The sequence below is a fragment of the Elaeis guineensis genome, chromosome 12, assembly GCF_000442705.2.
Source record: "Elaeis guineensis isolate ETL-2024a chromosome 12, EG11, whole genome shotgun sequence".
Taxonomy (NCBI): Eukaryota; Viridiplantae; Streptophyta; class Magnoliopsida; order Arecales; family Arecaceae; genus Elaeis; species Elaeis guineensis.
The window spans coordinates 33,717,560-33,861,738 of NC_026004.2; the positions used below are offsets into that span (position 1 = coordinate 33,717,560).

The window sequence follows — 144,179 nt, forward strand, 5'->3', positions numbered from 1 at the left end:
AAAACTCAAGATGGAGGAAGGGAAGAGATGAAACTAACAACCCTAGAAGAAGACCCTCTTCTTCTTCTCTTTACTCTCTCCTAGATATCCTGTCTTGTGTCTATTATATCTCCATGACCTAAAGGTCTTTCTCTTTGATTTTTAGATGCCCCAAAGGTCTTTCAAATCTCTGTATTTTTCAAAAATTTTATGAAGAAACTCACTTTATAGAGAGAGATATGATAGAGTCCTTGTCTAGGTCAAATACCTAGTCAAGGCATATCCAAACATGGCAAGATAAGGGGTGCCCAACTCTTGGGTGCCTCCTTCTTATTTTCATGCATGGACCACCATCAAAGGGTGCATATTGTGTACCCTAAAAGTCACAAAAATTTTAGAAAAAATCTGGATAAATTCGATGCAAAAAAAAAAAGAGTTTTGAATTTCTAAAACTCTATCTCATAGAATTTGAAATCCAAACTTATTCCTACTTTGATTTGATCCACAACCACTTTCCATGTATAAAAGAAGAGAGGAAACCTTTTGGACATGGAAAAGACCTGAGAGAGGGATTTTGTCACACAAAATAAGAGGGGATTGGAGTGGAATAAGAGAGAGGGCATGGGGGGGCTTATGTGGCGCAAGGTGGAATCCTAATCTTACTAGGATTTTATCTTATGACTTGTTTTAATTTGATTTCTCAAACCAAATCAAACTAAAATTAGATCAACCCAATTAAAATAGATCTTAATCCAATTAAGAACCTAATTTAATCAAATTAAATTATATTTAAATCTAATTTAATTTTCTAATCAAATTAGAAATTAGGTTAACCTAAGTCCTAATTGAACTAGGACTAGTTTTTTTTCTTGCACTTGGCTTATCCAATAAATCAATTGGACTTGATCCAATCAAGTATAAACTAAATATAATTAAATCATATTCAATTAGACTTAATCTCAGCCTATTAGCTTAATCAAATTAAGCCAATTAGCAATCGAATTGCTAATCGATCCTCCTGCAACACTTGCACTAGGTTAAATGTCAATCGTATTGATCATTTAATCCTAGAATGATTCTTAATCGTTGATCAACCATCCGATCGGATCATGAACTCTAATGTGTGTGACCTTATAGGTCCGAATCTAAGTTGATAGTACAGAAATAAATTTTTATACCAATCAAAGTGACCATCTAGCAATGGTACCCGATGATCGGATAGGTCAAATGTGTAGAACAACATCCTTAGAACCCATACGGATATAGTTTCTATATAATTCATTTCTTTAACCAAAATGATCATAGGACACCTCAGAGTTCCACTGTCAACTCTGATCAGGTTGTCCACATTGTATTTCAAAATATCAAATCTATCTGATGAATTACTCTGGCCAAGGTTTTGCTAAATTGAAATACAGTGACTCATTCTTCTCCAACTCTTGGAGTGGTCAATCCCATCTCGATCACACTCTGACTTCGCAAGTACTTGACTATGCTCAGAAGCCTTCCGTCACTGAATTAGAAATTCAATTAGTCCAGTACCAAAGTACAGTGAGTTGCGTGCAAGTCACTGAGGTGATCTTAGGTCTAAGGAACACTTACACCTATATCCCATCAGAGTCATTCTCGACAGCAGAATGCTCTTGAGTTGGTCACGTTCTATGACGATGTACCCTTAAATCTCACCTGTATGCCATACCAGTGTCTCCACATTTCTTGGTTAAGAGGACAACCAACCTATATGGCCTAAAGCGACCTATGCTCGATAGAAGCTGTCGTCCTTATTAACAGCCTATCATTTGATCGTGAACAGTTTTAAGGACTAATCGATAAATCCTCTCTTTATCAAACTTAAATAGTCCTAAGAACTTCATCATAACAACGGAGTTCATTAGAAGATGAAAGCTTATGATGAAAATATCAAAAATATATTTTATTTATTAACAAATCAATTACCATACTTGGTTGCTCAACCGTCAACAGCTTGACGATTGACTTTTGGGACATATTTCCCAACACTCTCTTGGGGTATGTGCAAAAATCTAAATTTTAGATTTTTGGTTCTAAGAGTTTGGAAAAAGAGAATAAATTAGATAAAAAATATTTTCTTCTCTATCTTTCTACTATCTCTTCATCTCCTCCGGAAGTCTATCTTCAATCTCTGAAAAGGTTCTAAAGATTTGAAAAAAGAATCCAGATCAGCCAAGAAGAAGATCTTCGCGCGAGCTAGCACTCCTGAGAAAATCGATCAGATCGAGGTTTTGAGTGGATTTTTCGTAAAGGCCGAACATGTATGCGGCTTCAAGCAATCAGCAAGGATTCTCTCCACTATATCTCTCAGTAGCAGAGATCGTCGACCCACGATCAGGTATGGAGTTCTGAACTCAGATTAGAAGTAGATGTGATCTACTGCTCACATGCATGCATGCTGATTTTATTTTTAGTATCTTTCAAATTTTATATGTAACATAACATGTCGTATATCCTAGAGTAGATTGATTTAATGATTAGATCATATATATGTTAGATCAATTTGATTAATCTAATGGTCTTCTACTGTAATTTTTTCAAAAAAATTTCGAAATACGTGTATGAAATTGTCAATGTATCCCAATAGTGGTATCAGAGCCTAGATTCGTTATGACATGATTTATGTACATATTAAATTTAAAATTTAATTTTATTTAGATCTAACATATGATATTTTAATTTAAATTTAATTAATGATTGATTACACAAACTAATATAAGGTTGTCCTACTGTAGGGTTTACCCCTTACAGTGAAAAGATTGTCCTAGTTTGTGCTGATTGTTGATAAAATCTGATTTTATGTCATGCATGTGATGTTTATGATCTAATTTAGATGTGATCTAAGATTAAAATCAGATCTGATGTAATTTAGATTAGATCTAAATTCAAGCATATATGATATGTGATTAGATTAGATGATTCGATTAGCAAGTACCTGGATTGGGTTGATCACCAGACTATCCGGTCATAGGAATAAGAAGGGTTTAAAGGCCCTCTCTTTCATTCGATAGGATGCTCTTATGACGTGTAGGGGTGCCATATGATTAGATCCCATGAAGAAGAACATGAAAGGAAGAACTTATTTTTTTGCAAAATCTTAGATTTTGAAACCTTAAGTTTGTTGTATGTGATACAAAGTTATATGAAATGTAAGACATCTAATCTATATGATTAAAATTATTTTAATCATAATAAAATAAAATCTCGAATCATAAAAATTTTAGATATAATCTAAAAGTGTTATGATTAATTTTATTTTAGTATTATGCAAGAATTTTTAGATCTAAAATTTCTTGAATTGTGCTTACACAATTACTGAGATAATCCAGTTTTGAACTGAGTTGACTCGGTCCCCTTGTGTAGGTGGCTCAATGTTGATTAAATTGATCCAATTTTAAAATAAAAAATCTTTGCATAAAATTTATTATAGATTATTTATAAAATAAAAAGATTGAAATTATTTCAAATCATAACCTAAACCCATGTTAATGCTGAACTTAATTGAGAATTAAATATAGAATCGATTAGATCTAGAATTATGAATTAAAGATCTAATATCATTCGTATAAAACATCGAGGCATGGGTTAGCTCAAATTAGATCCTCTTAATCAGGTTAGACCTAAAGTTAGAATCAAAGAGTTAATGGACTAACTAAAGAAATTGATTAAATCTAACCAAATATTGAATTAGATTAAATCAGAGTTTTTCTAGAATCAATACAATAGTTGTAGATGGTCAAGTCCATATCTTTGATTAGACCAAATGAATCTTGATTATGGCTCAATGGTTGAACGTGAATCATTAAGTTGGTTAAATTAAAACTAATTAACCAATTGGTGTCTAAGGTAAGTTTGATATTTCGATTGATGATTTTTAATTGGGAGTGGCTTACCTGGCCATTTTGATGGTATCTAAGGCAAGCTTAGTCGACCCTTCCATCGATCTCACTTATTTGGCCAATTTAGTGGATTATGTCTTGATTAGACTGCTAAGTGATTCGAGCTGATCCATGTCATTAAGGTTGATCAGTGTGATTGATCTAGGTGCCGGTTCAACTTGCATGACTTTGATCCAATTTAATGACTTGGTGAAGTCAGTGGAAGGATTGTAGTTAGTGGTTGATCTCTTCTTTTTTTTTGACTCATAAATTAAATCTTTTAAATTATTAAGTTTATAAAATAAGCTATTTATGGAGATAACTAGATCATAGCCTCTCATTAAGTTGGATGATAATGGATCCATTAGTATGATGATCATTGGAGGCCCAAAGGCCTGGTGTTCATTTGTTATTGAAATTATCATTCAATAATATGATGACTTAGTCAAGTCTCTCTATCAAGTGGTCAGGTTAGCCAACCAAAGTCGGGTCTGATTATTTAGTAGTTGGATTCGTAAGTATGATCATGTTAATGGTTGGACCTAACCAGGACTTGCAGGGAAGACCAAAATCAACTGAAAAGTTTTCTGGGGCTAAATCAATTACTAAAAATTATTTAGTGAAATAATTGATTAAGAACCTACCCATAGATGTACATGGGTGAGCCAGCCAAAATCGGGCTCGTATGCAGTCTGTGTGGATTCTAGTATCCACTAAGAAATTAGAGTAATTCTTCAGATTGGAGGTAGAGGCTACCAATTTAAATAAAGTAGTGGGAGAACCTTTAGACTAAAGTTTAAATCTTTAAGCTTAATCAATTCATAAACATAGAGGTCTTGTATTTTTTTTTTTAATTATGGCTAGATGTCTATTGCTCCATTCACTGTTTGATAGTGACTTATAGGACCCAACTTTGATAGATGGTATCAGAAGTTGCAAATAGTTCTAGAGCATGACTGGATCCTATATGTGATTATGGATCCAGCATCTAAAATTTTTATATCCAAAACACATGATACGATCAAAGGCACTTATCAAAAGTGGCCTAATGATCGTATCACTGTGTGGGATTTTTGAGAGTAGCGAAGAGCACGAATTTAGTTGTAAATTCGTTGATGCTCAGTGGAAGAAAATTCTTCAAATATTGAAGGAGTTCTTTCGCACCTTTGAAGAGTGTCTTCAGTAAGGCAATAATTTTTTAAGAAAGAAAAAGGAAAAGAAGATGCAAAAGAGTCATGCTTGGGCTAATGAGTTCAAATTGACAAAAAAGTCTAAGGTTAATCTGATCTGGCAGAGTCTTTTGATCCAATCAGGCTAAGGAAGAGAAATCGGCAAAGGATTGCTGAACAAGGTATTTATATTGTAACACCTTATGATTTCTCTATCTATGACACTACTATCTGGATATTGGATATCAAAAGTCCATGTAAATTATTGCAACGACTTTAAGTTAGTAGAAAGTTTGAAAACAACAAGAGGTTTCTGAACGTTAGAGTTGGAAGTCATATTCCAATTCTGATTTTAAGAATCATCGAGCTTATTTTTAATTTTAATAATATTATTTTAGTGATTGTCACTATTATCTAATGATTTTATGATTTCATTATGAATGTGTCAAAATTATGTGGACAACTAAAGAAATGGCATTTACGAATAGTCAACCTTTAGTGTACTGTACACAACAAACAAACTCCTTAGAGTAGATAATATCATGGAAGCCTATCTTTAACAATTTAGGCTCGATCATATAAATAAAAATAAGATCAATAGAAGATAATTCTCAAGGTTAATAGTTGTGAATCATTGTCAACTTGTCAATTATATCTTCTTTGTAAGATGACCAAGTCATCTTTTGTTGGAAAAGATGAACGAGCCAATATTATTCTGAAGCTGATACATACTGATATATTGGATCTATGAACATATTTTTTATAAATTTAAATTATTTAAAATATTTAAATAATTCTATAATAAGATAGAAAAATAAACTAGAAAGAGCATTGAAACTCTTCGATCAGACCAAGGAGGAGAATGCCCTTTTGGTGAGTTTTTGACATATCTAGAAGAGAATAAAGATTCTCTCTTATTGGAATCAACTTTATTAGACATAGTTCGATCCATGATGGGATTTAAAAATCTGTCAGTCTTTTTTTAGGATTATGCTCTTAAGACTGCTTGTTATGTTCTGAACTAGATTCTAAATTAATTAGTTACAAAGACTCCATATGAGATATGGACTAGGCATAAACCGATACTTTCTTATCTTAGAGTTTGAGAGTATTTATTTTATGTCAAGTATTTACAGACAGATTAGCTTGGATCTTAGTCCTATATATATATTATTTTATAGGATAACTAAAGAATCTAGGGGATATACTTCTACCATGTTAAAGAACAAGAGTTGTTCAACATTCCTTTCAGAAAAAGAGTACCTTAGTGAAGGTACTGATGCTTTTAATGTGAAACTTATGAAGTTTGATAGGTAGAAGAACTGACATAATTTAGTGAACCCATAGAATCAGATTTGATTAGATCAAACTCAAAACCCATTGTAAAGGCATCATGAAGGAGATCCGATAGAGTACCATGTCTATTGGATAGAGACTTCAGTTTCTAGATCTGAGATATGATCCTGTTGAACTCAATAAGAACAATAAAGATCTGATCACCTACATGGATGCCATGTAGAGATCCAACTCCGATTAATGGCTTGAAGCCATAGAGTCTGAAATGAAGTCCATAAAAATCAATGGTGTATGGATATTCGTTGATTCACTCGAAGGGTAAAGCCCATAGAGTGTAAGTGGATCTTCAATAGGATCAGAGTAGCGCAGACGAGAAGGTGGAGACCTATAAAGCTCGTCTGATAGCCTAAGGATATTGTCAATATTATTGTATTGGCCATAATGAAATAATCTTTTTCCTGTGACAATGCTAAATATTTCAGAGTTGGAATATGTATTTTGCTAAGTGATCAAAACGCATGGCTTCATTGAGAACGAAGAAGAACCCTGCAAATACAAATGGATTAATAGTTCTATGAGTGTATTTCTTATTTTGTATGTGAATAAATTCTTTTAATCAAAAATGACATTCCTTACATTACAGAAAATAAAGATTTCGCTGTTATTATTATTCTCTATAAAGGACTTGAGAAAAGCATCCCTCATCCTAGGGATGAAGATCTATAGAGATAGATCTAAGAGGCTGCTTGGGTTTTCTCAGTTCAATGTTCATAAAGTATTTATGAGTAGAATTTATTCTATCATGTACCCCATGTATGAGATCGAATATGGTATACTCACTAGGGTAGTAAGTGAATACTTGCAAGATCTGGATGAGAATCACTAGAAGGTCATCCTTAAGTATTTGAGAAATACTAAGGATCAGTGACTCAATTATGGAGCATCTGACTTAAAACTTGTGGAGTATGACTCTAATTTTTAGTTGGATATAATAATAGCAAGAACATATCAGAATACATCCTTACTCTAAATAATGGAGTAATCTGTTGGAAAAGTTCCAAGCAAAGCAATATAGCCAAAATTTAAATTGTAAGGCAGAATGTATTGCAGCATTCGATGCTTACAAGGAAGCTATATGATTGTACAAGCTGAGAGTGGCACCCTCCAATGATGGTCTTGCTGTATTGTACAGTATCGGAGTTATAGCTTATGCCAAGGAGCCGAAGTTCCATTAGCTTATCAGGCATTCTGTATCGCTACCACTTTATTTGAAAAATCTGTTAAGGTGACGTCAAACTTTAGAAGATCGACGGAAAAGAGAATTTGACCAACCTATTTACCAAAGCCTCGGTATCTAGGAGTTCTGAGATGATAAATCGAAAATGGGTATATGATACTATACTGATTGACTTTAGTCCAAGTGAGAGTTGTTGGAAAATATGTCCTAAAGTCAATTGTGTGATGATTGTACTAACTATAATTATATATGAATTGATAAATAATAAAAATTATTTGATATTTTTTATCATAAGGATACATCTTCTAATGAACTCCTATATTATGATGAAGTTCTTAGGACCACTTTAATCGATAAAAGAAGATTTATCGCGTAGTCCTTAAATTAGTTCGCAACCAAATGATGCAATATTACTAGGACGATAGTAATATCAAGTGTACGTCATTGTATACTATATGTGTTGGTTGTCCTTATAACCAAATAGTATGAAGATACTTGTATGGCATGCAGATGAGATGTAGAAGTACATCGTCACTGAACATGACCAACTGTGGAGCACTCTGCTGTTAAAGGTAGCTCGCGAAGGGCATGGATATAAGTGTCCCTCTAACCTGAGATCACTATGGTGACTTGCAAGCAACTCACTGTACTTTGATGTCAGACTAACTGAGTTTTTAATTTAATGATGGAAGGTTTCTGGGTGCAGTCAAGTACTTGTCAAGTTGGTGCATGAGTCAAGATGAGATTAACCCCTCCGCATTAGTAGGAGATATGCATCAATATATTTTAATTTAGCAAAACCTGGATCGGATAATCTATGTGATGGATTTGAAAGAGATTAAAATATAATATGGATGACTTATCTAAGATTGACAGTTAAATCTTTAGTCAGCCTCGAGTATTAGGGTCAAAGGGATGAATTATACAATAATCATATGCCAATAAGTTCTGAAATGTTGCTTCGCGTTCATTCGACCTATCCGAACATCGAGTCACCATTGCTAGATGGTTACATCGATTGGTTCAGAAAGATATTCTTGTGCTACCGACTTAGGTTTGAACCTATAAGGTCATACTCAAAAGAAGTTTCTGACTGATCATGTGGCTGATCAACGATTGAGAATCATTCAAGGGCTTAATCGTCAATTCGATTGATGGTTAATCTTATGCAAAAATTATAATAAATTAATTCATCAAGTATTAATAAATTAATAAAAGATTAATTAGCAATTAGATTTTTGATTAGCTCAATTTGATTAAGCAAAGAGAATTAAATAAAATCTAATTGAATTAGATTCAATTAGGTTTGATCCGATTAAGTTATGAGATGATCTAATCACTAAGGGAGAATTATCCCTGATTTGATTAGAACTTTGATTCCATCAATTTTTAATTTGATTAAAATTTGATTAAAAATTTATGAATCTAATTAGATTAGATTTTATATATTTTATTTGAGCTAAACTAGATGTGATTTGGTTTGGATTCAAATAAGAAAACTTAGAGTCCTTATTGGAATAGGACTCTTCTCCCTGCACCAACTTAGTTTACACGCTATATATCTTCATGCATAAAATTGTTTTGTGTGAGATTTTTTTACACTAAAGAGTCCTTTCCCATTTCTATCTCACATCCAAATCTAATTTGGCTTTGATAAAAAAAATATTCTAAAATTAGATTTCAAAATATTCCTTATCAGGATAATCTGTTCTCATCCAGATCAACCTCTTCATGCCAATAAATTTATTTCTCCTTATATGTGTGATATTTTAAGAATATTTTTTATAGGAGATCAGCTGGAGAATTTTTTTATCATAAAAAAATATGGAAAGGGGTGTCCCATATTTTTTTGGCATGTTTTGGGATATAGAATTGTGAAGGGAAGCAAAATCCTATAAGAGTCCAGGATCACTAGGACTCTTCACCCTATCTCTTTACATGCCTATAAAAGGGGCTTTTGTGATTTCTTTTATGTGTGTAAGATATTAGAAGAGAGCTCTTTATGTGATGGAAGTTTGGGTATGGTTCATGGTATAAAAAATAGAGAGGAGGGTCCTCTCTCCTGGGGTGTGCGCAAAAACTTAAATTTTAAATTTTTAGTTCTAAGGGTTTGGGAAGAGAGAATAAATTAGAAGAAAATTATTTTCTTCTTAAACTTTTTTCTACCTCTTAATATCCTCTAGAAGTCTATCTTCAACTTCTAGAAAGATTTTAAAGATCTAAAGAAAGGATCCAGATCAGCCAAGAAGAAGATCTTCATGCGAGCTAGCACTCCCGAGAAGACCGATCAGATCGGGGCTTCGAGTGAATTTTTCATAGAGGCCGGACATGTGAGCGGCTATAAGCAACTAGCAAGGATCCTCTCCATAGTTGGGCATCATGTGGTGCTCCCAAGGCTTAGGGGACCCAGACTAAGGCCAAGGTTCAAAGTCCATGAGGTGCTAATGGGGTTTCTAGGATTAGTTTGGGTCCTAGGATGAAAGGCTATCAGCATTTCGGATCTTGAGGTCCAAAAATTTTAGGCCTTGAGGGGCTAACTTATTTTAGACTAGATTTAAGTCCTAGGTAGATGATATTTATTCAAACATGGGTGTACATGGGTTTGGGTTAGCACAAATCTCATATCAAGTTAGCCAAGGGAGTTTTGTGGTTGGGTCACATTGACTTTGTATAAATATCTTTGTATTTAGGTTTTGTATGAAGGGTTCAATCAATCAAATCATTTTCTTCCAAAACTCTCTCTCTCTTCTTTCCTTTCTCTCTCTCTCTCTGGTCTTCTCCATGCCCTAGAACCAAGAAACCTAGGGTCTCTTGGCCGCCAACCCAAAAAGGAAAGAAAGAAACCAGCGCTGCCTTTTTTGCACGCCTCTATCTTGAGTGCCCCTCTTGGCCTCCCAAGAGGAGTTTCAGATCCTAATTTTTTTGATTTTGGAGGTTTCATCAAGTGTTCTTCTAGGATCTGAAAGGTGAATTTCAGATCTGGTGGAGAAGGGGTTCAAATTGAAGAAAAAAATTCTGCCGACAGAATTTACAAAGCTGTTGCAACCAGAAAGGCTGTTCTTCTTCAACGTGTTTCATCCCCTTCCAGGGAGTTTTCTTCATTGATCTCTTAGTGGGAGATACTCCACACACCTGAAAACATGGAACAATAAGTGATATCAGAGTCCATATTGCGTGGAGGGAGAACGAGATGCCAGAAGGTGAAGATCTTTAAAGACTGAAATTTCAGCAAAATCTCTGTCAAGGTATTTCTCAAATCCCTTGAAGTTTTCTATTGTGATTTGGTTTGGATCCAGCCACGGCAAGCAATATGAAGGTCGATTTTGAGAAGTTTGATGGGAAAGAGAACTTTTCTATGTGAAAAGTTAGGGTTGAAGATCTCTTGGTTCAGGCAGATCTAGATCAGACATTAGAGGAGAAGCCGGAAGGGATGTCGGATCATCAATGGAGGTCCCTAGAGAAGAAAGCTTGTTCGGTGATTAGAGGATGTTTAGCGGATGTTGCTCTCCATTCAGTGTTAGAGGAGAAGACCCTGAAGGGTTTGTGGTCAAAGTTGCACACCATGTATATGGAAAAAAAGATGTGTAATAAGCTGATGTTGAAGAAGAGACTGTACAGCCTTTGGATGTAGGAAGGCGGAGATATCTTAGGTCACATCCAGAAGTTCGACCAGATGTGCAATGAGTTGCTGAATGTCGGGGTAAAGATGGAGGAGGAAGATAGATTTCTATTATTGCTATGCTCACTGCCCCCTTCCTATGATCTATTGGTGACGACGCTGTTGTATGGCAAGGAGACTCTGGAGTATGAAGACATAGTCTCGGTGCTGTGCTCTAATGAACAACGAAAAAAGATGACCAAGGATGGAGCTTCCTAGGAGGGCTTGGCCATGGGGGAGTGGTCAGGAAGAAAAAAATAAAGGGGCAAGTCAAGGGGATGATCAAAGTCTCGAAAGAGTAGAAGCAAGAAAGAGGCTCGGTGCTACAAGTGTAATGAGATCGGGCACTTCAAGCGAGATTGCCTGCAGTGGAAGAGCAAGAAGAGAGACAAGAGAGGATTTGATGCGCTGAGTACGGTGGCTGATCAGGAGGTGAAGGATGACATCTTGGTGGTATCTGATGGTCACAGGCGATACATAGATGTATAGATCCTAGATTCAGCCTGTTCGCATCACTATACCCTAGACCGATCTTGGTTCATGACATACATCAAGATTGATGAGGGGATTGTGACACTCAGAGATGATCACCCATGTAAGGTTGCTAGTATAGGGAGTATTCGGGTGAGGATGTTTGATGGAATGGTGCAGACTCTCACAAATGTGAAGCACATCTCAGAATTGAAGAAGAATCTGGTGTCACTAGGCTATTTGGAGTGGAGCGGCTTCAGCTTCAGCAGTCATGCCAGAAGTGGAGTCTTGAACATCTCAAATGGAGTCATGGTGGTGATGAGAGGCAGAAGGATGGAAAATAACCTTTATAGGTTGCAAGAATCTGATGCACAGGCTGTAGCGTAGGATCAGCAGGGGGCTCATCTGTTGTGGCACTACTGCCTAGGCCACATGGGTGATCGTGGGATGAAGGAGCTGAGCAAGTATGATCTGATTCTAGATCTGGATGGAGATATTTCAGAAGTATGTGAGCCATGCCAGATGAAAAAATAGAGGAGAGTGCAGTTTGCCAGCAGTTCAGCCCGCAGTGCAGCCCTACTGGAACTAGTCCACACTGATGTGTGGAGACCGGCCCCGATTTTAGCCAGAAATAGAGTGAGATACTTCTTGATCTTTATAGGTGATTCTTTGAGGAAGGTATGGGTCTACTTCATGAAGAAAAAATCAGAAGTCTTCACCAAATTCAAGATGTAGAAAGCTGAGGTGGAGAAGGAGACAGATCGGAGCGTGAAGTGTCTACGGTCCGACAATGGCGGAGAGTACACCAGGAGGGAGTTTCATATTTTTTGTGAGGAGTGCAGTATCAAAAGGCACTTCTCCATGAGAGAGACTTCTTAGCAAAATGGGGTGGCCGAGAGGATCAACAGAACCCTTTTGGAAAAGACACGATGCATGAGGCTGTAGGCAGGACTTCCTAAGGCGTTCTGGGTTGATACAGTGGATGCAGCCTGCTATTTGGTGAATCGATCACCTCACACAAGATTAGATGGTGGTATTCTAGAGGAGAAATAATCTAAAAAGAGGATTGGGTTGAGTCATCTAAGGATGATTGGGTGTACGGTATATGTGCACATCGGTGCTGGTGAGCGGACCAAGTTGGACGTCAGGTCACAGAAGATGGTGTTCTTACCGTATTCATGAGGAATTAAGGGATACCGACTATGGAATCCCTTGGAGAAGAAAGTCATCATCAGTAGGGATGTCACCTTCGATAAAAATTCAGTTCTCCAAAGGTGAGATTGTTAGGAATAGTGTCCCAAAGCCAATCGTTAGCCTATTGACGATTGTGCTCATTTTTGTATATGTACATGAATTATGAATTAATTATTTTGATATTTTTTATCATAAAATATTTCATCTTCTAATGAACTCCTATGTTGTGGTGAAGTCCTTAGGACTATTTAGACTCGACAAAGGAGGATTTATCGTTTAGTCCTTAAATCCGTTCGCGACCAAATGATACGTTGTTACCAAGGATGAAAATGTTTATCAATCATAGGTCATTGTATGCCATATAGATTGATTGTCCTCTTAATCAATGAGTGTGGAGACACTGGTATGGCATACAGGTGAGATGTAAGAGTACATCTGCACTAAACGTGACCAACTCCGGAGCTATTTCTGCTGTCAAGATTTGCTCCGATGGAATATGGGTATAAATATCCCTCCGACCTGAGATCGCCACAGTGACTTGCAAGCAACTCACTGCACTTAGGCACTGGACTACCTAAATTTCTAATTCAATGATGGAAGGCTGCTGGGTGTAGTCAAGTAATTGACTTATCGATGCGTGTGTCAAGATGGGATTGACCACTTCAGTTTAGGAGCTGTGTACAGTCGTATTTTAATTTAGCAAAATCTTGGCCAGGGTAGTCTTTGTGAGGAGTCACAGGACTATTTGAGTTGAGCACGATTCGCATGATCTAATCAGGGTTGACAGTTTAACCCTGAGTCATCCTGAACATAGAGATCAAAAGGATGACTTATACAGTAATCATATTCACATAGGTTCTGAGTATTGCGATTGCGATAATTCGACCTATCCGGTCGTCGGGTACCATTGCTAGATGGTCACTTCGATTAGTACAGAAATTGGTTCCTGTGCTACCGGCTTAGGTTCGAACCTGCGGGGTCACACACATTAGAGGTTCCTATCTGATCTGATAGCTGGTGAAGAGTCCTTCTGTCTGAGATTTTGTGATCGAGAATCAGGATTCTCTGATCATGAATTTCACACATTTTGGGTACCGAGGTCAAGAGTCCCACTGATTTAGGACTCTTCGATCAGGATTACATATCGATGAATTCTAATGTCCGATTACCCATCGGATTTGGACTCAATATTTATGAGAGGTTTAATTAGTGATTTGATCATTAATTAACTCAATTTGATTGAGTAATTAATTTTGGATCAAGTCCAATTGAATTGGATTCAGTTGGGTTTGACCCGATTAGGTTAAGAGTTGACCTAATCGTCGAGATGGTTTGGTCCCTGATATGATCAGGGGTAGGGCTTAATCAATTTTTGATTTGATTAGGATTTTATTGAGCCTAATTAAGCCTAATTAAGTTGGATTTAAATTAGTCTAATTGGGCCTAACTTATTTGGTTCAATTAGGTTGGTTTAAATAATGAAACCACCTTGACCCATTCTCCCTGCGCCACCTCACTTCCACTGCACCCATTTGAATTCACGAGAAGAAAGTTCTCATAAATTTTTCCTCACACAAAGCTCTCCTCACGCCCTACTTTAATGCGCCATATAAGTGGATAAGGATGATTGGTTGGCCATTCAAATTCAAAACAAAGTTTGAATTTGAATGAGCAACCAATCTTAGCGCCTTGACCTTATCCTCTTTTAACACCCCATTTATTACACGAGAAAATATTTCTCATGAAATCACTCACGCATAAATTAAGCCACGCCCTCCTCTTCTCATGCCCTTAGTGGATAGGGATAAATTGGTTTCTATTTTAATTCAAAATTTGATTTGAATTCAAATGTGCAATTACTCATCTTTATCCTCTCACGTGGATAAGATGTTTGACATTGTTTTCAAAGCAGGAGAAGAGTGGGGCGTGTGCAAGAAAAATTTTGGAGAGAAAATCTAGGCGTGAGGAATCCTTGTGTGCAAGGTGAAGGTCAATATCTTTTCGAGAGAAAAAGAAAGAAAAGAAAGAAAAAGTGTGTGCAGGGTTTCAGTGGGTTTTTAGGGTTTCAGCTTGGAGTTCAGAAAGTGAGAAGGTGAGCTACGAGTGTCGTGAGCCCATCAAATTTCAGAAAGATCTTCAACATCCTCTCAAGCATGTCTGTTGATAATCTGGAGCATCCAAAGAATTGACAGACATCGATCGAAAGAGTTCGATCAACATCAGTCGTCGAAAGGGCTCTACAACGAGCTAGCACTCGTGAGGAGTCGATCAGACCAGGAGCTTCGTGTGGATGATCCGCAGAGGCCAGACATGCTATGTGGCTGCATTGCGATAATCCGACTCTTCCGACGGTGATCAGATTGCGGTGATCTACTATCCGCATAAAGGTATTGTGTTCTGAACACATTACAGTAAAGTGTTTACTGTTCAAATTCGAATTTCAAATTTAAATGCATGCATGCTATATATCATATTTAGATCCTAGTGTAGGATAAATTTTTATTAATTAATTAGATTAATTAATAATTTTTGCTATAAAATAGTGATTTTGAAAAAGTTTTAAAATTATCATTTTACCCTTGCACTGATTTTCCCCACAGAGATGGCATGGAAAAGCAATAAGACCAGTAGGAGGTCCAGCAGGGCAGCACTGGACAACTTACATCCTATTCTCTTTTGCCTCTTGTAAGTACATCAGGAGGACTTGATATTCAAGTAGAGAACTCTTCAGATATGTCTCCACAGGTGGAGAGAGCTTAGACAAATGATAGAAGTCAAGAGGTACAGCAGGAGCAAGCTAGACCTAGGTTGGACATCGGGGTTGCACTGCACAAGTCCAAAAGGAATATTAGGCAACCGAAACGATATGGCTTCGAGGAGACATTGTCATATGCCCTGATGACAGTGAATGGGGACCCCTACACCTACGAGAAAGCCATGGAGTGTCAGGATAGAGAGAGGTGGGTCCAAGCAATATTCGAGGAGATGCAATCTCTCCACAAGAACGAGACATGGCGATTGGTGCAGTTGCCACATGGGAAGAAATCTATTGGTTGCAAATGGGTTTACAAATGCAAGGAGGGGCCTTTGAAGCAAGGAGATATCAGATACAAGGTGAGGCTAGTGGCCAAAGGATACTCCCAGAAGGAAGGTATCAACTTCAGCAAGATTTTCTCTCCTGTCGTCAGACATACTTCCATCAGGATGTTGCTGAGCATCGTAGCAGCTCAGGACTTAGAGCTGGAGCAGATGGATGTCAAGACGGCATTCCTCCATGGACATCTGGAGGAGAGCATCTATATGGAGCAGCCACCAGGGTTCTAAGAGCCAGGAGAAGAAGGGAAGGTCTATTTGCTGCAGAAATCGCTGTACGGGCTGAAGCAGTCACCAAGGCAATGGTACAAATGATTTGATTCCTATGTGAGAAGCATCGGGCTTTCCAAGTGTGAGTATGACTCTTGTATTTATGTTTGATCTTTGGAGGATGGGTCTAGGGTGTTTCTACTCTTGTATGTGGATGACATGCTTATAGCATGCAAGAGTAGGAAGGTTGTGGAGGAACTGAAGGTAGCCTTATCTCGAGAGTTCAAGATAAAGGATTTGGAGCCTGCGAGGAAGATCTTAGATATAAAAATTTTTAGAGATCGAGCCAAGAAGGTGTTGCATTTATCTCAAAGAAGCTACATCAAGAAGGTCTTGGAGAGATTCAGGATGAAGGAAGTAAAATTGACGGAGCTGTCACTTACCGAGTACTTCAGACTCTCGAAGATGATGTCACCACAGACTGAGGTGAAGGCTCAAGAGATGGAGAGAGTATCATATGCCTCTGGTGTGGAAAGCTTTATGTATATCATGGTGTGTTGTAGGTCGGATATCGTCCACGCAGTGAGCCAGGTCAGCAGGTTTATGGCATAGCCTGGTAGGGAGCACTAACGAGCACTGAAGGAGATCTTCAGGTACTTGATGGGTACTGTTGGAGTCAGCATCTGCTACAGATAGTGAGGAGTTGCTGAAGGACTCTCCAACACATCCAAGGAGGCTCAGGGGCTGATAGGAGGGTTTGTAGATGCTGATTTTGGTGGAGATGTGGACCCTCGACGATCTATGACAGATTTTATATTCAACCTATTTGGAGGTCCAGTTTCATGGAGATCATGCTTGCAGCCCATCATGGCCTTATCGACCACTAAGGTGGAGTATATTGACATCACAGAGGCAGCGAAGGAGGCCCTATGGCTGAAGGGTTTGGTGTTGGAGATGGACCTTGCACAGGAGGCCGTCAAGATACACTGTGACAGATAGAGTACACTGTTACTTGCACAGAACTTTATTTACCATGCGAGGATAAAGCACATTGACATTAGATACCACCAAATCAGAGAGCTTATGGAAGAAGGTGAGGTGGAGCTAGTGAAGGTCCACACCAAGGAGAATCTAGAAGATGCACTGATGAAGGTTCTTCCACAAGATAACTTTCGAAGATGTGTGACACTGATGTGCTTGATGGATAGGATGGAGTTGGATGAGGCCTTGAGGCATCAAGGTGGAGATTGTTGGGCCTCATGTGGTGCTCTCAAGGTTCAAGGAACCAAGGCTAAGACCAAGGTCCAAAGTTCATGAGGTGCTCATAGGGTTTCTAGAACTAGTTTGGGTCCTAAGACGAAAGGCTGTCAGCCTTTCGGGTCTTGAGGTCCAAAAATTTTGGGCCTTAAGGGGCTAACTTATTTTGGACTAGATTTGAGTCTTAGGTAGATGAGATTTATTCAAATTATGGGTATACATGAGTTTGGATTAGCACAAATCTCATATCAAGTTAGCCAAGGGAGTTTTGTGGTTGGGTCACATTGACCTTGTATAAATACTTTTGTATTTAGGTTTTGTATGAAGGGTTCCATCAATCAAATCATTTTCTCTCAGAAATCTCTCTCTCTTCTTCCTTTCTCCCTCTCTCTGTGGTCTTCTCCACACCCTCAAACCAAGAAACCTAGGGTTTCTTGGCCGCCGACCCAAAAAGGAAAGAAAGGAACCAGCACTGCTTTTTTTGCACGCCCCTATTTTGAGCGCCCCCTCTTGACCATCCAAGAGAAGTTTCAGATCCTAATTTTTTTGGTTTTGGAGGCTTCATCAAGTGTGCTTCCAGGTCTCAAAAGATGAATTTCAGATCTGATGGAGAAGGAGTTCAAATCGAAGAAAGAAATCCTGTCAACAGAATTTACAAGGCTACTGCAACCAGAAAGGTTGTTCTTCTTCAATATGTTTCATCTCCTTCCAGAGAGTTTTCTTCATTGATCTCCTGGTGGGAGGTACTCCACACACCTGAAAATATGGCACAACATCCACCATGTCTCTCAGTAGCGAAGATCGTTGACCCACGTTCAGGTATGGAGTTCTGAATTCAGATTAGAAGTAGATATGATCTATTGCTCACAAGCATGCATACTGATTTTATCTTCAGTATCTTTCAGATTTTATATGCAACATAACATGTCATAGATCCTAGAGTAGGTTGATTTGATGATTAGATCATATGCATGTTAGATCAATTTGATTAATCTAATGGTCTTCCACTGTAATTTTTTTGAAAAATTTTCAAAATACATGCATGAAATCACCTATGCATCCCAACACGTTAGTGGATGTTCCTGGAGAAGAAAGCTTGTTCTGTGATTAGAGGATATTTGGCGGATGTGGTGCTCTATTCGGTGTTAGTGGAGAGGACTCCAAAAGATTTGTGGTCAAAGTTTCACATCATGTATATGAAAAAAATATATGCAACAAGCTGATGTTGAAGAAGAGACTGTACAACCTTCAGATGTAGGAAGATGGAGATGTCTTGGGTCATATCCAAAAATTTGACCAAGTGTGCAATGAGTTGCTGAACATCAGGTTGAAGATAGAGGAGGAAGATAAGTTGTTACTACTGCGATACTCGCTGCCTCCTTCTTATGATCTATTAGTGACGACGCTGCTCTACAGCAAGGGGACCCTGGAGCATGAAGACATGGTTTCGATGCGGCAGTCTAATGAACAGTGGGAGAAGTTGATCAAGGAAGGTGCTCTTCAGAAAGGCTTGGCCATGGGGGAGAGATCAGGAAGAGGAAGGAAAAGAGGCAAGTCAAGGGGATGGTCAAAATCTCGGAAGAGCAGAAGCAAGAAGAAAGCCAGGTGTTACAAGTGCAACGAGATTGGGCACTTCAAATGAGATTGCCCGCAGTGGAAGAATAAGAAGGGAGATAAGAAAAGATCTGATGTGCTAAGTATGATGGCTGATAGTAAGATGGAGGATGACCTCTTGGTGGTATAAGATGGTCACAGATAAAACACAGATGTATGGATCCTGGATTCAGCCTGTTCGCATCACTACACCCCAAACCGGTCTTGGTTCGCTACATACATCAGGACGGATGAAGGGAGCATGACACTTGGAGATGATCACCCATGTTGAGTTGCTAGTATTGGGAGCATTCGGATGAGGATGTTTTATGGGATGGTGCAGACTCTTACTAATGTGAAGCACGTCCCTGATCTGAAGAAGAATCTCGTGTCACTTGGTTACCTGGAGCGGAGCGGCTACAGCTTTAGCAATCGTGTCAGGAGTGGAGTGTTGTGTTGGAGCATGACCCGGCTCCTCCCATGGACCTTGGGTGCAGCAGAACCAGCAACGAACAAATCTGGAGACTTTTGGACTCGATCGAAGGCCCTTGACGAAATCAGCCTGGTTGTTGTCTTCTTCGTCAGCCTTTCATTCCAGATGAAGAACGCCTCTAAGATCACCTCTAAAAAATCCAAGATCAGGTACCCAACCAGATCAAGCCTGGATCAAGGTCTTTCAATTCATAGATCTTGAATCGAGATATTCTAGATAGGGAAGAAGGTAGATAGAACCAGACCTTGCAGATCTATCCTACTGCAGCCTTTCCTGTAGATCTGTTGATGGAGATCTCACCCGCACCTCAAACGACCACAGTCAACTCCAGATCTGAGAGAAATTTGTACCAACCTTGTAGCAAGAGATTCTAAGTCCTGGACCTGATGTTTGGATGGCTGCAAGAGAGGGAGAGGCAATATGGTTGGCGGCACAAAGGGGGAGGGGCTCAAAACCCTAGCGCCTCCCCTGCTTTTCCTGCCTTCTATGGATCTGGCGGCAAGAAACCCTAGGGTTTCTTGCTCCTGAGGCATGGAGAATAGCTGAAGAGAGAGGAAGAAGAGAGAGAGAGACTTGGGAGAAAGGGTTTTCGTATTCCTTGGCTTAATCAAACCTATACAGTGCATGTATATATAAACACAGGGTCAAGTGATCCAAACCCAAAACTCCCTTGACCAACTCAATGGGAGATTAGGTTAACCCAAGCCCATGTACACCCATGACTCGACCTAATCTCACCTATCCTGGGCCCAGACCTGGCCCATAAAGAGTTGGTCCCTTGAGGCCCACATAATCTAGACCTCAAGAATCCGAAAGGCCCACAGCCTTTCAACCTAGGGCCCAACTAGCCCTAGAGCCTCCATGAAGCCCTCATGAATGATGGACCTTGGCCTTAGCCTTGGTCCCCTGGGCCTTGGGCACACCACCTAGATCACAACAATCTCCACCTTAGTATCCCAAGGCCTCAACCAACTCCACTCTGCCCATCAGCCGAATCAGCTCAACACATCTCTGAAAGCTGTCCCGTGGAAGTACCTTCGTAAGTGCATCAGCTGGGTTCTCATTGGTGTGTACCTTTATCAGCTCCTCCTCACCATCCTCCACAAGCTCCTTGATCCGATGATACTGAATGTCGATGTGCTTTGTCCTTGCATGATAGACTGAGTTCTGTGCTAATAGAAGTGCACTCTGGCTGTCACAGTGTACTCTAATGGCCTCCTGAGTAAGGCCCATCTCTGTCAACAAACCCTTCAGCCAAATTGCCTCCTTAGTTGCTTCTGTCAGCCCGATGTATTCCGCCTCTATAGTGGATAGGGCCGTGATAGGCTGTAGACTCGATCTCCAAGAAATAGGACCTCCATACAGGCTAAAGATGAAGCCTGTCGTAGATCTCCGGGTATCCACATCTCCATCGAAGTCTGCATCTACATAACCGCCAATCAGCCCCTGAGCCTCCCTGGACATGTCAGAGTATCCCACTGCACCTCATCGCTGTTCGTAGCAGATGCCAACTCCAACTGAACCTGTCAGGTATCTGAATATCCACTTCAGAGCTCTCCAGTGCTCCCTACCAGGCTGCGCCATGAACCTGCTAACCTGACTCACTGCATGAGCGATGTCTGGCCTACAACAGACCATCACATACATCAAGCTCCCAACTCCTGAAGCATAAGGAACTGTCTCCATCTCCTGAGCCTCCACCTCAGTCTGTGGCGCCATGGTCTTCGAGAGTCTGAAGTGACCGGCAAGTGGCAGCTCTGCCGGCTTTGCTCCCTTCATCCTGAACCTCTCTAAGACCTTCTGTATGTAGCCCCCCTGAGATAGATGCAGCACCCTCCGGACTCAGTCTCTGAAAATCTCCATGCCTAGGATCTTCCTTGCAAGGCCCAAATCCTTCATCTCAAACTTCCGAGATAAGGATGCCTTCAGATTCTGCACAACCTTCCTACTCTTGCATGCTATAAGCATGTCATCCACATACAAGAGTAGAAATACCCTAGAACCATCCTCAAGAGACTGAACATAAACATAGGGATCAAACTCGCACTTGAAAAGTCCAATGCTGCGCACATAGGAGTCGAACTGCTTGTACTATTACCTCGGCGACTACTTCAGCCCGTACAGCGACTTCTGTAACAAACAAACCTTTCCCTTTGATCCTGGATCCCTGAAATCGGATGGCTGCTCTATGTAAATCCTCTCCTCTAAATGCCCATGGAGGAATGTCGTTTTGACATCCATCTGCTCCAGCTCTAAATCCTGAGCTACTACAATGCTCAACAGCACTCTGATGGAAGTATGTCTGACGACGGGAGAGAAGAACTCGCTGAAGTCGATGCCTTCCTTCTGGGAGTATCCCTTGGCCACTAACCTCACCTTGAATCTGATACCTCCCTGCTCTGAAGGCCCTTCCTTGCGACTGTAGACCCATTTGCAGCCAATGGGCCTCTTCCCCTATGGCAACTGCACCAATCGCCACGTCTGGTTCTGGTGGAGAGACTGCATCTCCTCGGACATCGTCTGGACCCACCGTTCTCTATCCTGGCTCTCAATAGCCTCTTGATACGTATATGGGTATCCATTCACTGTCACCAAGGCATATGACAGCGTCTCCTTGAAGCCATATCAGTCCGGTTGCCTGATGGTCCTCTTGGGCTTGTGTAGGGCAACACCGATATCAGTCCTCGATCTAGCTCGCTCATGCTGGACCTCTTCACCTCGATCATCCGTCCGAGTTCTCTCCACCTGTGGAGACACCTTAGGTAGGTTCTCCACCTGAATGTCATATCCTCCCGTAATACCTGCAAGAGGCAAAATCAAAGAGGTAAGCTGTCCAGCAGCGCCCTGGTGGACCTCCTCCTGCTCCTGCTGCTCCTCCATACCTGCTTGCCTCTGTAGGACTGACTCCTCATCAAAAGTCACATCCCGACTAATGATGACCTTCTTTTCCAAGGGATCCCACAGCCTGTATCCCTTAACTCCTCGCGGATAGCCTAGAAACACCGTCTTGCGTGATCTGACATCTAGCTTGCTCCGCTCACCAGCTCCAATGTGCACATAGGCCGTGCACCCAAATACCCGTAGATGGCCCAACCCAACTGTCCTCCCAGACCACACCTCCTCTAGAAGCCTACCATCCAACCTGGTGTGAGGTGATCGATTGACCAAGTAACCCACTGCGTCAACTGTGTCAACCCAGAATGCCTTTGGAAGCCCTGCCTGCAGCCTCATGCATCGTGCCTTTTCCAGAAGTGTTCTGTTCATCCTCTCAGCCACCCCATTCTGCTGTGGAGTCCCCTTAACTGAAAAGTATCTCCTGATCCCACACTCCTCACAATAGTCCTGAAACTCTCTGCTGGTGTACTCCCCGCCATTGTCTAACCTCAGACACTTCACGCTCCTCCTCTGCTCCTTCTCCACCTCAGCTCTCCAGATTTTGAACTTGGTGAAGACCTCAGACTTCTCTCTCATGAAGTAAATCCAGAGTTTCCTTGAGAAATCATCAATCAGGGTCATGAAGTATCTGGCCCCATTTCTAGCTGAAACCGGGGCTGGTCCCCACACATCCGTGTGTACTAACTCTAGAGGGGCTGCACTGCGGGATGTACTGATGTTGAACTGAACTCTCCTCTGCTTTCTCATCTGGCAAGGCTCACAGATCTTCCCTGTAACACCATCCTCCAAATCAGAGATGAGTCCTCTCCTGCTCAACTCCCTCAGCCCTTTGTCACCCATGTGGCCTAGGCGGTAGTGCCACATCCTGTAAGCCCCCTGCTGGGTCCTGTGCTGCAGCTGCTGCATCAGACTCTCTGGTCACCATAGATCCCTCCATGTGATAGATATTATTGTCCAACCTCCTGCCTCTCATCACCACCATAGCTCCATTGGAGATGTTTAATACTCCACTTCTAGCCCTACTACTGAAGCTGTATCCACTGCACTCCAAGTAGCCTAGTGACACCAGATTCTTTTCCAGCTCCGGGACGTGCTTTACATTTGTCAATATCCTCATAATCCCATCAAACATCCTCACCCTGACTGTTCCTATCCCAGCCACCTTGCAAGGATGATTGTCGCCTAGAGTCACTGATCCCTCATCTGTCTTGGTGTATGTCGCAAACCAAGACCTGTGTGGTGTGTAGTGATGTGAGCACGCAGAGTCTAGTGTCCACTCCTTTGTGTAATGCCTATGACCATCTGATACTACAAGTAGATCATCCTCCACCTGCTGCCCAGCAACTGCACTTACTAATTCTGAGCCACTTCTTTCTCCCTTCTTGCTCTTCCATAGTGGACATTCTCGCTTGAAGTGCCCGAACTCGTTGCACTTGAAGCATTTCATCTCTTTCTTTCCCTTCCTGTACTTGGACCGCCCCCTGGACTTGCTTCTGCCTCTGCCTCTACTTGTTCTCTCCCCTACTGCCAAACCCTCCTGGGGAGCCCGATCTCTGGTCAACTTTTCTCTTTGCTCATTAGACCTCAGCACCAAGACCATGTCTTCATATTCCAGAGTCTCCTTGCCGTAGAGCAGTGTAGTCACCAAAGAGTCATATGATCCTGGCAGCGAACACAAAAGCAACAGGAACTTGTCCTCCTCATCCAGCTTCACCCCGATATTCATCAACTCCATGCACAACTGATCGAACCTCTAAATGTGGCCAATCATATCAGATCCCTCCTGCATCCGAAGACTGTACAACCTCTTCTTCAGCATTAGCTTGTTGCAAATATTCTTCCCCATATACATGGTGTGCAACTTCGACCAAAGGCCCTTCGGGGTCTTTTCTTCTAGCACTGAATACAACACTGCATCCGCCAAATATCCTCTGATCACCGAGCATCCTTTCTTCTCCAACGATGTCTACTGTCTATCTGTCATTCCCTCAGGCTTCTCATCCAAAGCCTGATCCAGATCTGCTTGCACCAGAAGATCCTCCACCCAGATTTTCCACATGAAAAAATTTTTCTTGCCATCAAACTTCTCGAAATCGACCTTCATATTGCTGCCCATGACTGGATCCAAGCCAAACAAGCAATATAAAATCAAGAAGTGTAGAATATACCTTGATGGTACCTTGCTGAAAATTTTCAGCACTTGGGATCTTCAACTTCTCACGCTTGGAACCACTTCCTCACCACCGTGGCTCTGGTACCAACTGTTGGAGCACAATCTTGGCTCCTCCCATGGACCTTGGGTGTAGCAGAACCAGCAATGAACAAATCTGGAGACTTCTGGACTCGATCGAAGGCCCTTGACAAAATCAGCCTGGTTGCTGTCTTCTTCGTCAGCCTTTCGTTCCAGATGAAGAACGCCTCTAAGATCACCTCTAAAAAATCCATGATCTGGTATCCAACCAGATTAGACCTGCATCGAGGTCTTTTAATTTATAGATCTCAAATCAGGATATTCTAGATAGGAAAGAAGGTAGATAGAACCAGACCTTACAGATCTATCCTGCTGCAGCCTTTCCTGTAGATCTATTGATGGAGATCTCACCCATGCCTCAAACGACCTCATATCAACTCCAGATCTGAGAGAAACTTGTACCAACCTTGTAGCAAAAGATTTTAAGTCCTGGACCTAATGTTTGGATGGCTGCAAGAGAGGGAGAGGCAATATGGTTGGCGGCACAAAGGGGGAGGGGCTCAAAACCCTAGCGCCTCCCTTGCTTTTCCTGCCTTCTATGGACCTGGCGGCAAGAAACCCTAGGGTTTCTTGCTCCTGAGGTGTGGAGAATAGCTAAAGAGAGAGGGAGAAGAGAGAGAGAGACTTGGAAGAAAGGGTTTTCGTATTCCTTGGCTTAATCAAACCTATACAGTGCATGTATATATAAACACAGGGTCAAGTGACCCAAACCCAAAACTCTCTTGACCAACTCTATGGGAGATTAGGTTAACCCAAGCCCATGTACACCCATGACTCAACTTAATCCCATAGCCTTTCAACCTAGGGCCCAACTAGCCCTAGAGCCTCCATGAAGTCCTCATGAATGATGGACCTTGGCCTTAGCCTTGGTCCCCTGGGCCTTGGGCACACCACCTAGATCACAACATGTTGAACATCTCAAATGGAGTCATGGTAGTGATGAGAGATAGGAGGATAAAGAATAACCTCTACAGGATGGAAGGATCTATGGTGACTGAAGAATTTGATGCAGCAGTAGTAGCACAGGACAAGTAGGGGACTCATCGGTTGTGGCACTATCGCCTAGGCCACATGGGAGATCATGGGATGAAGAAGCTAAGCAAGCATGGTCTAATTTCAGATCTAGATAGAGGGATCTCATAGGTATGTGAGCCATGTCATATGAAAAAAGAGAGGAGAGTACAGTTTGCCAGTAGTTCAGCCCACAGTGCAGCCCCACTGAAACTAGTTCACACTGATGTTGGGGACCAGCCCTGATTTCAACCAGAAATGGGGTGAGATACTTCTTGACTTTTATAGATGATTTCTCAAGGAAGGTATGGGTCTACTTCATAAAGGAGAAATCAGAAGTCCTCACTAAATTCAAAGTGTGGAAAGCTGAGGTGGAGAAGGAGACAGGTCGGAGCTCGAAGTGTTTATGGTCTGACAATGGCGGATAGTACACCAGCAAAGAGTTTTAATTTTTTTATGAAAAGTGTGCCATCAAAAGGCACTTCTCGATGAGAGGGACTCTTCAGCAAAATGGGGTGGCCGAGATGATGAACAAAATCCTTATGAAAAAGGCATGGTGCATGAGGCTGCAGGCAGGTCTTCCTAAGGTATTCTGGGTTGATACAGTGGATGCAGCCTGTTATTTGGTGAATCGATCACCTCACACCAAGTTAGATGGTGGTATTTCAGAGGAGAAATGGTTTGAAAGAAAGATTGGGCTGAGCCATCTAAGGATGTTTGGGTGCACGGCATTTGTGCACATCGGTGCTGGTGAGCGGATGTTTGGCACCAGACGTGTGGCACCTCCAATGCCTATTTAGACTATTGGACCCATTATCATACACCTTAATGGGAGGCTATGAACTAGTTATCCCCATAACTATATCATTTTAAGGATCTAATAATTTAAAAAATTTGATTTAATGATTTGAGAATAAGAGATGAGATTGACATGTGAGTCATAAGTCCTCTCACTGACTTCATCAAGTCATGAAAAGGACTTGATACAAGGGGATCTAGTGACACCTAAATCAGTCATACTAATTTATCTTAATGGCATGGTTTAACTCGAATCAATCAGTGACTTAATCAAAATATGATCTACCAAATTGATCACATAAGTGAGATTGGTGGGAGGGTCTGTCTCGACTTATCTTATACATCATCAAAATGGCCAGGTAAGTGGACTACTAATTAAAAATCACAGGTCGAATTGTCATGCAATATTGTCAAACTTATCTTAGACATCAATTAGTGGATTAGTTATTGTTGGTGCAAAAATCCGCTTGCGCTGGAGAAGCTGGAGTTGGGGAAGCCGCGGTCACCGCCGGGACCTGCAAGGGAAGTCTAAACCGGAGGTGGGGTTGCTCCGGCAAGACCCTCCGACGCTCAAGTCAGTTCTCTGCCTCAACAAGAATGGAGTGCTCGAACGAAGAATTTAGCAGAGTTTTGAGATAAGAAAAATGAGCCTAAAGAATAACGTATCTGGGTCTCCCTTTTATAGGCGGAGGAGGCAACGGATTGATGGCGACATTTGTAACCGCCTGGTAGTGGGCCGTCCATGGTTAGGGGGAATTGATTGCGGAAGATGGTGGAGCAGACACGTGGCCATCACCGCGGCCCGCCATGTGGAATCTGTTATGAGGGGTGGAGCAGCGTCCGTTGTCGTGACTTGCCAGTGGATAGGAGAATCGCATGGTATCCGTCGCAGGAGGTGGAGCAGGTTCGTGGCCGTTATTGTGACCTGCCAGGGGATAGTGGAGCTGTGCGGAATCCGCCACAGGAAGTGGAGCAGGGTGGCGATGGTTACTGCGGCCTGTCAGGGAATGATGGAACTGCGCGGAGTCCGCCACAGGAAGTGGAGCAGGGTCGTGATCATTTTGGTGGCCTATCAGGGGGCGTGGATCTGTTGATTGAAGCTCGACAGCGGCCGAAGTCCGGTTTCTGTTGAGGTCCGGGAGAGGTCCTCCCGGCGGTCGGGGTCGTGGGTGGAGCCCGACTCCCGGGGGAGTCTGGGCGGAACCCTCTCGGAGCTGAAGTTGCGGGCGGAACCCGGCTCTCGTAGGAGTCCGGGCGGAGTCTGCTTGCGGCTGTAGTCGTTGGCGTCGGAGATGAAGCTCGGCTCCCTTAAGAGCACGGGCGAAGTCTTCCTGTAATTTAAAATTAAAGGCGAAGTCCGGCTCTCATAGGAGTCCGTGTGGAGCTTACCAGCAGTTGAAACTGAGGGCGGAGCCCTGCTCCCGTAGGAGTCCGGGCGGAGCTGCGCTGCAATCAAGGTTAAGGGTGAAGTCCGGCTCCCGTAGGAGTCCGGACGAAGCTTACCGACAGCTGAAATTGAGGGCGGAGCCCGGCTCCCGTAGGAGTCCGGGCGGAGCTGCGCTGCTGTCGGTGGTGGAGCCCGGCTCCCGTAGGAGTCGGGGCGGAGCTGCGCTTGCTGTCGATGGTGGAGCCCGGCTCCCGTAGGAGTACGGGCGGAGCTGCGCTGCAATCAAAGTTAAGGGTGAAGTCCGGCTCCCGTGGGAGTCCGGACGAAGCTTACCAGCAGCTGAAACTGAGGGCGGAGCCCGGCTCCCGTAGGAGTTCGGGCGGAGCTGCGCTGCTGTCGGCGGCGGAGCCCGGCTCCCGTAGGAGTCGGGGTGGAGCTGCACTTGCTGTCGACGGTGGAGCCCGGCTCCCGTAGGAGTCCGGGCGGAGCTGCGCTGCAATCAAGGTTAAGGGTGAAGTCCGGCTCCCGTAGGAGTCCGGACGAAGCTTACCGGCAGCTGAAATTGAGGGTGGAGCCCGGCTCCCGTAGGAGTCCGGGCGGAGCTGCGCTGCTGTCGGCGGTGGAGCCCAGCTCCCGTAGGAGTCGGGGCGGAGCTGCGCTTGCTGTCGACGGTGGAGCCCAGCTTCCGTAGGAGTCCGGGCGGAGCTGCGCTGCAATCAAAGTTAAGGGTGAAGTCCGGCTCCCGTGGGAGTCCGGACGAAGCTTACCAGCAGCTGAAACTGAGGGCGGAGCCCGGCTCCCGTAGGAGTCTGGGCGGAGCTGCGCTGCTGTCGGCGGTGGAGCCTGGCTCCCGTAGGAGTCGGGGCGGAGCTGCGCTTGCTGTCAACGGTGGAGCCCGGCTCCCGTAGGAGTCCGGGCGGAGCTGCGCTGCAATCAAAGTTAAGGGTGAAGTCCGGCTCCCGTGGGAGTTCGGACGAAACTTACCAGCAGCTGAAACTGAGGGCGGAGCCCGGCTCCCGTAGGAGTCCGGGTGGAGCTGCGCTACTGTCGGGGGTGGAGCCCGGCTCCCGTAGGAGTCCGGCGGAGCTGCGCTGCAATCAAAGTTAAGGGTGAAGTCTGGCTCCCGTGGGAGTCCGGACGAAGCTTACCAGCAGCTGAAACTGAGGGCGGAGCCCGGCTCCCGTAGGAGTCTGGGCGGAGCTGCGCTGCTGTCGGCGGTGGAGCCCGGCTCCCGTAGGAGTCGGGGCGGAGCTGCACTTGCTGTCGACGGTGGAGCACGGCTCCCGTAGGAGTCCGGGCGGAGCTGCGCTGCAATCAAAGTTAAGGGTGAAGTCCGACTCCCGTGGGAGTCCCGTAGGAGTCCAGGCGGAGCTGCGCTACTGTCGGCGGTGGAGCCCGGCTCCCGTAGGAGTCGGGGCGGAGTTGCGTCGCTGTCGGCGGTGGAGCCCGGCTCCCGTAGGAGTCCGGGCGGAGCTGTGCTGCTCGAAGTCGGCTCCGTCGAGGATCTCGGCTGTGGGTATTTTATACCCAACACCAGTCCCCCCACTTTCGAGTTTGAATTTCAAGCGAAGGAAGTACACAGAGAGAAAGGTGGGTACAGCCGGAACCGTCTCTTCGAATCCTGCGCACTGCCGCCTCCAGATATTTTGGCATTAAATGAGCGCGTGCCGGAGTCTTTTCGAATTAGAGCGGTACGAGGGGACGCTTCGAAAATCCCACAGGTACACTGGCCTAGGTACGGCGCAATTATGGTCCTGCCAACCGTCAGCAGCTTTTAGCCGCCTGCCAGGGGGAATGGGACAGGCGCCTACGGCTCGAGAAGACGTTCACTAGAGCAGGCTCTCGAAGAGAAGACAGGCACCAACGGAAAATCAGAAATGGAGTAGGACACCTGAAGGGGGGAGGACGGGTTTAAATAGACCCTGGGATCCGACGCCATAATGATCGCGAATCCCCCCAGGCCAGTCCACACCCGACACGTGTCCCACTCCCCCTGGTAGGCGGCTAAAAGCTGCTGACGGTTGGCAGGACCATAATTGCACCGTACCTAAGCCAGTGTACCTACGAGATTTTCGAAGCGTCCCCTCGTACCGCTCTAATTCGAAAAGACTCCGGCATGCGCTCATTTAATGCTAAAATATCTGGAGGCGGCAGTGCGCAGGATTCGAAGAGACGATTCTGGCTGTACCCACCTTTCTCTCTGTGTACTTCCTTCGCTTGAAATTCAAACTCGAAAGTGGGGGGACTGGTGTTGGGTATAAAATACCTACAGCCGAGATCCTCGACGGAGCCGACTTCGAGCAGCACAGCTCCGCCCGGACTCCTACGGGAGCCGGGCTCCACCGCCGACAGTAGCGCAACTCCGCCCGGACTCCTACGGGAGCCGGGCTCCACCCTCAGTTTCAGCTACTGGTAAGCTTCGTCCGGACTCCCACGGGAGCCGGACTTCACCCTTAACTTTGATTGCAGCGTAGCTCCGCCCGGACTCCTACGGGAGCCGGGCTCCACCGTCGACAGCAAGCACAGCTCCGCCCCGACTCCTACGGGAGCCGGGCTCCACCGCCGACAGCAGCGCAACTCCGCTCGGACTCCTACGGGAGCCGGGCTCCGCCCTCAGTTTCAGCTGCTGGTAAGCTTCGTCCGGACTCCCACGGGAGCCGGACTTCACCCTTAACTTTGATTGCAGTGCAGCTCCGCCTGGACTCCTACGGGAGCCGGGCTCCACCGTCGACAGCAAGCGCAGCTCCACCCCGACTCCTACGGGAGCCGGGCTCCACCGCCGACAGCAGCGCAGCTCCGCCCGGACTCCTACGGGAGCCGGGCTCCGCCCTCAGTTTCAGCTGCTGGTAAGCTTCGTCCGGACTCCCACGGGAGCCGGACTTCACCCTTAACTTTGATTGCAGCGCAGCTCCGCCCGGACTCCTACGGGAGCCGGGCTCCACCGTCGACAACAAGCGCAGCTCCGCCCCGACTCCTACGGGAGCCGGGCTCCACCGCCGACAGCAGCGCAGCCCCGCCCGGACTCCTACGGGAGCCGGGCTCCGCCCTCAATTTCAGCTGCCGGTAAGCTTCGTCCGGACTCCTACGGGAGCCGGACTTCACCCTTAACCTTGATTGCAGTGCAGCTCCGCCCGGACACCTATGGGAGCCGGGCTCCACCGTCGACAGCAAGCGCAGCTCCGCCCCGACTCCTACGGGAGCCGAGCTCCGCCGCCGACAGCAGCGCAGCTCCGCCCGGACTCCTACGGGAGCCGGGCTCCGCCCTCAGTTTCAGCTGCTGGTAAGCTTCGTCCGGACTCCCACGGGAGCCGGACTTCACCCTTAACTTTGATTGCAGTGCAGCTCCGCCCGGACTCCTATGGGAGCCGGGCTCCACCGTCGACAGCAAGCGCAGCTCCGCCCCGACTCCTACGGGAGCCGGGCTCCACCGCCGACAGCAGCGCAGCTCCGCCCGGACTCCTACGGGAGCCGGGCTCCGCCCTCAATTTCAGCTGCCGGTAAGCTTCGTCCGGACTCCTACGGGAGCCGGACTTCACCCTTAACCTTGATTGCAGCGCAGCTCCGTCCGGACTCCTACGGGAGCAGGGCTCCTTCCTCAGTTTCAACTGCTGGTAAGCTCCACCCGGACTCCTACGAGAGCCGGACTTCGCCTTTAATTTTAAATTGCAGGAAGACTTCGCCCATGCTCTTAAGGGAGCCGAGCTTCATCTCCGACGCCAACGACTACAGCCGCAAGCAGACTCTGCTCGGACTCCTACGAGAGTCGGATTTCGCCCGCAACTTCGGCTCCGAGAGGGTTCCGCCCGGACTCCCCCGGGAGTCGGGCTCCACCCACGACCCCGACCGCCGGGAGGACCTCTCCCGGACCTCAACAGAAACCGGGCTCCGGCCACTGCCGAGCATCAATCGACAGATCCACGCCCCCTGACAGGCCACCAAAACGACCACGACCCTGCTCCACTTCCTGTGGCGGACTCCGCACAGTTCCATCATTCCTTGACAGGCCGCAGTAACCATCGCCACCCTGCTCCACTTCCTGTGGCGGATTCCGCACAGCTCCACTATCCCCTTGCAGGTCACAATAACGGCCACGAACCTGCTCCACCTCCTGCGATGGATACCATGCGATTCTCCTATCCACTGGCAAGTCACGACAACGGACGCTGCTCCACCCCTCATAACAGATTCCACGTGGCAGGCCGCGGTGATGGCCACGTGTCTGCTCCACCATCTTCCGCAATCAATTCCCCCTGACCATGGGCGGCCCACTACCAGGCGGTTACAAACGTCGCCATCAATCCGTTGCCTCCTCCGCCTATAAAAGGGAGACCCAGATACGTTATTCTTTAGGCTCATTTTTCTTATCTCAAAACTCTGCTAAATTCTCCATTCGAGCACTCCATTCTTGTTGAGGCAGAGAACTGACTTGAGCGTCGGAGGGTCTTGCCGGAGCAACCCCACCTCCGGTTTAGACTTTCCTTGCAGGTCCCGGCGGCGACCGTGGCTTTCCCAACTCCAGCTTCTCTGGCGCAAGCGGATTTTTGCACCAACAGGATTGGCGCTAGAGGAAGGGGCGGCTGTGTCTTCGCAGCACCCTTGTTCTTAAAGGAGTGTTCAACGGAGCCGCCTCCGACCGTTTCTCCGTCATCCACTCCTAATTCCCCCCCTGCAAGATCGACACCCGATGCCTCCGCGCAGGGCATCCACCCGGCGGTCCACGGCCTCCGCGGCCAGATCTCAGGCTCCGGCCTCCCCTCCCGTTTCTCAGCCTCCTCCTTTTCCCCCTCCGGCGACGGCGGTCGGTGCGGAGCAGTTTGACTTGCTGGCGCAGCAGGTCAAAGGCCTCGTCGAAGCCGTACAAGCAATGCAGCAGCAGCCACCGCAGGCGTCGGCGCATCCGGAGGGGGCATCTCCGGAATGCCAGAACCCGACGGTGGGGCGGGCCACCTGGGCCAGCCACCCCATCCTTCCTGGGAAGGCGAATCCGAGGGTAAAGAGCCCTCAATCGGACCACGACTCCACCCCTGGAAGATCCCTGCCCCCGTTCTGTCAAAGGACCCTCGAGACTCGAAGTCGAGAGGATTTCCTGGACCGGAGGCTCCAGGAGATGAACCGGTGGATCGAAGAACTCCGCCACGCGCCTCCCGCTTATGGTGAGGATATTAGCATTGACCCTCCCTTCTCCCAAATGATTATGCAGGAACCGATCCCGCCAAATTTCAAGCTTCCCCAGTTCGAAAGCTACGACGGGACGTCAGACCCGGTTGATCATCTGGAGGCCTTTCGAACGATGATGCTGCTTCACGGTGCTCCCGACGCCAACTTGTGCCGGGCTTTCCCGTCTACTTTAAAGGGAGCAGCAAGAAACTGGTACTCGGCTCTGAAGCCGGGTACCATATTCTCCTTCGATCAAATGAGCCACCAATTCGTGGCCCATTTTGTCAGTAGCCGACATCTCCGGAAAGGTTCGGAGTCCCTCATCAACATCAAGCAGAGGGAAGGGGAGTCCATACGGGCCTACGTCAACCGCTTCAACATCGCGGCGTTGGAGGTCCGGAACTTGGACCAGTCAGTTGCCATGGCCGTCCTGAAAGGTGGCCTTCAGAAGAATGATCTCTTGTCCTCCCTGGAGAAGAAGTACCCCAGGGATTTTGCTGATCTGCTGGCTCGGGCTGAAGGATACGCCCGAGTGGAAGAGGCCTTCAAAATGAAGGACGAAGAGACTGTGAGGGAGCGTCAGGCGGGAGATTCTGGTAAGCCCGCAGTTGAGAAGAGGCCAAAGGAAGCCCGGCCTCGCTCCCGATCCCCTCCTGGGCATAAGCGCGCCCACACTCCCCCCCGGGCACGCAGGAAGAGAAGCCCGGACAACAGGTTTCGGCAGGGTTCCCCGCCAGGAAAATTCCGCAACTACGCCCCCCTCAACGCCTCGAAGGCTCAGGTGCTGATGGAGGTCAGGGAGCAGCTCCCTAGGCCGGAGAGGATGCGCACACACCCCGGAAAGTGCAACCCCAACAAGTTCTGCCTCTACCACCGCGACCACGGCCACGACACGGAGGAATGCATCCAGCTCCAGGACGAGATCGAAGAGCTCATTCGGCGAGGTCGACTCGACAGATTCATCCGCCGCAGGCCTGAGGATAGAAGAGACCGGCCAAGAGCCCTCCCGCCGCCTGAATCGCAGAAAAGGGAGGAGCAGCCCGGGGACCGGCCGCCCATCGGGACCATCGACTCCATCACCGGAGGGCCTCAAGAAGGAGCGGGAATACTGTAAATGTATCGCTTACTATTTCGCTTTGAATCTACTTTCTTTTTAGCTAACATGCTCCTCCCACCTAGCGTGGATGTATTACGACTGGATATGATTCCTCCAAAAACACGGCCATGTCAGGAACAGGAGGAGAACCTCGTCCTGACATGAGCAAGGTCAAAGGCCCGATTCTTTTAGACCGGATGGGGGAAGAGGCCTCACAACGCCCTAATGTGCCCCCACAGCCTTGTTAGGGACAGGAGGAAAACCTCGCCCTAACATGAGCAAAGTCAAAGGCCCGGTTCTTTTAGACCGAATGGGGGGAGAGGCCTCATAACGCCCTAATGTGCCCCCACAGCCTTGTTAGGGACAGGAGAAAAATCTCGTCCTAACATGAGCAAAGTCAAAGGCCCGGTTCTTTTAGACCGGATGGGGGGAGAGGCCTTACAACGCCCTAATGTGCCCCTACAGCCCTGTTAGGGACAGGAGGAAAACCTCGCCCTAACTTGAGCAAAGTCAAAGGCCCGGTTCTTTTAGACCGGATGGGGGGAGAGGCCTTACAACGTCCTAATGTGCCCCCACAGCCATGTCAGGAACAGGAGGAGGACCTCGTCCTGACATGAGCAAAGTTGAAGGCCCGGTTCTTTTAGACCGGAGGGGGGAGAGGCCTTACAGCGCCCTAACGCGCCCCCACAAGCCAGGCTGATAACAAGAACCTCGCACCGGCTCCAGCAAAATGGAAGGTCCGGACTCCTACGGGAGCCGGGTTTTGCCGCCAAAGAAAGTTTCACCCGGAGCCGGGTTTCGCCGCCAAAGAAAGCTTCACCCGGACTCCTACGGGAGCCGGGTTTCGCCACCAAGGAAAGCTTCACCCGGACTCCTACGGGAGCCGGGTTCCGCCGCCAAGGAGAGTTTCACCCGGACTCCTACGGGAGCTTGGTTTCGCCGCCAATGAAAGCTTCACCCGGACTCCTACGGGAGCCGGGTTCCGCCGCCAAAGAAAGCTTCACCCGGACTCCTACGGGAGCCGGGTTTCACCGCCAAGGAAAGCTTCACCCGGACTCCTACGGGAGCCGGGTTCTGCCGCCAAGGAGAGTTTCACCCGGACTCCTACGGGAGCCGGGTTTCGCCGCCAATGAAAGCTTCACCCGGACTCCTACGGGAGCCGGGTTCCGCCGCCAAGGAAAGCTTCACCCGGACTCCTACGGGAGCCGGGTTTCGCCGCCAAGGAAAGCTTCACCCGGACTCCTACGGGAGCCGGGTTCCGCCGCCAAGGAGAGTTTCACCCGGACTCCTACAGGAGCCGGGTTTCGCCGCCAATGAAAGCTTCACCCGGACTCCTACGGGAGCCGGGTTCCGCCGCCAAGGAGAGTTTCACCCGGACTCCTACGGGAGCCGGGTTTCGCCGCCAAGGAAAGCTTCACCCGGACTCCTACGGGAGCCGGGTTTCGCTGCCAAGGAAAGCTTCACCCGGACTCCTATGGGAGCCGGGTTCCGCCGCCAAGGAAGACTTCACCCGGACTCCTACGGGAGACGGGTTCCGCCGCCAAGAAAGACTTCACCTGGACTCCTAAGGAAGCCGGGCTCCATCCGCTACTTCGCCAGCAAGAGTTAAAAATGGTGGCGAGACTTGGCCACATGACGAGATCGGAGGGAAGGGAAGAGCCCCTTCCCACGACGACATCTAAGCCAAACAAGCCAAACGACGAGAAAGGGTCAACGGATGACAATATCGGTGCTACGCATGGACAAGGTAACACAAAGTGCTTTTTCTTCATTTCCGATATACGTACTACAGGGCCAAGACGGCCAGGGAAAGAGGGACAAAATGACAAGAAGAAAGCAGCTACAAAAGGGGGTGACTACAAAAAAAAACTCTAAGGAGGTCCTGCTCCCTCCGACCTAGGATTATCACCTCCATCCCTCAACCAGGACTGCCTCAGGTTCTCCACTGCTTCTTCTAGTTCTTCCTTCTTCCGCAGCATATCCTGGAGCGTCTGACGAAGATGTCAGATCTCTGCCTCCGCTTCTCGACGCCGCTTCCGCAGAACTTCGGACTCCGCCTCTGCATCCGCGACGGCCTTCCGCTCGAGCGCCAGTTGGATTTTCACTTGTTGAAGCTCGGCTGTCTTCTCCTCAAGGGAGACGGAAATCCCTTCGACAGTGCCTCTCAGGGCTAGGAGCTCTTCGGTATCTTGGGCGTTAACAAGCTGCGCCCTAGTCACCAACTACCTCTGAAGACGAACAACCTCGTCCGCCGCCTGACGGAATCTCCCTTTGTGCTCTTCCACTTGCCGGCGCCAGCTGGCCCGCTGCACGTCGTGGCTCATCTCAGCATCTTAAAGTTGCTTCTGAAGGTCGGAGACCTTCTACGACCATTTTTGTTCATCCTCAACCCGTGCCAGGAGCCGGGATGAGTTTTCTTCCAGCTGGCTGATCTTCCTCTTCGCAGCTGATAGCTCCACCTTAAGGGCGCTGATCCTGGCTTCTTGAGCCCAAGTTCGGTCGCTGGCGCTCTTCTTACATTCCTTGAGCTCCTTTGTGAAGTTCGCCTTCCTCCGACTGTAATCCATGATTGCCTTCACTTAGAGACTCCTAAAGTGGGCGGCCTCAGCGACGGCTTCGGAATAGCATTTTCTCGACTTGCGGAGCTCGTCCTCCGACTTCTTCAACTTCTTCGTCAGGTGGAGGACCTCCTTTTTCAGCCGCTGGACAGCTGACTTCAACGGGACCCCCTGGGGCAGGGGGAGTGCTTCAGCAGGGCACTGCCGTCGGAAGGTGCAAACGTCAAAGACCAGCTCATTACAAGAAGAAAGGCAGAAAAGAGGAGGAGGGGGAAGAAGAGACCGTCCACAATAAGAAATCCGACTTTATTGATTAATTTTGAAGACAAACGGAAAGAAAATATGACGACAAAAGAAAAACATAAGATCGGAGGTCTCAGACCTCGGGGGCAGGGGGTGGAGAGCTCGGTGCGGGGGGTGCGACTGCGGTGGTGGCGGACGAAGGGCCGGCCTCGTCTTCAGACTCCTCCAGAAAGCCGAGATCAAGGTCGGGGTATCTGCTAGCCACCCTCTCTCGGCAGAGCTCGAACCCCTTGGTGAACGCCTCCAGGCCGAACTGGACGTTCAGTTCCCTCATCTCCATGGAGGCCTTGAACTCCTCCACCACAAGGGTCCTGGCCTCCGAGACCAGAACCGGGGTTTGCTCGGCCAAATGGGCGACCTCGGCCTCCGCCTTCCTTGCCGACTCCTCCAAGCTTCGTCTCTCCTCCTCCCAGGCTTGTCTTTCCTCTTCCCGAGCTTGCCTCTCTCTCTCCAGGACCTCCCGGAGGGCGACTACTTCGGCCGTCTTCGCTTGAAGGCGTGCAACCTCAGCCTGGCAGCGCTCCTCCGCCTGAAGGAGGTCCCTTCTCATGCGGCTCGACGCCTCGACATAGGCGAAGAGCTGGTGCCCAATCTGCAAGGACGGGAAGGGAATCACAACAAAGGCCGAGTGACCATGCAAATAAACATCCGCTTACCTCAAGGAAGGACCCCAAAGAATCCCAAGCCCGCTGCTCGGGATCGGTGCGGTCGATCCTCTCCACGACGTCGGACAGAATGCAGCCATCAAGCAGCCGCCTGATCAGGTCCTTGTCATTGAAGGGGTTCTCGGATCCCCCCTCGGAGCAGACGGACTCATCTACAGCAGCTCGGTGGCTGCTCGCCCTGCGAGCCACCGATTTCCTCCTCCTCCCCGCGGCGGGCACCTCCGTGGGGCGGGCCCCCGAAACGGGGGCCCCAGTCAGCGGGCTCCTTGAGGAAGCCCGGGGGGCCGCTGGCTCGGCATCCGAAGGAATGTCGATGGCCGGGGTTGCCTGGACGGGCGCAGCCAAGCTCGTCTCCTCCACCCTGGCCCTCTTCGCCGATCCGGAGGCCGTCGCGCCCTTCCTCTTCTGAGCTCTCATGGCCTTGGCGAGCATCCGCGTGGCTTCGGCATCCATTGCTAAAAAAAAAAAAAAAAAAAACAACAACAACAAAACAACAGGAAAAGAAAAGAAGAAAAAGAAGCGACACCGATCAGTCTAGAGTCAAAAAAAAAAAAAAAAAAAGAGAGAGAGAGAAAGAAAGGGGAAGAAAAGAGCGGGAAGGAAAAAAGAGAAGAAGAAGGCAAGAAAAGGAAAGATAAATACTTGCTGGATCCTGAGGGCTCAGGCCGATGTTGAAAAGAAGCTGCTCCCTCAGAAGATCAGGAAGGGAAGGAGCGGGGTAACTTAGAAGCTTCTGGGCAGCCTGGAGGTCGTCCTCTTCCAGGCTGGGAGCCCGACGGACGGAATCCCTCAGGGACCCCCAGGGGGGCAGGCCCAGTTCCAAGGTCGGACAGTAGACAAAGAGAAATTTCCCCTTCCAATTGTGAATCGAAGAAGGGGCGCCCTTCAGCAACCCCTTCTTACCAAACTGGGGGGAGAAGTACCACCAGTCCTTCGTTGAAGGATGACGCTTGAAAGTGTAAAAATGCCTGAATAAGGAGAGGGACGGCTGGACCTCGGCTATGTGGCAGAGAGAGAGAAACCCTATCAAGAACCTAAAGGAATTCGGGGCCACGGAGGTGAGGGAAATGTCCAAAAAGCGGAAGAAGGCAGCAACAAAGACAGGAAGTGGAAGCCGGAGTCCGGCACGAAATGCCTCCTGATACAAACAAAAGCGACCAGGAGGAGGAGCGCTGGCCCGGTCAGAGGGGCCAGGTAGCTCCAGGTCGTACTCCGGAGGAACCCCGTACCGAGCCCTTATCAGGAGGAGTTCATCCGGAGTCGACGAGCATGGAGTGGCGCCCGGTGCAAAAACTGGACGAGGCCCTGCCCCGGACGCGGGTTCGTCCGCAGAGATAGGGACCTGGGGGTTCGAAGCAGAAGAACTCTCAGAACTGACGGAAGCAGAAGAGTCGGAAGACATTTTGAGCAGTTTCGGAGGAAGAACCTAAAGGATCCTAAAAAGGCAAACCGAAAGGAGAACGAGACGCCGAAGGCCAACTCGGGGGGAGGTACAAAAGTAATGAAGGGAGGAGAAGCCCCTAGGCGGAGAGAAGAAGGTTGGCACTAACCTATGTTGCTCTGAGGGACCTGGGGGGCGAGAAACGGGAGGCGCCTACGGCTCGAGAAGACGTTCACTAGAGCAGGCTCTCGAAGAGAAGACAGGCACCAACGGAAAATCAGAAATGGAGTAGGACACCTGAAGGGGGGAGGACGGGTTTAAATAGACCCTAGGATCCGGCGCCATAATGATCGCGAATCCCCCCAGGCCAGTCCACACCCGACACGTGTCCCACTCCCCCTGGCAGGCGGCTAAAAGCTGCTGACGGTTGGCAGGACCATAATTGCGCCGTACCTAGGTCAGTGTACCTGCGGGATTTTCGAAGCGTCCCCTCGTACCGCTCTAATTCGAAAAGACTCCGGCACGCGCTCATTTAATGCCAAAATATCTGGAGGCGGCAGTGCACAGGATTCGAAGAGACGGTTCCGGCTGTACCCACCTTTCTCTCTGTGTACTTCCTTCGCTTGAAATTCAAACTCGGAAGTGGGGGGACTGGTGTTGGGTATAAAATACCCACAGTCGAGATCCTCGACGGAGCCGACTTCGAGCAGCACAGCTCCGCCCGGACTCCTACGGGAGCCGGACTCCACCGCCGACAGCGACGCAACTCCACCCCGACTCCTACGGGAGCCGGGCTCCACCGCCGACAGTAGCGCAGCTCCGCCCGGACTCCTACGGGACTCCCACGGGAGCCGGACTTCACCCTTAACTTTGATTGCAGTGCAGCTCTGCCCGGACTCCTACGGGAGCCGGGCTCCACTGTCGACAGCAAGCGCAGCTCCGCCCCGACTCCTATGGGAGCCGGGCTCCACCGCCGACAGCAGCACAGCTCCGCCCGGACTCCTACGGGAGCCGGGCTCCGCCCTCAGTTTCAGCTGCTGGTAAGCTTCATCCGGACTCCCACGGGAGCCGGACTTCACCCTTAACTTTGATTGCAGCGCAGCTCCGCCCGGACTCCTACGGGAGCCGGGCTCCACCGCCGACAGTAGCGCAGCTCCGCCTGGACTCCTACGGGAGCCGGGCTCCGCCCTCAGTTTCAGCTGCTGGTAAGCTTCGTCCGGACTCCCACGGGAGCCGGACTTCACCCTTAACTTTGATTGCAGCGCAGCTTCGCCCGGACTCCTACGGGAGCCGGGCTCCACCGTCGACAGCAAGCGCAGCTCCGCCCCGACTCCTACGGGAGCCGGGCTCTACCGCCGACAGCAGCGCAGCTCCGCCCGGACTCCTACGGGAGCCGGGCTCCGCCCTCAATTTCAGCTGTCGGTAAGCTTCGTCCGGACTCCTACGGGAGCCGGACTTCACCCTTAACCTTGATTGCAGCGCAGCTCCGCCCGGACTCCTACGGGAGCAGGGCTCCGCCCTCAGTTTCAACTGCTGGTAAGCTCCACCCGGACTCCTACGAGAGCCGGACTTCGTCTTTAATTTTAAATTGCAGGAAGACTTCGCCCGTGCTCTTAAGGGAGCCGAGCTTCATCTCCGACGCCAACGACTACAGCCGCAAGCAGACTCCGCCCGGACTCCTACGAGAGCCGGGTTTCGCCCGCAACTTCGGCTCCGAGAGGGTTCCGCCCGGACTCCCCCGGGAGTCGGGCTCCACCCACGACCCCGACCGCCGGGAGGACCTCTCCCGGACCTCAACAGAAATCGGGCTCCGGCCGCTGCCGAGCTTCAATCGACAGATCCACGCCCCCTGACAGGCCACCAAAATGACCACGACGCTGCTCCACTTCCTGTGGCGGACTCCGCGCAGTTCCATCATTCCCTGACAGGCTGCAGTAACCATCGCCACCCTGCTCCACTTCCTGTGGCGGATTCCGCACAGCTCCACTATCCCCTGGCAGGTCACAATAACGGCCACGAACCTGCTCCACCTCCTGCGACGGATACCATGCGATTCTCCTATCCACTGGCAGGTCACGACAACGGACGCTGCTCCACCCCTCATAAAAGATTCCACGTGGCGGGCCGCGGTGATGGCCATGTGTCTGCTCCACCATCTTTCGCAATCAATTCCCCCTGACCATGGGCGGCCCACTACCAGGCGGTTACAAACGTCGCCATCAATCCGTTGCCTCCTCCGCCTATAAAAGGGAGACCCAGATACGTTATTCTTTAGGCTCATTTTTCTTATCTCAAAACTCTGCTAAATTCTCCGTTCGAGCACTCCATTCTTGTTGAGGCAGAGAACTGACTTGAGCGTCGGAGGGTCTTGCCGGAGCAACCCCACCTCCGGTTTAGACTTCCCTTGCAGGTCCCGGCGACGACCGCGGCTTCCCCAACTCCAGCTTCTCCGGCGCAAGCGGATTTTTGCACCAACAGTTATAATTCAGCCAGCTAAAGGACTCGAGCTAAACATTTGAGCCATAATCATGGTCCAATTGGTATGGTCAAAAATATAGATTTGATCAAGCTACAACTATTGAGATTGATCTAGAAAAATTCTGACCTAATCTAACTTAACATTTGATTAGATATAATCAATTTCTCTAATTGATCCATATTTATTCTTAATCCTAGGTCTAATCCAGTTAGATGACCTGATTCGTACTAATCTATTGTCCATCGATTTATGAGGTGTCTTAAGATCTTCAATTCTCAAATCTAGATCATTTTAAAAATTTAATTCTAAATTAAGTGTGTGAAATATATATTTTAATTTATAGAACTATTCTACTAGAATTTCATATGAAGCATACTATATGTTTCAAATCAAAATTTAATTTTTAAATCTATATTTAATAATTAAACATGTATCAATTTTATATATACATCATATGTATCATAGAAAATTCAGATTTCTACATCGTATGCAGCATACAATTCAGATCATAAAATTTAATTTTTATATCTAAATTTATTTTGCTAGAATTATAATTAATCATAAATTATTTTAATTTAATTTAAATATATTTTGATTAAAATAATTTTAAAATTTTTTTGTTATTTTTTATCATGAGACTTGATCACAATAGCACCTCTACACATCATAAGAGCACTCCATCAAATAGGAAGAGAGGATCTTTAAATCCTATTCGCTCTTATGAACGGATGGCTTGATGATCTTCTTAATTCGAGTACTGGACTACTAAGATCTGAAATCTAATTTTAAAAACTAATTACATGAATATGTAAATTGTCATACAATCTATGCACATGATCATACAATTATGATGTGCATCTAATCATATTAAATCAATGCATAAGTTTATTTCAGATCTGAACCTACTTTTATATAGCATATAATTATTAATTTAGATCTGAAATAATCTAAAAATCTATTCCAAACATATGCATGATTGCGTAGAAAAATTCTGGTTATAGATGTGATCAAACATGTATCGATATTATACTGAAATCAGATCAGAAACTTTGTCAAACAAATTCAAATCTGAGCCCGATTCAAACATCAATTCTATAATTGAATTATATTATAAAAAATCTATCAAAATAGATTTAAATCTATATATAATCAGGTATTAAATCAGCATAAAAATCTGCACAGAAAATTTCTGCTAAAACAGATTTTCAGCAGTCTGGATTCAAGGGCTGATTTTGATTCGATACTCTGGTCAAAATCAGATGAAAAATTATAGAAGATATCAGAAGAGATCAAAGTTTAATTACATCAAAAATTTTGATTCAAAATTAGATCAAAAAAAATTAAAAAAATCTTAAAATTTAGTATGCGATCATAACATACAGGGCTGGCTTTGATACCAATTGAAGAAAAAAATCATCCGATCGCATTGAATGTCAGGAGGAAGAATAGATTAGTAATTAAAATTTTTCATAATACTTATGAATTCTCACCTTGATTCGTAGTGAAAAATAATCAAGATTGAAGAAATTACTCGATCAATATGCTTCGCGAGATCCGGATGTGCGGATCCTCTACTTCGCATGCACGCCAAATACTATAAGAGAGAGGGATGAATTCTTTCTTCAGAAAAGAAGGAGAAGTACCTTTGAGATCTAATCTTAAGACTTTGGAGCAGCCCATATGCCACCATGCCAAGAGGAGGGAGGATGCCCAAGAAGAGAGAAGCCCAGGGAGAGAACACACCCAAAAGAAAGGGGATGCCCACTCCAAGAGGATTCTCCATCCCAAGCCTTTGGTTGATTCTTCTTTTCTTTTCTCCACACCCCTCCTTATATAAGCAAAGGGTCCTAGATCAAATTCAAACTCTTTTTAGTGCTAAGAAAAGGACTCTCCATGTTTGAATCAAATCCAAACTCCCTAAAGCACATGAAATTCTAATCCAAATAGGAGAGGTGTCTCTTTTTATTATGGAACACGCCCAAGGGGAGGGGGCTATTTTTAGCACCTTCCTAACCATCTTGACGGTCCATAAAGAGAGAGAATGTCTGAAAAAGATGGCTAAGTGCATCAAATCAGATTTGATTTAGATTTGGATCAATTCGAATCCAATTCGAATCTGATTCAAACCAATTTCGAAAAGATTGCTGATCTTAATCCAACTAGAATTCTTGTCGAAGTCCAACTTGATAAATTAACCCAATCAAGCCTTAATAAAATTAAATTCAATTAGATTAGATCTGATCTAAAATAATTAGGACTCAATCCATTCTCCCATAATTGTTTGGATCATTAATTTGATTTAATTCATTCTCAAAATCAAATCCGCACCTCATGCACAGTGCTAGCTGAATATAGTTAGTGTTTAATTCCATATGACCTATAACTTAATTCTCAATCCAGTTAATCTACATGTTCAATCAAGTCTTATACTTTCAAATCGAACATATAAATATTCGATCAATTCTTTCTCACATTATTTGACTTTTGTGCGTGACTCTATAGGTTCGAACGCTAAGTCGGTAGCTTAGGAACTCCTTCCTATACTAATCAAAGTGACTATCTAGCAATAATACCTGACGTTCAGATCGGTCAAATATTTGCAAAGCAGTATTCAAGAACCTCGACATATGGTTACTGTATAATTCATTCCTTTGATCCTAATGTTCAAGATGATCTAGGGTTTAACTATCAATCCTGAAACAATCATCCATATCATATTTTAATCTTTTAAATCCATCACATAGATTATCCTAGCTAAGATTTTACTAAATTGAAATATAATGATGCATTAACTCCTATAATTTGGAGGGATCAATCCCATCTTGATTCACACACAGACTTCGCAAATACTTGACTATACTCAGTAGCCTTCCATCACTGCATTAGAAATGTAGGTAGTCTGACATCAAAGCACAGTGAATTGCTTGCAAGTCACTATGGTGATCTCAGGTCCAAGGGATACTTATGCCTATACATTTTGTGAACTGCTCTTGACAGCAAAGCACTCAGTAGATAAGTCACTTATTCTGTGATGATGTACTCCTATATTTTATCTGTATGCCATATCAGTGTCTTCACACTCTTTGATTATGAGGACAATCAATCTATATGGCATACAATGACCTACACTCGATAAACATCATCATCCTATTAATGACATATCATTTGATCGTGAATATATTTAAGAACTATTCGATAAATCCTCCTTTATCGATCATAATATAGTTCTAAAGACTTCATCATAACACAAGAGTTCTAATAATGAAGATGTACATCTTGTGATAAAAATGCTAAAATAATTTTTATTCATTGATCTATAATTCATATACAAAATTTAATTATTTACAATAAATCAATTGACTTTAAGACATAATTTCCAACATAGGCAAGCCTCAGTTTGGGGTTGGGCTATTTTGGAGTGAGCCGGGTCTCATACAATCCGACCTGACTTATCTATCTAATCCAACCTGATTTGCATGTCTACTAGACCTGATCCAACCCAATCCAAGGTAGGTACGACGCGGTATGGGTATAAGACTTTTAATTACGGGATGGATAAGGGTATTGGCTAGCTTGGCCCATACCCAATCCATTGCCATCCCTATATAGAAATGGAAAACAATTAGATATATGACTTAAAACATGTTATGTGAAACTATATTAAATAAAAGGTAAGTTCTATAATCAAAAATTTAGAATAACCAACACCAAGCAGCCTATGGTTTTTTTGATGTAATCTTTTTGTTAAACATGATGCAATTGAATAGGAAGTTCATGCTAGTATGATTATTAGGGAAGAAGTCTGTGAGTTGGTTGCTAGACTTGTCATAAAGAAGTTACATAGTAGCAGGAGATAAATTAGGGATGGAGGTGCAATTTGTCTCACTTTCTTCCCTAATGAAAACCAAATTACTGTAAATTTAGATAATAGCTTTTCTGTCTCAATAGGTAGGGGTATCCATGTCAAAGAAAGGTGCTGCAGCTGAGCAACTTTAGTAGCAATGTAATGTGTCGTGTGACACTCAGCCTTAATGGCAGAATGAGAGATAATTCTTTTCTTTTTCCTCTCCAAAAGATATGAAGGATTTTAGCATAAAAGAATGAATCAAGTTGTAAACCACTCTCAATAGGATCAGCAGCCCGACAAACACCATTTCAAGCTTTCCCATGGAAAGGCCAAAGATTAGAAACAAAAGCTAGTCATAATGCCATGGTATTGAATGATGCTATTACAAGCAAGGTTTGCCAAACTATACCAAACCGAAGTAGGCTATACAGAGCATACTATATCATATTGGTTCGGTACTATTATGCGGTATGGGAGCTTACCGATGCTTGCCATGCCAAACCAGCCTAGTATTGATGTGGCAACAGGTTGGCACTAGTATGAGGCCCCGTATGGAGATATTGAACCTTGGCTGCAAAGACAGTCACCTTCATAGGGTCATTTGCATGCCTCTCCTTCTACAATTACATCTTTTGTGTTGAAGAAGTCTATAGTCCACTTATCTCCTTAATATTATGAGAGAATAGTGTCCTACAAATCAATTGTATGAGTGATGCAATGAGATTTTTTTTTGTAAATTTTAAACTCATATAATGACATTATTCATTTGTTAATGAAATGAGATATTGATTTATCATTATAGCTATATATTATTATGTTTAAGATTATGATGAACCCCATAGATTAGGATAATGATTTTAGGACCATGAAAAGTTCATGTCTGTGAAACCTAAAATTCTAGTCCTAAATATTCCTGATCATAGGAATATTGTGTCAGAGATCAATATTTTGGATAGACTAACACATCTTATGTTTGCTTGATGGAGAAAATAGTTGATTTCATAAGTCACTTATGTGAGACACTAATACAAAGATGTAGGTGCTTATTAGGGAATGAGTTCATTGAATTGACTCATCGACAGAGAACATCTTATGGAGCCTTGCATGTCAAAAGATGATTCTCTAAGTGAAAGTTGTGTAAGTGATCCTTAGATCTGAGACCACCATAAAATCTTGTGCGCATAAATCCATATTTTGATTCATATCCAAGTATGATATTAAGGATATGTACGAGATGTTCTAGATATGGAGGAGTGTTTATGGAGGTTGTGAGTCGATCAGTAGAAAATCGATTACTTTTAATAAGAGGAGATGACATCCTATGCGTTCTGATCTCTAGATGACTCAAAAAGTCTTTGGTTAAAGCAGGATGAGGATTAGAAAGGATAATGCTTCATCATTGGAGTCATCACTGATTGATGAAGAATTGGTATGAATGTGTTTGAGTTTGATATGATTCCATACTCATGAACATATTCGGAGTGCGGGATGATCGAAGGATTGAATTACACGATAACTTACCATTGAAGAGTATATTTGGTATTTTCATCAAATTTTACATCTTTTAGATAGTCATGATACATTGCTAGATATCAATCTTGACTTGTAGGTTTGATCGAATAAAATAGTTTAATTCGATCTTCAATTAGAAATGATTCTAATTGCTGAACTCAGATTAGCACGGTTTGAACCTTAATCGATTAGAAGAAGTCTAATCAAATTAGGTTAACTTGCATCTGGACCTACTGCTGGCTAGATGTAGAACCTAATGGGTCATATACATTAGAAAATTGGCCAAAGACTCATTTGATATGGTTGATTGAAATTTTGGATCCAATCGGATAGCCGGTAAGCTTGCTAGCACGTGTGGCTAATCCTAACTCCTTAGGAGATCAGATTTGATCTCAAACCTTACTATTTGGCTAATCCAATTTGACAAGCACTTGGATTAGGTTTAACCATCTAGAGGCAGCCCAAAATGGGGCTCCTAAAGTCCTTATCCATGTTAAGAAATTAAGAGACTAAGTGGTTAGGGACTCTTGGCGCTAAACATGAAGTGGGGCGCACGCCCACTTATTTTTTGGCATGTAAAAGGATCAGAGTCCTTCTGCTTTGGGTCGTGGCCCTTAGGATGTGGAAATCAGGCTCTTACCTCCGTGGCATACTTTTTAAAGTGTGAATATATCCTTCTGAATGGGCGTGGGATGCTCGAAAAGTATTGACGCGTGCGGGTGATAAGTCTTCATGCGAAGAGTTGCATGAAGAGTCCTTCTACTTCAAGCAGAAGGGAATGGCTCTTATCTGATGATCTAGTTATTTGAAATCAGATTTGAATGCCCTCACCATATGGCAATTTTTGGGCTCATCAAATTTGTGAAGGATGCCAAAAGCACCCATTTATCCATGGCGCGTGCGTGGGAGATGGAATCGACGTATTGAAAACCAGAAGTGTCCTTCTGCTTGAAGGAACTCTGGTTATCTGATATGATGATTCATTTGGGATGTGGCTTTTGGTTTTTGCACCCCCTCTGGTTCTATAAATAGGGGCGGCAGATAGGGTTGATCATTTAACTCTTGTACAACCTTATCCACTCCCTCTCTCCCTCTCTCACAACCCTAGGTCTTAGGACAAAGTTTGTTCTTTTAAGACAAGCTTATTCCTAATAGGACAAAGGGTTTAAGTGGTCTTAAAAAAGGAGGTTAAGGCCAGAAGAAGATTTTGAGAGGTCCAAACTCAGGTTTGAAGGAGGGTCTGATCAGTTGGAGGCTGGTCGAGTTCTAAAAGTTAGAACTCTTGAAGTAAGGTGAAGGAGAAGCACTATCTTTGGTTCGATTCTTGTGTAGATCACCATTGAAAGATGAACATTTGGATGACTGATAGAAATTGAAATTAGTGCTATAGGTATTCTTCTTATCCTACTTATTTATGCTTAAGGATTTCTGGGTTCTAGGGTTTCGATGCACCTAGGTGTTTGAATGAAAAATTTTAAACACCTGGGCCTTCGTTGTGCCATCGGAACCCAACATATTATTCTCTCATTCATCCTCTTTAGGCACAAACATTATAATTTTCATCATCCATTCATCTTCGTGCATGCATCTTTCTATCTTTGGTTTAGAATTGTTTCATTATCCATGCGAGAAGATCTAGTCAACACTGTTTTGGGTTTACAAGCACATAGAAAGTGATCTATTTCGGAGAATATGGAGCATCCCACCAACACCAAATCCCTATTTTTGAGGGACAACATATATCACCTTGAGAAAGGAATTGTTTATCCATTAAAATCAAGTTAGAGAAGAATAGACTAGCTGCTTGATTGTGTTAAACTCATCTTTCACTTTGTCACTTCAAAGTGAACTCTCTTGTCAACCCTTATCATTAGTACAGTGGACCCTGACAAGTAGGCTCCAAGGTCTCCTATCAATAATTCTTACTGAAGATTTCTCCGGTTGTTCTTTCTAGCGCTAAATTTTTACATATTATGCACATTCCTATGCAACCTTTTCCTACGTCCTCCCACTCCCCTCCTACCCCCTGGGGCGCCTTGTGAGTACCGCTTGACCAATCCCCCCATTTTAATGTTTAGCCTAATTATCCTGAGGCATCCTCTCCTTTTTGTCATTCATGTTTGTTTTAATTTTCTCAGGCTTCCAGATTATTTCTAAGTTTTAAGCTAGTCCATGCAAACAACTTAAGAGTTTTTGCTTTCATACATGCATGTGCATATCTACGTTGCATGTAATTTTATTTCTATGTTGAGTGGTTTGAAGATATATAACATATAATCATAGTTTGTTGTACCACCCTATATTGGACATACCATACTGTATCAGTACACAATACTGTCCTGTATCGACACTATTGCATCACATTGAACCACGTACTACCACTATAATAGGATTTTACCACTATGGGGTCTGATATCGAGAAGATGAACTTTACATATAACAATATGCTTTGGAGTTCAGTGATTGGTAAAATACTGCTGTAATGCAAAATTAAAAGGGATCAACCATTTGCAAAAGATATTTGTAAATGTATTGTGTCATATGATGAGATACACCATTATATTCTACCATGGTCATAAAATACTTGAAAGTGAGTTACTACAAAGGAAGCTAATGCAGAAGAGGAAGAAGTGGTGAAGTAAATGAACGAAACAAGGTTTCTAGTTACCTAGTCAACCATGAAGCATGTATAAAATGGTACTCAAAAAGGTGTGTACTGTGTGGGATGAAATGTCATACATGATGCTCCATTACATACAACCATGTTCATAAAGTACTTGAAACTGACTTGGTACAAAGTGGGCTAAGGCAGAAGCAGCAGAAGTGGTATAAAGTAGCTTCATGAACCAACCAAGGTCCAGCTGCCTGGTCAAACATGAAGTTGTTATAAAATGGTAATCACAGGGGTGGAGTGTAGCCCATCCTATCACCAATACTCTAACAAAACATTCATTGGTACTATTGGAGGTAAGGATTTCTTTTCCCCAAATTGATTGTTACATACAGATCCAGGTGGAATACATTTTGAACAATGTTTTGTCTATCTTTTTTTTCTAAGATTCACATTATGTTACAGGTATTCATAGTTTTGTTATCTTTCAAGCCTTACATTTAAAGTACAACATTTCCACATCCAATATAGCTGTAACTAATGCTCCCACATTATATGAAGACTATGTGGGCAGTAGTGCTGAATGAGGAGAAAGTGAGCCAAAATAAGTCTGTTTCTTCCCTTGCAAGATTGCTGCAAATTACAACCCATGCTGTCCCTCCACGTAAGCAACGTTAACTGATGCTTTAAACAAAAAGTGCCTCAGATGTTATCTTCTCTGGAAGTTCAGATATTTGATGCTGACACTAAAAACAAGCAAAAATAATATAATCAGTCCAAAGTGGAGGGTCACAATGAGTGGTAAATAGTTGTCTTGTAGACCAAGGTATTCCTTAAGGAACTTCTTCACAGTCTCGTCTGATCCCCCTGCAACATGAATAAGATCATCATCATCTCCTAGTAGTGAAACCATCAAACCATAAACAGTCCATGCAGCAGGGTTGGCCCAATAAAACCATCTCCACCAAATTGGTATCATCTGCACATATGCCATTTTTCTTCAGACTGTTTATCCAAACCTTATTTAAAAAAAAAAAAATCAAAATAGAACTGTGGATACCGTTCGAGGAATGAAGAAACCAGAGAAGATACTCCACATAATAAAGATGAAGAAGGATAGAATGGATGCTATTTCTTGGTTTGGTGTGAGTGCAACTGTCATCATCCCGAAAAGCACAAAATAGATAAAGCTCAACAACATGAAGAACATGAACCATAAGAACTTTGTTGATGCAAATTCAAATTCAATCATTGGGTATACAATCAGTGAGAAGATAAACACTTGGATTATAATGTAAGGAATTTCGATGGCCACCTGTACATAAGAAAGCAATGTTTAAATATCCATTGTATTTAAAAGATGTAAGATATCTTAGGCAATGAAGGTGCATAGTTGAACCAAAAAACTATTGGAGATGAATAATCTTTTTTCTTTGAATAATGCTGAGTGCTGAATACACATTGGACGGAAAACTGCACAAGTTTTTCTACAAAGGAAATGCACTAGCACTTTATTACCATACCTAATATTTGTCCCCAATATATATGTACATACATACGTATATATGTATGTATTATCAGGAAATTTGTCTTTGATTACCAAAACAGGTTTAAGAAATGCTTCATGTACGATGACCTGTTAGGATATTCATATCTGTTGACAAACATCATTAAACCTGTCCTTTCCCTGGTGATGTGGCCTGGGAGGTTGCTATCAATGATGAACATCATTAAACACTCAGAATAAACCATATTCTTGACACCAAAAAGCAAAGACATTGAGTAAAAATTTGCACTTTCAAACTTGAGATTTGCTCAGTGTTGTGAACCCAGCCCATACATAGGAAACTAAGTATATAATGGATGTGTACAAATTGTGAAAAGTGAATCCTTTCGCTGAGGCTCTAAGTGCTATCAAGTATCCTTTTAGGTGACACTCTTTGGAAACTAATATATAAGACTTTTCCAATTGGACTTTTGGGGTGTTTATATATAAAAGAATTTATGAAATTTTAAGGTTTGAGAAATGCCATTATATTTAAAAGATGCAATTTTGACTCAGAACCAAAAATCGGAGTTTTCAACCAAAGTTGGGAAATCAACTTTTTATTCTCTAGGAATTGTAATTTTTAGGTATTTTTTCTTTAATTCACATAAAAGGTTACTTCCTTATTTACATGTAATGTTGTAAGTAAATGAAAATAAAAGGGAAAAATAGGACTTTTACTTGAGTGATATTACATGTAAATATGCCCTATTTCACTCAGTCTGCCTACCTGTTTATTTTCCAGTGCTACCTGCTGAGTCACTTACTTGAGCTGACTAACTTAGCACCACATCTCAACTGATTAAGGGAACTGACCTATCTAGCATCCACTCTTGTGGGGCCCGCACATGGAGCCGCCTGCAATGGGGGCAAGTAAGGAAATAAAGAAGGAGATGGTGCCAGACCTTCAGAAGAAGAAGAATATAACGACGACAACGATGATAGTGGAACAAAACTTACGCAAGGATTCTTGGTTTCCTTTTGCATCATAATTAACTTTCTTCTTGGATTTGGATTTAAGTTTTTGTTTGATTAGTGTTCCATTGATCTCCTAGTAAGTTTTCAGTTCATGCATATTCTTCAAAATCTAAGCTGCATGGTCCTTCCAAAAACCTATGATAATTCCTTCTAACCTCTCCAAGCATCTTGAATTCAAGTATGATGTCTTTAGATTTTGGAATCACTTTTAAGATTTTGTGTTTTGACAATCTGCAGTCTAAAACAGATGGTCTTTTCCAAAATTATGAATTCTCTAGTAAATGACTCTTTTATGATTTTAAATATTAAGAACTTAAGATTTTCTGTTTTTGAATCTCTTTGTCATTTCTGCGTCTATATGTCCTTTTAGATTTGAATCCTACATTCTATTCAAAGGTCAATGGGATACTTTGTGAGTTTTTTTTTTTAATGTGCCTTAGAATTAAGTTCTAGTTGTATTTTTGACTCTTCAATTGGCCTCAATCTTAAAGTTGAATGGTAAATTGTCTGATCTTATTAGGAAATTTGGATAGTTTTGAATTATTTTTAGATTTTTTTATTTGAAAACCTTGGAATTATCTGAGTGTTTTTGAATTGCTTTTTTGAATCAATCATCTAATTATGTCTTCATTGAATTTTCTTTAAGTATAAATATTGAAATGAAGTGCCTACTTTTTATGGGATCTTTTAGTGATTGTTCTTTTTGGAAATAGTAAATTTCTGTCAAGTCTAAAAGGAATGACATAATTCTAAATTATAAAGAACCCCTAGTTGGTTGGTATATGAGTTGGGTCACTCTAGTTTTCGATGTGCAACATCCATTTGGGTGTTATTGTGGCCTCATGTGGGTCACTAATTAGCGACTATAAGGACTCTCACTTGGGTGGTGTATGAATGACCTCACTCGATATCAATGAGGGGTTGAGGTGGGATGTGGACCCTTGGCCAAGTTATACTAGTGGACCCGAGGATGGCCTCTTTTGCATCAATAGAGAGAATGATGGGTTGCCTCATCCGAAGTATCAAGGAGGATATGAGTGACCTCACTTGTATTCATAAGGAGGAAAAGAGTGGCCTTGAGGGTACGAGTGAAACCTTATAAGATAACCTGAAATTATGTGATTGAACAATTTTAATTTTTGGAATTTTCACTACCAAAGTGATCAAATGAAGCTTTACTCAAATTTTGAAGTACAAATGATTGATGATCTAATGTAAATTATCTAAACCCTTTTCAACAATCATGTATTTCTACTCTTTCACCACAATTTTGTTTTCTTATTGGGAATTTTGATTTTACTTTATTTTGGTGAGCCTGCATTTGGATGTTCAGTGATTGTTTGATTTGTGTTATGATTTAAAGGTCACATTTTTCTAGTGAAAACCTATATTCTGGACCATGGTAGAAGTTTACTTGCTGGGCTTTGTAGCTCACCTTATCAATTGCATGATTTTTCAAATGGATAAATGATTGTCTATAATGGGCTTTATGAATAAGTGGTCTCTGTTACTTGAAGTTGCCTTGTTGGATCTAGTGACTAGTGAAGCGAGACCAAAAGCATGGTTTTCATATTGTATTGATATCATCAAATGTCAAGTACTGTGTATTGGAGAATATGTTTAAGTTGTAAAGTGGATCTTGTCTTGAATGTTTCAGATTGTAATGTATTGCATCATATGTTGTTCATTGTTGAATCATATGATTTCTTCGAGTATTTTAATTTTAATTATATTTTGATTGATTATATTGCCGCAACCCAATTTGATGATCTCTAACCTATGCATCATATGGACACAAAAATAGATGGTTTCCATGGTGTTACTATTCTAAACTTCATGATAAAGCATTGAAATTGAGAATCTATCTTATTAAACATGATTGACTACCTGTTGGTGGAATCAAAAAATACATGAATGACTAGCCATCAAAAGTTGCCATGAAGTAAATAAATCATAGGGTCTAATTCTTCTCGAAGGAACCTATCTTCATGATTGGATTCACAATGTCTCCATAATCAAGCAAATCAGGATTACTCTTTCTAAGTTTTGATAATAACTAGAGATTTTTTTATTATAAGTTTATAGTCTTTAAACCACAAAGAAATTTAGATGAGATTCAAAATTTTTTGTGATACATCCCCTGCAATTAGAGCCACTATTAATATTACATGTCTTTCATCCGAGTATCCATTGGCCCACGTGGTCTCTACTTCAATTGATCCTTTTGGGTTTAGGTTTTTCTGTTGAATCTTCTCTTCCACCTCAAAAACTATTAAAATGTAGTGTATTACACTTGTTTCACATTTTTCTTCTTACTTCTACCTTATTTTTTCCTTTTTCAGGGGTTTAAACTTTCTACTTACATGGGTTGGTCATTAAGTCTTTTAGTTTTGCTCCATGGCTATAGCCATCCATCCTTGTTGTTGCTTATCAAAGTATCTTAATTCTTAAGCCTTATTATATATGACTTTGACCCTTTTGTTCTCCTTGTAGCTCGATTTGCTGGCGAGGCCGCATTTGCTTATTTTGGTTTCCAAGTTCTTGACATCTGGCTTTCCTGGGTAGGTCTTGCTTTTTCTTGTGCATGATTCAACTACATTTCTAGTATATGTAATCAGCTTTAGAGCTTGCAATTTCAGCCTGTAACTGGACTTTTCTTTGTTCATAAGTTTGATCTACTAAATATATTGAGGCTGTCCTTTCTTTACCCATCTTTGCTTAGATTAGGAATTCCTATTGACCCTTTATCCTATTTATCGCTATCTATATTTTTATTGCTAGTGTTTGAACGACACCACCATTTGTCTTTGTTGAGTCTAGTTGTTTTGCAGTAAAACACATTATTGCCTATCTTATGGCTGAAGCATGAATGCTTGCTAGTCCATGACACACCATTTTCACAACTTGTATTGCATTGGAAGATTAAAGTTAGTGTGCAGGCTGTGTATTTCTGTGTCAGCTTTCTTGGTCCATACAATTCTGTAATCTGTACTAGTCTATATTCATGTGTATTACTTCTATTCTTACTATACATGCCGACATGCCGACATGTGGTCGCCATGCTTTTTTTTCTTTTCTTTTTATCGGTGAAGTATCATGCTTTCCCTTTCGAACCCATGCTTAACCTCTCAGATTGTGTTGTTTATCATCACAATATAAAGTACTTTTCTACTCTCTCTCTCTAACACTTTTGAAGATTTAAAATGTCTTATATGACTGAACATGGTAGCAATGTAAAATTTTCTTTCTGCATTGGTTGGAATGCTATTTTGTTAAAGAAATTAATTAGTTATCTTTTTCTTATTTTAATTTTCAAATCAAAATTGGAAAAATGAAGAAAATATGTGTTAAGTTGCGCTGTGGATTTATGCCCTCTAGGTGACATCTTAAGGGCATGGAGAATGTAGGTAGGCCCTCTAGATGATTCAGATGGAGACATCTTTAACTTGTGATAATAAATCACATGTCAATGGGATCCTCATACTTCTATCCCATAATATTTGCATTTATCTCACTTAGGTATTTTTGAGTTCTGAGTTCTGACACCGTTACATATGCTTTAGTGCCCTAGGACAATTTTCAAAGTTAGATCCAGCATGCACCAACATATATTACTCATGTTTAAATGATAGTAAATATATTTTTTGGCAAATAATAATAGTAAATATTTTTAGATACCTATTCCTATAGACTATAGGGACCTAAAGGATTCATTCAGTAGGAGTTGCAACGCTTATTTTAGTGGTGATATATGTCTGTCACAGTGCTGTGGAGTACATGCAGTATGTGAGAAGATATTAGCAGTGATACTATCAGTATATGAACTCTGCCTTGGTATTGACAGTTGTACTACATAACATGATGATGATGCTAACTGTGTAAAAAATTAGTTTGTATAGTAAATTACTAGAAATTGTGCAAAGGACTAGTTAAATGGTATAAACAGATGTCTCAACTGAACTATCATGCTAGATTTACGAATAGGTTAAAAGCTGTGTTAAATTCATTAAAAAACTTCTTAAACTAATAGAGTAACTAAAATCGGTTTCATTAGAAAAGCAATGAATAAGATAGTGTCTTAAAGGATGCTGGTACTTAATCTTTTGTAGCACTTCTGTATCATATCATACTAGTGCATGCTAGGTATTGTCAGGATAAGCAATGAAATATGTCCTATGCAGATCCTTGTTTGACAAGGGTATGATACAGGATAGTTGATCATCCAACTCCACAATCATCCCATTACCTCTTATGTTGATAAGATATCCCTTAATTGTCAGCATCTTGTCTAGGACTTATTATTCCCAAAAACAGCAGATCTCATCATTCTTTCTTCCTTCTTAACACATTTCACTCTTTCCTCAAGTTCATTGGGTTGCCTTATCCTGTCTTTTATCAAGCCTTATTGTTGAACATCTAAATTGTATTTTTCTTGCATGGATTATCACTCCTTTCCATGGAGTCATTTGCTATGTGTCTTTGCACTTGGCAACTTTCAGTTTGATTTTGCCTCATAGCAAACATGGATTACTAGGGAGTAAGGATCCTCTTTTGAGGATGATTATAATTTCACAAAGATATTCTACTTCATGTAAGTTCTCTGTTTTAACTAGAATCCTTAAATGTTTTGTCAAAAGAGAAAAGAAACTGTTTTGGACATGGAATGTCGTACGGGGCCAAACCGCTCGGTACACCCTGTACCGTATTGGTCTCATGCTGGTACAGTGTCTCTTACTGAACCATATCGATACTCGGTGCACCATCTCATATCATACCAAACTGTGTACTGACACTGTAATATGATGGTACTAGAATGGAGTCTGGTACCGAGATGCATAACCTTTAAGCTAAAATTAGCTAGGGAATGATTATTATTTGTTTTTGGTAGTTCTCCTACCGGTCGAAGTGTCGATTTAATTGTCCATGCTACATATAATTAGTGAAGAGACAAGAGTACCTGAGCAATGGCATATGGCATGGAAGAATACATCCCAGCAGCTCTTTCACGATAAAATACGGTCCTCTCGATTCCCACAACAGGCTGTAATATAGAGGCATTCGCAAAGCCTACAAACATTGCTGAACCGTACATCGCCCCTAGAATGTTGAAAATATCTTGTTGTGTTGTTCTGTTATTCAATATATATAAAAATTATCTGAGTCAAAAGATCTAAGGAAGAAAGGAGAATTACACATATTTGGGAGCATACATGTTAGAACCAATGCCCAGGAAGACTGTGCCAAATAGAAGTGCAGTTGAAATCGTGATGATGAAACGGACTATATTGTGTTCTGGGTTTTTCCAGTAGGACCTATGCTGTTTCCACATGCAAGCAATACACTGGGACATAAAACTCTTTGCATACTTGGAAGGGAAATGCAAATCCCTTGAATTACTTTGCGCTTTGCTCAGCTCATCAACTAGTTGTAAATTCTCTCTAAAATGAAAATGACAATGAAGAAAAGTAGGTCACAAGCAGTAAGAATGCTTTTGGAATATGTATTAATGTATGATGGTTCAAGAGATTGGTATGAGCTTACGTGTATAAGGATGAATTATGAAATATTGTTCCAAAGTCTGTGCCAAGCTTATGTTCCATTGTAGGAGAAGTCACATCTAACATCCAAGCTGCAGGATTTTGACCATCTCGGAACTTTGGAACTCCTGGAATAGCCTGCAGTGATGCTTTATATGTCAACCATGCATCTGATTATCCTACTAGCAGACAACACATTAACTTTGTTCCTTACTTCAAAATATCGTATCATGTTTCGAGAAAAAGAACCCAAGGGCCCTCCGTATATGAGCTGGCCTCCCCTCTTCATCAGAAGCAACTGCAAAAGATACAGGAAAGTTGGAAACGGTAAAAGAGAAGTTGATCCAACCAGGCAGGCATTATCTCCAAAAGTTTAACAAATCAACATTTTCAGAGATATCAAAATAAAAATTCTGTATCATTTATAAATACATTATTTTATTGGATATTTTACTTTTATACATTATATTCTTCTGCTTTGAGTGAAGGTTTAATCTATGGCTATGAAGATGGACACAGATACAGATAAGGATATGGCACTATATGGATACACTAGGATTGGCAGTAGGTCAAATTAGGTTGGGATTGGTCAAAAAACTCTCAAGCCTTAACTCATATCCAAAATATTTGGGTTGGAAAATTAGACCCATACCCAATCATTTATTTTATATCGATCCATACCTACATACTAACCCATTTAAATTTTCACACATCATACATGGAACTAGGAAAGAAAGCAAAACATGGCATTCAAAGATCACAAATAATGAAATCAAATTCAATTTCAAAAAATATCTTCATAATCACAATAAACATAAAAATTTAGGATATGTGATAGTTATAAATTGATTGAGGATAAAACTAGACAAAATGCAATCTTATATCCTAAAAGCTTGTAGCCCACCCTGTCCATCATACTCTATTACTTTTTATTTTAAGAGAACCAAATGATATGAAAAGAATCAGAGAACTATCAACTATGCTAGTTCTGTGAGCCAGTTGGTTACTAACCAGGTCAACTTGAGGGACCCAACCAGTATGGGCTAGACCCAAACCTACCCATTTATAATGTTTTTGATTTCAATCGACCAGATCACAAATTAGCCCCACTGTACCCATTTATTTCAGGTGGGTTTGTACAGGTTCGTGGGTCCAAATCAGAGTTTGCCACTCCTAAGATATGTTGATATGACAAATCTGGAAAGTAGGATAACAGCTAGGATACTCAGTAAATATGTGTAGAAAAGCATCTATAAGACATAATATGCTATTGAAATATCATTGTCCATACTTTATAGAATAGCATCAACTCTTACAAGCTCATTATTTAATCATCACTAAATCCATAGACCCTAAATCATCCTTCATGTTTTAACATTATATACTCCAAAATATTTGACCTCTTACTAATAAAGCATTTACATAGAGAAAAAGAAAGAAGACATCCTCGTGCTCATTTATAGAGGTATTGGAAACATATTTCAGGTATATCTAGGAAGTATTTGGAGTATTTATATGATTTTGAAAAAAAGGATAATTAAAAAAAGTATAGGACATGCATTCAAGAAGTATTGATGAGTGTTGGTATCCCCTACGTATTTGGTATGAACACGGCAGGTGATTTTGAAATAGCTGTGCTTCTTAGGTTGGCAGCTAGTGTATCAAGTATTGCTTTGGAAATGAATTTTTCCAAACATAAATGTCTCTTGTGTGCTTCTTTTTGATTTTCCATGATTGAGATTATGTCATTCCAAGTCTTTGTTGTCCACAGGAGCTGTATTATACTCCGAGTGGTCATCCATTTTGACTTCCATTATCAAATATTTTCCCAGCCCGCTCTCCTTCCTTGCGATCATGCCAATTTAGCCTAGCAAACCAGTTGTTTTATTGATACTTTTCACCACCAGGCAGTCCTATAAGGGTCTTCAACTATCAATCCAAACTGGAAGGTTTCAATCATCGTTTAGATGTCTTTCCCTCTCTTGTTTGTGTCTTTTCAGGGATCACCAAAATCTAACAGTTTGACTCTATTGACTGCCATTTTGTCTGTCTAGAGTGCCTTTCTTCCTTTTGCAAAGTGTATTTTTTATTTTCAACATGTGTCATAATTCTATCCCATTATATATAGGAAAAGATAGAATGATAAATAAAGCCATGTATAAAAAGGTAGAGGTAGCACTAATTAAGGACAAATTGAGGGAAGGACAATTTAGATGATTTGGACATGCTTAATGTAGACCAAAGGATGCACCAGTATGAAAATGAGTCATTTGATACATGCAGAAAGAGAGAGCGACAGAGGTTCATCAAAAATCATATGGGATGAAGCAGCATGGAAGGACTTCATGTCAGCATGTCTGTTAGAAAATGTGGCCTTGAATAGAGTGGAATGGAGGAAAAGGATTCATATTGCCAACCCCAACTAGTTTGGGATTAAGACTTAGTTAAGTTGTAAGTTTGAGCCAAATTTGTTTGGGGCTTGGGAAACCCATTTTCCTGTAAAATAAATTAAATTTGCTTAGTTCAACACATATAAGCAAGATACTGAGGAGTCCCTAGATTTATCATCAGTGATAATGTTTCACCTTGTGGTCTGTTGATTAACTCAATAGAGCATGTTATGAGCATATGCTGTGTGGTCGTTTAGCATGTTGGTAGATTTCTATACTACAATGACTAGTCTGCAGCATTGTGGGTATCATGCATATGATATATATAATACTTAAGATATAAAACTATGACTTCCATGACTGGATAAAGAACATGAAGTCAGATCTACATCTTGTTTGCTCAAACTCAAGTTCCCTATCTTTTCGTACCATTAATTTTTAGACTATTCATCATGGTATTCATTCTTTCTTGCATTATCAATGTTTACTAGGTTATCCTTTACTTCCATGATACATTATGAGTTGGAGAGGTGGTATTAGATACTTGTTATTATAGCAGATATATTAGATTTAAGTAAATTTTATTTCGATGTTGTGAATTCATGTGTAACAGTGGGGCTGTAGTTGATTGCAATATTTGACAATAATTAACTAAAGACTATATAATAACTAGAACATTGCCCTTACAAGTGTCTTATCTAATTGATTGCACGCACTCCAACATTCACTGCTAAGTTCCAGTTTTCCAGAAAATATTGCTGGCTTTCTGTTATTCTATAGTTGATACTGACTCATTCAAATGTGTCTATTGCCCTCACCAATGTGTTATTTCATTTATTGCTCCTGCTCTAAGCTTTGCTACTGTGTTTTTCAGAGACTACTGCTTGATTTTGATAAGCTGTGGTTGATATTGCCGATAAATGCTTTGAGGGGAAGAAAAATTTGAGTGGCCCAGATTTTCTTTAGTCTGTCAGCTCTGTCCTGCTTTTCTAGTGTTCTGATGCAGAGATTTTTTTTTCCCTCTTTTTACTATTATGGTTGGTTGTTTCCAACTTGTTAGCTAAAATATATATGTAATCCTAGCAATTTAAGTTGCATAGCAAATGTATCTTTATCAGACATCAATTTTAGGACAATTTGAGTAGTGTCTATTGGACAGCCTGATTATTAAATTCAACCTTGAAAGGTTCCAAACAGTTCACTTTCATCATGTAACTGTTACTATGTCATGTTATTTCATTATTTCTTCTTTGATTTTCATAAAGATAAACTGCAGTCAAGATTATACTACCTCATCAAATGCTTCAAATATATCAATGCTTGGTTGATGGATCGTGCAGACAATGGTTCGCCCAGTGTCCACTGTTTTTCTCACTGTTCGCATGATGATTGCTGCTGACCGAGCATCCAACCCTGTTGTGGGTTCATCCATAAAAATGATAGAAGGGCTAGAGACCAACTCGACAGCCATGGTCAACCGCTTCCTCTGTTCTGCTGCAAGGCCGTTTGTTCCTGGTAAACCCACCATTGCATTCTGTAATGGCCTTAACTCAACCAGGTCCATAACCTCATTTACAAATATCTGAAGATGGTAAAGAAGAGGTCAGCAATAACATCAAATTCACTTTAAAAATCAAAGAAATATGACCACATACACAGATATACACTGATGTAAACATGCTTGCCTGGTGTGTCATGTTGCTTACATGAAATTGGTACTACAATATTACCATGTACGTGAGTTGTGCTTGTGTCATGATGTACGGTTTGGAAGCCACTTACACTTCTTGCATGTGCATCAATGTTGGAAGGTAGACGGAGCCATGCAGAGTATTGTAGAGACTCATAGACTGTTAGAAAAGGAGAGTGATTATCTGTCTGTTCGCAGTATCCTGAAATCCTGGCAAAGTTCTTCTGCCTTTTCGGATAACCTGATATGCTGATACTTCCTTCAATGTGCCCCGCAGTTTTCCTTCCGGCCAGAACATCTAGCAGCGTAGTTTTCCCAGCACCTGTCAGCCCCATTAGTACAGTTAACACTCCAGGTCTAAAAGCTCCACTGACATCCCGTAACAAATGAAGTCTCTTCTCTCTGACTCCATGTTCCTTCAGATTCTGATTATAACAAAGCAATGAACTTGAGATGATCAGGCATCATGCCAGTTAGATGGTTTTGAAGTAAAGACTAGTGTTACTGGAAGATCAAGTTTGGCAGTTTACTTTAGGCATGTCGACATAGTAACTAATATGGCTGAATGCAAGGGTTAGGGGCTGAAATTGTAGAGCCAGCCCATAGTTGCATGTCCTTCCATCTCTTTGATTGTCACTTTTAGCTGTCTTCTTAACATCCTTGGCCCAAAAATGTGTAATGGCATGACTTTTATCTGGAGCTGCATGTCATGAGTGATCTAATTCACAAACCTTGTAATGATAATTAAAGTTTTATCTATATTAAGCACAATATACCTTGTAATTGGAAAGTTTAGATAGAATTTTTACCCTTGAGGTACTCTAGAGCCAAGATACTGAGCATGTTGAAGAGCAGAGCAAAGCCAAGCAACACTCCCACACAATACCAGAACCAATGCCACTCTGCAAGCATCCCTCTTGAATTCAGAATGGCCTTGCCAATTGTATATGTATTGTTGGGTCCGTTGTCAACTTTCTGGAATGTAATAGAACTATATGAATTTCTTGCTCATAGAAGACAAAATCAGCTTAAGCATTTCAAAACAAAGTCCGATGTAAGCCTCACTTGATGCATTATCACCCTTTCAAATTTATTATGCTTCAGGGTTTTTTTATTTTTTATTTTTTATTTTGTTGCGTTGGGGGGGGAGGGAAGCGTGGTTATTTGAAGACCAGTAATGCAAAATAATAATTCTAAATACATAGCTAGTTGTAAAATGCTAGTGTAAGAGTTAAGAGTTTTGTGGATATCTTAATCGTCTGTCCAGTCCTGGTGTATTTTCATCATACTTGCTTTCTAGTTCTAGTCAGGTGTTATGTGGGACAGATCTTGGATCATTTTGGTCCCTTGGTCTTTTCTGTAATGATATCCATATGAAATGGGTCTATGGAAAAGAAACATGAGGTGTTAGGTGGGGTTAAGTGAGAGGTTTGAGTTATGAGGCAAGAAGCATCATTTTGAGAAAGTTTTACAGGCATTGGAACTTTAAGATGCTCTCCTATCGCCAAAGCTGTTGCTCTCCTGCAAGGATTGCAAGCATTGGAAGTAAGGATTTAAGGAGTCAAACCTGCAACACCTGCCAATCCCTCTATCACTGCATCAGAAGACCAGCATTCTGTCAGTATTTTCCTTTTTTTCTCAGTTAGGAAGCTCCATATTTCAAGTATTTTCTTGGATCTGAGGAAACACTTGATCTTTGTACTTCTAAAGTTGATATTCGTTATGATTAGTAGCTGGCAAGTTGTTTATTGTTTTAGACTGGTTCTACTACTGTGTTGTATTTGTGAAAGGGCCATCTTATGTGGTTTTCAGTGAAGTAACTTATATATCATAAGCAGAACCATCTTAACTGTTAGCAGTTTTATTCAAATAAGATGGGCAGAAGTCCATCTGAAATTTGAGTGAGCGTGAGTTCAGAACTAGGTCTCTTGTTTTATCGGAATTCACTTTCCCAACTTTTCAGATTGGCACCTTCATTTGGGGGGCACTTAAAAAGTTTGAAACCCTAGAGAAACTGATGGTCTTCATCAGCTGGCAGTTTGATATTTCTGCAGTTCTAAGGTTCCTACCATAGTTTTAAATAAGGTTCGCCATCTCAGTACCGGGCCCCTTACCGGTGCCAACCTATTACTATGTCGATATGGGACCAGTTCGGTGTACCAACTGTTGGTATGCCCCCCATACCGTGTACTATCGAACCAGTACAGTATGGTATGCCCTATACTGCCCGGTTCAATATAGTATGGCAATCCTTGGTTTCAAGAGTCAGAAATGCCAGCTAGTGCTACCACTGGCACCCACCATGAGCCAGCACAGCACCTATTTAGCTTTTTCTTCATTTCTTTTTAACTTTAACTGTAAAAGATGATTTTTTCTTTTTTTCCTTTTTGTTTGTTTGTTTTGCAGTGTGCAGACATGCTGGGACAGCATGGCAATGCAGAGCATGTACTGTTCCAGTAAGTGATTAGCTACTAGTATTGATACTTAAAATGTTAAAAGTTACTTCTCTATCAGATGTTGTTTAGTTGATTTCACATATTTATTGGCACTCCGAATAGTCTTTTTCTAGTGACTTGAAAAAGTTTACTCATTAGAGGCACATAATCATCTCCTCTATCTCATCTTTTTTTTTTATTGACAATTAACAGTTCTGATCATTGCTTTGTTTTATTTCTGTGTGCTTTTCATTTCATCATCTCATGAAATGAATTGATGGGTAACTCCCATCTGTTTCTCAAAAGAAAAAAGTTTTAATTATTTTACATATGGTAATTATGTGAAATGCCATAACAATATTTCTGATTACATGGAGAATATGGAGGTTACCCTGCTCCATCTTTTATCAAGAAATTCATTGATGGCTACTGCATTCTGACCATATGTCATAGGAGAAAGCCAATAGCCCCAGATCAACCATGGGTGGATATCATCTGATGAGATCAAAATATACAAAGTCAAATATAAATGCTAAGAAAATAAAATAGTTAGCTGAACTTCTTATCCATACAAGGAATGCAAAATATGTGAAAGCATATTTAGTCTAAGTATCTAATCATATGTTGCATATATAATATGAAAAATATGTGAAAGCATATAAAAATAGTGACCTCTTGATATGACAAATCCCCCTAATATATAGACTGCTACAAGAGTAGCAGAACCCAGCGTGTTGGCCATGAGTTGTGTTCTTCCAACAACAGCAATAAAACGGAAAAGGCCCATCGACATCTGATGCACACAGAAAAATGCTAGGAACTGCTGCAAAAACCTATCACAACAAGACCCAAGATTTATCAAAGCATCCTTGCATCAAATTCTTTCACATTAAGTGTATTAAGAGTAGAGAATGGGATTGAATAGCTATTGATACCTAATTGCAGAAGGTGCAAATCCAATTACATAGTATGTTAAACATGTCCATAAACCTGTTTCAAGGAATGATATGGGCAGGCTAAGGACTGTTATGGAAGAAAGGAGAGCCCATCCTGGCAAATATAATTGTGCCCTTTGCTTGTAAAAAATGGGAAGCCTTCTTATCATTATTGACAATTCTGTCATACCATTGAACTTGACGATCACAACTCCAGCAAATATTGCTCCCATATATCGGTTCCCATCAGCTACTGAGTGATGTTTCATTTCTGTTCGAATAAAAACTGTCATAGTCACAACAGCCAACAGTACTATCTGTATGGCCATGAATATGTGAACTGGGGAGTTCCTTTTCATCAATAGCATTTCTCTTGAGAAGCATGCTTTGAATAGCTTCCACTTGGAGATTTTGTAGCTCTCTTCTAGTCTGAGCATTTGATCATTGTCTGTTTGACCATATGCCTTGTGGAACTCATTGTCAGGAAGCCGGCTGACAAGAAAAGAATTGAAGGAATCTGCAAATTTTTGGACAGGTATGTACTGATATTTGCTTTGGTTACCCACCCAATATTGTGCCTGATCCATCTCTGAAGTTACCTGTTTTTAGTAAGATTGCACTTATTATGCGTTGTTTTGTGGTGGGAATGGTCTGTTGATAAAGCAATGAACGAATGACTCTTGACTTATATTTTTCATGAATTATACTTAAAAATATTATTTTATGTGGATAAAAATTTGGAAGTTTTTGTTTTACAATAAAATATGATATTATCAGAAAAAATACAAAAAGAATCACTTTATGCCCTCATTTTATCCTTTGTTTTTTCACCTTCCATTTGCACAGACACATTATTAATCCACTAGAGTGTTGGTTCCTAACTACATAGCATAAAGATTTTAAATTTGAACTCCATAATTTGATGGCCTACAACTACAAGAAATTATATCTTGCTATTGATATCTTCCTGTATTTTTTCCAGGGTGGAAATACTTCTTTTGGAAACAGTTCTTTTATTTACTTATTTATGTTTGTGAAACCTTTGTCTATCTTCTTTTCTCAGCAAGCAGCACGAAGCCATCTTATGCAAGCTTCAGCATCATGAGATTTTCAGTAGGTCAACCAAATCTTCCTTCAGGCAGCTCATTCTGAGTATGCACCAACTTGTTTGGATTGTTAGGTTGGTTGAAAAGCTAACTCAAGCCAAATCCATCAAAGATCCGACCAAAACCTGACCTAACATACAACTGACCCAACAATGCAAACCCAAACCTGAACCAACTCCAAAATTTTTCAACCCTTATTCAATCTGAGTTAGGTTGGATTAACCTTGGTTATTCAGTACTTAAGGAAGGGTTTAAGCTGTGTTTGATTTGGATATTTACTGTAGAAACATAATTTAGTTTTAGTTGAACCAAATTTGGATCCCTAGAAAACTAGGGTTTAGGTTTGTGTTGCATCAGATTTGACAATGTGTCACCGGTTCAAATCCTGTCATCCTCCTTAGTCCTTACTGTAGAAATTTGAAATGGTTTTAGGTTGGAATGGGTTACCCAAGTTTTCAATTTAAACCAAATGCTGACTTGAAAACTGAAATTGGGTTGACATTTTGGAATCCAAGCCCAACATAAACATATGATGACCAAATCAACACATACTATGGGTTGCGCTGGTCCGTTGGATGGGACTCAGGACAACCCAGCCTGGGTAGCACCTCTAATAAATTCACTATCATCATGCAGCATACTCATCATACCTGGAAGCCTTTTTATCCCTTCTTTTTAGCACCTTCCTAATGACAAAATTCAAAGTCCGTCCTCCCTTTGTTGTTCCAACCTAGCCCACATCAGATGCGAATCTTTACAAGGTTCTCATCTTCAACCCCTCGCCACTAAATTAACATATCTTTAACTCCAGATAAGCAACAATATGCAGCTCTACAATATATGTCTATCTCTTTCAATTTAGTTTTGTTATCCTACAATTCTACCCTTACAAAGCCATTGTGAAGTTTTTGACTTTTTGTGTGGCTCCTAGATGGAACATATTATTTTTCCAGAAAATTACATTGAATTGTTTTATTCTTTCTATGGGAATCATATGTTTATAACAAGTGTAAATGATCTTGTTCATCTTTTGGCTGAATCAGTTAATATGTTGTTCAATTTCTCAGATCCTTTATTGATATCATTTTCTTGGTGTATGAAAAAGATAGAAAATTAAAAAGTCCATGCAAATTGATCATACAAGGAAAGGGAGCAGGTATTACATACCTCTTGAAGAAAATCTGCAATATTCTTTCTTTCAGGGCATTTGAATCCCATAGTTTCGAAGAATTCAAGAACATTTTCTCTTGGTCCTTGATAAGCAATTTGACCCTCACATAAAATGATAATGTCATCAAAGAGCTCATATGTCTCTAAAGGTGGTTGAAGCAATGATATAACCATTGTGATCTCCATAAAATGTGTGAGCTGCCGAAGAAATTTGATAATCTCAAAAGTAGTGGAGCTATCAAGCCCAGTTGAAATGTCATCCATGAAAAGGCCCCGTGCTAACCCGACTAGCATCTCTCCTATGACATAGCATCATAGATTAAATTATGATCATAAAGAATTTTCCACTTAGTATGGTCTTATAAGCTTATCTTACAATTTTTTTATGATAACAATTCATTCATTAACTAATTAAGCTTCATCAAATCCTATTCATTCTTTTTTTGATATTTCTTGAGGACTTCTCTTAATAATAGTGTTTCTAGATAAAACATTATAAAAATCAAATGATTTTCTTTCAATTTGTTATATGCTGATACATTGGCTTATGAATAGTAAATTGAGTTCGGAATCACCTTAAAGTGTGCAGTTGTTACATTTCATGTGAAACTATAGAATAAAATTATGTTATTCCATGGAAATAATCTACAGCTCTCTATTGGGAATGATCTTCCATTCTAGATATATAATATAAACGCTTTTATTACTATGTACGAGAAAATTTATTTTGATTTATTAATTTGTAAATTCAGTATGTTTTTGTCCTTACTGATGAGTAGAGTGGTAGTATTGTGTAATCCTTCTGGCCTTGGGATGTAGTTTCTTCATCCAACATATTGATGCAAAAGTATTTAGTTGTTCTTCATGTATAATTTGTTTTAAGGTGGTAGCAACTACTTGACGCAAATTATGAGTTGAAAAATATGTTATGAAAAACATCATATTTCATATTACAGATATTGGTTTGACATATACAGAATGTAACACATATCTCCTAAAACTTGGTCAGCTATATAGATTTTACAGAAATTTAAATCACAATAGTGAATAACTTCGGAATTTATGAAACATAGATTCTCTTATGTTGATTATCAGTGTTTGTTAATTAGCAACATAACCTTATTTGCCGTGAGTTCCTAAGCATGTGCTGATTTGAACAATTAAACTTGTTGATGGAACTTCATGTCTTTATCATGCGTCAATTATAGGGGAATAACACCAGCATCTAGCTATTTAATTGGCCCTATCTTAAGTAATTTGTTATGATTGAGTAATATATTCTTTTAATCAATTTTGTGTTAACTAGGATGGATAGGTACTGAACTGGAGGAGGCCATGATATAGCTCATATGTAATCATTCAATATTATTTTGAATGATCTTTTTATCCTTATTTTGGATTTCCTAGAAGTAGAATACATTAAACTAACCCATCCTAGTAAAATTATTAGTGACATAGGAAACTAAATGTGCTGGAGCATAAAGCTGTGTTTTTATAAGAGGAAGCTGAGGCTCTGAGTGTAGTTTTTACTGGAGTAGCATCAGTAAAGTCTTCATGGGGTTAAGTAAATGATGCTTTAATTATGCTGTAGTGGAGAGCTCATGGAGCATAAAATGAATCATGTAGGGAGACCATACTGATGCAAAGCTGAATCTAATTTTCATCAGATTGCAAAATTTGTTATTTCATGAGGTAAGAAATCTTTGACTACTTGAGTGTTATGATCCAACAACGATAAGTGCATAAGACTCTTACAGTTCAGAGATATGTAGAGAGAATCAAAAGTTCAAAACAGAATCTGTATTCTGCAACAATGAGGGGACTGAAAGGGCCAAATGTTCAAGATGTGTGGAGAGAAGATTTGTTGATAACTCAAGTATTTAACATGTCAGTTATGAATAATGATGCTGATATGGGAAAATGGAGTATTAACAGCAAGTCAATGTGTTGATATGGAAAAATGGAGTTTTAACGGCAACTCAAGGTGTTGCAATTAACGATTTATAATGGTTTACCTGATACCCATGGATGCTGCCTAGGTTGTCACATAAGCAACAACACTCTTTGCAAAATGCAGTGACACAGTGAATTGGATCAAGTGTTATCATGTGAAGGAACAAATGTTAGTGCTTTGTTGTTTTACTGTCATTTCATCAGAACAAAAATATGGTATGTTAACAATATTTTAGATATATACATGCTTTTAACAAATTGGAAGATTTTTGAGCATAAAAAGGCTGTTAGCAAGCACTATTTATATTGTCATGGCTAACTGGAAGGGTGTTGAATACTTATATTCTAGGTAAGGCTTAATGTAGGTATATTCCAAATACCGTGTTCAGATAATTATGTTAGTAGTTAGCAATCGAGTGTACTTTCTAGGGTTAATCAAATCGGTAGGTGATGAAGTTAGTCTTTTTTTCTTTCTTTCTTAATAGAAATTCATGTTCGGATATGGTGGTTTGGCAGACCCTTACCTGCTCATAAATAGGAATTCAAAAGGAACAACTAATGACTGTCCAAATTCAAGAAAAGAAAAAGAGAATCCAAGAAAAGACCCCTAAAACATCGCATAAAATCCATATCTATTGACAGTTTTCACTACTACCAAGCCACAGCTAAAATGGAAAAAAAGAACCTTTTAAAATCTCCATGAGAGATCATGCAAACTTAAACCCAAAACCAAGCTACAAAAGATGAGAACCAAGGACATCAAAGCTTAAGATCAACAGCAATGAGAACCAAACGAACAGAAACACCATCAAAACCTGAATTTAAAACAGCCAACATTGTCGAACTCCAACAATGTGGATATTCCCAGGAGAAATAAGATAACCAGATCAATGAAAGAACCTTCACATAGGTATGATGAGAACCACACTCCTTATCTGGACTTGAATAGGAGCACCTTCATTTTTACAAACTAAAGCAGCATTCCAATTCCAGCTTCCAAGGCTTATCAGTCATTACTCTTGAGCCTCTATGTGATATTCTTTGATGAAAACTTCTCTCAAGCATTTTCCCTCCAACTATAACAACCACCTAAAACTCTCACAGTCTCTTCAAAGCTAGTATCTTACAGAGCCTGGATCCCTCTTCAAAGCTTGTATCTTGCAGAGCTTGGGTCCATACCACAACACCAAGGTCAACACCAAAACAAATATACACCCTATTAACAGCTTGAAGTTGTTGTCCATAGAGTTAATTAGGCAAAATTGGAATAGAGATGCCTTATCCATAAATATTTTAACTATACATTTTAAGTCATAAATATTCGTGTTTAGCCTTCTTCTTTACCAATATCAAAATAAACATGAACCCCTAAATTTGTTTTATCCAAGTTGTCATAGAAGTTAGAGGATGTTAATGTTACCACTGAACTTGGAGGAATTGATGGTATCTGAGATTGTTGACTTAATGTTACCACATATTCTAAGATCTCTAATGCTCCTCTAAATTTCCCAAGAAATGCATGCATGAGATATATCAGCATATTTCTATCCATTGACTATATATAGGACTCAGTACAAGCAATCCAAGCTAAACTAGTTAACCATATTTTTTGATGAATTCTCTAAGTAAAAAAGAGAACCACGATTATGGATCTTTCAGGCATAAATCTAAATTCCTTTATAAGGAAGTAATAAAGTGGCTACAATTAATTATTCATGTGAGCTAATATATATTTTAAAAAATCAATATGATCTTGTAATGTAGATAAACATCTTGAAAATGGTGTTTGAAAGGTGACTTTAGAGAAAAGAATAGTGAAGAATTTTCAGTGATAAATCAACTTCTAGCACAATGATGACTATGGATGATGTGAAAGGTCATGTTTGTCAAGAACTTTAAAGTGACTCCTAGACCAAATTATTTCTCAATTGGCAAGGGAACTAGTAAGTTGCTTACAGAGGATGGCATAAAGTTCACAAACTTACATTTTTTGAAAACTGCACTATGCATAGTGATAATGATATGAAGTAAACTGTACATTCTAAGACTAACTATCAGTAAGCATTATTGAAGGCAATGCATGAGCATCATTTAAGGTGATGGCATTCATTTATTATGTTATATCCACTATATTCGTTCGGATATTTCTAATTATATACATGTTGAATGGAGCTTCTCTAATCTGATCATATTGGCTGATTTCTAGTAGGATTTCAGCAACCAACTCCATTCTTATGGACCTAAGTGAATGTGTAAAACTGTAAATGTTTCTAGTTTGATGTGTCTTTGTAGGTTACAAATTAAACCCATAATTCATGCTTTGCAAGTGATGGGGTTACATTATTATTTGTAATAGATTTTCTTTGATATGTAGTACATATAGAAGACATGTTACATAGGAATATAGGATATTATACTAAATAGAAAGACATTATACACAAAGACATCCTAAATAATGATTGGCACCTGTACTCCACATGTTCAACCTCTTATTATAGATTATTATCAATTTTGACAACTACTGATGGTCAACTTTTAGAATTATTAAAATCTTTTTGCATATACAACCATTCATGTTCAAGTAAATGCATATCCCTAGGCTAATGGCATATCCCACCCATTCCAACCCTCCCAGAAGATTAAAATGAAGAAAATGGAAAGAAAAAAGGAGAACAGATGTAGAACATATCTTTGAGCTTATGTAAGATGTTCCCTTCCATTAGCTATAGCCTTCTCATGATAACTTGTTGGTTTTATATCTACCTTTATTGTCTCAAAGTAAGGTGAAAATTAACCTTCTTGACTTGATAAAGTCAAGCCTAATGTTAGATAAATGCCAAATTGCTTCTTTCTCACCTCTTTGTCCTTGTAGACTGCAAGTGCAAAACAATTCCTCCCATTATTTGGTGTCATTCTTCATACTTGTTCCATGATCATTTGTTCCAACCCACGAATATCTCTTGCTCAGGTTCACTGGGTGGTATGCTCCCTTCCCCCACATTTTGTTCCTTTTCCAATAAAGTAGCTTGCTTAAATTACATGGTCCTAATCTTTTGCCAGTTTGGAATAATGAAAAAAAGAAAGCATTCGATAAGATTATAAGAAAAGATGGGATTCACTTCTTTATTTTCAACGGATAATCAATCCCATATAAATATACAAAAGGATGATCTTTTTAAGAGATCAAATCCTATGAAATAAGGGATAAGATCAAATTCCATGTAAATCTCATGAAATAAGGGATAAGATCAAATCCTGTGTAAATCCTATCAAATAAGGGATAATTAAATATGGTTACAGTCAAGGTTCGCTGTACCGATACCGGACGGCGTGCTGGTGCCGGACCGGTATGGTACAGTATGGTACCGATACCATACCGTACCGACACACGGTATGCCTAGGCGTACCGGTCCGGTACCGGTACATAATATTTTTTTTGATTTTTAATTTTTTTTTTTGATTTTTGAAGTTAATAATTGATAAATACAACCCCAATATGGCATTATATTACATATTATTGACATATTTGGGTTCAATTTGGAGTTAGGTTGCGGTACAAAGACTTTTGATCCAAAATTTCAAACATATATTTATTTACATTATATTTCAACTATGTCATCTTAAAACTAAAGAAAAAATATATAAAATACGCATTAAAATGTATCTAAATATTTAAGTACAAAACGCAATAACTGATATACGAACTTTAAGATATACTCTGCATTTAATTTCTTATCGAGTGTCTGTGACGCTCGTAGATGTCTGGATCATCAACATAGTCTGAAGAGACATCAGTCCAACCCTCTAGCCAAGCTGCACCGTACTCTCGAATATTCATCATCCCATAAGGCATCCTCTCTGGATTGTAAGACATCTCAGACCTCTTGCTAAAATTTTGACTCTGAGAAGTATCCTCGAGATGATGGTACGATTATGGAGGAGCCCATCCAAATATGCCAGTAGCAAAATCTTATCCGTAAGATGCTCCAGGCTGCATAGGGTAGTAACCACTAGAAGATGATGCCTCGAATGCACCATATGCATATGGATCATAAGGTGGCTGTGGATAATAGGATCCATAATGCGAGGATGATCCAGATACATCCATGAATCCTACTCCACATGCAAGATCGTCTGCAGCTGCATCATGTGCTAGACGACCTCTAGGAGCTCGTCGTCTATATGAAATCAGCTCTCCACGATCTCTACCGACTCGTCCACCATGATCCCTATCCTATGTGACATGCGTAAACTGAGACTCACCGGTGAATCGAATATCACCCTGTGGCTGTGTCTCATAAATGGTGATCTCCTGTCCTCCAGTTCCTCCCTGATCATCAGATCCATGGCTACTACTACCAGTATCATCATCACTCTCTCTGGTGTCCGTATCTGAATCAGATAGCTCCTGTACTCTCGAGAGTGGTGCACGTACAACTGTCTTTTTCTTTTTCCCCCCTTATGCCCTTCTGTGACTGAGTTTTCTGTGATTGGGAGGATGGATGCCTTCTTGCTGGCTGCCGGGAGGATCATTGAGTTTCCTGTGCCCCTCTGTGTTGAGACCTTCATAAGCTTCAGGTCCTCGGAAGTTCTCTGAGACTTCTCAGAGAACTCTAAACAGGCTCAATGATTTAAAAGGTCTCTGACCCCACCCCCCTCCCCCCTCCCCCCTCCCCCCTCCCCACTTTATGCATATGGGCATGTCGGCATGGTTCGGTTCACGCCGAATCGGACCGAACCGATCCATACCGACCGATTTTGGGCGGTATGGAAACGAACCGGACCAAACCGAGCGGTTCGGAGAGTTTTTCGAAAAAAATATTCGAACCGGACAGGTAAAGTACCGGTTCGGCTCGGTACGCCTCGTATCGGGCGGTTCGGCCCGATACGGCGAACTCTGGTTACAGTGAATAAAGAAATAGAGGAAGAATAGGGAATGATATAAATATTCTACAATTAGATAAAAAATTTTAAAAAATTCTCAACACTATCCCTCAAGCTGGTGAGTGGATGTCTTCCATTCCCAGCTTGCTAATAATTTCTTGAAATTTCATTGTACGTAGGTCCTTGGTTAGAACATCAGCTAACTGATTCTCTGATGGCATATATGGAATGCTATTCAACCCATTGTCCAACTTTTTCTTTATGAAATGTTTGTCTATCTCAATGTGCTTGGTCCGATCATGCTGAATCGGATTATGCGCAGTATTAATGGTAGACTTATTATCACAGTATAGCTTCATCGTTCTCTTTCTCTTGATCTTTAAGTCATCTAAAATTATTTTTACCCACAGTAGTTCATAAATCCCCTGAGCCATGGCTCTGAACTAAATCTCAGCACTAGACTTTGCTACCATATTCTATTTTTACTCCTCCAAATTATCAGATTACCTCCTAGGAACGTGCAGTGTCCAGATGTTGACCTTCTATCAACTTGTGATCCAGCATAATCAGTATCAGTATAGGACTCAAGAGTAAGCTCTCCTCTTTTCTGAAACAAGATTCCTTTACCTGGTGTAGCTTTAAGATAGTGGAGGATTCTATAATTGCTTGCAAGTGTTCTTCTTTTGGATCATGCATAAATTGGCTGACTACACTCATAGAGTAGGCTATGTCTGATCTTGTATGTGATAGATAAATTAATCTCCCTACAAGTCTCTGATTTTTCTCTTTATCAAAAGGGCTACCCTCTTCAGTTCTTCCAATCCTGTGATTATAATCAATAGGCATACTTGCTGCTTTGCTGCAAAGATTTATGATTTTTTTAAGAAGGTCTAGTACAATTTCCATTGAGAGATAAATATACTCTTTTTTGAGTAAGCCACTTCAATGTCTAAGAAGTATTTCAGTTTTTTGAGTTCTTTGATCTCAAATTCTTGAGTCAATCTTTTTCTAAAAGATTTTCTTTCAGCTGCATCATTTTTTGTCACAATAATATCATCCACGTACACTAGTAAGGCTATAACTTTACCTTTACCCGAGTATTTTATGAATAATGTGTGGTCTCTCTGGCTTTATTTGTATCCCATTCTCAGTATTATCTTTGTAAATCTTCCAAATCATGCTCTAGGAGATTGTTTTAAGACGTACCAAGTCTTTTTCAAATGATAGATTTTATTAGCTCCAAAATCTCCATCAAACCTGGGTGGTGGCTCTGTAAAGACCTCTTCTTCCAAATCTCTATGTAGGAATGCATTCTTCACATCAAATTGCTACAAATTCGAATCAAATATAGCAACAAGAGATAATAGAATTCTTACAATATTCATCTTTGCTGCTGATGCAAAAGTTCCTGATAGTCTACCCCATAGATTTGTATATATCCTTTTGCAACTAATCTTGCCTTGTACCTCTCAAGAGACCCATCTGCTTTATATTTTACTTTATATTTTAAAGTATAAATCCATTTACATCCAACTGGTTGTTTCCCTTTTAGCCTAGTCACAACCTCCCAAGTCTTATTTTTCTCTAGTGCAGTCATTTCCTCTTTCATGGCTTGTATCCAATTCTTGTCCTTTAATGCCTCTTGTATGGTTTTAAAGATATCAATTGAGTCTAGGGTAGTGAGAAAACTTTTATGTTGTGAAGAAAAGCGATGAAGGGAGACAAACTATAAAATTGGATAAAGTAGATGTTGAGTGTACTTTCTGGTGGCCTTTCTTAAGGCAATTGGAAGATCTAGGTCTTGAGAAATAGGCTCTTCAGGAATAGATTCATTAAGAATAGAATCAGTGAGAGAAATTGGTTTACTTAGCTCTTGTTCGTCCAGATTGGAGTCTTGGGTCTGCATTGGTTCAGAAATCACCTTTTTTCTCCTTGAATACTGCAGTAATTCAGGCTGCTTTTGTTGCTGATTTTCGATGTCTCATCTCGGCTCATATGAGGATGGTTCATATGGAGAAGGCATTTCATGTGAGGATGGTTCATGTAGAGAAGGTATGAGCTATAGACTTCCGAGATTATCAAGGACAACCCATTTCAATCCATCCTTAGACTTCTCTTCTTGAAGAGAGGAATGGGGTTTGGAAAAATAAAATTGATTTTCATTAAAGGTGACATCCATGGAGATAAATATTTTTAAGTAGGAGAATGATAACACTTATACCCTTTTTGTGTATTGGAATAGCCCACGAAAATATATTTTAGAGCTCTAGGATCAAGCTTTCCTCAGTGTTATTTATGTTCAAGGACATAGGAGACACACCCAAAGACGTGAAGAGGAAGATTACTCGGATAATGAAGCTCAGAATGAAAGGTTGACAATAGGTGAATAGGAGATTGATTATCAAGGACACATGAAGAGACTCTATTAATCAAAAAAATTACTGTAAAAATAGCATCTCCCCAAAGAAATTTTGGAACATTAGAATGAAAAAGAAGGACACGAGTGACATTTAGAAGATATCGGTTTTTTCTCTTTGCTACCCCATTTTGTTGGGGCGTATCAACATAGGAGGATTCGTGAATGATTCTTTTGTGAAAGAAGGAAGCAAGAGTGAAATTAAAATAATCTCAAGCATTATCGGAATGAATCATTTATATGGATACTCCGAATTGTGTTTTTATCATTTGGTTAAAAGATGGAATTATATGGCTGACCTTAGATTTTTTCTTCATAAGATATATCCATGTGGTCCTAGTACAGTCATCAATGAATGACACAAACCACTTTGCCCCAGTACGAGCAGGAATTCTAGATGGACCCCAAATATTTGTATGTATGAGAAAAAAGTTTGAAAGATTTATTAATACTCAAAGAGAATGATACACGATGATGTTTAGCAAATTCACAAGTGTCACAATGAAAGCTTTGAACATCAACATTATTGAACAATAAAGAAAACATATTTTTCAGCAAAAAGAAGGGTGGATGTCCAAGACGAAAATGCTGGATCCAGATTTCAGATTCATTGGAAGAGAAAGGATGAGCAGAATTGGACGAGTCTGAGTTCCAGGAATAATGAATCAAAGACAAAACTGTTGATTCCCCTTTAAGCCACTCCATGCTGGAGAGAGTGAATCGATTTATAAAAGTGGAAGAACTACTGGCAGCATCAAGGTAGTAAAGGCCATTCCGTTCTTTAGCAGATCCAATCGTCCTCCCGTAACTTTGTCCTGAAAGATGCAATGGTTATCAAAAAATATGATACAACAATTTAAATCTTTGATGAGCTGATGAATGGAGATTAGATTAGTAGATAATTTTGGAACACGTAACACATATTTTAAATAAAAGAAAGGGGAGAAGAAAATTTGGCCTTGGCTGGCTATGGTAATAGGGAAACCATCAACCACGATAATTGTTTGATTTTCTGGGCATGGTTTGTAGGTCTCAAATCGAGATGGGCTATGCGTCATATGATCCATTGCTCTCGAATCAAGTACCCAGGAGGAGGAATGAGGCAATGTATCGGCATTAAGAAAATTAGAAACAAGACACTTACTAGATTGAGCCAATGAACATGAACTAGAGAAAGTAGACAGAAAGTTAAGAAAACCTCATAATTTCTCAACTTTCTCTTTGTTGAATTTTCAAAATTCAGCTTCTTTCGATTTTTCAAGTATAGGTCCCTTCTTGTTGGTGAAATTAGCTTGATTTTGCTGTTGCCCTTTGAATCCCCCAGTTCTACTCAAGACTTGTGCTTTGTCATGATGTTTGAAATGATTATCCCCCTTGTGTGGCGAGGTTTCTTGCAGTAAGTATACCAAAGACCATCATGGCTAGATTGCTTGGAAAGATTTTCTGAAGTACGATCATCTGATTTTGCTCCAAAAAAATTTGGCTTGTGACCTCCATCCAAACTCTTGGTGGATACTAAGGTGGATTTTTCTGGGGGGGGGGTTTGAGCATTACACTTTGGCAGCTTTCCTTAGCCTGGATGATAGAGAAGACCTCCTTTCATTGTGGAAGTCGCTCCCTTCCTAGAATCTGAACACGAGCTTGATCATATTCAACATTCAGTCCTGCAAGAAACTCAAAGAGACGATCTCGTTCCATAAGACTTAGAAGGGTATTAGTGTCTTCATGGCAAGACATCTTGATGACTTGATAGTGATCTAACTCAAGCCACAAGCCATTCATAAGATTTTAATATTCAGTGACAAAAAAAAGAATCTTATTTGGTGTGGGAGATTTTGTTTTTGAGTTCATAAATGATGACTGCATCTTGGACTTTGGAATACATCTATCGAACAGTGTCCCATATTTCTTTAGCAGACAAGAGAAACATGCAATTGCGGCTGACTTCGAGTTGCATTGAGTTCCAGAGCCATGACATGATCACGGAATCAGCTTTATCCCATGCAGAAAAGTTTGGATCTGAGGGACTCGGATCAAGAGCAATTAAATGATTCAGCTTACCACGTCCTTTGAGAAAAGTTTTCACCAATTGTGACCATTGAAGATAATTCTTCCCATCAAGGTGATAGGAAGGGTTCATGGCCTGCAGTTCACCATTTAAAACGGGTTGAGTTGTCTCAAAGACGGATCTGGAAGGGTTGGACGTCGTGGTCTCAGAAGCTTTAGACATATTGACTAGAAGAAGGGATCAAATAACAGTAACAACTTAGAGACTAACTGATAATGGGAGTGCAGTCAGATTCGACCGACAAAAAAAAGTTACAAACAACGACAACTTTTGCGATGAAGATAGGGAACGATGAAGATGTCTTACAATGAAGGCAGACAAGGTCGACTGTAAAGACGTCTGTGATGAAGACAGACAAGGTCGACGGTAATGAGACCACAGCGATGAAGGCTGTGGACTTCAATGATGAAGACAGACAGAAAAAGAAGAAGCAGTGGCAGAAAAATAAGCCCTACGGAAAGAGCTCTGATACCATGAGAAAAGATGTGATTCACTTTTTTATTTTCAATGGATAATCAATCCCATATAAATATACAAAAGGATGATCTTCTTAAGAGATCAAATCCAATGAAATAAGGGATAAGATCAAATCCCTTGTAAATCTCATCAAATAAAGGATAATTAAATATGGTTAAGTGAATAAGGAAAGAAAAGAAGAATAGGGAACTATATAAATATCTTACAATTAGATGAGAGATTTTAAAAAATTCTCAATAGATTATTTTGAGACTAAACTTTTTGAATCTTTAATTACTATCACAAACTCAAAGAATATTTACTCAAGAAAAAATTATAATTTGGTTGGTTAATAGTTGCCTCCAATGAGTAACATATTCTATCCAAAACATGCTCTAGCTTAGCTGGCATAAGTTTCAGGACAAGTCAAGAAGGTAAAGGTTATATGTAGCCCTATTTATTTGAGAAAAAAAATGTAGTTAGATGAACTTGTGGAAAGGTATGCAGAAACTTTGGATCATTATCGCAACCTTCCATAAACTGGTGGCAATATTTATTTCATAAATTATTCTAGAATGGTAACTAAGGGTGTCAATTGAACCAAGCAGCTTGAGCCTAGCTCAGGCACGGCTTGAGAAAAGCTTGAATAAAGCTAGGTTTCGAAGCTAAACAAACCAATCTTGAACCAACAAAGTGTGCTCAAAATTATTTTCAAGCTGAACCAAAAATCAAACCTAGCTCGATCAGGATCAACTTAGTAAGGATCAAATATATTTAAATTATATATATAATAGATAATCAAATCGAGATTTTAATTGGTGCAATTTTTATTCTTTGTATCAATTAATGTTAATATAAATATGAACCAAACCTTAAAGCAAGCTTAAAATCAAGAATTAAGATTCCAATCAAGCTTAAACAAATCTTGATTACTCTTGAGTTGATCACAACTTGATTTAGAATTATCAAGCAGATAAGCACTTGTTCGGCTTAGTTTGAGATTAAACTCAAATTGAGCTTGAAATAGTGGTAAATAAATTAAGTGTGATCTTCGAGTTCAAGTTTGAAATGCCAAGCTAGGCTTGATCAAGCTTGGCTCAATTACACATCTAAGTGTAACCCTAGTATGCATGAAGCAATGGTAACAATGGTGAGTCACTGAGTTGTCAAATTAGCAATTTTCAATAGAGTAAAAGTACAATTTTAATTTCTACTATTGAAACTATATTCATAGTAATTTTCGGCATTCAATGCATGACAAGTAGGTTCACTGTTAATGGCATACTGCAAAACATTTGCTGTTGTTGGCATTACCATTGAAAAGTTATTCCTTCCTAATAAACAAAAAAAAAAATGCCATTATCACTGGCTAGAGGTAAGGCTCATTGGTTTCAGATATTATTTGAGCTGCTCTTCTTTTCATTGAATGAATTTGAACCTATAAAGTATGGATATGAATATGGGATGCGTATATGATGCGATACTGACATGCCAATAGGCAAATGTTGAAATAGTAGAGTATGATAAGACAAAATAAGATAATATACATATGCATATACATATACATGTAATCAAGTATAATAGATTAATAAAATAGAATGTCTATAATTTATACAATAGAATTTAAATCCACAAACCCCGTATTTAATAGTCAAATCAATAGACCATTATCCATACACGATAATATCAGGGTGACAACATTACATTCTCCAACACTAGGTATTTAAAAATTAACATTCATCAAAGAAAATTTAAAATAAAAAACATTTCCCGCATCCCTGGATTCAAAGGGAAAATATCATATGGAACAAGTTTTTTAAAAACTTCAAAAGTAATACATAGAATAAGTATTGCATACATAGCTTACAAATATTTGACTAGTACTGGTACTTGAGTGTATTAGTGATGTTATGAAACTGGTCAACCATTCTTCAGTGAGAATATGATATGTTTTAGAAAATCAACTCGTTTCCTAATTCTTTTATTGGATGATGCTTGGAAAGGTTCCTTAGAATTGCTATAGTAATATAACATGGGCAAAATATAATGACTACGAGAAGATAGCAACTAAGTTATGAACATCTTTTCTTTAGAAAAGAATGAGACTTTACCCTGTTTCATTTTATTTAATGCAACCCAGAAATAAGAGAAATAGGGAAAGCCCATGCGTCGACAATTGGAAATGAAAGCAATTATACCAAATAAAACAAAAACGAAAGCGACACAAATCAGACCACATTTCCAAACTTGTAACCTCCAGCAGCAGCCTCATGACAGGTTGTTGGTTATGAACTGTTTGTTTTGATGACTCACAAAAAAACATTTCATTTCTTGAAAGTCTAATTTTACATGCATATATAAGGAAAGGCAAGATGTTTAGTTTCTGATTCCCTAGAAGATAGGCATCATAATAGATGTATTTGGCCATTCATGATGTTATAATCCAACAACCTGCCTCATTCTCTGAATAACATTTGCAAAATGTGACTGTTGTTTACACCAAAATTTTTCATTCTAAATATGCTAGTGTTTGGGAGAAATAAGTGAATGGTAGAAACTAAAAGATGGGAATGGGAGGAGGTGAAGGGATCAGAGAACTTATGTTTAGATATGAGCACTCAAGGAAAAGAACTGGGGATTCCCATCCACACTCTCTCTTTCTTTGTTTTCCTTTAGTTCAGTTTCCCCCATTAAAGACCGACCTAATCCAATCCTTCTACAAGTTGGGAGGTACAAATAAGCCAACTTTTCTTGATTTGTTGATGGTAGTTGGAATGGGGGAGGATTTTCTCACAGTTAACATATGTGGATTATACAATACAATTTTGATCATGTTTTCTTGGACAGATGGATATATTTATGATGGGGAATTATATCAACTGGAATTGGATGGAACAGAATAGGCCAAGCTGATGGATGGATGGATAAGTATTGAACATGGGAGTAGACTGAAAAGCTTCACTCAAACTGGAATCTTGGGAGCAGAAACTGTTAATCCTTGTGATGCAATGCAACTAGTAATGCATTGTTTGAAAATTTTCTTGGCATGCTAAAGGGGAGTAGTCCTGCGCTCATCAATACAATGGAACTCTTAAAGGCCATTTGCAGTACTTAAGTTGTAGCCAATAAGGATGAAACAAGATTGTTGTCCCAATATTATTGAAGGGTAGGAACTTGTATGCTACATCAATAAAGTAATTATATAATGTGCTGACAATTGGTCTGATCTCCACAACATGAAACTTGCCAATAGTAAGCACATCTTCATATATCATGAAGTCATGAAGTATAGTACCTGTGATTATTAGCCTTGTAATTATTCATTCAAGTACTAGATGGAATCATTAGGCCATATACTTAGTTAATACTTAAAAATTTTCAACAAGAAATACAAAGTTGAAAAGAGATCCTTGTGACCATGGTCTTAGATTGGTAAAGGCAAAGGTGATATAATTTATGCCATACCGATGGTAACTCTTTTTTTTTGACCCCCAGATATTCCCCTTCTCATCTCATCACCTATTATTGTATCTGCACATTCATTCAAGCCGAGCATCTGGGAGACCATAATGCATAAGAAAACTTGTTAGAGATATGGGAGTCTGAAAGCGTCTCGCATTCTAATGGTAGTGAAAAAATTATATGAAATTTCATATTTTATAAATTATGCTTGATCTTGTGATATACTTGAGTACACATGCTGACAATACCCTGTAATGGCACAACAAAGTTTGTATGTAATCTTCTATGCAATTGTGTTCTTCAACCAACAATTAAATGTGTGCAGTAACTTGCAAATGATAATATGTGTAGCAATAACATATCAATGCAGGAGTTGTGTATTTTGAATTATAAACATTCAGTATATAATTACATTATGCTCATTGGTGATTTAGTTTTTGAAATATGGGTTTTTTTATTTGATGTCAAATGCTAAAGACAGTTTTTTGTTTATTCTTTTGTTGAGAAAAAGATTGGTAATAAATCCATCAACATTTCATTAAGCTCATGAAATGTAACAAGAGAAGCTTTCATACTACAAAGGCCTTGAAAATGGGTTAGATCAACACAAATTCAAAGGCCCATTGAATTCAAAGGATCCCTTCAAAAGTAAAATATGGGCTTTGGCACAAAATCTAAACATTCTTAAGTTTCCATACTTCCATGTCTTCTACCAATTCAAGGTTCATCATACCATTACCAAATACATACTGCACTTATGGGTATGGTACTCATATGGTACAGTACACCACCATACCATTATAGGATTAAGAGAGACCCCTTGCTTATCCCTAGTCAAGGTATAATGCAAAACTGGGTCCACAGGTTGGTACACTACAAAGCCTAATGGGATCAATCAGTTCCACTAAGTAATGGCTGGTTCATCTGCTATATCATGTTCAATCTCAGTACGATATGGTACCCTTCACTTTGGACCTTTTAAGTACTAAATTTGGATTTTAGTTGCTTTAATTTTATTCCATTGGCTTATTCTATTATGATATTATGATAGATGCCTGGCATACTTATAGAGTAATGCCCTATGAGCATGCAGCGATTGCCATATTTTTAACTTGTTATTTTGGGTCGGGAGAATGACAATGATATTATAAAGATTCAGAAATTTATAGAGCAACGATTATCAACGAAAAAGGACTACCAAGATAAAAATTTTCCCAAGCCTTAGGAATGCCCTTTCAAAATTTAGAAGCCAAAGAAAAGCTGGTCCTGAGCTCCAAATATTTCTCGTATCATAACTAAAATTAACTGATGTTTTCTAAATATAATCATCAGTATGCAAATATTTCCACCACAGCTTACCAATGGGGACTATATTAAAATTTTTGAAATTTTTTCCTCCAAGGCCACCTGAACTTTGTCTTTGCACACTGATGTTCACTTTGCCAAACAAAGACCACTTTTCTCATATCTGGAACCTTTCTAGAAAAAGGGATTTCTTGATTCAATCGATTCTACCTATAATCTACTTAAGAGCCTGAAAAATAGATAGATAACAGATAGAAAACTAAAAAGAACTGACGATACCAAAGTAGGTCTCCTATATTGACATGACTTTGAAGGACCAACCTGCTATAACCTCTTTTCAATGTTATCAAGCATGGTAACCAATCACCTCTCTCAATTAGTCCATGTGGCCTCTAGGAAAGACCTGGATATTAAATTGGAAAAAAAAGAGCTTTTTGCAATTTATTACATTTGTAAGCAAATTTTCATAGTTACTTTTTCACTAAAATGAATAAATCCATTTATGGAGAATTGCGTAGACCAGAGACTATTTCAAAAAACAGATCTGGTTGATCTCATCCTTAACAAACAACGTAGTGTCTTCTGTAAGTTGAGTCCAAGAAGCTTGACATCACTATCAGGCACAAGTTGATTAACCAATTATTTTGTCAAGCATGATTAAGCATTTTGTTAGTGCATCAGCAATGAAATTGTTACCATTTCAGTTAGGGTTCTTTTCAGAATAATAACATTTAAATTATTTTAAGCTACCAAAATAGATGACAAAAATAGAAATTGCAAATATTTTTCCCTAGGATTACTATTTTCCTTTTATTCCCTACTTTTTTTTTTTTAATCAAACATGTTGGAATTGCTTATTAGTTATTACCATGGCGGGGATCCTCCCATTTTCTTTTTTGGTTGATACAGAAGGGGCCAAAGGTTCGAAACAAAAACACAAACAAAAAACAGAAATACTAATGACGAAAAAATTGCTGAGTTGCCCACAATTTTGAAGTTTACCTTATTTTTCTAATTTAACAAAAAAAAAGAAAAAAAAAAAAGCTTCTCCTGTCCTGTTTAAAATTTTATTCCTTTGCGTATTAAGAGTATGTGATATTGATTTAGAGGCCATAACTGACTTGTAGTAACCATATTTTACCACAACTTATGATTCAAGGGATGATATGTACCTTTAGAATGTAGCTGATTAAAAAGTCCCCTTCATCTTCGTTTGCATAACTAGGCTCCTACATGTTCAGAAAGCAAGAAAATGTTCAAGTTATAAAACTTTTTAGAAAATAAAGCTAAATTTTTAACAAAAGAAATAAATACCTTTGCAACAGCATTAGTTTCTCTATCATCATTTGTGCTTGCTTCCTTCTCTCTTCCGGTCTCCTCTTTCCACGCTTCTTTGAAAGTGAAAACAAGCGAAAGGATTCCAATTACGAGGATATGTACTGGTGGAAATGTACTCTCATACCAATTGTGCCAATTTCAAAGAACATATATTAATGAAGCAGTACGGATCACCACTGATAAATGAAGGGTATTTTTGCTTTTAAAACACATTACAGTCTTTCATGTTGGTATCGAACCATTTCAATTGCCTAATTGAGACTGATCTTGACATGTATAGAACCTAAGCACGTGCAATTCATATTTGAGAAAAATAATATAAAATTTTAAATTATAGATGATACAAATTTATTAAAATAATGATTTTCTTATTCATTTGTGGATTTTTCATAATTTTTCATATTTTTCTAATCTTACAAATACCATAATTTATAACTAACTTATTTATTCCACTTTTTAATTTATTTTCCCTCAAACCATTTTTATTATGACATTTTCTCATTTTTTGCAACATGATTTTAATATTTATATTTTACTTGTTTATCCATGAATGGTAATCAGAAAACAACAAAAAAAAAAAAAAAAAAAAAAAAAAGCATGATTTCACCAAAATGAAAATGTTTTACTAGATTTTTTTGTATTTATTTACATATCTTTATTTGAGAGATAGACTTGGTTACACTCAAATAGATCTCCACTCAAATCTGGTCTAATGCAGATCGGACGATGGGTATTTTACATTAATGATCCAAGCGAATAAATGTGGTCAACTACTTCTAAGCTGCTTATACAATAAAAAACATATGACTTAAAGATCTCTAATCTATACATCAAATTATCAAAAATAAAAAAATAATAATTTAAATAACATGAAATAATATTTTTTTTTATTTACTTAATGCACAGTAAGGAGTCTTCAAGCTATATGGTTCTTGATCTGTAAATAATTTAGATTCAGTAGATCATATTTGATAGCTTGGATCATTAATATAGAACTCTTATCATCCGATCTAGACTTAATCTTATCTATCTGAAGATCTATTCGAGTTTAGCCAAGTCTCTCTGTCTCTCGCTTTCTAAAATTTGGAGAGAGGGGCAGAGGGCACCAGAGAGAGATTGTTTGATAAAGATTTGATTTGTTGAGAATTTTTTCAGTAATATGACGGTTGTATCCTTGAGAGAGATGACAACATATTTGAGAGACTGCAGGATTTAAGAGAGCTTCGAAGGGGGTTCTTTCAGAAAGAAAAACAACATATTGTGAGACTACACATAATAGCAAGAGAAAAAAAGAAGAAGCATGGATCCCTCTGGTCTTCACTGCTCGAGAAAACAAAACAGTGCAATCTTCTAGTGGTTTTCCAGTGCTAAGACTCTCAAATTCTAGCTACAAACACAACACTTCGTAGTAATTGAATAAAAAATTAATTTGTAAATGCAGCTACACCAAGAAGTTTAGTCTAGCTACAATGCCTTCCATCATTAAAATGGTTGGGATTATTACTATTTCCTCCAAAATTTAGTGTTTGTTTGAAAGATGATAACTTATCAAACTTGTGTTGGTTAAAGAATAAAAAACATAATTTTTTTTTTTTTAAATTGTAGTTACAGAATAATGAATATGACAAGAATAAGAAGGAGATTCTCACCAAATGCATCTCCAGCACTCAACAATTCTTTAGAAAACTCCAATGTTTCTCGTGCAGTCATCTCAGCATGGTGGAGATCATGTTGGCCAATATATGTGCACACTCTTGGAGAAATGTTATGGTTCACTATTTGTCCATTATATGTGACTCTTCCTGTGACCTATATTAAGTAAAATTAATAAATAGCTAGCTAATAAACATACCAAAAGGAAAACAAGATGTCATAGGCTAATGCACTTGGGTTCTTAATTTCATTCTTAAGAGGCTTTTGTAAGCATTTACCTTTAATGTGGAATCTAATTTTCCAGACAAAGCTTTCAAGAATGTTGACTTTCCAGATCGAGGAGATCCAAGGATAAGAGTCATCCTAACATAAATTTATTCAAATAGAGAAATTAGTTTGATTTATTCACGTTGTGAAATAAACAGCTGAGAGAAATTCTAATATTGCAAATGAAACTAAGATATAAACCTCATATGTAAGGAACTTTTATGTTTTATAAAATCATTTTTGGTTTCTATCTCAGCAAATATTGTGTACATAATAGGTCTCAACTTTGGATAAAAGAGGTAAATTATAGTAGGTTGATAACCAATATGAAAATATATGGTCACATCTTATAAGTGTGAATCCCTAGAAAATGGTTGGGGTATTCTCTACTAGCAATGTATCGCATGGGATATTACGTGTAGTAAAATATGGGCATTGGTTAAATATATCACTCCTCAACGATGATGCACTGCATCGAAAGGTCAAAAGTAGTTATGGATTTTCATAATTTAATGGAAGGGTGTGGGTAAAAAAATGAGTCTAGAAAAGTAGGACATATTTAGCAATTTGAAATATAGGATCATTGATAGAAATAATAATGGAATTAATGGATATGATGGCTAGGCGGGGATTTAACATAGTTTGCCTGCAAGAGACTAAGTGATAAGAGAAAAACCAAAGTATTTAAGCCCCATCTCGACAACTTACCTGGAGACCGTGAGTCAGTACTATGTGGATAGGGTTAGATGAAGTAAAGATAGATAGAAATCACATAACCCTTGCTGGGTTGCATAAGGTTTGACTATGAGAAATCTTACTTATAGTTGTATGGACCGAAGAGGTAGAAATCAACCATGATGCTATTGAGTAGGTAGAAAGGCTAATCACAATTATAAGGTTTATGAACTCGATGGTTGGCAAGAGTAGGCTAAACTGATTCAATAGGTCTCCAAGATATTTGCAAAGATCATGTTGTAGACTGGAGTGAAAAAAGATGGCTAATGAAGATGTCTAAATACGTCAAGACTAAAAGGATATGATTATTGGTGTGACTGTTGGTGTAAAGCAAATGTACCAACATGCATAGTGGAAGATAATTAGCATCAGTTATCAAAACTGCTACCACTGCAAGCTAGATGTGGTGGCAACAGTCAGGGTAGACAGCTATTATTTATTAGTATGAATATGTAAAAATTATACTTTATAAAAATCCTTCAACAATTCGAATCAATATATATTTTATTTTATCTTACTTTTTATTAGTAGTTTCTATCCTAAGAGTAGTTGTAACTTAGATACTCTACTATCATCCAATACTACATCTCTTTCTCTATCTAGATTCATGTCCTTCAAACGATGCTGTGACGGTAGTGAAAGTCCTCCAAGGTTAAGGTACCTAGATTTATGCTACTATTTATCCTCATTTGATCATGATCCTTTTGGCTGATCCTATACTGATGGCATGTTCATACACATATCAGAATCCTACCACTTGACTTACACTAACAAATTCTCTACTAAACGATATACAAATTTTGTGGCACATGCAGTGAGACCCTATGTAGCTGTCATCATTCCATTATGAAAAGAACATAAGAAACCATTTACAAAGAAAGTGGCTCCTGTGCTAAGGCCACTTATAGAATGATATACAGCATCTTTGGCTTCTATGGTTGAGTACCCATATATTTAGCCATAGTATATTCCAACATATCTTGTAGAAGAGAGAACCAAATTCATCCTTGCAAAGAAAGAATTAGATTTACATGTAAATACTATAGTTTATGTAAAACTCAAAATGGATACTTCAGCTCATCAGGAGAAAATGATAAAAGACTATTCAATGGGGCCGATATTGACCAAGAGTATGCAAAAATCATGCCAGCAAGGTTACATTAGACCAAATTGTCAAAGAATATTTCAGTCAATACTCGATCGATATTGGAAATAATCGCTCATGATTAGCTACAAAAGATTGATGGTGAAGTTGGCAAAGCCATGCTAACAACAGTTCATGATTATTTGCTTAGGAGAGAAGCACAAATTTATAATGACTTTATAACACCAGCTATAAGTGTCCCAAAGACTGAGGGGCAACCTATTCTAAGGTTACTTTCATAATTTTTCTGTGCGACGTGCATTCCAAGTGCATATATTGGGAGGAGGGGCAACATGACATTGCAAGAGTCAATTTGGTCTGGTTCCCAGTAGTATGTATAAAAATTCTCATATGGATTATGGTTAGCTTGGACCTTAATGCTATATAAAAAAATTGTTGGAAGATTAAAGAAGTGATAAATTCAATTTGAAAGCAGTCTAGAAAGAAGAATAAACAAATAATATTATATTACCTAGTAAGAAGAAATTCTATAAAAGTTTCAATCAAAAGGTTGGTATAGATAATAATGTCCTACTATTATGGATGCCATTGTATAGGCTTTTCACATCTCTTTTGATCTCTTTTACTTTTCTTGGAGAACTTAGGATGCTAGTTCATAAACTACTATTTTTCTCTCTCTAGGAGTCATATTTCTAAGTGAATGTCCGTTAGCTCTATTTCGAAGGACTTCATCCAACTCTGTTGGTTTGGTCAATGAATGTGATGCCAAAAATTTTGGCCAATCAACATTGAAGATCATTAGGTTAATCTGCCAAGGGGTAGGCCACTATTAGCCCAACAAATTTTCTATCTATTGCACTTCATCATCAATTATAGTAGAGATAGAATGAGATCAATAGGCTTAGGGCATAGGGCTTAGGTGTGGATGCGATTAATAAAAGCAGGCATATACAAGGACCCACTCCAACTAGCCTAAAAAGGTGAGGATATAGGAATAGTTGAAGGTTGGTTAGAAAAATTTTGACTTACTGATTTAGAAGCTCTTGACCAAGCAGTAAGCAGGTAGAGATAATATTCTAATTCAATAGCAAAATCTATTTATAATAATACTCTGATTTGTGACTATATTCTGACTTGACAAACTACTCAAAAATCAATCGATCAAAACAAATAGGTTGCCTCGATCAATACTCATCTCACCATAATTAGTGAAAGGAGATTAAGAGAGATGGGGATAGTCAATAAAAAGAAGAGAGTAAGCACTGAAGAGAAGCAAGGCCTACTTATAGAGAAGAGACATACTTTATGAGAAGATAAATCAAAATCTCCATTAATGTAGAAGATAAAATTGGATCTTTAGATATGGAAGATTTTTTGAGCAATGTGCGGGCCATTTTAGTATACAAAAGTGTTCCATGAAGAAAAATATGATAGAGGAATAAGACTTGAAGAAAATAAAAAAATATATGAGCAAATTACTAAAGCAATACTTTAGTAAAAGGACAGTAATAATCAATTAACCAATTTGGATTATGATTGCAGATTGTTACTCCTTACGTACCGAGAAGTGATGATAAACATCCCATTGGTCTTTTGATCATTGGCCAATAAAATGTGGAGAGCATTGTTTATGTCCCATCTCGACAACTTAGTTGGAGGCCATGAGTAAGTCCCACAAACTACATCACCTTATCCTAAAAGGATTGTACATGGTGTGTAGTACATAATCATTACAAATGGGCTAAACTTTCTAAGAAAATATGTGATGAACTTTTATGATTAGTACAAAATTTTATGGATTCTCTTTACCATATTACCCATAAATTAATGGAGCAGTGGAGGTTGACAACAAAAATTTGTTCAAAATTATTAAGGAAATAGTGGCTACACATAGAAATCGGAATGAGAAACTTTTCAATTTATTATAGGCTTACCACAACCAAAATTTATATAGAAGCAATACATTATATTTACTTGTGCATGGAATAAAAGTAAAATTATCTATGGAAGTACAAATTTCTTTGGCCAAGTTCTTATCAAACTAGCTAGAAGTGAACAACATGGATTGGCTAGAAGAGCATTATGTTCAATTGAATCTGCTAGATGAAAAAAATATAAAAAATTCTTTGAAATGTATAATGTTATCAAAGGAATATCTCAACAACTTATAGTAGAAGCGCCTGACTATGAAGTTCGAGCTGACTAATCTAGTCCTCAAGAAGAATTGGGCACATAATATTAAAGGAAAGTCTAAACCCTAAAAAGGATCTTTTATAATCAAAGAAATCTATCAAAAACTTGCAATCATACTAGCTACCATGGCTAGTGAAGAAACATTTGATTCTATCGATGCAGCCTATGTCAATAAATATTAAACTTGAAACTTAAGAGAATTATATGATAAGTCTTCATTTTAAGGATCAAATATTGCAGATTGAGGCCTGCTTTGGTACTCTTATCAAACCTCAATCTATTTCTATGAATTTTATCATTCTTTACTATTCCTTTCAAGCTTTTTGTCTTTACTTTTGAAAAACTTGGCATCATCCCTCAAGAATCTTACCTTAAATTCAGAGGCTATTAAAAAGAAACCAAAAATCAATTGTAATTAAAAAAATAGAAAAGAAAAAAAAATTAGAAATCAGATTCAAAGTTCCTTTAAAAAATAGAAAAATATATATAGAAAGAGAAAAAGCCTTCTATACTACTCAAGGGACATTTTCTTTAATCTTATTTTCTTGTAGGCAAGTTTCCTTCCATGAACACTTAATCTCCTCCTTCTTTAATCATCTTAAATCATCATAAGATATAAAGTTCTCAAAGAATTCCAAAGTTAAAGATTCAATTTGAAGGAAATAATTTGACTCGGTCCCCTTAGCTTATTTATAGTATCTAATTGATCTATAGCTAAGAATCCAATGCATGTTAGAAAACAAATTCAAAAGATAAAGTGGTGATCTACTATAAGCCAAAAGCTACCAAGCATTTGAATACTTTCTAGAATTATCTCCTCAAGCTATGAATATATGTCTCTTTATCAAGTGGCCTAAAATGAAAGAGTATGGTTAAAAATTGTAAGGGTGTCATGAGTGAAAATATTTAGGCACCCTCAAGCAAACATAGTGAAAATCTGAAAGAGCACTATTTAACATGTGAGAAGCTCCTGGATTGGCTCTATACAATTGAAGAGATCCATAAAAGAAAATTTCAGAAGACAAGATACTACTACTAATGGCAATACAACTATGAGATAGGGTAGCTGGATGGTGGCACCAATTAAAAATCATGTGGGAGCATAGCAGCAAGCTAAAAATCATTGAATGAAAAAATATGAACAAGACAATATATGGTGAGTTCTTTTCTTATAATTATGTCCATACCCTATATTCGAGATTTTAAAATATAAGGAAAGGAAGCCGAGCAAGGAACTGGCTCAGCTGATAATTATTCTAAAAAATTCTAAGAATTGATCACCTATAATGATTTGATAGAATCCCAAAAATAATTGATTTCTAGATATATTGGGGGTTTACGACAAAACAGTCGGGATGAATTGTTATCGAAAGATTGCTAGTCAGTGCCAGAGGCATATTAATGTTCTCTAATAGTAGAAGAAAAGTTGCAAATAAATCGGCAAGTATACATATTAGAGGGTGCTAAAGCAATAGGATGAGCTTCTATAGAAAATAATTATGCTATTTCTAAAGATACCACACATCAAATATAACTCAAAATTGAATTCTGCAGTCAATTTAAAATACACAAGTTTGGACACAATATTTTTAATATGAAGAACTAGGCCGTAGAGCTACAGACTACAAGAAGGCAAAGGAGAGAGAAAAGAAGCAATCATTGAATGATGAAGATGAGGAAGAGGAACATACAAGTCCCAAAATCTTGCCTATTTTTTATGACTATAGAGATGAATTAGAGGAGAAGATTATACATAGAGATGTTAGAGAATTTCTGATCATACGATAAACTACCTTACACCATAAGATGAGTTAGAAGATGGTTGGTTGCAGAATAACATCTTTTACACAACCTACACAATTGAGGGAAAGGGAAAGGTATATAAGATGGTTATTGATGGTGGTAGTTGTGATAATTTGATATTAGAAGAGATTGTTACCAAGTTGTAGATGAATACCATAAAATATCTCCATCCATATAAGCTAGCTTGGTTAAAAAAAATCTAGCGAGGTTATGGTATCAGTGTTTGGTATCATTTTCTATTGGCAGCAAGTATAAAGATTGAGCTTGGTGTAATGTTGTAGCAATGGATGCTTGTTATCTTCTTCTAGGGCATCCTTGGTAGTATGAAAGAGGTGTAATACATGTTGGAAATAAAATCATCTATTTATTTGTTGTGAATAGGACCAATATTGTGCTATTACCATCTAAGAAAATGATACCTTAGCCATAATCCAAGGAGAGTAGCAGTTTTCTTTCTTAAGCATAATTTACTAAGATAATTTTAGAGTTCGGCACCAAATCATAGTTTATTGAGAAAGGAAGGCATGAAAAATGGCGGTGTTCTAAATATGGCTCAACCCATTATTTAGAAGTTTGTTGATGCCTTTCTAGATGAGCTACAACTGGGTTACCCCCACTTCAAAATATCTAGCATAACATTGATTTGGTTTCAAGATCTAGTCTGCTAAATCTAGTCCACTATCGGATGAGCTCTATAGAGTATGCAGAGTTATCCAGGCATGTGAATGAGCTTTTGGAGCATATACGAGAGAATTTGAGTCTGTGCACAATCTATCCCTCTTAACTTCTAAGAAGGATGGAACTTCGAGCATGTAACGAGCAATCTTAAGCTAGAAGGGGAGGCCCATCGCTTTAGCCAGAAGTTGAGTGGGTCTAAGCTTAACTATTTCACATCCAATATCGAGTTTTATGCTATGGTATAGACACTCAAGCATTGGTGACACTATCTTTTATATAAGAAGCTTATTCCATATTTTGACCATGAGGCTCTCAAATATCTTTGTGGCTCGGACAAGCTTAATTCATTTCATGCTAAGTGGCTAAGTTATCTACAAGAGTTTATTTTCGTACTTCAACACATTAGATGTATACATAGAATCAAGTAGTTGATGCTTTGATCCACTATACTTGTTTGCTTATCACCATGCATGCTACTATACTAGGTTTTGATATTTTCAGAGATATGTTGGCTATTGATCTTTACTTTGCTAGTGTTCTTAATAGAGTGCAAGCTAAACAGCATAATAACTTTTAATTATAAGATGATTTTAAAGGGACTCGCCTATTTGTTCTAGATTGTTCAATGAGACAAAATCTTATAAGAGCTACATGGAGAAGGCTAGTTTAGTCATAACAAGATATATCAGTTTGTGTCCATGCAGTGTTATTGCCAAAGCTAAGAAGAATGTAGAGAGATATATTGAGAGATGCCATCTATATTGAGTGTCTAAAGGGACAACAATAAATGTAGGACTATATATACCACTGCCGATGCACCATGGACCCACATAAGCATGGTCTTTATGTTAGGGCTCCCAAGAATGCAGTGTGGCCTCGACTCAGTCTCTATAGTGGTAGATCATTTTCCAAGATGGCCTATTTCATTGCATATAGGAAGATAATGGATGTGTCTTCCATTATAGGACTATTCTTTTGTGAGATGGTTCAGCTACATAGAGTTTTGATTTCAATCACCTCAGACTGGGACCCCAAGTTGGAGTCACATGTTTGGAGGAGCTTATGGTGGAGGTTGGAAAAAACTCTTTTATTAAGTAGTACCTACCACCTACAAATAGATAGACAAGCAGAGATGGTAAAGAGGAGTTTGGGCAATATACTATGAAGTTTGGTTAGTAAAAATTCAAGATAATGAGAATAGATGCTTACCCAAATAGAGTTTGCATTCAATAGATCCATCAATAGATTGATAGATTTCAGTCCTTTACAGATTATGCATGGTGGGAACTCAAGATGTACTTGAGACTTGGCACCAAACCCACAACTAGGTTGAACTAACATATGGGTTTGGTATATGGTGCAAAAAGCTTCAAGATATACATGCTTGGGTACATAAGAAGATTGAAGGATTAAATAGACATTACAAGGAGCATATTGATGAGCATAGGTGCAGGATGATTTATCTGAGAGGTTGGTGATTCTGTGAACTATTATTATTAGGGACCACCTATCTTTTGGAAAGTAGAAAAAACTCACTCATTGTAATGTTAGATCTTGTAAGATTATAGAGAAGATTAGCAGCAATGCCTACTGCCTAGGGCTATCTATTCATATTCATACCCATGATGCCTTTAATATTAGGTACATCGTGCAATACCTTGATAATATATTTGATGATGAATTGAATTCGAGAGCAAATTCTCTCCAATCTTGAGAGGATGATGCAGCATAGTATAACCAGCAGGTATTATGACCAACTAGACCCGCATTGAGCATCATAGGAGCCAATAGATTTGTGGCAAAAACATCAATAAGTAAATATTTGATTTATTTCCATAGCACGAGTGTGTATGAGTAAATGGGACTTGGAGGTTTTTACCAGATTTTTTTTATGAATTTTTCATTAGGGATTATATTGAATGTTATCTAAATTTCCATATCTATAGTAGAATAACTCTAGCATGTTTCCCAATTAGTAAGTCCTATTTTGAGTATAATTGTGTATCATATTTAATACTCTAGTTAGAGGATCATGTTCTATAAATATATATCTAATGCATTGCAAGGGATAGCTTTTTGACATATGAATAATTTTTTTTAAAAAAAAATTTCTTCATCAAGTGAAGGATTATTCAATTCAATTTACTTCTATTTGTATATTCATCTTCAAAATATATAACCTCATTGATCAAATTGCCCATTTTTCATTTTCCCATTTCATCTTCTATCCATAGTGGCCAAAGTATCTATATTAACTCTAGTGATCCTCTTGGATCATGGAGGGCTAGCATTATTATTATAACTAATCATAATAAAAAAATAAAAAAATTTATCTTTTCCTACGAAGGACTAGCATTGTTGTTATGATGAAGCCTGCTTGACTGGTATATACGAGCGCATCTAGCTTTCCAAGACATTAATTTTTGGCAACCTTACCAAGAAAATAAATAATTAATTTAACATACATGCAAACAATTCAATAATATATGAGGATTTACATGAAGACAGAAAGCTTACCTCTTAGGCTTTATTACCCCTGAAAGGCTATCAAGGATTTTGACAGGTTTCTTCTTTGTGGGATATAACTTTAGCAATCCCATTAGCTCCTGCCCAAAATGTTTAAATTCAGTGGTTAAAATACAAATCAAATTCTAATGTAACCTTGGTTTGCTTTGAGAATATAATCAAAGTAAACATATGTACGCTCGTACATGCATCTGTAAACTTGTGCATATGCACATTTTCACTATTCTAATTAAGGCATAAAAATCTCCAATAAAATATGTTCAGTGGAAACCCAAATTGACTATTCAAAAATATATCAAAATTTAAGTTGTCTTAAAAAAAAAAACTGATTAACCCTAGCTATAAAATAAAACAAATTTTTTGATTAATTATTGATAAACCATGATATACATCATTCTTTTTTTTTTTTTTTTTTGTCCTTCCGTAAACACTCGGACACACTACGATACACCACGGTATCCATTCATGATTCGTTATAGTCGCATATCTTGCTTATGAGAAATATCTGATCGAGCTATTTTTTTTAACTTTATTTAAGTACTATGATGCAAAGTAACCCCGCCAAAGTCAGGGTCCATGTGGGATTGTTTCTAAGTTAATTATTAGTATTTAACAACTCAACCAATTGGTCCCCTTAAAGTCATTCCTTCAATTGCTCTGCATAGTATTAGATATCTGTCAATTAGCCATCCAACACTTATACTGCAACATTAGAAGAAGAAGAAGAAGAAGAAGAAGAAGAAGAAGAAGAAGAAGAAGAAGAAGAAGAAGAAGAAGAAGAAGAGGAGTCATTCTTCTAATTGTTCTGCATATTATTAGATATCTGTCCATTACCCATCCAAGAGTTATACTGCAACGTTAGTAGTAGTAGAAGAAGAACAAGTGCACAACATGTTTTAGTGGGAAGTCAACATTTATGGATGGGGCCTTTGGCACCAGTTTAGTTCCTATTAGAGTTGATTGCCTCGTGATGCAGATTGGCGCCACGGTATACAGGGTATGAGATTCAATACTACCTTAAATCACATCATTCTCCTGCATAAGTTCTACAAGCTAAGCCATTTTCTTGGCCTCACCCACTTCCTCAACAAAGAAGAAGAAAAAGTTGTTTTCGAGGAACAAGTAACATAATTCTTTGAGTTAAATTATCGTTAGTCATTGTTTACCAAAACTTTGGCTTGGTTTCAACTCTTGGCCGGTCTAACTTGAAAACATGCAACATGTCAAGCAACTGGCTAGAATTGGCTGCAGCCATCAGCACATTCAAGGGTTTGGACCTCTGGAGGACGACAGGCAACAAAACTGTCACCTACTCTCAAATCTGAAAGGCATTCAAACCATTCCCTAGGTTGGGAATAATCATGTTTAAAAAATAGTGGCCCAACTATAGTAAATTTTTGCATATATTGTGGCCATACATGCAACCAATCATGGCTTCCGATTCCTATGATGATTCATCGAGATGCATACTTGATAAATGAAGCCCATAGGAAGCAATAGAAATTATTGGTTGCGGCCATGTGGTGCATACAGTATAGATAGTAATTTATCCCCATTCATGGTGGTGGATTAGGTATCTAATGCTGATGCTTCAAAGCTTTTCTTGTAGGACTAGGTATATGCTTGATATTTTATCATGGCATCAAAGCTACTCCATCCAATCATTTCTATCCACATGTCCGGCGACATGACTCTTCTCCAAAGTAGAAACCTGAATTATTTATCATATTTTTTCTTTTAGAATTTAAAATTTTTTTCCCCTTGTTAGCAAAGTAGTAGCCTATAAATATGTAAATTTTATGAGCTAGAGATTTAAAGAATCATAATTACTATGATTTAAAAAAAAAATATTTAAAAATTTTTGAAAAATTTCCATCACCACCAAGCTATTGAGTATGCTTCCCTGTTCCTATTTTATGTGGCTTTTCTTTTTGAACGCAAATCCATTACAATAGATGCATAGCATCACAGGATACAGTGCACTCATGGATGTTGTCCAGCACACGTTGAATGGTTATCAAACAACGTGCACTATATGTATCGCACAACCATCTATCCTGTGATGGACGACATCTATAGGCACACTACACTCCAGAGTGCTATGCATACAGTATAGTGGATTCATGCTGTTTCGTTTTTGTAGGAAATATCCTCAAATACAGTTGCTAGGTTCCTCTTGATAGATTCATCTCAATGATAATTTAATAACCAGATGGAGGTTTAATTTGACTCAATTGATCAGCAACAAATGAAGCTACGAGAATGATGTTTAGATTAATCAAAAAAATTATAATAATCAGTATTAATGTTATTAATTAATGGCCGAACTAATCTAGCATCAGATTCGGTCAATAATTATGATAAAGACGGCGACTATTGTATAATTAATTGTGTCATGGAAAAAATATAAACCACAGGCTTCCATGACGATAACCATGTCAATAATAGCTGATTTGATGGAAAATAAATAAAAGAGTGAAGTCTACCCACTCCACATTGATGATGATACCACCCATGTTCTAATCATTAATGATGAACTATTTGAAAGCACATGGAAGATGTGGACAGCCAAAGTTCGACTACTAATAGAACCTATCATTGTGATCATGAAAAATTCATGGTGATGGGAAAAATAATAGATACCATCAGAAATCCATTTATTAAAGAGACAACATATTCAGATGATGATTGTGATTGAATCATAACCTCATGCAATCTGGTGCCATTAACAAGTGCAATTTTTTCAATTATTTTGGAATGATGATTGCAATAATCATGTCAACCAAGTATGGGCTAATACTACTATTGATCTAGCGCAAGACAAACAAATCTAAGGTGAATTGAGTATTTATAATTAAGCCATGTGATGATCGAGGAAAATCTTTTTTTATTCATCCTTGTTTCCTAGTAATTCTTGGGTCAGGTTTTTATTTTATAAACAAGTTGGCAGGAATCTGATTCCTACTATAATATTTCAAATGAAAGAAAGTGAAAAGAACAGAAAACATATAAAAAAAATGAGATATTCGTTGATTTTAAAAGGATGGGGACCTCCAATTTTTTTTTAAAAAAATATTAAACTGATTTTTTGAATCCCTAGCTAGCCCAAAGGACATATAAGGGCCAGTACTTTTTGACTAACAAGAAAAGGACTCGGTCATGGAAATGCCAGGAAGAGTGAAATGATTTATAAAAAATAAATGTGGTGCTTGTGGTTTGGTCTTAGACCCAATCTGACATCCGCTTAACCCCACAGATTACGCTAATTTCCATTACTTCAGAGAACTAAGTAACTTAAAAGAGAGGGATAAGAAGTCTCTTGTTTTTTTTTTTTTTTTGGCTGGGGAGGGAGAAACTGAGGAAAGCAAGTCAATAAAACTAGAGTTGAATTTTCTATGACTAAAGAATATAGTACATCTTAGGCACCTAATCACAAAATCTGAGGACCGGTGGCACTGTTTCCATGGGAAAAATAGTGTTCACAATAGAAAGGGGCTCTCCAATGTTCACTAAATTATCTACTCCAACGCAACTCAGTTGCATATTATTTATCTCTTGGGATGTGAAGGATGCATCATTGCTCTCCATTTAGCCGTACATATTAACAAATCTTGAGGTAATATGCATGGTTAGAATTGCACAGGGTGATCAAATGGTCCAACAGGCACTCACCTATCCACAGGGTAAGGAATAGTGGATGCAAAGTGTCTTGCACCAATTGCTTTTCTTCATTAAATGGCACGCTTCAAGGTTCCAATTCAAAGGGAGCAATGAGAACATCACATATGGAGTGATTTTTCTAGTGAGATTTTTTAGTTACTTAAGCATTTTTTTTTTATATCATTAAGGTTAATCAGTCTTTTATTCATTGACTTCATGTTGTCACTGAGCCTCAAATTAAATTGGTATCTCAGTTTCAAGATCAATGAAATCTAACATCCATTATTAAGTACAAAGGATATCTGTCCACAAATTCCATATCATTTTTTCGGAACCCATCCGATCGTTGATTTATCCCATAACTATAAAGTTTTTTAAAAAAATAAGACTAGCAGGTAATCAAGGGATCATGCATTAGGTCCAACGCAGCATAAACCATGCATCTTGGATTGAGAGGTGTGAGATGCATGCTACATGTGCCTCACATGCATGGTTGCATGCACCAAAGAAACACATCTCACATATCTCTATGCATGATCAAACGGCGGGTGATCCACCGTGTGGTCCAAGAAAGGTGTGACTCAGTGACTGCATGGACAGTTTAAAAATGGTGGCCAAACGACCATGCATACCTTGGCTGCATCGATGGTGGTATTGAAGAGGGTTGGAAGAACTCTTCTCCCAACATCAACTTCAGCCTCCACAGACAAATCCTCGAACTGGACTTCAACCTTTGGAGCATGACTTCCCAACCTAACATCAAACCAAAGCATGCACACACTGAGGCATTTAAATGATCTAAACAACATATAAAACACCTAGTAATCTTACAACATGTGATCTACCAACTGCTCCCTCTTTCATCTTCCCAATTATGAGTCATGGTTTGCTTGCTACCTTGTAATATTCCTTTCTTGCAGCTTCTGAAGAAAATTTTCATGATCTTCTTGTGTCAGAGCTGGCACATCAGATATTTCCATGGCCTCTCTCTCTCTCTGTGTGTGTGTGTGTGTGTGTGTGTGTGTGTGTGTGACTTGGTTTTTTAAACAAACTTCTTTGAGCATAGAAAGGAGGGGATAAGAGGTGTATGCATATATAGGCAGTGTATAGAGGGGTGATTGGAACCTTTAATGCGTGGACGTAGGCCGAAAATAAATTTTTGCTTAAAGGCGTGGACAAATGGTTGGTGTTAGCATTCATCCGGGCCTTTTTTCTGCAACATAGTTCAATCGATTACAAAATGAAGACCAAAAAATTAACATGGGAGAAAGCTTCTTATCTGATGTTGCCATTAAGGAAAAAAAAAAAAGAAAAGTTTTGTAATAATAATAATAAGTAAATGAAAATGAAGAAGGAAAAGCATAAAGGAGAAAATAAAGAATTACTGAAAGAATATTACGTGAGGTAAGTGGTACTGATGATGAAAGAATAATACACAAGGTAAGTGGATAAGGTTAAGTCCATCTACTGATTGTGTGGTGGCATTTGCAATGTGCTTTCTTAAAGAAAACAGTATCAAATTGTACCCCACGAGTTAGGTATGCTGTCTCCAATCTAATTTTATTAGATATATCCATACTTGTTGAACAAGTTTTGGTAGTGAGGGAATCTCTATGGTTAAATATTTAATCTGATTTTCGATTAGATCTAGCTTGCGACCATGGTAAACTTTCATATATAGCAAAAAAATTTAAAGATTAAATTTCTTTTATTAAGTACAATAAAAATCCTACATTATAAAAATTATGCCTTATTTGTTATCCACACACATCAAATATACATATACACATCAAATATATATATATATATATATATATATATATATATATATATATATATATATATATATATATATATATAATAATCCTACATTATAAAAATTGTCTTATTTGTTATCTACACACATCAAATATACATATACACATCAAATACACACACACACACACACACATATATATATAAGAATAAGAAACATCAAAATAAAAACATCGAATGTGATCATATGGAGATAAGATTCTCTCAAAACCTTTATCCATGTCTCTAATTGCGTTAGCATTTTTTTTAGAGATAGAGACAAAATGATTTATCCATACTTATTATCTAGATTTAAATATTTAAATATGGATCATTACAGACTCTAACATAGAATCTCTAATTATTAAATAAAGAGATGAAATTATTAAAATAAATTTCTAATGCCCAAAGGTATTAAAATCACACTTTCTATATATCACTATGAATAAGTATTAGTTGTTTCTAGAGTGATTTTGATATACTAATAATGAGAGCTATTTTTTAATAAATAATGTAGAATGGCATGCTAAGTAGAGTAGATCAAAGTGCTAGCTCGGGATTCAAAACAAACAATAAATAAATCAACAAATAATAGAAGTAAAAAATTTAGATATGAAAAATAAATTTATTCAAAAAAACTAAAGCCCAAATAATTAGTTTGGCTCCTCTCACATAAAATCAAACACTTTCTTTTGGAATGCAAGAGAAAAATATTACCATCTCCTAGTAAAAAATAAAAATATCACTAAAATTTGGCAAAAGTAGACAAATAGCCTCTCAACTTTTTCAAATTGTATTCCGATGCTCCTCAACTAAAAATGTTATAGTTGATATCTTTTGACTCATAATATATGGGCTACAAAATCCTACCATCAATTCTCACCGTTAGTTTGGTAACGTGACTTTATTTTAATCTCTAAAATCATTCAAAATTAATATTTTAATATTTTTTAATCTTTATTTTAATCGATGGCTGGACTGAGGAACCGAGGGTAAAGAAACTTTTTTGGGTTCGACAATGATGTGCACCATCAATGGCTGCGTTGTCAGCCCAGCATTGGAGTCGACCTCGAAATAGGTGGCAAGAGGATGATTGAGGAGGAGCTCTCCATCTCGATCCTCCTCATCGAGTGGGTTCGCAAGGCTGTCGGTGAGGCCGAGTTCCCTCCGATCTCCTCGCAGCTGAGTCCCCTTCGAGTGCACTGAGATGGGCCGCCAGGCCGACCTTCTCGCGGACATGCTTCGCACCGTCGTCCGCCACCTCTCCACCATCACCACCCCCTATGAGCATCCCGCCCTCCGCATCACTGGTGAGGCCTACAAGGCCCTCGACCATGCCCTCTCCCTCACATGCCACTGCCACTGCTCTGGGGTTCTCTGCCGCATTGTCTCCATCACCATTGGCTCCACCGACTTCTACAGGACCATCACCCTCCTTGAAGCCTCACTCGGCAACCTCTGTTGGCTCTTCTCTGTCTACTTCTCCTCCGATGATCCCTCCGACATCGCCACCGGTGGCCTCATCCTGAGCCTGCCGCCCATCGCCTCCATCGATCCCATCCTATCCTAGGTCTGGTCCTGCATTGTCGCTGTCCAAATGGTTGCCTGGCCCTCCAACCGTGTTGAAGTCGCCACCTCTCTCACCAACCTCACCCTCGATAGTGGCCGCAATAAGAAGATCATCATTAATGAGGGCGGCATGCCGCCCCTCCTTTTCCTCCTTCGTGATGGTGCTGCCTCTCTCGACGGTTAGATCGCTGCCCCCAGCCCCCTCGCCAACCTCGCCGCAGACCATGACCTCATCTCCCTCATCGTCGCCGACCTTGCCATTCCCATCGTCGTCCAGGTCTTCGCTGACACCCCTGATCACCCGCATGGCCCAACACGACCTCATCGCTCGGGAGGCATTCACCCAGAAGAACACCATCCACCCTCTCATCTCCATCCTCTCTTCCAAGGTCCCGCTGAACGACCCCTGCCTCCATTCGAAGAAGACCGGCAGCATCCCCTCCCTTGTCCGTATCAATTGCGACATCACATCCTCCAGTTCCAATTCCAACAATCTGCCCGATGCCAAAGTCTTCTCGACCTCTCGCAACCACCACCACACCTACTACTACTACCACCATCACCATCACAAGGATTGGAGGGAAGGAGAGCCCAGAGGTGAAGCTCCAGCTCGAGGTTGCGTGCATGGAGGCTCTATGGATGCTCTCCCGAAACTGCATTTCCAACAGTCGCAAGATCGCCTAGACCAAGGGGCTACTCTGCATCTCCAAGCTCATCGAGCTGGAGACTGACGAGCTTCAACTCAATTGCCTGATGATCGTGACAGAAATTACCGTTCGATGCTGACCTCCGTCGCTCGGCCTTCAAGATGAACCCTTTGGCTGCCTAGTCCATTTGTGGAGTAGCTCTGAGAGCAGATGAGCATTTTACCCTTCCAACTATCAGTTAAAAAAATATTAAAAAATATTAAAATATTATTTTCAGATGATTTTAAGGATTCAAATAAAGCAACGTCGGCAAACTAACAGTGAGAATTGACGGAAGGACTTCGTAGCTCATATATTACGAGTTCAGGGACATCAACTGTAGCATTTTTAGTTGGAGGCATCGGAGCACAAATTGAAAAAATTAAGATGCTATTTGCATATTTTTGTCCTAAAATTTAAGTATCCTGCTTTAATCGTAAAATAAATTCAAATATATTATGCTTAATGCTGGATCTAGTTAAATTAGATTCATACAAAAAGATAAACCATTCCGACTAGAAATGAAATAAGAAATAAAAATAAATTAGAAAATAAAATCCTCATATAATAAGACAACCAATGGCCTTTCGACAAATAGCCAGATCAAAAACATATAACCGAAACGATTTGATCTGCAGAAGAGCCTATGGTAGCCCCATCTCCATCAAGACCTCACCAATCTGTGAAGTGAGTAGACTTTCTAGGTCCTTGTTTCCCTGTCCATCTAGGCAACGTTTGTTGTGGGCTCCACCTGACCGGGTTGAGGGTCACTTGTTCTGGCCGGCTGAAACCACGTAATCCGAGCCAGTGGGCCACAGCTTGACAATTAAACAGTGCAAGAGATGAGACATGACTTCCACCTACATCTTGGTATTGATGACACTAATATAAATGCAAGAAGTTTCAAGTTTCCAACCTCCCATCCCCGTCTACCCGAAGACTCTATGCGTCATTAATATCCTCCCATCTTGTCGGGAGGAAAGTCAGAAATTATCCCATGCCAAAGAAAGGGTTGGAATATCATAAACCAATCATGCTAGTCACATATCAAGCAAGCAGTTATTTCCAATAGCTCAACTATATGCATTTATTTTTATTTTGAAATTGCAATTGCACGCAACCGGTCTGTTACACACACACACACACACACACACACATATATATATATATATATATATATATATATATATATATATATATATATATATATATATATATATATATCATTCATATACAATTTAAGATGTTATTTGCAGCCATCACCGAGTAGCTGGTTGGATGATAAATAGCAAGAGACTAGAGTTTTGGTTCCTTTTAGTATTATCTTATATAGAATAGATAGCCACCGATAGATTATGGTATGTTAAGTGAAAACTTGAGAACCAAATGCACCTAAGTCGTAAAAGGATGTGGCTTGAGTTCCCCGCTTAATCTCTTCTCCTTTGCAAATGGCGGTCAACGGTGTCGTTGTAATGGGGTTATATTTTGTGTGTCGTTTTTTGAGAAAAGGAGCTGCAGAATCCTGACTTTAAGTTGTGTCATTATAGGATTACTTCAGCCATCTTAATGTACAATGTCAACGACCAAAGAAAAGCAATGTGCTTCATTAGTTTAATTAGCAATTATGTTTCATATGCTTTCTATATTCACCCTTTAGGTGATAGAGCAAGTGATCATATAGATACACAAACGCGCGCACGCACACACATACTTACATACTAACATATAAGAATACATGAAATGCACCTAAGATGTTGGAAACATCAGTTTTGCATATTGTATTGGAAAGAGGAAAAAGAATAATTGTTGCATACTAGGCCAAGGACAAGTGAATTTAAGTATTTTCAACCATCAGATATTCCTACAAAATCTAGGATGATTGTTAAGTGATTTACTCTCTATTCCAGTTGATCTAATCCTAAACAACTACATATTTTTGCTGTTGGTTATTCATGTGGCTATTCACCCAAAAAAATGTTTTCTGTGCAGCAAATTTTGACAGCTTTGTGGTCTTACAGAGTAGACCATCTAAGTTGCTGTAATATATAGCAATTACCCAGCAAAGTCTTTCTATGAATGTATCATTAGAAGAAAGGTGCATTGTTGTTATTTCCACTGCAAGTTGTTAATTAGATGTTTAAAATGTAGATAGCATTGCATTTGTCTATAGCATCATATCAGAATATTGCTCACTCTAGAATATATTATTTTATCCAAAACTGACCATTACAATCCTGCTAATAGAATTATGGATCCATGAGAAAAATGTTTGATCGAGAAGACACTTTTCATAGCTTCTAGTATAGAGCTCGATTAATTCAAAGCAAACAGAACTGCTCATAGCTGACTTGTGGATACTATGCCCCTGTCACGGTATGATTTTTTTGGTAAGCACACGGTCTTCATGATTGACGAACAAAACAATAAGTCTTCAGTTGGTTAGGTGTTTGACTCATGGATGATATAAAATGTCGAGCCAGTCATAAGTAGTGAGTTCGGTGGAGGAAGGTGCCCACGATCTTCTCCGCTTTTCGCGGAAGTCTTGGAAGAGGTATCATTTATTCTTGGATCTTTCACTATGTATGCATGCATTAGAGAAAGAGAGACATATAGACTAGGCTTTTTTCAATGAAATCTAGAGCTAAATCCGGTCGCCTTCACTTCCAGCAGAGATGCTATTAGTCGTCAAAACGTGCCGTTTGGGAGAAGGAAAACTAAAAAACATAATTGATGGATCGGATGGGATGGGACGCAGCGCCCAGGGGCGTGCCCATCCTACAGTTTGAAAAAACGAACACTCTCCTAGCGCCATGCCGGAGTTTAAAATATTTCATCAAATGTTTCTCCCAATGCTACGTTTGATCTGAAAAGAAAATAAATAAATATTTCACTAAATACTGGGATGCACATATCCCATCCATCATGACGGTCTCAAAACATCACTTTCCCAATACTATTGTTGGACCCTGTTTAGTCCGTCCAATGATGTGTCTAATTTTCGAAGGCATGACAGATACTTAGCGTCATGATCTAGCAGTTCAAGGCATGTAATCTGAGCAACATCATGTGATTCAAACGGTATCATAGATATTAGCACCTAGCCAATCACCATACGAGATCGATCATGCGGTAATATCTACATCATGGGATCTTCACCGATCCCATACCATTCTCATCCTGACTTCCTACAAGTCATCCTCTAGATCGGACGTTCTCGAAAACATCTGGAGCATGGATCTCGTTGGGTCGGTATTCTGCTACGTAGATCTACGATCCCTCCAGACGTGAGTGGTAGACCCCGTAGAAGCCTGCTAACACCCATTTTTCTAACTCTGACAGCTACTATTCTAACTCCGACAGTGTTTATTACCCTGGCTCTGATAGCCATGACCCCAACACTGACGGATGCCAATTGTCTGGCAGACTCTCTCCTGCAAAAAGAGAGACAAAAGAAAAAACAAGGAGATTTTTTTTTTCTTCTTAATTCGAGACTCTCGTTCCCATCTTCTTTCTCTACTATTCTCCCTCTCCAGCTGTCACTAATTTAACCATCGGAAGATCCCCCGCTAAAAAACCCCTACCTCGTTCTTAGATGGTTGAACTTTCTTTACAGATGCTCAAGTCTGATTGATGCTTGCCTGCTCTAGTGAGTCACTTGGTCCGGGCTACCGGGCCTAGCTCACCTGCCATATTGATCCAGCTAGAGAGGAGCAACAATAATATTCTTTTCAGATCTTAAAAGTTAAAAAATAAAATCATTGATTGTCGGGACCCATATCCATGCTATTTCTCTATCTCCCTACAGAAGCTCTCTGTGTTCAATACTGCTACATCAAATTAAAAAATATTAATCCTCTCCCCTTGTCCAAGTTTCTTTCATTTACAATGCTATATCATTTCAACAAGAACTAATTAATTTTTTGGACACACTAAACATAAAATGGGATATAATAAATATAAATATGTGTAGAATAAATAGAAACTAGCCAAAATAAAAAAAAAAGATAAATTATGTCTGTAGTCCTTAAACTATATTAGATTTTTTTTAAAATAATTTTTAAACTACAAAAATCTAAGCTTTTGTTATGAAACTTTCTGAACCATTTTAATATTATCCTTCATCGATTTCTGATGACTTTCTCTCAATAATTTACTTCTTTCACCTTGACCAGTGCTTACGTGGTTTTTATTTTGAATAGTTGGCATAGATGGGTGCTTATGTTTTCTCTATTTCTCATCTTCATCCTCTGAAATGCTGATTTAAATCTATGAGTAAAATCCTATCTCCCTAATCCTCTCCATTCTCCTCTCGGTCTAGGGATTTTCTGCAATCATCCTCCCAAAACCCTATTTTCTCAATCCTCTTTCCTATTTCCCCTCTACGGTAGCCATCTTTTTGCTGCATTCACTATGGATAGAAGCTCCATAGTTGGATCTAGCACCTCCCACCGACTAGGGCTTCGAACAGTGAGTGAGATAGATTTTTCCTTTGTGGCCTACATGCCCAGATAAGAACCTCATAAACAAAAAGAAATCTAGGTCGAAGATTCTTTGGTTGCCCATGATTTAGTATGTTGGGTATAAAATACCCCCCAGCCGAAGTTCGTGACAGGAATGACCCTCCGGGGATTCTATCGACTTCCGACCTTCGGCGACATCTCTCCGAACCTCTCTGGCGGCCGAGCCTCCGCAACACTCCCAAGTTTTGCCGACGGATAAGCCCCCACCAGCGTCGATCGGATTTTTCACGACGGACGGACTCCACCCAAGTTTCCACGATGATCGACCACCTTCTAGACCTTGTCCGGACTCCTACGGGAGCCGGACTTTGTCCCCGACTCTGGCTGCAGGAAGACTTCATCCGGACTCCTACGAGAGCCGGACTTCGTTTCCGATTTCAATTGCAGGTAGACTTCGTCCGGACTCCTACGGGAGCTGGACTTCACCCCCGACTTCAATTGCAGGTAGACTTCGTCCGGACTCCTATGGGAGCCGGACTTCATCCCCGACTCCGGTTGTAGGAGGACTTCGTCCGGACTCCTACGGAAGCCAGACTTCGCCCCCGACTTCAATTGTAGGTAGACTTCGCCCGGACTCCTACGGGAGCCGGACCTTATCCCCGACTCCGGCTGCAGGAAGACTTCGTCCGGACTCCTACGGGAGTCGGACTTCATCCCCAACTCCGACTGCAGGAGGACTTCGTCCGGATTCCTACGGGAGCCGGACTTCGCCCCCGACTTCAATTACAGGTAGACTTCGCCCGAACTCCTACGGGAGCCAGACTTCGCCCCTGACTTCAATTGCAGGTAGACTTCGCCCGGACTCCTACGGAAGCCGGACTTCGTCCCCGACTTCGACTGCAGGAAGACTTCGTCTAGACTCCTACGGGAGCCGGACTTCGAGCTCCTACTGCAAGTGACCCACTCCGAATTTCCGCTGCAAACGATCTACTTCAAATTTCTACCACGAGCGGTCTGTGCCGGATTCCCACCGTAAGCCTTCACCCAAGCTTCCATTATGGACGAATTCCTTTCGGATTTTTGTTGCAGACAGGCCTTGGCCGAGACTCCTCGACAAATGATCCCCATCCGGACTTCTACGGAGATCGAACTCCAATCGAACTTCGGCCGACAGACCTGGACCCCCTGGCAGGTCGCAGTAACGGCCACGACTCTGCTCCACTTCCTGCAACAGATTTCGCACGGCTCCATCACTCCCTGGCAGGCCACAGTAACGGCCACGATTCTGCTCCACTTCCTGCTACGGATACCGCGCGGTTCCTCCACCCTCTGGCAAGTCGCGACAACGGACGTCGCTCCACTCCCCGCAACAGACTCCACGTGGCATGTCCCGATGATGGCCACGATTCCACTCCACTACTCTTCGCAACAAACTCCTCTTGACCCTGAGCAGCCCACTGCCAGATGGTTACAAATATCGCTATCAGTCTGTTGCCCTCTCCGCCTATAAAAGAGGGACCCCAGATACATTATTCTCTAAGCTCTAATTTCTATCCCAAAAATTCTGCTAAAATTTTCATTCGAGCACTCCATTCTTGTTGAGGTAGAGAACTGACTTGAGCGTCGGAGGGTCTTGCCGGAGCAACCCCAACTCCGGTTTAGACTTCTTTTGCAGGTCCTGATGGCGACCGCGACTCCTTCGACTCCAGCTTCTCCAACGCAGGCAGATTTTTGCACCAACAGGATTGGCGCTAAAGGAAGGGCCCTGAACCTTCGCAGTATCTTTGTTCTTAAAGGAGCGCTCAACGGGACCACCTTCGGTCATCTTTTTCGGTGTCCTCTCCTCCTTCCCCCACTAGGTCTTCGCCCGATGCCTCACCACAAAGCATCCACGCGGCGTTCCATGGCCTCCGCGGTCAGATCTCAGGCTCCGGCCTCACCCCCAGTTTTCCAGCCTCCTCCTCCTCCTCCGGCAATGGCGGTTCGTGCAGAGCAATTCGACCTACTGGTGCAGCAGGTCAGAGGCCTCACTGAAGCTGTGCGGGCCATACAACAGCAGCAGCAGCCGCAGGCATCAGTGCGACTGGAGAGAGCGTCACCAGAACACCAAAATCCGATGGTAGGATGGGCCACTTGGGCCAGCCGCCCCGTCTTTCCTGAAAAGACGAATCCGAGGGTGGAGAGCCCTCAGTCAGATCACGATTTCACCCCTGGAAGATCTCTACCTCCATTCTGCCAGAAGATCCTTGAGACTCATAGTCGAGAGGATTTTCTGCACCGGAGGCTCCAAGAGATGAACCAGCAGATTGAAGAACTCCGCCACGCTCCCCCCGCTTATGGTGAGGACATTTGTACTGACCCTCCCTTTTCTCAAATGATCATGCAGGAACCGATCCCGTCGAACTTTAAACTCCCTCAATTTGAAAGCTATGACGGGACTTCGGACCCAGTTGACCACCTGGAGGCCTTCCGGACAATGATGCTGCTTCATGACATGCCCGACGCCATTCTATGCCGAGCCTTCCCATCCACCTTGAAGGGAGCGGCGAGAAACTGATACTCGACGCTGAAGTCGGGTACCATCTTTTCCTTTGATCAGATGAGCCACCGTTTGTGGCTCATTTTGTTAGCAGCCGGCGTCCCCAGAAGGGTTCGGAGTTCCTCATCAACATCAAGCAGAGGGAGGGGGAGTCCATTCGGGCCTACATCAACTGTTTCAATATCGCCGCGTTGGAGGTCCAAAACTTGGACCAATCGGTAGCGATGGCCGCCCTGAAAGGCGGCCTTCAGAAGAACGACCTTTTATTCTTCCTGGAAAAGAAGTACCCCAGAGATTTTGCTGACCTGTTGGCTCGGGTCGAAGGGTACGCCCGAGCGGAAGAAGCCTTCAAAATGAAGGACGAGGAGACCGTGAGAGAGCGGCAGGCGGAAGACTCGAGTAAGCCCGCAGTCGAAAAAGGGTCGAGAGAAGCTCGGCCACATTTTCGAACTCCTCCCGAGCACAAGCACGTCCAGACTCCTCCCCGAGCACGCAGGCAGGGAAGCCCGGAGCGCCGGGCTCGACGGGGCTCTCCCCCAGGAAGATTCCGCAGCTACGCCCCCCTCAACGCATCGAAAACCCAGGTGCTGATGGAAGTCAGAGAGCAGCTCCCAAGGCCAGAGAGGATGCGCACGCACCCCGAAAAGCGCAATCCTAACAAGTTCTGCCTCTACCATCGTGACCACGGCCACGACACGGAGGAATGCATCCAGCTCCGAGACGAGATCGAGGAGCTCATCCGACGAGGTCGACTCGATAGGTTCATTCGGTGCCGGCCTGAGGGTAGAGAAGATCGGCCAAGGGCCCTGCCGCAGCCTGAGCCGCCAAGGAGGGAAGAGCAGCCCGGAGATCGGCCTCCAATTGGGATCATCAACTCCATCTCTGGAGGACCTTGACAGGAAGCAGACCTTCCACGGCCCTGGGATTTGAAAACTTGTAAATGTATAACGAACAACTCTACTTTAAATCAAGATTCCTTTCAGATCTGCACATCTTTTCCTTTTTGGCATGGACTTGTAACGACAGGGGACGACCCCGTCGGACAACAAAAACAAACTCCAATGTGGGCAACGTCGAAGGCCCGGTTATTTGTAGACCGGATGGGGGGAGAGGCCATACAGCACCCATATGCGCCCCCACAGCCATGTTAGGGACAGGAGGAGAATCTCGCCCTAACATGAGCAAGGTCGAAGGCCCGGTTATTTGTAGACCGGATGGGGGGAGAGACCATACAGCTCCTATATGCGCCCCCACAGCCATGTTAGGGACAGGAGAAGAACCTCGTCCTAACATGAGCAAGGTCGAAGGCCCGATTATTTGTAGATCGAATGGAGAGAGAGGCCATACAGCGCCCATATGCGCCCCCACAGCCATGTTAGGGATAGGAGGAGAGCCTCGCCCTAACATGAGCAAGGTCGAAGGCCCGATTATTTGTAGACCGGATGGGGGGAGAGGCCATACAGCGCCCATATGCGCCCCCACAGCCATGTTAGGGACAGGAGGAGAACCTCGCCCTAACATGAGCAAGGTCGAAGGTCCGGCTGTTTGTAGATCGAATGGGGGGAGAGGCTATACAGTGCCCATATGTGCCCCCATAGCCCCGTTAGGAACAGAAGGAGAACCTCGTCCTAACCTGAGCTGAAATCGATCACATCAGAAATAGGAGAAGAACCTCGTCTTGATACCAATTAAGGTCCGACCATTCGAGACCCGGTAAGAAAGAAGAAAACCTTCTCGGTGACCCTTCTACGCTACCGCGACTCTGTAACAAGCTAGGGAGAACCCTTGCCTAAAAAAAAAAAAAAAGGAGGGAAATTGAAGGAACAGCAGCGGGCTACCCCAACGAAAAACAGAGGTCGAACTACACTAAAAGCACAAAGGACCTCGTCTCTATGAAGAGGGAGAAAGAGAAAGTAAGATCTACGATCACGAACAAAAGATAAATCGACACGGCGATGGTTAGGAACCTCCAAGCAGCGTCGACGCCGAACCAATCAAAAGCACAAGAAACTCGGTAATGATGACCTAATACAAAGATGAATAAGGAACCTTCGAACAACATCGACATCGCACGGGACAAAAATAAAAGAAGTCCAGCACACGATAATTCAACACGGCGTACGGGTGATGTAACAAAGACCTTTTCATCTCATTAGAAAAATATGCGTTACAGAGCCTGGAAGACCAAAAAAAAATAAAAAAAACAAAAACAACAATGACAACAACAACGACGACAACAAACAGACAAGCGGCAAAAGAAGACACTTGGAGAGACGGAGGACAAAAAGAGCCCTAAGGGGGCCCGGCTTCCTCCGACTTCGAACTTTCGGCTTCGACCCTCATCAGGGAGTACCTTAAGCTCTCGACTTCTTCTTCCAATTCCTTCTCTCTCTTTAGCATTTTCATATATCTCCGGTGAAGCCGCTGGCTTTCGTTCTCTGCCTCTCGATGCTTTTTTCTCAGGACCTCAGATTCTGCCTCTGCGTCCTTGACTGCCCGCTGCTCGTATACCAGCTGGACCTTCAATTACTGCAGTTTGGCCTTCCCCTCCCCAAGGACGATAGATAACTCTTCTACGGTTCTTCTCAGGGATTGGAGTTCGTCGGAATCCCGAACGGGAGCAAACTGAGCCCCTTCAGCTAGCTGCCTTTGAAGGTGGGCAACCTCGTCGGTCGCCATCCTGAGCTTCCCCCTGTATTCGTCCACCTGCCTGCACCAGCCGGCCCGATACGCGTCATAGCTCACCTCGGCATCCTGGAGCTGTTGCTGAAGGTCGGAGAACTTCTTCGACCATTCCTGGTCGCAGTCGGCCCGAGTCGGAAGCCGGGACGAGCTTTCTTCCAACTGGCTAATCCTCTTCTGTGCAGCCGACAGCTCCACTCTGAGAGAACTGATCTTGGCAGCTTGAGCCCAAGATCGGTCGCTGGCGTGCTTCTTGTGTTCCTCGAGCTCCTTCTCGAAGTTCACTTTTCTCCAACTATACTCCATGATCCCCTTCACGTGGAGGTTCCGAAAGCGGGTGGCCTCCACGGTAGCTTTAGAGTGGCTCTCCCTCAACCTGCGAAGCTCGCCATCCATCTCTTTCGACCTTTTTGTTAAATGATGAACTTTCTTCTTCAGACGTTGGATTGCGGACTTCAGTGGAATCCCCTGTGGCAGGAGAAGCGCTTCGGCAGGACACTGCCATCGGGAGACAAAAGCGTCAAGGCGCATCTCATTGCATAAAGCAAAACAAAAAAAAAAGAGGAGCAGAGTGGAGAAGCCCTCCAAAAGGAGAAACCCAATTTTATTGATTGAATGTTTCTTAAAGACAAGAGGGAAAAGAAAAATTGCAATAAAAGAAAAATACAAAGTCAGAGGTCTTAGACCTCTGAAGTAGGAGTTGGGGAGCTCGGTGTCCCCAAAAGGGGGGCTGTGGTGGCAGTAGCAGTGGGAGAGGGACAGGCTTCATCTTCAGACGCCTCGCCCAAGAAGCTAAAATCAAGCTCGGGAAATTTCCTGACCACCTTCTCCTGGCAGAGCTCGAATTCTTTGATGAATGCTTCTTGGCCGAACTTGACGTTCAGGTCCCTCATCTCCGCAGAGGCCTTGAACTCCTCCACCACTAGAACCCTGACCTTCGAGATCAGGACCGGGATCTGTTCCACCAAATTTACGACCTCGACCTCCGCCTTCCTCACTGTCTCCTCCGAGGTCTGCTTTTCTTTCTCCAGGGCCTATTGGAGGGTGACTACCTCGGCTGCCTTTTCTTTGAGGCGAGCGACTTCGGCCCGGCGACTCTCCTCCACCTGGATGGCATCCCTCCTCGTCCGGTTTGTCGCCTTGATATTGGCAAGGAGCTGGTGCCCGATCTGCAAGGGCGGCTAGGAGGTCAGAACGAAGGTTGAGAAGCTAATTAAATGAAGGAGCGAGGAGAAGGGGGAAGGTGAATCTGTTTACCTCGAGAAAGGACCCTAGGGAGTCCCAAACCCATTGTTCGGGATCGACACGATCAATCCTCTGGACGACCTCGGGCAGGATGCAGCCATCAATCAGCCGCTTTATCAAGTCCCTGTCATTGAAGGGATTGTCCCCCGGCTCTTCTTCGGAACCGTGGGACTCTTCGATGGCGGCCCGGCGGCTACTCACCTTGTGGGCCACCGACTTCCTTCTCCTCCCCCTCTCGACCCCGGGCACCTCCACGGAACGGACCCCTGAAACGGGAACCTCAGTGGGGGGACTCCTTGAAGAGGCCCGGGGAGTCGGAGGTTCGACGTCCGAAGGAATGTCGACTGCGAAGGCCGCCTGGGCAGGCATGACTGAGCTCGTCTCCTCCGTTCTAGCCTTCTTTGCCGATCCGGAGGTCGCGGCGCCTTTTCTTTTATGAGCCTTGAGGCCCCTGGCGAGTATCCGTGCTGCTTCGGCGTCCATTCTTGAAAAAAAAAAAAAGAAGAGAGAGAAAAAGAGATCAGTAATAGAATGAAAAAAAAAAAGAGAAGAAAAAAGAGAGAGAGAAGAAGAGCGGGAGAAAAGAAAAGGAAGGGAAAGATGGGATACTCGCAGGGTCCAGGGGGCTCAAGCCGATGTTGAACAAAAACTGCTCCTTCAGAAGGTTGGGAAGGAAAGGAGTTGAGTAACTAAGAAATTTTCGGACGGCCTGAAGGTCGTCCTCCCCCAAGCTAGGAGCCCTGCGGACAGAGTCCCTTAGGGAGCCCCAAGGGGGCAATCCCAGCCTCAAGGTCGGGCAATAGACGAAGAGGTACTTCCCCTTCCAGTTGTGGATTGAAGAGGGAGCACCTTTCAGCAACCCCTTCTTATCAAACTGAGGGGAGAAATACCACCAGTCCTTCGCCGAGGGGTGGTACTTGAAGGTGTAAAAATACCTAAACAAAAAAAGAGATGGCTGAACTTCGACTACATAGCAAAGGGAGAGGAACCCTATCAAAAACCTAAAGGAATTCGGCGCTACTGAAGCTAAAGAAATGTCTAAAAAATGAAAAAGGGTGACGACGAAGGGCGGAAGCGGAAGCCGGAGTCCGGCACGGAAGACCTCCTGATACAGGCAGAAATGGTCAGGTGGAGGGGTGCTAGCCCGGTCGGCGGGACCAGAAAGCTCCAGATCATACTCCGGAGGAACTCCATACTGAACCTTTATCAGTAGAAGTTCATCCGGAGTCAGAGAATAGGGAATGGCACCCGGCACAAAAATCGGGCAAGGCCCAGCCCTAGATGTGGGTTCGTTTACAGTGTGGGGGTTCTGGGGGGCTGAGGCGGACGAACTCCTGGAACCACTAGAGGCGGAGGTGCCGGAGGATATTTTGAACAAAGACCCTAAAGATCCTGGAGAAATCAGGCAGGATAAGAGGCGAAAGGTTTGCGGGGGACCAAACCAGAGGAATACGGCAGAAAAAAAATGGAGGAGAAAAGGCCCCTAGATGGCAAGAAGAGAAACGAAAGTTTCGGAACTAACCTAGATCGCTCTGAAGGATGCAGAGGGGCGACGATAGGGATGACTCGAAGAACGCTTAGGGCCAAGGTGGACGCCAAAGAGGGTCAGAGCTCTCGGAGAGAAGGCAGACACCAACAGAACTCTCAGACGAAATGAGACTCCTAAAGGTGGAAAGGCAGGTTTAAATAGACCCTGGGATCTGGTGCTATAATGATCGCGGATCTCCCCAAGCCGACCCACGCTCGCCACGTGTCCCACTCGCCACCGCAGGCAGCTAAAAGTGGTTGACAGCTGACAGAGCCATTACTGTACCGTACCTGGACCAACACACCAGCGGAAATTTCGAAAGGTCCCTTCGGATCGCTCCAATTTGAAAAGACTCCAGCACGCGCGCATTAAATGCCAGAATATCTGAGGGCGATCATGCACAGGATTCAAGGGGACAACTTCGGCTGTGAAAATTTTTCTGTACTTCCTTCATTCGAAACTCGAACTTGGAAGTAGGGGGACTGGTGTTGGGTATAAAATACCCTCCAGTCGAAGTTCGTGACAGGAATGACCCTCCGGAGATTCTACCGACTTCCGACCTTCGGCGATATCTCTCCGAACCTCTCTGGCGGTCGAGCCTCCACAACACTCTCAAGTTTTGCTGACGGATAAGCCCCCACCAGCATCGACCGGATTCTTCACGACGGACAGACTCCACCCAAGTTTCTACGATGATCGACCACCTTCTAGACCTCGTCCGGACTCCTACGGGAGCGTCGGACTTCATCCCCGACTCCGACTACAGGAAGACTTCGTCCGGACTCCTACGGGAGCCGGACTTCATCCCCAACTTCAATTGCAGGTAGACTTCATCCGGACTCCTACGGAAGCCGGACTTCGCCCCCGACTTCAATTGCAGGTAGACTTCGTCCGGACTCCTATGGGAGCCAGACTTCATCCCCGACTCCGGCTGCAGGAGGACTTCATCCGAACTCCTACGGGAGCCGGACTTCGCCCCCGACTTCAATTGCAGGTAGACTTCGCCCGGACTCCTATGGGAGCCGGACCTCGTCCCCGACTCCGGTTGCAGGAAGACTTCGTCCAGACTCCTATGGGAGTCGGACTTCATCCCCGACTCCGGCTGCAGGAGGACTTCGTCCAGACTCCTATGGGAGCCGGACTTCGCCCCCGACTTCAATTGCAGACTTCGCTCGGACTCCTACGGGAGCCGGACTTCGCCCCCGACTTCAATTGCAGGTAGACTTCGCCCGGACTCCTATGGAAGCCGGACTTCGTCTCCGACTTCGACTGCAGGAAGACTTCGTCCGGACTCCTACGGGAGCCAGACTCTGAGCTCTTACTGCAAGCGACCCACTCTGAATTTCCGCTGCAAACGATCTACTTCAAATTTCTACCACGAGTGGTCCGTTTCGGATTCCCACTGTAAGCCTTCACCCAAGCTTCCATTATGGACGAATTCCTTTCGAATTTCTGTTGCAGACAGGCCTTGACCGAGACTCTTCGACAAATGATCCCCATCCGGGCTTCTACAGAGATCGGACTCCAACCGAATTTCGGCCGACAGACCTGGACCCCCTGGCAGGCCGCAGTAACGGCCACGACTCTGCTCCACTTTCTGCAACAGATTTCATGCGGCTCCATCACTCCCTGGTAGGCCGCAGTAATGGCCACGATTCTGCTCCACTTCCTGCGATGGATACCGTGCGGTTCCCCACCTTCTGACAAGTCGCGACAACGGACGCCGCTCCACTCCCCGCAACAGACTCCACGTGGCATGTCCCAGTGATGGCCACGATTTCACTCCACTACTCTTCGCAACAAACTCCTCCTGACCCTGAGCAGCCCACTGCTAGACAGTTACAAACATCGCTATCAGTCTGTTGCCCCCTCTGCCTATAAAAGGGGGACCCCAGATACGTTATTCTCTAAGCTCTAATTTCTATCCCAAAAACTCTGCTAAAATTTTTGTTCGAGCACTCCATTCTTGTTGAGGCAGAGAACTAACTTGAGCGTCGGAGGGTCTTGCCGGAGCAACCCCAACTCTGGTTTAGATTTCTTTTGCAGGTCCCGACGGCGACCGCGACTCCTTCGACTCCAGCTTCTCCGACACAGATGAATTTTTGCACCAACATAGTGTATGAGTTCTCTTTGGCCCTAACTCCCTTTTTTTCACTTTTTGAACACAAAAACTGCCTCTGTACTGGGGATGATATCCTGTTGTGATTATTTCAAGTGGTATAATGAAGAGATATGCCCTTATCGAAAGGTAGTGATTAATCGGCTAAAGAAGGAATTGGACATGTAGCAGGAGTAATTCAGATGCTCCCATGCCAAAGAGAGGATATATCAGCTGATTATTTTTATTTCTTGGTTAGTTATTGGTCTATTGTTGGCGAACAATCAGCTGTAGCAGCTGAGTTTGGGGGATGCTGTCATTTTGTAATATATTTTGAGACTCAGAACTAGTTAGTGTTGGAGTTTCATGGGTGTTAATTGGGATGTTTGTAATGCAAATGAATGAAACCCTCTTTTGGATTATACATGTATCATTCATTGTCTTGTTACATCCTCTGATCATTTCTGCTATCAAGCATGTAAATAAAAATCTCTGCAGAACCATCAAAAAATACAGTCAAATTAGCTGATTTGTTTTTGAAAGTATGATGCCCTACAAGTCAATCAAAATTTATATTTTGATGGACTGTTCTTTAATCTTCCAGACTAATATAATGATATTTTATAAATAAATAAAAGATATTTATATTTCATTATATGCTGCATCTTATATTTATTAAGATTATGATGAATTCCATATATTAGGACAATGATTTTAGGACTATGATGAGATCATATCTGTGAGACCTAAAATTCTAAAATTTTAATCTAAAATATTTTCAGTTATTGCATCATTGAGTCGGAAATCAATGTTTTCAGAAAGACTGGCACATCTTATGTATCCTCAATGGAGAGGGTGATTAATCTCACAGTCACTTGTGTAGGAATATTAATATAAAGATATGGGTGCTCATTAGAGAATGAGTTCATTAAATTGATCCGACTTGAGAATATTTTATGAAATCTTACATACATATCAAAAGATAGTTCTCTTAGTGGGAGTTGTGCAAGTAATCCTCTGACCTGAGACTACCATGGAACCTTATATGCATGAATCCATATTTTGGTTCATACTCATTCATGACTAAGTCATATATGGGATGTTCTAGATATAGTGGATTGTGTGTGAAGGTTGTGACTAGATCAATATGAAATCGACCATTTCTGATAAGAGGAGATCGCATCTTACTTGCTTTAATCGGACGATATTAAATCAGAAAGTCTTTGATCAAAGCAAAATAAAAATTAGAAAGAGTTTCTAATATTTCATTAATCGAATCATTATTATAAAATTGAGATATGAATATGATTTTGATTTTGATATTTTTCTATGACCAGAGTCGTATTCGGGATGCAGAATGATTGCGGAATCAAATTGCACAGTAAATCACCACTGAAGGATATTTTTGATATTTTTATCAAAATTTTATATCTTTTGAATAGACATGATACGTTGCTAGATGTCAATCTTGTCTTATAGGTTCGATCGAATTAAAGAGTTTAATTCGATCGTCAATTAGAAAGGGTTCTAATTATTGAAATCGGATTAGCTTGATTATACCTAAATCGGTTAGATTAGATTCTAATCAAATTAGGTCAACTTGTATTTAGACCTACTACTAGCTAGATGTGAAACTCAATGGGTCGCACATAAAAAAAATTAATCAAAGATCTAATTAGATTAGATCATATTTGCAGGATGAACACGCTAGCCTATGTTGCAAACTCTAGCTCCTATGTTCGAATCAGATTCGAAATTGGTTCTTGGTTGGACTGAATTGAGCTAATTAGACTCATGATTTGATTGGGTCTAATTTAGGTTAGCCAAGTATTGACACCTAACTAAATTTCTCTCTTTTGGTTTGGCCTATTGGATTGGGTCAACCTAGATTGGCTCCTAGACATGATATAAACTAAAGAGTCCATTTGGTTATGGACTCATAACCAATTTTGCATGCCACCTTTTATCTATTTTTTTCTCCATGCCAAACTAGATTGGTGCCTTGGTTTTGAGCCCTTGGATGGCCATCAAATGATGATCAAGGGCTATGGTTGATGGTGCTAAAGAAAGAAGAGTAGCGACTCTTCGAAAGAAAATCCCCGATGAAAACATCGAAACTTCTTTTTGCACTAAAGCTGAAAGGAGTCCTTTTGAGACAAGCATTTCTTCACAAAATCTTTGATTTTGGCATGAAAATTAATTAGAAAATATGGCATAGACTTTAGGTGGTTAAGAGGCACAGAAGAGTCCTTCTGCCTCTTAATCACTTAAGTTTTCATCAAAAGAAAAAAAATAATTGGCACGCATAACTACCTAGCGATGCCTCTTTGTGCCCCTTCATTTGGATAAGGTTTAAATCTTATCTAAAATTCAGTTGGGCGTGGGTTTTTGCTAAGAGGCATGAGATGGATGAGGAGGCATGAGATAATCCCTTGGATGGGCGTGAGATGTTGGGATTGGCATCCGCACACTACCTATAAATAAGTAGCGCACGCTCGGGGTTCTCATCCATTAGGAAAAATCCTTCTTTCTTACAACACTCTCCATTTGTCCCAATATTCGTCTTCCTTCTCCTATTAAGATCACGTCCAAATTAGGACAAAAAGGTCTGCTTTAAAATAAGGGCTTAGGAAGAGAAATAGGCAAGACAAGGAGATAAGAAAGGAAGAAAATAGAAAGCTCGATAGAGAGAGGAAGGAAGCTTTGGGGTTGTGCTGCCCGAAGGAATTCTTAAGGAAAGAATTCAGTGGGAGGAGCCAGTTAGGGAGAAAGAGTCTTGATCAAGACCCCGTATGGATCACTGTTGGAGGGTGAACATTTGGGTGCTCAGCGGAAGCTTTGTCAAAATTTAGATTTAGCAATACATGTATTCTTCCATACCTACTATTATGTTATATGAATGTTTGCATATGATTGTTAATCATCAAGGAGGTCCTAGATTAGGATTTAATGGTTAGAATTTTATATTAAAAATTTTTGAAATCTATGCTTCCACTATGCCATCATAACCCTACAGTGGTATCAGAGCCAATCATGTTTGATTCAATTATATGTCCGTATGCTGATAGTGTTCTATTGATGTATGCTTATGCTATGTCCATAATCTTGTGATGATTATGTATTCATATGATTTAATATGAATTGATGCATATACGAAAGAATCATAGATTTACATATATATGCAGTTGAATTTTATATGATTCATCTTGTTAGAATGTGCATGAGACCAACAAAGCCCTTATAAAAATTATACTAAGTTATAGTGATAACAACTGTGGGTTAATCAATTTTTGATCAATTGATTAATTGATGTCTAGGATAGTGCTAAAGGTGGTTGTCTAATTAGGTCCATTTGCTTATCTGACCAACTTGTTAGCATCTAAAAAAAGCTACAGAAAACTTTCCACCTACTTATTTGGTCAATTTGATTAAAGCGATCTTGAAATTGAAAAATCCTAATGTTGAAAACACTACTCGGGATCTTCCTTCATGCTAGGTCAACATTATGTCAAGAACCATAATAGGTTTATTGTGCAACCACAAGACTTACTATGGGGACAGATGTAATATAGTCTTGGTGTATATAAGATGCTTATGGTATTTTTGGATGTACTGCTTTGTTGTACAACCACAAGGGCAGTATTATTCAAATTTGACTGTACATAAATGAAGGATCAAACTTAAGTAGACACTATAGTTTATTGTGCAACCATAAGACTATAAGTGTGCTAGAGGAAAGTGTAATGTTAAGAGTTGAATGAGATGCAATTAAAAAGAGTTTTCTACCTTTGAACTCATAATAGTTTGTTGTGCAACCACAAGACCTTTATGAGGGATTGAGATCTCAACCCTACTAAAAAATTAGATTAGGATTTTTTTGTTTACCATAGGAGAAGGCTATGGTATCCAATAAAATAATAAGAGATATAATTAGATTTAAGTTCTATTTAATTGTGTGTGTTATCATGAGTTATCTGCTTATGTAATGTTCTTTAGATTAAATTTTATATGGTATTTTCATTATCACTATGTGAAATTTTAGATTTCAATAAATTGGCTAGTCCTAATTATATGAACTGATTGAAAATTTTAAAAATTATGCTCACTCAGGAGAAGATCTCCTATATCTTCGATGCCTCAAACCCTGAGCCGATAGGGGAGGATGCTATAGAGGTTGAGGTAGCCACATACAAGATATGGCAAAATGATATCCTTACTGTCAAATACATCATACTGGTCTCTATGAGTAATGAGTTATAGAAGTAGCATGAAGGCATGGATACTCAGTCCATACTACTCAATCTTAAAAAGCTGTATGGTGAATAGAGTAGAACTGCTAGATATGAGATATTTAAGCAGTTATTTCGTACCAAGATGACAGAAAGAACATCTGTACAAGATCATATTCTTATGGTAAGTGACTTGATCACTCAATTAGGTCAATTAAAATTTATGATGGATGAAAAGTTGAGTCAGGATCTAATCTTGCAATCACTCTCAGAATTATTCTTTCAGTTTGTTATGAACTATCACATGAACAAACTAAATACCTCTTTGTCTGAGCTGTTGAAAATACTCAAAATAGTTGAGAGCCACATCAAGAAAGATAAAGCTCTACTTCTTCTTGTGAATGGGATCTCCAAGAAGAAGACCGGCAAGAAGGGTTCAAACAGAAGGTTGAACCCTAAAGGTGGCATCATGAAGAGGAAGAAGGAAAAGAAAGTCTCCAGATAAGATATCTGTTTTCACTGTGATAAGACAGATCACTGAAAAAGAAATTGCAAGATTTTTCTTGCATCTGTAAAGCATGGTGCAAGTATTGCATCTAGAAGTATGTATGTGATACATACTAATTTATCATTAAATTCTTTAATGTCAAATTCTTGGATATTGGATACCGCCTGTGGTTCTCATATATACAAATCATTATGGAAATTGTAAAAAATTAAATCATTGAAAAAAGGATGACTTCAAGCTTTATGGCACTGGAGGAGAGACCCTCCAAGCTGAAGCTATTGGAACCTATCTTTTGAAGTTGTCTTCAAAAAAGATCTTAGAATTAGAGAACTGTTATTATATGCCTAAGAGCATTAAAAATATAATTTAATACCACTGTTATTGCAACAAGATTTTGAAATTAATGGAAAGGGCAAGAGTTACTCTATTGCCTTTTCTAATGAGAATTTCTGTGATGGTATTTTTGACAATGGTCTTTTAATTCTATCTCTTAATGATAATGTCTTTCATATTGATGAAAGTAGAAAGCAGAAGAAAGAAGAGGTTAATAATACATTTCTTTGGCATTATTGGCTTGGTCATATAAGTGAGACAAAAATTAACAAGTTATACAAAGAAGAGTTCTTTGATCCTTATGATTATGAATTATTAAGAACTTATGAATCTTATCGTATAGAAAAAATGATCAAGACTCCATTCACTGGATATGAAGAAAGAACAAGTAAGTTATTAGGACTTATGCATACAGTTGCATGTGGTCTTATGACAACTTAGGTCAGAGGTGGATACTCTTATTTCATCACATTCATTGATGATTTATCAAGATTCGGATATGTATATCTTATGAAATATAAATCTGAAGCTTTTTTGATAAATTTAAAAGAGTTTCAAAGTATGGTCAAGAAGCAAACTAAGAAGTGTATTAAAATTTTTCTATCAGATCGAGGAGGTGAATATCTTTCTAGTGAGTTATTGGATCATCTTAAAGTAAAAAATATTCTCTCTGAATGGATCTCTCCTTATACACCATAGTTAAATGGTGTAGCTGAAAGGAGGAATCGCACTTTATTGGATATGACATAATCTATGATGTACTTTACAGACTTACTTATTTTCTTTTGGAGTTATGTCCTAAAGACTGCAGTGTATATTTTAAATAGAGTATCTTCGAAATCGGTGCCTAGTACTCCATATAAGATATGGAGAGATAAGAAGCCTAATCTTAAGTATCTTAAGATTTGGGGCTATCCAACTTATGTTAAAGAAAGTTTTCGACATAAGTTAAGTGCTAGAACAAATAAATATTTATTTATAGGATATCTTAAAGAGAGTATGAGATACGTCTTCTACTATTTTATTGAACAAAAGATATTTATTAGTAGGCATGCCACTTTTATGAAAAATAATTTTATCCTTGAAAAGGGCAGTGGGAGAAAAATTGAACTAATGAAGTTCAAGACTTATAAATAGATGCACAAGACATTCTTCAACAGAAGTACCCATTAATGAGGTACAACTATAAAACACAGCTCCTCTCTGAAGGTCGGATAGAGTACAAAATACACTTTTAAGGTATGGATTCGTTATTGAGAATGATGAAGCTCACATTATTGAGAATGATGAACTTCTGACCTATTCAGAAGCAATCATGAGTAGGGACTCAGACAAATAATCAAAAGTCATAAAATCTAAATTGGACTCCATGTACACCAATTAAGTATGGATTTTGGTTGATGCACTAGAGGGTGTGACCCCTATTGGGTGCAAATGGGTTTATAAAAAAAAGATTGGAGCAGATGATCAAGTTGAAATCTATAAAGCCAGATTGGTGGCTAAAGATTTTAGGCAAAAGTAAGGTGTTAATTATGATAAAATATTCTCACCTATTATCATGCTCAAATTTATTCAGATTATGCTTGCTATAGCAGTATATCATAATAATGAAATCTGATTAATAGATATGAACACCGTCTTCCTTAATAGTTATCTTTAGGAAGATGTTTACATATCTCAGTCAGAAGGATTTGTCTCAAGTGGGAGAACAAATCATGTATGCAAGCTTAAGAAATCAATTTATGGATTGAAGCAAGCCTCGAGGAGTTGGAACATCCATTTTGATATCACAGTCAAAGAGTTTGGCTTCATCAAAAATATGGATGAACCTTGTGTGTATGGAGAGATAAGTGGGAGTGTCATTGTTTTCTTAGTATTGTATGCTGATAACATACTTCTCATTGAGAATGATGTCTCAATATTACAATCGATCAAGATATGGCTATCAAGTAAGTATTTCATAGACTTGAGAGAAGCATCCTATATACTTAATATAAAGATCTATAAGGATAGATCAAAAATGATGCTAGGCTTGTCCCAATCTAGGTACATAAACCTTATGCTGAAGTGGTTTAGCATGGATGGAAGTAAAAGAAGTTACTTACCCATGAGTCAAGATATACATCTCTCTAAGAGGATATCTTCTAAAATACCTGAAGAGAGGAATAGAATGAGTTCCATTTCCTATGCTTCGGTCGTAGGGTCAATTATGTATGCCATGCTATATATCAGGCCTGATGTTGCTTATGCCTTAGGCATAGCTAGTAGATTTTAGACTGATCTAGGAGAGGATCATTGGAAAGTAGTAAAAAATATTTGTAAGTACTTGAGAAGGACTAAAGATATTTTTCTGATACATGATGAATCTGATCTAAAGCTAGAAGGATATTCTGACTCTAGTTTTCAATCAGATCCAAATGATAGCAAATCTATTTTAGGATATGTCTTTACTCTAAATGATAGAGCGGTGAGTTAGAAAAATTTCAAGCAGTAGACTGTAACTGACTCAACTACTGAGGTAGAGTACATAACTGCAAATGAAGCCGCTAAAGAAGTTATCTGGATGAAGAAGTTCATCACTGAATTGGATATCGTTTATAAGATTAAGGATCCAATACCACTTTACTATGATAATACTAAAGCGATTGCTCAAGCAAAGGAATCAAGGTCTCATCATAAATTCAAGCACATTCTAAGATGCTTCCACTTTGTTCATGAGATTGTCAAGAAATAAGATGTAGTCATTGAATGATTAGATACAAAGAACAATATAGTAGATCTATTCACTAAAGCTCTACCACAACAATAGTTTGATTGCCACCTTGATTATATGGGGTTAAAATATAAGCGCGATTGGCTTTAGTGCAAGTAGAAGATTGAAAGAATGATGTCCTACAAATCCATCAAAATTTATATTTTGATGGATTGTTCTTTAATCTTTCAGACTCATGTAATGATATTTTATAAATAAATAAAAGATATTTATGTTTTATCATATGCTGCATCTTATATTTGTTAAGATTATGATGAACCCCATAGATTAGGACAATAATTTTGGGGCTATGATGAAATTATGCCTGTAAGACCTAAAACCCTAATCTAAAATATTCTCAATCATTGGATTATTGAGTTGAGGATCAATATTTGTTAAGATTATGATGAACCCCATAGATTAGGACAATAATTTTGGGGCTATGATGAAATTATGCCTGTAAGACCTAAAACCCTAATCTAAAATATTCTCAATCGTTGGATTATTGAGTTGAGGATCAATATTTTCAGAAAGACTGGCACATCTTATGTATGCTCGATAGAGAGGATGATTGATATCACAGTCACTTGTATAGGGATACTAATACAAGAATATGGATGCTCATTGAAGAATGAGTTTACTGAATTGATCTGACTTGAGAACATCTTATGGAGTCTTACATACATATCAAAAGATGATTCTCCTAATAGGAGTTGTATAAGTAATCTTCTGATCTGAGACTGTCACGAAACTTTATATGCATGAATCCATATTTTGATTCATACTCATTTATTACTAAGTCATATACAGGATGTTCTAGATATGATAGATTGTATGTGAAGGTTGTGAGTAGGTCAACATGAAATCGATCACTCGTGATAAAAAAAAATTGCATCCTACTTGCTCTAATCGGATGATGATTCAGAAAGTTTTTGATTAAAGCAGAATAAAAATTAAAAAAAAAATTTAATGTTTCATTAATCAAATCATCATTATAAGATTGAGAGAGATATGAATATGATATTGGTTTTGATATTTTTTCATGATCAAAGTTATATTCAAGATGCAGGATGATCGTAGGATTGAATTATATGATAACTCATTGCTGAAGGATATTTTTAATATTTATATCAAAATTTTATATCTTTTAAATAGACATGATATATTGCTAGACGTCAATCTTATCTTACAGATTTGATCGAATTAAAGAGTTTAATTTGATCGTCAATTAGAAAGAATTTTAATTATTAAATTCGGATTAGCTCGATTGGATCTAAATCGATTAGATTGGATTCTAATCAAATCATATCAACTTGCATTTGGACCTACAGTTGGCTAGATGTCGAACCCAATGGGTCACATATAAAGAAAATTGATCAAGAATCTAATTGGATTAGATCATGTTTACATGATGAACATACTAGCACATGTTGCAAATCCTAGCTCCTGTGTTCAAATCGAATTCGAAATTGATTCCTGATTGGGCTGAATTGAGCTAATTTGACTCATGATTTGATTGGGTCTGATTTAGGTTAGTCAAGTGTTAGCACCTAACTAAATTTCTCTCTTTTGGTTTGGCCTAATTGGATTGGGTCAACCTTGATTGGCGTCTAGACATGATATGGACTAAAGAGTCCATTTGGTTATGGACTTATAACCAATTTTGCATGCCACTTTTTATCTATTTTTTTTCTCCATACCAAACCAGATTGGCGCCTTGGTTTTGAGCCCATGGATGGCCATCAAACGATGATCAAGGGCTATGATTGATGGCGCTAAAGAAAGAAAAGCAGCAACTCTTCGAAAGAAAATCATCGATGAAAACATTGGAACTTCTTTTTGCGCCAAAGCTAAAAGGAGTCCTTCTAAGACAAGTATCTCTTCAAAAAATCCCTGATTTTGGTATAAAAATTAATTAGAAAATATGGCATAGACTTTAGGTGGTTAAGAGACGCAGAGGAGTCCTTCTGCCTCTTAATCACTTAAGTTTTCATCGAAAAAAAATAATTAGTGTGTATAACTACCTAGTGACGCCTCCTTGCATCCCTTCATTTGGATAAGGTTTAAATCTTATTTAAAATTCAGTTGGGCATGGGTTTTTGCTGAGAGGTGTGAGATGGATGAAGAGGCATGAGATAATCCCTTGGATGGGCATGAGATGTTGGGATTGGCATCCACACGCTACCTATAATTAGGTAGCGCACACCCAGGGTCCTTCATTCTCTTTTTAAGACCAAGTCCAAATTAGGATAAAAAGATCTGCTTTAAGATAAGGGCTTAGGAAGAGAAATAGGCAAGACAAGGAGGTAAGAAAGGAAGAAAATAGAAAGCTAGGTAAAGAGACGAAGAAAGTTCTGGGGTTGTGCTGTCTGAAGAAATTCTTTGGAAAAGAATTCAATGAGAGGAACTAGTTAGCAAGCAAGAGTCTTGATCAAGATCCCATGTGGATCATCATTGGAGGATGAACACCTAGGCACCTGATGAAAGCTCTACCAAAATTTGGATTTAGCGATACAGGTATTCTTCCATATTTACTATTATGTTATATGAATGTTTGCATATGATTGTTAATCATCAAAGAGGTCCTAGATTAGAATTTAATGGTTAGGATTTTATATTAAAAATTTTTGAAATCCATACTTTTGCTATACCATCATAACCTTATAATTTTAGCAAATATCTTTAAACTTTGGGGACCAAATGAAAAGACTTTGAATAGTAGGAGTAACGAGATATCGATCATCCAATGGGCTTACGACAATAGTTTATCCAGAGCTCCCTAAATGTCATGTGCATGGAATGTGTAGTTAAAAGGTGTAGACCATCCCTTGCAGTTCGCTAATTTGTGAAGAAGTTTAGAGAGTATGTAGAAACCTTGAGGACCAAATGGTAGAAGTTTAGATTGTTCAAGGACCTGTATTATATGCATAGAATCCATGAAAAAGTGATCTGTATGTGCACAGAATGTTAATGTTAAAAGCTGTCAGCCACATCATAAACTTTAGTGTATGAATCAATCGAGGTAAATTAAAAATATAAGAGAATTTACAGAAACTTTGAGGACCAAATGCAAAAGGATTAGATAGTTCAAGGATTATCATCAACAACATTAACCAATGAATGTGTATGCAATACCAAAATAGACATTTCAAGTGCTGTGGACCAACATTGAGTATATAATATCATTCATTATAATATACAATATCATAAAGATCCAGACCTACCCCTCACAATCCTCCCAGGTGGCATAAATCTACCCCTCCCACCCCTAACAGTAGCCCTTCTAGCATTCCTTCCAACAACAGGATCATCCCTTATAGCAGCAGAACCAACCCTCCCAATCCTCCCAGTAGCAGCAGAACCAGCCCTCCCAGTCCGGCCAGCAGTAGCAGATGGTGAACCAGTCCTACTGCCACTCCCAACATAATCTTCTTTGCATAATCCCACAACTTGCTATACTGCTCTGTAGTAGATCCCAATATCATCTCCATAGCCTTCCTCTTTGCCCAATATGCTTGGGATCTAGATATTTATGCATTGAAATCCTGCCTAACCTGCACAACAACCTCACTAGGCTTCCAAGATGGCTTACTCCTAAATCTTTCTAAGTACTTATTGGTTAGGTAACTTTACTTCATGTTCCTATTCCAAACCTCCCTAAAACAAGAGTGTTCACCATAGTAAGATTTAATCTGCACAACAGAACCATCCTGCATCAATGAAGCAGCAGTTTCCAATTATAATTCTCCTAGCATACAGCTCTTACCCTATTCTTGTCATTTTTCACCAACCTCATATTGTGTCCTCCAGTTATTGCATGCTCTCTTATTGCTCTTTTAAGCAACTCAAAAGATTTGAATTTCATTCCCAACTTGAATTGCACATTTGCCATATTGGTTTCCTCCTTGAATACATCAAATGTAGCTCAATGCTCCTCATCATTTGAATCCCATGAATCCAAATCCTCAGACTTGTTAGGATTTGATATCTCGAGATTGGATCTATAATAAGCCTACAGTGAGATTCAGGACGACGAACGGAGTTCAAGAGCCCAATAATAGCTCAAACAGAGTCCAAACGGAGCATATATGCACAAAAGAAGATGGCACGACCCATGGAGTGGTGGAGACCGACGATGGCGTAGCTAGGCCCAGCATGCAGTCGCACATGGGCATGCGGGCTAGCCTAACACGACGTGCATGGGCGAGCGTGTGGGAGTGCGGTGTACCACAATCCACCATGGACTGATGGTCTATGAGGCATTCTGTGGATCGATGGATCTATTCTCTGCCATTTTTCACGGTCTATGGTGGACCAACGGGCATTTTCATGTGGTTTCTCACAATGTAGAGGGTTTTCATGGATCGGACGTGCGATCGGATGGTATGGGCATGATTCTGTACTTGATCGAGCGGTCCAGATGCTGATCAGGGGCGTACAGCATATGCTAAGGTGCGATCGAACGGCCCAGTGAGCAAGCGGTCGCAATCCAATGATGAAATGGCTTGTTGTGTGCTATCAAGAGTTGGGATTCGCATAGGAATCGATCTGAGGCCTTTAAAGGCACCTATGGAAAAATAGAGTGGCATGGCTTTGGTGTTCGACAGGAACCCGAGAGAGGTGGCAGCAGGTAGCAGCTACAGACCGTGTGGTGGTTCGACAGAGAGCAGAGGTATAGAGTATCTTGGGCAGACTGTCACACAGTAGTTGTTCTAGAGGTTCAGAAATCTTCTTAGGTTCTAGTGAGAGCTTTGTAAGGGTAGCTTTTAGTTGAAAAAGATTATGTATAAGGGTTAAGAGTGTGAAGATCTCCTCTTGTACTTGTTCTTTTTCATAGTGAAGTTTTGCATGTCCCATGAAGGTAAGTCTTAGGCTGATCTACGTACTTAATTTTTTTTTTATCTTGTATTTATTTTTTCTTCTTTCTTTCTCTTGCTAATCGAGTGCAATGCAAGTGATATCGAGAAGATCCTGTAGTGGTGGTGTTCTGGTCAGACATCTCCAACAACTGGTATCAGAGCTCAGGCAGTATCAACACACGATTATCCAGATCCTGATGGTGTTGATCGAGATTGAAGAAGATGGAGAAAATAAGTTCAATCAAGGTGGAGATCAGTAGGTTTGATGGAAAGAGCGATTTCTTCTTTTGACAGTTGAGGGTGAAGGATATGCTCATCAAGCAAGGGTTGATCGATGCTCTCTTGTACGAAAAGTTATCGATTATTATAGAGGTGATAGTTTGAAAGTGGTTCCAGATACAGATGGTGAGTATGATCTGCTTGTACCTAGCAGATAACGTGGTGATCCATGTGCTTGATGAGACTTCACTGACAGTGATGTGATCGAAGCTCGAGGAGTTGTACATGACGAAACCCCTCACCAACACTCTCTTCCTCTTAAGGTAGTTCTACCAGCTATGGATAATCGAGGGATAGAGCGTGCAGAAGCATCTAAGCAATTTTTAAAAGATCCTCACCGACCTCTTTAGTGCTGGTGAGAAAGTTGAGGAGAAGATCAGAGCATTGGTCTTGCTATCATCCCTTCCTTTCTCTTTCGAGTCATTAGTGACTGCTCTTCTAGTAGGAAAGAACACTATCAAGATGGAAGAGGTGGCTTCTGCACTTCTCCAGAAAGAGGTTCTCAGACGGGAGAATCGAGCTTCAAGTCCAGATGGTGACTCAACTATGGTGGTGACTGAAGAACATGGCGATAGAAGACGAAGCGACAGGGGATCGCGATGCGGGCAGTCTAATTCTAGGATGAAGGACTATAACAAGATCAGATGCTACTGATGTGATGAATTAGGACATCATGTCAGATATTGCCCTCAACTCAAAGATCGGACAATGACTACTATGGCAGCAGCTAGTAGTGACACTGAGATCGTTGATGTACTTATGATCTCAGATGAGGTATCTACTCCTTTTCAGTAGTGGATCTTAGATTCTGCTTGTTTCCATCATGTTTGTTATAGATAGGAGCTATCTGAGTCCCTAGAGAGCAGTGAGGGCTCTGTTCATCTATCGGATGGATTGAGCTATGCGATCAAGGGCATCAGGATGGTCAACATGGAGGTATATGATGGTGCAGTAAGAAAGTTGAGTGAGGTCCGATACATACCTAAAAGAAATCTAATTTTTTTTAGCAGACTGGATTCAAGCAGTTATAGGTGGAGAGCTGATAGAAGAATCCTAAAGGTCATGTGCGACAATATGGTCGTGATGAAGGAGAAGCAGTATGGAGGACACTACCTCTTGGTAGGGAGCCCAATGCAAGATAAAGCTTCAAAAGCAGATAGATCGGATACGAGATAGGAGACTCGAGAGGACGAAAGGCGACATCATAAGGTGAAATTTCTATTACTGCAGGAGACTATCCCGAGCAGGTCTCAGGTCAGAGAGGACACAAGACGTGATGGAGATGGGATCGAGTGATCTGGCTCGACTCCTATGTTTGCCCATCCATGAGCAGTAGGCATTTGCCCCAGACATGGGGGCGAGAGATGAGCTCTCAAAGTTATTGTGGAGGCTGAATATCGAGTCGAGATGAAGATTGTTAAGATTTGATATCTCGAGATTCATTCTATAATAAATTCATAGCAAGATCTAAGATGACGAGCAGAGTCCAACGAGCCCAAGAACAATCCAAACGGAGTCCAGATAGAGCAGATATGCACAAAAGAAGGTGGCATGACCAACGGAGCGACAGAGGCCAGTGGTCAGTCGACGGAGGTCGGTGACGATGCAGCTGGCCCAGCAGTGCAGCCTAGCATGCAGTCGCATGTGGGTCGGTCCAGCATGACACACGCGTGCGAGCACATGGGATCGTGGTGTATTGCGGTCCACCACAGATCGATAGTCCATGGGGTGCTCCGTGGATCGATGGATCGATTCTCAGCCATTTTTCATGGTCTACGATGAACCAACAGATGTTTTTGCATGATTTTTCATAGTCTACAGGGGTTTTCGTGGATCGAATGCACGATCAGACGGCGTGGGCATGATTCTGGGCTTGATCGAGCAGTTCAGATGCTAATCAAGGGCATACAATACATGCTGAGGCGTGATCCAACGACCCAGTGAGCGAGCGGTCATGATCTAATGGTGAAATGGCTTGCTATGTGCTATCAGGAGTCTGGGTTCGCATAGAAATCAATCTGAGGCCTTTAAAGGCACCTATGGATGAACAGAGTGGCGTGGCTTTGGTGTTCGGTAGAAATCCAAGAGAGACGGTAGTAGGTAGCAGCTACAGATCATGTGGTGGTTCGGTAGAGAGCAAAGGTATAGGGTACCTCGAGTAGACTGTCACACAATGGTCGTTTCAGAGATTCAGAAATTTTTTTGGGTTCTAGTGAGAGCTTTGTAAGGGTAGCTTCTAGTTGAGAGAGATTGTGTATAAGGGTTGAGAGTGTGAGGATCTCCTCTTATACTTGTTCTTTTTTATAGTGAAGCTTTGCATGCCCTGTGGAGGTAAATCTTGGGCTGATCCATGTACTTGATTTTTTTTTCTTATCTTATATTTATTTTTCCTTCTTTCTTTCTCTTGCTGATCAGGTGCAACGTAAGTGGTATCGAGAAGATCCTGTAGTGATGGTATCCTGGCCAAACATCCTCAACAAGACTCTGCATATTCTAAGAAAATAGCTTGCTAGTTTTCACCTTCTTCAATCTCTGGTTCAGTTGGTTCTCCCCTTAGTTCAGTTGGTTCACCTCTTGGTACACCTTCTTCAGCCCTTGATTCAATTGGTTCACCCCTTGATTCAGTTGGTTCACCCCTTGGTACACCTTTTTCAGTCATATGTCCAGGACCTGTAGCTCCTGGTTCACCTCCTTCAGCATCACTTCCAGCATAATCACTATCTTGTAGGTCATCCAAATTAATGCTTCTCTCATCTTCCTCTTTACTATCTTCACTGCCTTCCCCAACATCTTGGCAGGGTCCTTGAATGGGTACATACTCTAAATTTAGCAATAGCTCTGCAACTGGATGGGGTTGCTGTTCATCTTGCTGCACTAGATTCGGCTTGGGCATAGCTTTTTGACCTCCACTGGCTCCTTCATCTTCATGTTCCACATATACATGTATCATCCCATCTGCTGGAATGTTTAAAATCATCTCTAACATGTTTTGATCTCCAAAGATAAATTTCAAACCATTATTTAGATCTTTTGCTGACATGACATGGTAAAATTGAGAGAAGTTAAAAACCCCAATATCCTCTAACATTCCCTCTAACTCCGGAATAGAGACTTTATCAAGATCGACATTATCATATATAGAAACTTGTCCCCCAATATACTATACTGTAGGCCTAAATATAAACTTCCCATCGTAATGAAATGTGATAGAAAAACAATCGAAAGCCATATCCAGCAATACTTTGGTACATTATCATGGCAAAAATAATGAAAATGACAATGATACATTATTATATTATAATTACGGGTAGAAGAAATCTCGAATGCATGTTAACAACATAAGACATGTTATGCACAACAATATATGGGAAAATTATTGTGCCATTTCAAAACTTGGAAAATACATGGAGGACAACTAAGATAGAGCATCCATCATCTTCAAAACCGATTAAACAGAGCAAAGCAGAGCAATAACAAAACACAAACTGTGATTGAAAACTACCAGGACGGCCGATTAACTTCCAGGATGGCTCTCAAAAACTACCCTAAAACACAATATGTGATCGAAAACCTATCGCACAACTAGTGTTTCAACGAATGCAATTATCCCTTAGTTCGCAATGACGTATCACCCTCTACAAACTCCTTTCGTGAGTTTTTATAAAGCCAAGCACATACATGCATCTTATAAACCCAAAAAATGATGGATACTAACCTTCATTTGATCGGGAAAGGCCTCCAGGGGCTCTGAATGCAGAACAACTGTCAAATTTGAACGGAGGAAGAACAACGATGTCAATTCTCACAAGTTTCCATCTTTTTCGAAGAGGGGAAGAAGAAACTATTGAAAAAGAGGAGGATATAGAAAAAAGAAAAATTAGAGCAGAGGCGGGAAAAAGGCTCCCAAGAGGGGAAGGAGAGCACCCATTCGGAAGGAAAAATTATCACAATTTTTTTTTATTCCAGATTAGCATCGGTGCTATCTGTTCAAATGAATGGAGCCACATAAGCACCGATGATTGCCACATAAGATTTTCGGTGCGAGAAAGATGTCAGAAATGACTGAAGGACAACATTAAAATGGTTCAAAAAGTTGGGAGACTAAAGTTTAGATTTTTATAGTTTATGGATCTTTTAAAAAAATCCGATATAGTTTAAGGATTAGAGACATAATTTATCTAAAAATAAATTTATATAGAAAAAAAAATATTACTTAATCGATTGCAATAGGGAGAGAGAGAAAGAGCATTCGGACAGAGAAATAGCATAGATATAGATCCTAACAATTAATGATTTTTTTTTGTGGGGTCCAATTTGATGTTGACTGTTTTGAAACAATGAGAACAAGGGATTGGATAAATAGGTCTTAGTATTTAATGAAATATATATTCTTTTAAAAAACCCTAATACGGCACTAGGAGATTGAGTAGTATTTTTTGAAATATTTTTTTTTTCTTAAGCTCTAAAATGGCACCGAGAATGTAATTATTTAAAAATTGTAGGACAAATAGTTGAGCAGATGGTATGTGTTGATGGCTAAAAGAATCTTTTGTAGAAAATGGACGTGCTAAGATATGTGTAGATCGAACGGTCTTGAAGGTTCTCAAATTTACCTCCAAATTCAATCAAATGGAGCCTAGCCTATCTCCTAACCCCCAACAGATAAAGGTGCCTGTTGGATCTTTAATTTTATTGACTGATTTGGATGCTTGATATTCTCCGATATAAAACATTCTACACATGATGAGGCAAGCAAATGGTCTAACAAGTTTTAGACCATCTCGTCTTATTCAACTACATAATTAAGAGGAAAAGATCGGACACTAACATGGAGCTGGAACATCCCCCACGCTAAAGGAAGATGAGCCGCAACCACAACCACGATCCCTTTCAATCGATGGATATGATGATGCCATACTTTTTGGCTTATCAACTTAGCGAGACGAGGAACAAAATTTGATTAGAAGAAACAAATCCAATGGGCTACACTATGACACATTGTAAAAGAAAGCAAAGCAAAGCAGTGGATGCTAAAATTTTTGTGAAACTTGTCCTTCGAGATAAATGGCATCTCATTTTCAATTTCTTTCATAATGAATCAAGAAATTTTTATATATTGATTTGTTCTTATCATCTAACGCTCTTAGGCGATCAAGTTGTCGAAGAAAGTGATGTTGAATGGCTTACGGAGACGGCATGATGACAATATTTATTATTTCTGTGGCATGGAAGCAGCCTGGTGTTTTAAGATAGAATGCAACGTACACGGTCCCACCTAATGTGATTTGTTTGTAACGTACAACATGAAAGCCTCATATTGTCATATTATACATAAATGTACTACCACGTACAAAATGAAAGCCTCATATTGTCACATTATATATATTATAGATCGGTAGATGGATAAATATACATATAGAGAGTGAGAGAGAGAAATTGGAATCCCCGTTTGAAGACGTATTATCTTGTGAGCCCCACTCAACCTGAAGGTGATCATGGCAGCCAAAAAAAAGGGAAGTCCTTCATCCGCTTCTTGACACTGGTGTCACACAAGCTGGGACAGGCTTGGCCCATAATTTAGCTGATATTCAATGGACATGCATAAAATAAACTCCAAATTTTCTTCTAAACAAGTAGGGCCCGAATAGTTTACAATGGTAGAAGTTAAGCCAACAAGCCTGTCCTAGAGAAAAAGAGAGAAGAGCCACGGCTAAGAAATCTAAAAGTCAACAAAAAAATGAGCCAGGGATGCTCATCAGAGTATTTCTTGGCCTTGTGATAATTTGCGTGCTTGCCCAGTTTGTTTTTGCAGTCTTGTAGCCCGTCGTCTGAAATGGATCTATTTTTTCAGGCCCAACTAAAATCCGGCCTGCTTTCGAGTTTGCTAATTGTCAGTTGAAGATGTTGCAAATAAAAGAAATTGTAAGCTATCAAAGGCTATCAGAGTTCACGTAACATTCTAAAAGTTGATCAACAAATACTACAAGAAGTTTCAACCTCTCAAAAAACAGACAAGATGTTACCTACTAGAGAGAACATCAAAACCTTAGTAACGACTCCTGTGGTTTTATCTATCCATCAAGAAGCCTTGTTATGGAATCCAATACTTGCCAGAGCTTAGTCTGAGTAATTGTTTCCTTTCTTTTGTGCAGAGAAGTCATGGATATCAGTCATGTTCAGGGTGTTCCAATATTTTCAAATTATAGTAGGAGTGCTGTCAAAGGCCAACCTGATGCTATTCACAGTGTAAATGCATGTGGAGTAGTCTGGTTATTGATACAATGTTCGAGAATTTAGACCATTATGTCTAAAGTCCTAAGACTTGAATGGACCAGTAATAGTTGATGTTCTGGAAAATACAGTTTGTAGGCTAAGATATAAACAAATGAGTTAAGGACCATGGGAAGGATCATCTTATACTAAGACCCATAAGTCTGGCCAACAAACAGAAAAATTAAGGAAAGTATATAGTTAGAATTCTATACTGGGCAGGACTCAGCAAAAGAGACCATGGCTACTAGGTTCAGATCCACCTCTTCTCACTATTGCAAAATTTTAGAGTTACTCCCATCAAGTTCGTGGTAGGGGAGAAGGGAAGGATTAGTATTATAATATGTTAGGAATAGCTGACATTGCAAGTAATGCGAGGGTTTGCGCTGGTATATTAATTATGCATTGGATAAATCTTAGGTATTTATATAGAACCAAAAAATCTAAATAATAATCTTTGCTTAGTATTTTTGGATGAAATTCTTGGTTGTGATAAATGGTATAAGAACGGATCCAATCTATAGCTCATGTGGACTAGGAGATCCTACAGCACGAGCTCATTGGAGATAACCATAAGCTGATCATGATGCATGTAATTAGATTTGAATAGATTTAGATCTTTAATTTGACAAAAATACCAAAGCTTAAACGAGAGAGCATATGAGAACCTATGTAGGTGTGTATTTAATCCTACGTCGGCTGTTCACCGAATAAATCCTAAGTATTAATATAGAACTAAAGAACCCAAATAATATTTTTCAATTAGCTTTTTTGAACGAGGTGTTGTGCAAATATTTTACAATCCAAACATTGCCATGCAATATGTTAACATGATCAATGGAACCTGACAAGTACAATTATACTTACATGCAGCATCAAAATAGGACTAGACCATAATGGTATATAAGCATTTAAGAAAAATCTTTTAATCTTTTAATAAGTTCAAGGTCATGAGCTAAATAATAAAAGAATTTTTATATTTGTTTTCAGATTAAACTAGATTTTAATTTTGTGAATACCCAGACCTTTTTTTACACCATGACTGAAGACACGTTTGCATTGTAATCTTTCAAACTTGGATATTTGCAATAGACAGAGTTCTTCATTATCTCCTCATTTTGTTGAGAGAGAGAAAGTGACTGAGGCTCTTTCTACCCAAAAAAAAAAAAACAAAGAGCCTCTATTTTTTGGCCAAAGTTTTTTTTTTAATTATTTTGGTTGAATCCATGCAGTGTTCTTGAGGGCTTTGATTGATTTCGATCACGAAATTTGATCTCTTGTGCTATTCTATTCTTCTTTTAGGATTTATGGGTCGTAAAAGAGGTTTGCAATTTTTTTTTTTTTTTGGATGAAAATGGAGGTTAGACCATCTGAAGTTTTGCTATTAAATAGTTAAAATATTTACATGTGTGCTCCTATCCTAGTGCTCATATTGACGAAGAGGAGTCATCGTTGCTGAGCTCTCCAGGAACCAGAGACTAGAGAAAATACAAATAGCAAAGAGGTATAATGCCTATCTACTGAGCTCTCATGAAGCTCGAGAGGTGCAAAAAAGAAGCTGTCTACCTCTGTATCTGTTAACCGCATCCACCATCTTTTGTATCACGGCTTGGCATTTTGTTTTGATAATCGACGTCCAGCTTTGTAGAAGGAATACAGTTTGCTGGATGATCGTGGTTGGGGATGTTGCTTTACGTCTAAATACTCTATTATTCCTCACCAGCTAACAGTGGCGATCAGATAATCCCATGCCATCTTGTTATCATTGACAGTCGAACTATTCTTCCATGCTATCCATACCCCTTCGATGGAGTCTGGGATTGGAGGAAGGGATAAGGCTTCTGAAAGTTGAGTCCAAACTAAGCGGGCGAATGGGCATGCCGCAAAAAGGTGATTAGTTGTTTCTTCAACTTTGCCATACATAAAACATATTGGTGGCCCTTGCATCTTCAATTCATAGATCATATCACAATATTCTACTATTAGATATCTTTTTATCGAGATGACTATGCTCTTATATAATCTTGAGTCCACTAATTAGAAAGAATATAGATTATTAAGAAAGACATGATTAAATGGTTATCACATCCAATAGTTTAGGTCGGTCCAATCATGTTAACTTTATCCGATCAAGACCAAATTAGGATACAGATGGGCAATAGAGATCAAAGATGATCCAATTAGTAATATTCAATAAAAGTCATGATAAAGATCAATATGGTGCTCGACGATCAAAGGTCAGTTTGATCAATAGCTTTATTTAATCAAGATCAGATTAAGATACAATTGATTCTATAGAGGTTAAATAGATTAAATCTGATGGTATCTCGATCTGATCAAGATGGACACCAACATGCTATCCGATGACTACATATTAACATCCTTCACTAAATTTGATCAAAATCATTGAAAGAATACCCTTTACTAGATCACTTTTAAAGAGAGAAATCCATGAAGAGAAAGAAATAATCTAAAAAGAAAAAAAAAATTAGAGAAAAAAATAGAGAGAAATTAGAGAGAGAAAGTCATAAAGAAAACTAAAGAAAGGAACAGAAGAGAGAGAAAAATGTCTCTCTTTTTTTTTATTTTTTCTTTCTTTTTTTTGTCTTTTTCTCTCTCTCTCTCTCACTCTTGGTTCCACCGTGAAACAGGAGATGGTTTTTTTCCTTTTTCTATCGAAACAATGGAATACTGTAGGCACAGCTCCGGCCTGCGATGGCTGAGGCTGCGATCGCATAGCCAATGAACCCCAGACTGATAGTCGGCAATAACTTCTGGCATTGAAAAATCTAAAAAGAAAAGGGTGAAAACTCATAAAAAATAGAGGTAGAATTTCTAGAAAAAATCCGGCGATTGCTAGCCAGAATCCATGATCTTGTGACTAAGAAAGAAGGAGAGGGTGGTCAATTGAAGTTTGCCGATTGTTATCTGACTTTTCAGATGACATTAAGGTTGAAATCCAATGGGTTGATCATGGCTTTCGGAAAGAAAAGGTCGATGATTTCGCCCACTTGAGTCTTTTATTGTCGGTGAGAAGAAAAGGAAGTCTTCTTCCCTTTAAATAGAGCTATAGAGAGGAGTCCAACTTATCCTCGATGATAATCTCTGACTCCAATTAGGAGTCTATCGGAGAGAAGAGAGTCAATGGAAGAGAAGACTCCCATTCTCTCTATTTTTTTGATTTTTTTTCTATTGCTTTAGGATTCATGTAGGGGTATTACACTATCTTTCTATCCATCCATCCATTATCTATCTACTTTTTCACTCTTTTCACTAGTTCATCCACTATGGGAGCACCAACCAAATAGTGAATGGCTTTATTTGCTAATTAGCTTATTAGGGGATGGATACCAATAGTTAAATCTTGTAAAGAAATGGTTAGCTATTCGACGTCCAAATGCAGCTAGGATGGAAGAGAGAGAATAGAGTGGAGCTATAGAGCTTGGCTCAGGTTCAGGTGACAAAAAAAAAAAAGGGTCTCAAGGATTTGAATCCTACCACACTCGATTGGTGAAATTGTCTTAGAAAAAACTTAAAAGTTATATTTTGGGAGTAAACAATGAAATCTGCCACATAATGTTTCTCATCCTATGATTTCTTTATGTACAACTTTTCATATTTTAGAGCTATATGTTTCTTTATATGGAAATGTTTATTATTTCTCTCTGTTGCGGCCAATCGCCTCGTCGTCTGATCGCCGGGGAACGAGCGCCTGCAAAACGAGAAGTCTACACTGACCGGAGGTGGCTCCGGCGGGAACTCTCCGACGGTCAAGTTAGAGAGGTGACTGGGCAACAGTGAAATGAAGACAGAGAGCTCAATCGAGAGAGAGAGAAAAAAGAGCGAGCCTGTGGTTTTGGAGTCGAGAAGTGGATTGATCCCTTGCACTGTTGCCCCCCCCCCCGATATATATAGTGGAGCAGGTATGGCGCCGTCATTAATGGCGCGGACAATTGAGGAATTGTCAACTCACTGTAGACTGTCAGAGTCGCCGTGAAAGTGTCATGTCACCGTGGGGCTGTCAAATCACTAGGGTTGACAATGCCCTAGGCGAGACAATGCCCCCAGGTGGTAGTGCCGCATGTTGCTGTCAGAACTGACAAGCTCTGGCGGCTGTACGACGACCGGAGGAGTCGACCGACCCTAGGTCGGTGGCCAGCTGAGTGGCGTCGGGCCCCTCTGTTGGTCGGCGAGTCTTATGTGAGTCGGCCAACAGACTTCTAGGTTCAGTCGGTCGGGAAAAGTATGCCCAACCGACACATCCTCAGTCGGTTATGGACCGTTAATCGGCCGGTGATGGCGCCCGTCAGTCGGTCGCTCCGGCCGTCAGTCGGTCAGTCGGTCCCTTCACCCGTAAGTCGGTCGGTCGGTCCCTCCGACCGTAAGTCGGTCGGTCGGTCCCTCCGGCCATCGGTCGGTCGGTCGGTGGGTATTCCCCAACAGTTGCCCCCCTCCACTCCTGGGTCGGACGGTGAGCTGGCCGATGCTTTATTTGGGCGGCAATCCCAGGCGAAAAGGAGTGGATTCGTCGTATGCAAAAATCCGACCGTACCGTCGGTTGATACGGTGTCAGGCGTCTCATAAATGCCGAGCGATTCGCTGGCGTCAGATGTCTAGTCGGTATCAGATGTCCCGTCCCATCGACGTCAGGTGTCATGTCGGCGTCGGACGCCCCGTCGTGTCGGACGTCCCGCCGGCATCAGACATAATGCCGGCGTCAGACGTCTCGTCCCATCGAGAAGGGGAACCGCCGTTCCCGCCGTCCCTTCGGGGATACGAAACGTCGCGGTCTTCACGCCACGTGGCGTGCGGCCATTGGGACAGGTTCGGTGGAGCGGATGGAGGTGAGGTGGTACGATCTGAAGGCAGGTGCGTCGAACCGTCGGACCGACGGACGGCCCGGATGACGCCACGTGGCAAGATCTGGGGAGTCCTCGTTGGCCGTGCCTTCATCTCGACCGTCAGGGGGCACTATATATACAGAGTCGCCCCCACTTGGTTTTTTTACCCTCCTCATTTTACTGTCGAAACTCTGCCCGCGTGAGTCCTTGCTCCAGGTACTCTCCCGCTCCACTCTTCGTTTGCAGTTCCCTCTTCTTCTCCTAAGGGCCATTGTCATCTTCCCCACCTTCTTCTTCTTCTTCCTTGCCATCCGTTCTGAATCCATGGCTAGGACGTCCCCACGAGGTAGTCGGTCGGGAGAGCCGACCGAAGACACTCGGTCGACCCCGGAGGTGGAGGTTTCTTCACTTTCGGGGCCGAACGTTGATCGGCTCCGGGAGCAATACCGCATCCCGGAGCAGTTTCGACTGTTCGCCCCTGGCGCCGATGGTCGGGTTAACAGCCCGCCTGAGGGCCAGGTGGCCTTCTACTTGGAGGACCTCCGGGCCGGCCTTCGATTTTCGGTTCCGGAGTTCGTCCGAAATATCTTCGACTATTACGGGCTGTGCCCGGCACAACTCGCGCCGAACTCGGTTCGGCTGATAGTCAGTTTTGCACTTTTGTGTCGGCTTTTGCCGACCGAACCTCGGATCTCCCTTTTTCGAGTCTTCTTTGTCCTCCGACCCCACCCTAAAGCCCGAGGGTGGTGGTACTTCGTCCCTCGGAAAGGGCTCTCTTTCATTACTGGTCTTCAATCGTCCATTCACGGATGGAAGAATCAGTTTTTCTTTGCGTCGTCTTCTGCTTCTTGGGGATTTTCCGTCCGTTGGGGGAATCCCCGAACCGAGCCGAATGAGAACAGTCGGGTGGAGGCTGATGATCGGGAGGACTTCCATCGGCTGAAGGACATCTCGATGCCGAAGCAGAGCGAGCTTGTCACCGAGCAGGCCCTGTACGACGCCGGCCTTAGCCCGGTCCCCCGTTTAGGTCGGTTTTTCATTTTCCCGACCCCTCTTTCTTCTTTTCGTTTTTTCTTTTCGGCACTGACCATTTATCATCCTTTTCAGATATGCCACCGAGGACACGACTGTCGGCAGCCAACGTACGTCAGTACGCCGTAAGGAAGAGGCCGGTGCAAGGTGCCGGGCCGTCGCAGCCTCCCAAGAGGCCCCATGCGGCTCCCCCGAGCGAACCGACTGGGTCGGAGGCGGAGTCGGTGATTGCACTGTCAGCACCGACAGTGCTCGTCGATGTCCCGTCCGAGGGACCGTCGGTCGAGGGCGCCGCTTCACCCGACAGACGGGCCGCCGAGTCTGCAGATGGCGCGCCGACCGCTCAGCAGGCCTCAGAAGTTCAGGAGGAGGCCCGCGAACCCGAGCGACCGACGTACGCTACCGCCGCACCGTCGGTCGAGACTCGGTCGGGCTCGAGCCTGCCCTCGATCTCCGACGTCAGGGCTTGGGCAACTAGCCGAGGCAAGGCCCCCATGGCGTCGGGCGACGAAGGTCGGTCGGCTGGCGGAGGATCGGCCGACTTTCCGCTTCCCGAAGGTGCGTCGGGCCTGGCCAACCACGACTTGGCCAGGAAATTGTGCCAGGCGCTCCTCCTCCCCGCCGATATCGACGCAATGAAGAACCAGTGTGTGTCTGACATGCTGTCTTCGTTCTAC

General features: G+C 40.8%; 1 protein-coding gene and 1 pseudogene across 3 annotated transcripts; one reads left to right on the plus strand and one right to left on the minus strand.

Moving 5' to 3' along the window:
* Nucleotides 1-49,859: 49,859 nt before the first annotated feature.
* On the minus strand, nt 49,860-100,828 carry LOC105032871 (ABC transporter G family member 45). 3 transcript variants are annotated; one of them, XM_029261149.2, is made up of 22 exons: nt 100,696-100,827; nt 100,431-100,551; nt 96,130-96,218; nt 87,110-87,194; nt 86,828-86,987; nt 85,155-85,231; nt 85,013-85,069; nt 82,539-82,629; nt 67,294-67,595; nt 65,021-65,619; nt 64,758-64,918; nt 64,477-64,580; nt 62,460-62,625; nt 62,181-62,350; nt 61,743-62,075; nt 61,252-61,542; nt 57,785-57,868; nt 57,575-57,708; nt 57,244-57,471; nt 56,991-57,162; nt 50,570-50,824; nt 49,860-50,488 (listed from the first exon to the last, which is right to left on the minus strand). In XM_029261149.2, the coding sequence occupies exons 1-22, from the start codon at nt 100,776-100,778 to the stop codon at nt 50,219-50,221; spliced, it is 4,032 nt and encodes a 1,343-aa protein (XP_029116982.2). In that variant the 5' UTR covers nt 100,779-100,827; the 3' UTR covers nt 49,860-50,218. The 3 variants fall into 3 exon arrangements, 2 of the variants coding, with proteins under 2 accessions (XP_029116982.2, XP_073103127.1); XR_012136001.1 differs by having other exon boundaries at nt 50,350-50,488; nt 50,570-50,664; nt 100,696-100,828; XM_073247026.1 differs by lacking the exons at nt 49,860-50,488; nt 50,570-50,824 and adding an exon at nt 51,769-51,913 and having other exon boundaries at nt 100,696-100,828.
* A 315-nt stretch (nt 100,829-101,143) lies between these two features.
* Nucleotides 101,144-103,990, plus strand: LOC105037060 (uncharacterized; annotated as a pseudogene).
* The last annotated feature ends 40,189 nt before the right edge of the window (nt 103,991-144,179 follow it).

What these genes read in the sequence shown, in the direction of transcription:
- LOC105032871 (XM_029261149.2), bottom strand. Translation starts at nt 100,778, where the DNA reads ATGGAAATATCTGATGTGCCAGCTCTGACACAAGAAGATCATGAAAAT. An exon ending in GAGTGCTGGAGATGCATTTG is followed by an intron (nt 85,232 to 86,827) that starts GTGAGAATCTCC and finishes TCACTTTCAAAG; the next exon opens with AAGCGTGGAAAGAGGAGACC. An exon ending in TGCCATATGCCATTGCTCAG is followed by an intron (nt 50,825 to 56,990) that starts GTACTCTTGTCT and finishes TCTTATGTACAG; the next exon opens with GTGGCCATCGAAATTCCTTA.